A 144,179-nucleotide genomic window follows, 5' to 3' on the forward strand; every position below is an offset into this window, starting at 1 on the left:
CATTCGAATCACCATAACAATTCAATTCTGGGTTATAAAGATTCAAGTAACAAGTCTAATTCATATTCAAAGATTGATTCTAGCTAAAGTATGATTAGGCCATGGTGTTTGGTCCTAACCTTGTGTTCCTAATTCCCTAATTTGATCATTTGTTGTCTAACCTAAAATTAAGCATTAGGAACCCATTAAGCATAGAAGAACATTTTAAACAACCGAGTATGTATCTAATCCCTGTTGTCGAATGTCCATACATACTCTTCCTATTCATAGTTCAATTCGAATTAAAGCATGGTGTATACTCTTAATTCAAACCAAGATAGTTAACAAACAAGTTCTAATGGTGATCAATCATTCAAACAAGCATGTTAACTTATAAGCATAATGAATAAGAACATGAATCATGAATCAAACTTGAAACTCCAAACTTATAAACCCAGAATATTCATGTTAGGTTACATCGAAGCCCTAGTTATGGATTTAGCTACTCATAATGGAAAAGAGACTTGAACAGAAATGAGAAAACATAATGAATGCAATAAGAGTAGAAAAACCCTTTTTCTGAAGTTCTTGTGGTGTCCAAGGCTTCTCCAAGTGCTTCTCCACTTCTAATGCTTCTCCAAGAGCTTCCCCACTTCTAGAAAGATGTATGAAGGATATGGAGGTGATTTGGGATGAGTTTGAGTGAGTGGTGATGGCTAAGGAAGATGAAATTCGTAGGAAAATGGAAGAGAAGAAAGCTGGAGTTGTTTTGGTGATTGTTGGAGTGTTTGGGATTGTGAGAGTGTTTGAGGATGGTTGGAGTGAATTGTGGGGGTTGTGAATCTCAGGATTTGTTGTGTCTTGAATGTGGAATGGATGTGGTATTTATAGGGAGAGGGGAGTGATAAATCTGAATTCAATATGGCTAATGCATACAACACTTGCATTATAAAAGATGAATTGGTTGATGCACTTCACTAATGCATACAACACTTGCATTATAAAATCTGAATTGGTTGATGCACTTCTCCAATAAATCCCACCAGCAGCCCTAGCTCATCTTCATGTCACCATGACCAAGCTTCCAACCAGCTACAATAGCTCATGCCTAGCTCACCATGACCAAGCTTCCAACCAGCTCATCCTGAGGTCAGCATGACCAGCAACTTCAAGGGCTTACAACTTGGGCTAGGCTGAATCAAATGAAGACTTTAAGATGTCCATTGTGAAGTTCAGAATGTGTATGATCCAACCACACAAGTATTGGCCCAATCCAAGCTCGGAGGAGGAAGTTAAGGCCAAAACAAATTGCTAACTCATTTTCCGCGCTGATAAGATCCATCCTGAGCATGGTTCTGTGTTTGCTAGGTAACGGACTCCGGATTTATCCAATGGGGCTGAATTTTGGATATGTTATAGTACACACCCATTGGAACAACTTTCATGAAGAATGCTGCCTCATCCGAGCTGTGTAGGTTGCTGAAACAAAGCTTGCAATATGACCTACGGAACTGGACTGGCAGGGGGCTGTAGCCAAAATGAGTTTGTCTTTAAGCACTTCTTCCCTTCATCCAAATTAGGCCTTAACATGCTTGAATTGCATGAATTATGCTCTCTTGCTCTATTGGCCTACAAAACACACAAATAGAGGCAAATAACTCAGAATTATAGGAAACTAAGCAAAAGAAGTAAGTAAATTGGGCATGTATATGTATGAAATTATGAGCTTTAACACACCCCCAAACCTAGATTTTGCTAGTCCTCGAGCAAAACAAAAGAAAAACAAAGGTAAAAACAAAACAAGAAGTTAACTAGACCACTTTCGTAGGTAACTCGATTGCATTGAGCGTATGCAACAAGCCTTTAAACCTCTAGGCATCCCTAGTAGGAGGAGTTGTGTCTCCTGAGGGTTTAACAGATACGATACCCACAAACGTTTTTCTAACTCTACAAAACAAAATGGTTAGAAAAACAACTTTGAAATCAACTAATGAAAATGAAAGAAAGTTTTAGTCATACCTCCAACACCATAGAGTTGCCAAGATATGTGATCAATCAGTGTGTACAAGTGGAAGCTATAGCTCAAAGGCACACGGTTTCAAAGCAAGCACACTCAAACCTTGAATAGAGAATATGCTTTGACTCTAATTCTCACAGAAAACACTCAATCACTCAGAACCTATGGTTTAATTCTCTCAAGAAAGCATAAGTGAGTGTAAGAAATAGAAGCACAAATTGGGTTAGATCTCATGAAAGGAATTAAATACTAAGAATAGAGATACACACATACTTACCAGCACCCATGAATACATCCTCAAAGATCAGCTAGGTCTTTCACAATGTTGTAATGAAAGGCTAAGGTTTAGGGGAAATGGAAGAATTGGAAGGAAAAACAAATAACTTAAGAACATACCAAGGTTGCATGCTTCATTAATCTGCAAGGCATCATTGATTTAGATTGGCATGGCAGCAAACTTCATGGTATCACCTGGCATAGACTTTATTTCTCACACTTAGATCATATTGAAACACTTTCATCTTTGTTGATTTGATATGCATCTTCTTTACTTTATTGCACATATTCACACAAAATTCTTATTTAGGTACATGGCTGCAACTTCCTGGCTTCAAACTTTATGTTGGCAAACCTTGGTATATTTCTAAGTTACTAGGGTATGGCTACAATAGGTTAAGTATCTCAGATTGAGATACAAAGGTAGGGAAATGATGAGGGTGATAGAAGAAAAGGCTTTGAGTTTTTGGCTTCAAGAGGGCTAATGGAACACACATATGGGTAGGGTGAAAAGAAAGCATATAGAATGGTTATACACACATAGCCTAGCATCACTTCAATGAGTTCATTCATGAATGAGAGCAAGCATATGATATCTGCAAAAGAGAATCATCCTTAGTATTCGATCAAAATGAAATGATGAGATCAATTAGAGTGAATTGAAGAAAATAAGTATGGATGAGAAATAGAACACTTAAAACCCTCTCAAGAAAGCAATTAGGCTCGATATAGCTCACTAGGGTAGTCTCCACTATTTTCCTTCAAGAATTTGAGCATGGTACTTTAGCCACCAGAATTCTAAGAGCCAAAGCTTTGTGAAGTGCAAAATTCTGATATGAAAACCTCAATGGCAGCTCCATAGCATCGATTGTATGACATTTAGAAAAAAAAATTAGTGACAAATGAACGAAAATTGAAACACAAATGAATGAAATTTGAAAACCTTCCCCCCAGACCTGAATTAAACATTGTCCTCAATGTTAAAGCAAAGTAAAGATGATTGAGAACAAGTAAATGATAAAGGGAAAAGTTAAGAAAAAGGTTTAGAGAAAAAAAAAGATAAAAAAAAATGAATATATAAGCAACTCATGGATGACCAGTTAAGGGCCTCAGAAAACACAGCCAGGGGATCCGGGAAGGTTGGAGGGGTCACAATGGTCCCGCTTAAAACCCAAACTTCTTAGACACCGAAGGTGTCGCCTAAAGAACTCCTAGACACTGTATTGACGGAGGTGCTCACTGGGGTTACCAAAAGTTAGCTTATAAGAAATTTTATTTATTTATTTATTTTTATATTTATTTATTTATAAAAAGGAACAGAAACTTAAAATGACTAAAATAAAAACAAAACAAGTAAAGAGAAAGGATTGAAATGCTTCCCCTTGATGCGATTAGGTCAATTGCTACCAAGCACCTTCTTCTTGAACACATGGGTTGCCTCCCAAGAAGCGCCTTAGTTACTGTCTTGGCAAGACATTGTGCAATCAGCTAAGTTGATGGTACGAAGGGAAGTTGATCTACCACATGGCCAGTTTGGATGCCAGCTGAAACTCCCTCATAGAATGGCTTTAAACGTTGTCCATTTACTTTGAAAGTCGAGCCATCTTTAGGGTTTTGAATCTCCACAACTCCATAGGGAGAAACATTGACCACGGTGAATGGGCCTTGCCATCTAGACTTCAATTTTCCTGGAAAGAGACGCAAACGTGAGTTAAATAAAAGAACTGACATACCTTTGGAGAACTCTTTCCGTTGAATGTTTCTGTCATGGTAACTCTTGGTTCGTTCTTTGTAAAGCTTTGCATTCTCATAAGACTCATGTCTAATTTCTTCCAATTCATTGAGCTGAAACTTTCTTGCATGGCCTGCCTTGTCTAGATCAAAATTCAACTTCTTGATGGCCCAAAAAGCATTGTGTTCAAGCTCCATTGGCAGGTGACAAGCTTTCCCAAACACAAGACGATAAGGGCTCATTCCAATGGGAGTCTTATATGCAGTCCTATAAGCCCATAATGCATCATTGAGCTTGGCTGCCCAATCTTTCCTTGTATTGTTCACCACCTTCTCCAGGATGTGCTTAATTTCTCTATTGCTTATTTCCACTTGACCAGAAGTTTGCGGATGATATGGTGTAGAGACTCGATGGGTGATGTTGTACTTTTTCATGAGTGTTTCGAATGGCTTGTTACAGAAGTGGCTGCCTCCATCACTAATGACAGCCCTTGGAGTACCAAACCTTGTGAAAATATTATCCTTCAAGAACTTCAGCACCACCTTATAATCATTGGTTTTGGTGGCTATGGCTTCCACCCATTTAGACACATAATCAACAGCAACAAGTATGTAAGTATAACCAAAGGAAGATGGGAATGGTCCCATGAAATCAATACCCCACACATCGAAGAGCTCCACAACAAGTATGTTATTCAATGGCATTTCATTCCTGCGACTTATGTTCCCCATCCTTTGGCACCTATCACACTTAACACAAAAATTAAACGCATCTTTGAATAGAGTGGGCCAAAAGAAACCAGATTGCAGAATTTTAAGTGCTGTTTTCTTAGCTCCAAAGTGACCTCCACAAGCCAATTCGTGGCTATGCCTAAATATGCTTTCTTGCTCTTCTTCTGGAACACATCTTCTGATGAGTTGATCTGGGCAATGCTTGAATAAGAAAGGTTCATCCCAGACATAATGTTTCACCATGGAAAAGAACTTCTTCTTATCCTGAGAAGTTAGATCATTTCTAAGAACACCACAAGCAAGATAATTAACAAAATCAGCATACCATGGCTCTTTGACTTGGGCAGCATATAGTTGTTCATCAGGGAAAGTCTCATTCAAGGGTAGCACAGCTCCTCCTTTTTCTTCAATCACAATTCGGCTCAAATGATCAGCTACCACCTTCTCACATCCCTTCTTATCTCGAATCTCCAAATCGAATTCTTGTAGCAAGAGAATCCATCTAATCAAGCGTGGTTTGGCATCCTTCTTAGTGAGCAAGTATCTAAGAGCTGCATGGTCAGAATAAACAATTACTTTAGAACCAACAAGGTAAGAACGAAATTTTTCTAAAGCAAAAACCACAGCAAGCAACTCCTTCTCTGTTGTGGAGTAGTTGATTTGAGCATCATTCAAGGTCCGGCTAGCATAATGAATCACATGGGGCAGCTTGTTCTTCTTTTGACCTAAAACTGCACCAATAGCAAAGTCAGAGGCATCACACATTATTTCAAATGGTAAAGACCAATCCGGAGCTATGATAATAGGGGCTGAAGTTAGCTCCCTCTTCAAGGTAGTAAAAGCTTCCATGCAAGCTTCATTAAACTTAAAAACAGCATCCTTAGCAAGGAGATTACACAATGGCCTTGTAATGCTTGAGAAATTTTTGATGAACCTTCTATAGAATCCAGCATGACCTAGAAAGCTTCTAATTCCTTTAACAGAGGTATGGGGTGGAAGATTTGAGATGAGATCGATCTTGGCTTTATCCACTTCGATTCCCTTGCTTGAAATCACATGGCCTAGCACAATGCCTTGTCTCACCATGAAGTGACACTTCTCCCAATTCAAAATCAGATTTGTTTCCTGGCATCTTTTAAGCACTAGAGACAAGTGGTGAAGACAATTATCAAAAGAGGAACCAAAAACTGAAAAATCATCCATAAATACCTCAATGAATCGTTCCACCATATCTGAAAAGATTGACATCATGCATCTTTGGAAAGTTGCTGGGGCATTGCACAAACCGAATGGCATCCTTCTATAAGCAAACGTACCAAATGGGCATGTGAATGTGGTTTTCTCTTGGTCTTCCGGAGCAATAGGAATTTGATTATAACCTGAAAAACCATCAAGAAAACAATAGTAAGCATGGCCAGATAAACGTTCAAGCATTTGATCAATAAAAGGCAAGGGGAAATGATCTTTTCTAGTGGATGTGTTCAACTTCCTGTAATCAATGCAAACTCTCCAACCAGTGACAGTTCGTGTAGGAACTAGCTCATTCTTCTCATTCTTCACAACGGTGATTCCGGACTTCTTTGGAACAACTTGCACAGGGCTCACCCACTTAGAATCTGAAATTGGGTAGATGATTCCTACATCGAGTAGCTTTAAAACTTCAGCTCTAACCACCTTTTTCATGTTGGGATTTAGCCTCCTTTGAGCATCACGGGATGGTTTGCTGTCTTCTTCCATTAAAATCCGGTGCATGCACATGCTTGGACTAATTCCTTTGATGTCTGCTATGGTCCACCCAATGGCTGTTTTATGCTCTTTTAGAACTTTAATTAAGCTCTCTTCTTCATGTGAGGAGAGACCTGCAACAATTATAACAGGGAGAGTTTCGTTAGCACCCAAATATGTATATTTAAGATTATTGGGAAGAGGTTTAAGTTCTAGCTTTGGTGGGATGACAATGGATGGCTCCAATTTCGTGGATGATGGTCCAAGAGGCTCGATTGGTGGCCTAAAGGATGGTGGGTATGGCGGAAACACTTCTAAGGCAGCCACCACTTCTTGGAACTCCGGTTCACAAAGATCTTCCTCTTCTTGTGTTAAGACAGCTTCTAGAGTATCATTAGACTTTCTCTGCAAAATTATGGAAGAAACCTCATGATCCACAACATCAATTGAAAAGCAAGAATCAAGAGAGATAGAAGGTTGAGATAGAGCATTAAGCATTTTAAATTCAACAGTTTCACCCAAAACAGTCATGGAGAGGGTGCTATCTTTCACTTTGATGATTGTGTCTGCAGTGGCCATGAATGGCCTGCCTAGGAGAATGGGATCAACACGATCTCCATTTGGATTGTCTTCCATGTCCATCACTACAAAATCAGCAGGGAGAATTAGTGTATTAACTTGAACTAGAATATCTTCTACAATACCTTTTGGATATTTTATAGAATGATCAGCTAGTTCAAGTCGCATTGAAGTCTTCTTCATCCCTTCTAAGCCAAGCTCTTGATAAACTGAATATGGCAAAACATTGATGCTTGCTCCCAAGTCCAACATGGCTCTTCCAACCTTCTTGCCTCCAATGTTAATGGGAATGTCAAAGCTGCCAGGATCATGGTGTTTGGTCAAAGATTGATTCTAGCTAAAGTATGATTAGGCCGTGGTGTTTGGTCCTAACCTTGTGTTCCTAATTCCCTAATTTGATCATTTGTTGTCTAACCTAAAATTAAGCATTAGGAACCCATTAAGCATAGAAGAACATTTTAAACAACCGAGTATGTATCTAATCCCTGTTGTCGAATGTCCATACATACTCTTCCTATTCATAGTTCAATTCGAATTAAAGCATGGTGTATACTCTTAATTCAAACCAAGATAGTTAACAAACAAGTTCTAATGGTGATCAATCATTCAAACAAGCATGTTAACTTATAAGCATAATGAATAAGAACATGAATCATGAATCAAACTTGAAACTCCAAACTTATAAACCCAGAATATTCATGTTAGGTTACATCGAAGCCCTAGTTATGGATTTAGCTACTCATAATGGAAAAGAGACTTGAACAGAAATGAGAAAACATAATGAATGCAATAAGAGTAGAAAAACCCTTTTTCTGAAGTTCTTGTGGTGTCCAAGGCTTCTCCAAGTGCTTCTCCACTTCTAATGCTTCTCCAAGAGCTTCCCCACTTCTAGAAAGATGTATGAAGGATATGGAGGTGATTTGGGATGAGTTTGAGTGAGTGGTGATGGCTAAGGAAGATGAAATTCGTAGGAAAATGGAAGAGAAGAAAGCTGGAGTTGTTTTGGTGATTGTTGGAGTGTTTGGGATTGTGAGAGTGTTTGAGGATGGTTGGAGTGAATTGTGGGGGTTGTGAATCTCAGGATTTGTTGTGTCTTGAATGTGGAATGGATGTGGTATTTATAGGGAGAGGGGAGTGATAAATCTGAATTCAATATGGCTAATGCATACAACACTTGCATTATAAAAGATGAATTGGTTGATGCACTTCACTAATGCATACAACACTTGCATTATAAAATCTGAATTGGTTGATGCACTTCTCCAATAAATCCCACCAGCAGCCCTAGCTCATCTTCATGTCACCATGACCAAGCTTCCAACCAGCTACAATAGCTCATGCCTAGCTCACCATGACCAAGCTTCCAACCAGCTCATCCTGAGGTCAGCATGACCAGCAACTTCAAGGGCTTACAACTTGGGCTAGGCTGAATCAAATGAAGACTTTAAGATGTCCATTGTGAAGTTCAGAATGTGTATGATCCAACCACACAAGTATTGGCCCAATCCAAGCTCGGAGGAGGAAGTTAAGGCCAAAACAAATTGCTAACTCATTTTCCGCGCTGATAAGATCCATCCTGAGCATGGTTCTGTGTTTGCTAGGTAACGGACTCCGGATTTATCCAATGGGGCTGAATTTTGGATATGTTATAGTACACACCCATTGGAACAACTTTCATGAAGAATGCTGCCTCATCCGAGCTGTGTAGGTTGCTGAAACAAAGCTTGCAATATGACCTACGGAACTGGACTGGCAGGGGGCTGTAGCCAAAATGAGTTTGTCTTTAAGCACTTCTTCCCTTCATCCAAATTAGGCCTTAACATGCTTGAATTGCATGAATTATGCTCTCTTGCTCTATTGGCCTACAAAACACACAAATAGAGGCAAATAACTCAGAATTATAGGAAACTAAGCAAAAGAAGTAAGTAAATTGGGCATGTATATGTATGAAATTATGAGCTTTAACACACCCCCAAACCTAGATTTTGCTAGTCCTCGAGCAAAACAAAAGAAAAACAAAGGTAAAAACAAAACAAGAAGTTAACTAGACCACTTTCGTAGGTAACTCGATTGCATTGAGCGTATGCAACAAGCCTTTAAACCTCTAGGCATCCCTAGTAGGAGGAGTTGTGTCTCCTGAGGGTTTAACAGATACGATACCCACAAACGTTTTTCTAACTCTACAAAACAAAATGGTTAGAAAAACAACTTTGAAATCAACTAATGAAAATGAAAGAAAGTTTTAGTCATACCTCCAACACCATAGAGTTGCCAAGATATGTGATCAATCAGTGTGTACAAGTGGAAGCTATAGCTCAAAGGCACACGGTTTCAAAGCAAGCACACTCAAACCTTGAATAGAGAATATGCTTTGACTCTAATTCTCACAGAAAACACTCAATCACTCAGAACCTATGGTTTAATTCTCTCAAGAAAGCATAAGTGAGTGTAAGAAATAGAAGCACAAATTGGGTTAGATCTCATGAAAGGAATTAAATACTAAGAATAGAGATACACACATACTTACCAGCACCCATGAATACATCCTCAAAGATCAGCTAGGTCTTTCACAATGTTGTAATGAAAGGCTAAGGTTTAGGGGAAATGGAAGAATTGGAAGGAAAAACAAATAACTTAAGAACATACCAAGGTTGCATGCTTCATTAATCTGCAAGGCATCATTGATTTAGATTGGCATGGCAGCAAACTTCATGGTATCACCTGGCATAGACTTTATTTCTCACACTTAGATCATATTGAAACACTTTCATCTTTGTTGATTTGATATGCATCTTCTTTACTTTATTGCACATATTCACACAAAATTCTTATTTAGGTACATGGCTGCAACTTCCTGGCTTCAAACTTTATGTTGGCAAACCTTGGTATATTTCTAAGTTACTAGGGTATGGCTACAATAGGTTAAGTATCTCAGATTGAGATACAAAGGTAGGGAAATGATGAGGGTGATAGAAGAAAAGGCTTTGAGTTTTTGGCTTCAAGAGGGCTAATGGAACACACATATGGGTAGGGTGAAAAGAAAGCATATAGAATGGTTATACACACATAGCCTAGCATCACTTCAATGAGTTCATTCATGAATGAGAGCAAGCATATGATATCTGCAAAAGAGAATCATCCTTAGTATTCGATCAAAATGAAATGATGAGATCAATTAGAGTGAATTGAAGAAAATAAGTATGGATGAGAAATAGAACACTTAAAACCCTTAGTATTCGAATACCCATAACCTTGTGTTCCTAATTCCCTAATTTGATCATTTGTTGTCTAACCTAAAATTAAGCATTAGGAACCCATTAAGCATAGAAGAACATTTTAAACAACCAAGTATGTATCTAATCCCTGTTGTCGAATGTCCATACATACTCTTCCTATTCATAGTTCAATTCGAATTAAAGCATGGTGTATACTCTTAATTCAAACCAAGATAGCTAACATGCAAGCCTAAATGGTGATCAATCATTCAAACTAGCATATTAACTTATAAGCATAATGAATAAGAACAAAAACCATAATTGAAACTTGGAAACTAATTCAACTTGAAAACTTAAGAAAAGAATTTACATTACAAAGAAAAATAACTACAACTAAGAAGCAAAAGGAAAGCTAGAATTGAGAACTAGAAAGCAAAATTAAGAGAATTTGAGGGAGAGAAGGGAAGGGAGCTCTAGAGAAGTGTTTGAGAGCTCCCCCCCTTGGGGTGTGTTTACAAGCTTAGAGAACTTCCCTATTTATAGGCCTAGGGGAAGTGAAAATCTGAATTCAATATGGCTAATGCATACAACACTTGTTTTATAAAATTTGAAATGGTTGATGCACTTGTATTAGAAAATCTAAATTGGGTGATGCACTTGTATTAGAAAATCTTGAATTGGTTGATGCACTTCACCAATAGATCCCACCAGCAGCCCTAGCTCATCTTCATGTCACCATGAGCAAGCTTCCAACCAGAAATGATAGCTCATACCTAGCTCACCATGACCAAGCATCCAACCAGCACATGCTGAGGTCAGCATGACCAGCAACTTCAAGGGCTTACAACTTGGGCTTCTCTTAATCAAATTAGGACTTTAAGCACTCGAAATTGAAGTTCAGAATGTCTTCTTTCCAGCCATATGTTATTTGGGCCAATCCAAGGTCGGAGGAAGAAGTTAAGGCCGAAACAAATTGCTAACTCATTTTCCGCGCTGATAAGATCCATCCTGAGCATGGTTCTATGTTTGCTAGGTAACGGACTCCAGAGTTATCCAATGAGGCTGAAGTTTGGATATGTTATAGTACACACCCATTGGAACAACTTTCATGAAGAATGCGGCCTCATCCAAGTTGTGTAGGTTGCTGAAACAAAGCTTGCAATATGACCTACGGAACTGGACTGGCAGGGGGCTGTAGCCAAAATGAGTTTGTCTTTAAGCACTTCTTCCCTTTATCCAAATCAGGCTTTAACATGCATGGATTGCATCATTTCCTATCCAAAGCCATCATTGTTACCTAAAGCTGAAAGATAAACACAAAAAGGATTAAATGCACAAGTTTAACTCAAAAACATAACCAAATCATAAGCTAGAAGGGTACAAAATGATATACAATTATGAACCGATCAGCAGTCTTGGAATTGCTTACTTTAGTTTCAAACCCCTGTCGCCGCTATGGGGGTTGATGATTTTTTCAACCCTCATGGAGGTAGCACCACCGACTCCTTCTCTCATTCTCAACCAACCATAGCCGAGTTGAGTGCCCAGGTGGCTTAGCTCCTACATATGCAGACATCGACCTCGAACCCGATTCTGAATTAGGATCCTATTTTGATGACCCTGAACCTAATCTTGAATCAAGATCTTATTTTGATGACACCGACCTCGACCTTGACTACGACGACAACGACCCCGACCCCGACCCCGACTCCAATGACAACCTTGACGCCGAATCTGCCTCTGATTCAGACCTAGATCCCGACTTTGACTCTCCGACCCCGACTCGGGCTCAGATCCCTATCCGAATTCATATCCTATGCATCTTTCGCTGCACAGATTATTACTTATCAACTAACAACCCTAACAAATGGACGAGATTGTGCATACTGTGGTGATCCGAGACATACTCGTGAGACTTATTTTAAATTGCATGGCTACCCCGAATGTGGGCTACTCTCAAAGATCGAACACAACGCGATACGACAAGTAATGGTACTGGTTATGGATTTCATACTTCGAATAAGAGTGATTGCACGAGCTGGATAATTGATTCCGGTGCAATTGATCATATGCCGTTTGATCATGATGATTTTTTGAATACTACCTAACCCCGAAGAACTTGTATTACTAACGCCAATGGAGTTACTTATCCTGTGACAAGGGTTGACACTGTTGCACTCTTATCCTCTCTCTCACTGTCTAATACTTTACTTGTTCTATCTTTATCCCATAAATTGATGTCTGTTAGTCAGCTTACTAAACAATTGAATTGTTGTGTACTCATTGACCCAATTTTTATTTGTTTCAGGATATTCACACTAAGGAGATTCTTGGTCGTGGTACCAAGAGAGGGGAGCTATATTATGTAGATGACTTCAGTTCCGGCATGGCTAACAATGTGATACATCCCTCTGATAGCAAATGAAAGAAAATCTGGTTGTGGCACCGTCGATTGGGACCTCCATATTTTAGTTATATGAAGCATCTTATACCAGATTTATTCTTAGGTTTCAAGGACTTCGACTTCACATGTGATACTTGTATTTTGGCCAAGAGTCACCGTGTGCCCTATCCGTTGAGTACAAACAAGTGTACTACTCCGTTTATGTTAATTCACTCTAATGTCTGGGGACCTTCACCTATCACTGCTCCTTCTGGTGTTCAGTGGTTTGTCACATTCGTAGATGATTGTACAGATGACATGGCTTTATTTGTTGAAGAATAAAAATGAAGTGTTTTCCCGTTTTCAGTTCTTCCACAAACAGATGAAAACTCAGTTCAATGCTCAAATACAAATTCTTCACTCAAACAATAGTGGAGAATTTGTCAATCGTGACTTTCAGGCTTACTTCCAACAACATGGAATTATCCATGAGATAACTTGTCCTCAGACACCACAACAAAATGGTGTTGCTGAATGAAAGAATCGACATTTTCTTGAAACTGCCCGAGTACTTCTGATTGGCGCGCATGTTCCTTGCCATCACTGGGATGATGCTATTGTCACTGCAGTTCACCTGATAAGCTACATACCTTCTAGTGTATTGACCTTTAAAACTCCCTTACAAGTGCTTGCACAACATGAGCCCTTGCCCTCTGTTTTCGTACTCACACCCTGAATCTTTGGATTTGTGGCATTCGTTCATATCCACAAAAATCAACGTAGCAAATTTGATCCATGTGCGCTTCGTTGTGTTTTTATAGGTTATGCCACTCATTAGAAATGTTACCGTTATTATCACCTTTTTACCCGACATACCTATGTCACTTTGGATATGACCTTTCTGGAATATGAGGTGTTCTTCCAAGACCCATCATCCAATTCTATGCTTTAGGGGAAGATATGAAGTGAAGAGCAGAATTGGAGCAACTTGGAAAATGAAGAAATTCGCCTCTGTACAGAAACGATCGATTGTCCAAACCCGAGGATTGATCATCCTGAGTCTGGAGCACAAGATTGCTCTCTGCTGAAAAGCGATCAATCGCTTGACCCACTTGACCCCTGCAAAGAGGTTTCTGATCCGAGTCCCACACCTACAGATTGCAACTCAACAATACCAATGAACCAGTCTCTTGAGAATATCCTTTTGTAACTACTCCTACTACACTTGTGAATTTAGAGGATAAATTTATTGGATACCAATTACCTTTCGGGCAGAATTGTGGGAAGCCACCAAACCGTTATTCACCTGATATTGGCAAGACATCAAAGTATCTAATTGCGTATAGATGTACTAGGGTTAAGTATTAAGTTAGATGACCTTTTTTGTCTTTTTATACAATAATAAAGAGTGCTGCTATTTCCACCCACCTTATCTTCAAAATTTTAAAGACAAATTTACCCATTTATGAAAAGACTTCTAAGGACTTAGAGAAAAGGATTAAAAACCAAAACAATTGCCTCAACCTTAAAATTAAAAAAAGTTAAAAAAATCCAAATCACAAATATCAAACGGCAAATTTCTCGCTTCCCAAGTACATGTGCCTTCAGTTTTTTTTTTTTGTGTTTTTTGTTTTTGGTTAGAGCCTTCAGCTTCTTATAGGAAAACTGAGAATAGCTAGTAGCTTGTAACTATGGGCGATTCTTCAAATTAAATATCTCATATTAGAGCATCTCCAGCGCAGGAGAAGAACCGGGCAAAAGGCCCCCCTCGCAAGCCCAAGCAGCTCCAGCGCTGCAGCCTGCAGCCCGGTTTGGCGTGGGTCCCACCAGCCCGGGCAAGCCCAAGGGCAGGTTTTGCCTGGGCTTCAAACCGAGTTTTGTGATGTCATGCTGACGTCAGCGAGCAAAAAAATATTTAAAAAAATTCAAAAAATATCCAAAAAAAATTTTCAAATTTTTTTTTTTAAATACCAAAAAATTATAAATGCTTTCCCTATAAATACATAACAATTTTATTCACTTTCTAAATTGTTTATATTTTGTTGCATAATATTTTTTTCCTTTCTTGCCTTAGACTTGCCCTAGACTTAGCCCTTGTGGGTGGAACCACAAATGCAAAGGCTGACACTATTCATGTGAATAGTGGCAGCCCTTGCTTGCTATTGCCTTAGACTTAGCCCTTGTGGGTGGAAATGCTCTTATTGCACCTTCTCTACCATCCTCTATTCCAAGATCTGATTGGTTTTCAACATAAGTTATGTTCATAACTTGTGAAAATGAAAGAATCATATCCTAGCATTAATTCATCCCATTGGCATTTGATTAAAGAATAAAAGTTTCTTCAATTACCCAATTTTTCTTCATTTTCGTACCAGCCCCAGATCCATTATTAGAGATATATTCTTCTGTATCGTCAAAATTGTTTAAAAAAAAATATAAATCGCCCGTAAATAGCGAGAATTTCAATTGTTTGTGAAATTAAAGTGCAAGAAAGAGTTAGATTTTGGTGGTTTATAAACACACAAAGATTCAGACCATTTGTTTTAAAAGTCAGATTCATACTATTTGTTCTCAGTTTTTAATATGGTTTTCATAGCTCTTGGAAGAACGATTTGAAAAAATTAAGAACAAATAATCCGAATTCATTGTACAATAAGTATGAGGCAATTTATTTATTTATTTATATCTAATTGTGATATGCCAACTTTTCAGCCATTAGATTAAATTTAAATGACATCACTAGTTAACAGACCTCTTTAACTTAAAAGAGAATTTGCTTGAATTAATAATTTAAGGGTGTTTTAGGAATAATGGTGGGTGGAAAGATAGGATTGTGTTTTTTCAAATTTACATAGTGGGTGGGGAAATATGACAGGTGGGTGGAAATAGCAGCACTCATAATAAAACTTAAGAGCTTAATAATTTAAGTATCGGGATGAATAAAGAAAAGCGTGAGGTTTAAATAGAAAAACTCAAAAGAAATCCTTGTTATGAACTATTTCTCGTTTCATTTGACTTTACAGTCTCTGATTTTTGGTGATTTATTTTCCCCCGAAAGGGGGCTGAGTTTGATTCTCTCAAATGGGGTTTTAACTTGCAAAACAATTTTGAGTCTTGAGGAAAGGAGCCAGAGCAAGGAGCCAAACAATGGCAATGCCATGGGCCATGACCTTTTGGATGGCAAAGATGGTGTGGTTGGCTCTGACCGGGTGGGTTTCGTCTTGCTTGACTGTTGCTGATGAGGTTGCTGGTTCCATCAGAACTGGAGATATTGGCGCTTTTCATGTTGGCTGATTCTACTGCCAAATTCACCAGTCCAAAGCTCTGGTTTGTTCTAGAGTCTACTCTTTATTTGTCTCATATCTATTCGTCTCTGTAAATTTCTTTGTTTGTTATAGCTTTGGTAGATTTCTAATCAACCCATCTGAGATAGCAGTGTATTTGTGTGTGTGAAGGTTTGTCTGGTTGTTTCCCGTGATGGGTTTGTTGGATTATGTTTAATCGCTGGTTAATGATTAAATAAGAATGCAACATAAACAAAAATACAAAAGGATTTTCTGAACGGAGATTACAAACCTATAAACCAAACGTAGCCAATTGATATTTCCTATGATCCATATATTGAATTGTAATAGGGGTTACATCACTAATTGTCTCTACTAGAGAAACCACTCTAAGCAAGAACTCATGCTTATCCCCGTTTGAGCCAATCCACCTTATGATCCGGTTCGGGCTTGATGGGGAGAAGATTTATGGTTTCAGGGTTTTAAAAAGGTGTAAGAGGAATGGTGTGGCTTGGATAATAACTATTAAGCCAAGCAACAAATGATCAAAGTCATGGATGTCTGGAATGCTGGGAACTGTAAACAAGAATAGTACCTAGGCAAGTTGGAGTTGATTGGATTGTTTGTTGATGGAAGGATGGAATTTGGGTTCTATTAACTGAGAATGGTTGCTGAACATCCTATTTTGTGTGGATTGAATTGGGTACCAAGGTAGAATTTTGGTTAGAGAAGAAAGATATGATACCTAGATTTTTAAACATCACACCTCTTGTTAGAATTGCATTATTAGAAATCTTAGTAGCTTGTGAGATTACTTGTTCTCCATTGATTATGATTCATAATAAAACTTACGTCAACTTTTGTAGGCTCTAGTACTCCTAATTCTAATTGGAGATTATAAGCTATTTCAGAGCAAGCATGTTGTTGGTGAATTTATTAAGGCCTGTGAGCAACAGCCAATGTCATGTGATTCAGGAAATAACGAAGTACACTTGGTTGTTAAGATTAAGTTTACTCAAAGGTAAGACTGAACTATAAAAAATGGCATACAAGGCACAGTAGTGAGGCCCAGCTTCGAAATCAAGCTCAATTCCAGAAATATGTTCATATTGCTTTGTTTTTGTTTTGGTGTGTGTGTGAGTTTCCTGTAGTCTTTTAGGTTACTAAGGGAGTTGTATGAGTCTGAGAAAGTTCATTAATATTGACTGACAATATCGTTTTACTATTGGAGATATGTAGAATTGTAAAAGTTCTGTTGACATTTCCTGCAAACATGATCTCTTCAGAAAGCAGGCAAAGTTTTGTACAAAAGAAATCCAAAGTACCTGGGTACCATTCAATTCGAGATTGTCACGGGCCATGATTTCTTCTATTTAGTGTGTCACAATAAACAAAACAGTTTGTTATTCACCCAGGGTAATGATAAGTCACAATTAGGTAACCATCAATTTTGTGCACATTAGCAAACATTTGAATCCCATCTACCTTTTGGCAATTTGCCTTTTTCTTCGGAACTTTACTATTTTGCTACCACTTCAAAGGATGACTGCAATGATTGTGGCAAACTCATTACTATTATTGAAGTTAAATACTTTTGCAAGAGGATCCTCAGAACTAAGTACAAGTCAGGCTCTGCTCAAGATTTTGGACATGGTTGATAAGGGTTTAGTATTTAGGACAGTCCCCTTAAGTCCATTCTTGTGCTGGGCATGCCTTTTATTTTGGGATGAATTGGTTCTCTTCTGCTAATTATCTGTCTTTAAGATGTTCCTGCTCTGAATATTTTGATGTCATCATTAAGTCAATTTAGTGTAACAAAGATTGGGCGTGTTTTTGATTGTTTGTTTTCATCTTTCATGAAATCAGAATCCAAGGTGCTCAGGATCTAAAGTGATAATTGTATTTTGAATGAGATGGGGCATTCATAATTGGTTGTTTTTGGTTTTTCTGTTTCTCCGGCAAGTTAAGTTAAAAATTTAATTGATGCAGTGTTTTCCGTTATCGAGCATACTGTAGATTTTTAAAATTTTCTTCTTGCAATTTCAAATCAATAGCTGCACTTTTAACGCCTTGAATCTGAGCCATGTGCTTTTGCTTCTAGACTTCTGTCTGCCCAAGCACCAAGCCCCATACAATTTTACCATAATACCAAGTCCTCTAAAATTGATAAAATACAAAATATGCCCTTGTCTTGTCGCTACCATGCTCCCCCTCAGGATCTATTTCCCTTATCTCCATTGTTTGTAGCAGTAACTAATTCATATATTTAGTTACTTCATTAACAAATTTCAATTCTTTTCCTTTGCTTTCCTAAAAACTATACAGTCAGATTCTCCATTGTAGCTGGGTCATTTTATCTGTCAATTCTGTGCAACATCACTCTTTTTTTCCTGTACTTCTGCAGCTGATTGGAGGTCATGGATAAGATGAAAGGATGGTGGATGCATGACCTGGAGATCCAAAGCTGCATTTAATTTTATTTTGTGAATGCTGTGAGTAGATCTTTCAATGGATTTGTGATATATTGTTTCATAGGAAATACAAAATCATAGTTGGGATTTTCTTTGTACAGGAAAGCTATATTTTTCACATTTTCAGTTTCATATTAAATACAAAATCATAGTTGGGATTTCCTTGTACTGGAAAGTCGTATTTTTCTCATTTTTGGTTGGAACATTGCTTTAAAAGTTTGGTTGTCTGACTTTAAAACCAAGTTTTCCTGGTGGGCAGCTTTGTATAGCAAATTTCCTGAGTTCAAACAATGGTGCTATGCAAATTTGGTAGCTATTCAACAATTTCTGGGATGTATTTTTGCCAAAAAATCATACTATTTGGATGCTTGGAAGTCAAAAAATGAAATACTGGAAACTATGGGGCCTACTTGACTTATTTTATTTTTAAATTTAGGTTTATAGTGAATATAAGGTGAAATTTTCTGCACTTTACAGTTTATACTTGCACTCAAAGTGGTCCTTCCTTGTCTTCCTCTTGTGGCTTGACCTCTCTAATCTAAGTTTGGTACAGGTTTAGAAACTAGGAGATCTTAATCTTAGTTTACAATTCGTTTGATACAATCTGATTTGATTATCACCCCTTATGTGATGATGAGTCCCCCACCCAAGGTACTGGTTGCTAGTTACAAACTTACAACTTAGAGTGAGTTCAGACTGTGCCTGTTTTGGACCAAAAAACTGTGTGGGGTTGCTCATGCCGCGTAGCAGTGCTGAGTTATAGTAAGTATTTCAGTGTCGATGCGCTCATTTATTTTCATTTTCCCCAAACCCCATCAGTAACTTATGATACCATCAGTAATTCTTTGATGTTGTGTAGGACTAGTAGATATATTCTAGTTTCTTGAACAGAGGATGTATGTAGAGAAGGGCAGATCTGCATTTCTTTTTGTTCATATGTATGTCACACACTCAATAAAATGAAAACAGTCTCATGAAACTCAAATTTATAATTAAGGATTTTAAAGGTTGCATGTGTAACTTAAACTTAAATCAACATAATAGAAAATGGTGGCAAGGACATCTTAGGTTAGTTTGGTTGGGGTGTTCATGCAAAACAAACCTTCCCTGTTACACAATTTGTGAAATGCCTTTGCTTCTGATTTCTCTCAGAGTGTATAATTTAATTACCTTGTCTTGGAATTTTTTTTAGTATAAGTGATGGTCTAAATTAGGAGGAGAGAGAGAGAGAGAAGAGAGGAGGGGAGGGGTTCTCAGTCACACACTACTATGATGCCATAGGAATTTGAACATGAGAGGAGAGGGGGTGTTTCTCGCTCACACACTACTATGATCCCGTGGGGATTCGAATCTGAGATTATTAGTCTTCAAGTCGAGACCCCCTTTTATACTAGGCTAAACCTGGTTGGCTCCATGCCTTGGAATTAGATAAAGCAGAACATACCAATAAAGTTAGGAAGACAATGACCTTGGCAGCCCAACCCACATGGGAACAATGGAGTTGGTGTCTTGCCTGGGTGGAATTAGGGCTGGATTTGTGCATGGTGGTCCTGCACATTTATCATATGTCCATTTCAATCTGCTTCTAAATTGATGGAAACTGTCATTTACTTGATTCATTATTAAATTCCTCAGCCCTCTTCCAGGTAGAACAGATAGCTGATATTTCCAAAGTTAAACAAACCCATGCTCAATTTGTAGCATTTGAATCTTCACCTTTTGATTGCTTGGTAGATTTTCACCCTTTGGCTGCCGTTGAGTGTTGCTCAAATTATTGCCAGAGGCAGGCATATTGTCTTTTTCATGAAGTCAACAAATTTGGCATTCATCAATTCACAAATTATTAAAGGGTTCACCAACCCGTGCACAATTTGCGTAATTGTTGTTGCTACAAGTTAGACCTAGAGCTTCGTGGGCATAAGGTACAAAATACATTTTCTTCCAGGATCATGGGATCTTGAAGAAAATGTATTTTATGGGCATGTATAGAATATAATTACAGATATAAATTAACCATGTAGAAATTAATTTAACAAACAAATGCTAAAAACCAGAACAATTATCAATTACAACAAATGGATATATCATATATGAGGGGTTTGAGTGTAGTGTAGGTATTAAGAAACAGAGTGATAAGATAAGAATGTCCTACAGAGTCTACACTTTTCAACAGAAAATTAAAAATGGCATCAAACGGACACTGCTTTTCTCCTTTCATGAAAAGCGGCAGTCTTAATTTCTGCAAATTACAGTTTGACACATGCAAAAATTATTCATTGAAAAAACAAAAAAAATCTCTACACACAAAATCTCTACACACAAGTCAAACTGTGATTGACAGAAAAGTAGAAGTTCTTACTTTCAAGAAAAGAGGCAAATGTTTTCCGTCTTTAATTATTTCAAGCCAAAGAAACAAGCTTGGCCATGGCCATGACCCCATGACCATGATCCGTTTGTCAATTCTTCTCATTATTGTATCTACAATTATTTATATTTTTCGATTGGTTTAAATAATTGGAGTGGTTCAAGCCATTCAATTTGGGTGATTATTTTGTTAAATAATAGTGCTCCTAAGTTGGTCGATCGACCTACAACAAGATACACACTTAAATAACATATAATTTAACAAACTAAATCTACCTACATCCAATAACCAAACTAAAATATAAATGTGGAAGTGAATGTGCTTTCAATTCAAGTTTTCTGCTTGCATTGAAAGCATTTGATTTGAGAATAAACTACGAATTCATCAACTAACTAGGACGTGTCTTTTTCGTTTATTTCTCGTTTTTCTTTTTGGAAGTACAATTGAAAATATAGTTTTCATGTGCTATGGGATCGTTAGGCTTGTAGCTCTGGTGGATTATTAGCAAAATAAGGGGCAAAGATCTAGTGACATCTACACATTGTTACAAGGCCCTATGATCACTTATTGTGTGTCGACTTTGGCCACATCAATGAGTCGAGAGCGGTACATGAACTTACTAGTTTTTCTTTTTTGTATATGGAACTTAGGCCGTGTTTGGTGCCCAATATTGAATTAGATTGGATAACTCATGGATGTACGTGTGAAGTAAGAAATGAATGTAAAATTGAAGGATTTTGTCATTTTGTGGGGATTAGAAAGATTAAGTTTTTTTTTTTCCTCCAAACGAAGAGAGTTTTTATTAAAGACGAATAGAAAGGTTTACATCACTAGCCAAAATATCAAACATCCACTCAAGCCACACTTGGTCCTAGACGTGGTTACCTCCTACTCTAGACACAAAGGCCGCAACCTCATGCGCTGCCTTATTACATTGACGGGGAGTAACTATAAAAACGACATGATGAAGCTTACCAACAAGCATCTTAATGTCAAAAACAATAGCTTCCACCGCAACATCTACGTGACGCTCACCTCTGAGCATCTGGATCATTTGCACCAAGTCAGATTCAACTTCTACACACAACAGTCGACACTTGATGCAAGCAAGCAAAACTTCTCTTATAGCCTCAGCCTCCATCATTAAGGCCATGCAGCTGCCACATAATCCACCCACACCCCCTACCTGCACCAACCAGCCATAAGCATCTCTAATGACCCAGCCATAAGTTATAAAGTATTGATATCCTACCATTTTCGTTAGCCTTTGAATAAACTCCTGTCCTAGCTAATGATGTTGTTCCCATTTAACGCTTAAGGAAATGACTTTCCTATTTAAAACAATATCGCTTGAATATAATAAGAAAAGGAATAAAAAGACAAGCAAAATTAGGTAAAAGCTTTTTTTTTAATGAATTTTCTTAAACGAATTACCTCAATAATAAGATAAAATGTGAGCAAAAAGAAAATAATTAATTTAAATGATAATAGAAAACAGCAAATCCACCCTCTTTAGAAGAATGGAAATGGTTAGACCAAAAAAGAAAAAAAAAATGGAAACGGTAATTTTGCAGAAATTTTGGGATTGACACGTTTACACCCTTTTCAACGCAGAAACTGGTTGACAAATAAAATCCAATCAGGAGAGAGATTTTTACTGCCAAATGAACCTTGAAACTCTACAAATTTAATGATGTCGTGAAACACACACCTCAAACGATTCCAAATTCAGTAGAACTAGGACTGCCCTTAAAAAGAATAATTACCAAATAATTATCAATCAATAATTATTCAATCAATAATGATTCAAAAAGAGACTCCTAAGCCTAACCGCGTTTTCTGCTCATTTACAGCTTTCCTCAATGTCTCATTCATTTCTTCATCTTCCCCTTTCCCACCCAAACCCCCCTTCTTGAAAGCTCTTCCTCACCCAACATTCTCTCTCTCTCTCTCTCTCTCTTCCTTTTCATCTACACAATCCTCCAAAAGCTTCCAAACCCACCTCCACAATCCTCCTCTTTCTCTCTAGAAGCAATCCAATTCCCTTAGAGAAGCCTCCCAAATAAACAAGACACAAGCCAACCCAAAAAGTCTCTTTCTGTGTGTGGAGAGAGAGAGAGAGAGCATTATTCCAAAACCCAAATCACTTCATTTCACAAGTTTCAATCCTTCTTTGATTTCATTCATGGGCTGCTCTTCTTCAAGACCTCTCACCCTTCTCACCAAAAACCCAGAACAACAACCTTCACTACCCTCCTCTTCCACTGCTCTTACTTCTTCAACCCCAAACTCTTCATCTGCCTCGAACTCTTCCAATTCCTCACCACCATTACCACCACCAGCCTCATTTCCCAGAGCTCTCTCCGTCTCAGCCCCTCTTGTTCATCACCCACCTCTCAGAAAAGGCGACACTCACCACCTTGTTTCTCTCACCTCCACTACCTATGGCTCCCTCCGCATTGACCCCACATCCCCCAAGACCCTCAATCTGAACGGTCAGGATTCTCCTGATCAATCCTACCCCCCAAAACGCTCCTCATCTTCCCCTGACTCTGTCATCAACACTTGGGAACTCATGGATGGCCTCAATGAATCTGATTTCCATTCTCATTTCTCTGAAGAACAGCCCATTTCCTCCATTTTTAACCACACAATTGGGTTTTCCAACAAAGCCAGTTCTTGCAGGTACTCAGGCTTTGATGGTTCTGTGAAGAAACCGTTTGATTCTTTCAAATCAGTGAGATCTTCAGTAATAAAGGCGGAGGACTCAATGCCTACCTCATCCTCTTCCTCGTCTTCTTCGAAGCCTCTGTGGAAGCATTTATCGGAGGAGTCTTTGTTGTCGAAGATGGACCCCAATGTGGTCTTAACTTATAGAAGAGCATTGTCTTCCAGACAATTGGGCTACAACAACAATGGCAAAGTTGCAAGATCATTGACTTATAGTACCCCTTCGTATTCCTCCGTTTCAAATGCTTGTTTTCATCTTCCGGGTACTGAAGATAAAATTGTGGTCTACTTCACCAGTTTGAGAGGAATTCGAAAGACTTACGAGGATTGTTGCGCGGTTAGGATGATATTTAGGGGATTTAGAGTGGCAGTAGATGAGAGGGACATTTCAATGGACTTTGAGTACAGGAAGGAATTGCAAAATGCTTTTGGAGGCAAAGCAGTGAGCCTGCCACAGGTGTTTGTTAGAGGCAAGTATGTGGGAGGAGCAGAGGAAGTAAAGCAGCTCAACGAGGCTGGAGAATTGGGAAAGCTTTTGAGAGGCTTTCGAGTGAGGGATGCTGGGTTTGTTTGTGAGGGATGTGGGGATGCAAGGTTTACACCGTGCCCAACTTGTAATGGAAGCCGAAAGCTGTTTGATGAGGATGAAGGGGAACTGAGGAAGTGCCACGATTGCAACGAGAACGGATTGATTAGGTGCCCTGGTTGCTGCTTGTGAATGTGTATGCCAACTGATGACGCTTGCAGCTAATGTTCTTTTGCTAGATATCTAGCATGTTGTGTTTGCAGACTCAATCAGGACGGAGCATCCAGACATGGTCGATTATTCAGATTGACAATCTGACAACACAACGTGTCTATCGAGCAGCAGAACATTTATGTCATAATAAATTATATACCACGCCATTTCTGCTGCAGCTACCGTTAGAAATGTCACATATTCTTCTTATGTGTCTAGAAGATTTTGTTTGAAGTTTGTTTCAATTGGTCTATCTATTTATTAGGATTTTGGTTCCCATGTTCATTTTCTTCTTGAACAATATGCAATAACTTTAACATTTTCATGATATTCCAACTATCTATTTCCTGAATTCGTGAAGTTTTTGCATGTATGGCAGTTGGCCAGTATTGAATGGACAATAAGTTTTTGCATCATAGCACTAAACTTCTCTGTAACACAGTAACAGTTTGCAATGCTTCTAAAGCTGAATTCTTTCTTTGTTTATTTATTTATTTAAGTGATGTACATTCTTTTAGTTTGATATCTCTTTCAGTTTTTCACATGGTTCTTCTTGTGGATTCCTTGAGCAGTATGGTTTATAAAGTGATATGAATAAACACCTTCAACTATGTCGACTTCAGGTGTAAACTACAAAAGCTACATAGTATATCTGCTATTTGATCAAGTTACTTGTTGTTGCCCAGTGTGTATCAATGTTCTTCCAAATTAATCTAGTTTTGACAAGTACGCACATTATATATAAGCTTCAAATACTCATTGTGGTTTCTCGCGACGTGATTATTTCGAAAAATAACACCAAACCCCTGCATGGTCGCTGAAAAATGTTAACAATCAAGTAACAGTTTGACAATTGGTTTAATGAAGAAAAAAAGAATCTAGAAAACTAGAAGACGACAGGAGGAAGATGGGAGAAGAAGAAATTAGTGCTTCATATTCCTAAAATGATCCTTATCTGGTCTTTTCTTGGGGTCCATAATTGCCTGGTATGTAAACGTCATATGCTTCAGCCAAGGATCTAGCCACTCGGATACAAGCTTCATACGCAACTTTGAAACCTGCATCTGCTCAAGTTCAGTCCTATTTAAAGCATCCGTCAATGGAAACCTGCATCTATCATCGTCCCGAGATTATTCACTTATTCTGCTGCAACCTCATGCCCAATCAATGGCACACAAGCTATATATGATTTCACAATTTTACAAAATCAATGAACATAGTGCTTCAAGAAAGTACTAAAATTTCAATAATTCAATTGAGCGGTCAAATGATATTGGATTCAAGTGATTTTTTGTAGAGATGATTTTTGAACGAATATCTATAAAATGGAGGGTTTGGATTAGTGAAATACAATATGTAGTGGGCCCTACAAGGGTGTCCCTCAAATTATTTGAGGGATCCCTCAACTGAAGCTCTTTGTATATATATATAAATCATGAGGAAAGTTATAAGAATATTTTTGGTATCACATTGGAATGACGGCAGCATGACAAGCTCAGAAATTTAGGTTTTAATAAGTCTCAAACTTATTAGTTACACAAACACAGAATAAACGAATTGAGAAGAATATGGAAACGAGTGACAAAATCTATAAGAGTAGCTTGAAAGGGGTAGATATTAAAAATTTCTAAATAACCCGTCAAAAAATAAAAATAAAAGTTTCTAAATAAAGGAGGGACATCCGTATTTTTACTAAAACAAAGATTGATCTTCACTTATCCTTTTCTTGTAGTGGGGGGAGGGGATTGGATTCTTTGGTACGAACAAGATTTGACGTTTGTCATAATTTGGCACTAGCTAGGAAGAATTCAACACAACATAGTCATAGTTGATGAGAACTACAACCAAACTAACGAGTAGGCCAAGATATCCTAGGATTTGCTCAAGAGAACTTAACCAGACAGCTTTAAAGTAATGAACAAAAGAAAACAGGCAAGTAGAAGCCTGAGATGATGAGGCAGAGAACTGTTGTTGAACAATAGTGCATCAGCAGATGATTCAATGAATTCACTTATGTCAGAACTCATTCTACATCTTCGTGAAGCTGATCAAGAGGACTCAAAACCTCCTGTGCAACAAACGGGAGATCCTCTTTTGATTTACCAGAGATTTACTCAGCTAGAACATGCTAAAATATGAGAACTATGAGAGAATATTTGTTTGTAGGAATTTTCTGTGTATTCTTCTCCTTGTAGGAGGTCATATTTATAATACAACGGAGCCTTAGTTTATTTCCATTTACAGTAGAAAATCAGGAATTAAAGTAAATCAATTATAATTATAATAGGAATAATTGGTGTGTAAGGAAAGATATCAATAGTCCACAAGTCACGCCAACATTCCCCTCACATTGGTGCATAGATGTTGCCAATGTCTAATTGATCCAGTGAATTCTGGAACGCTCTAATGGAAACCGCCTTTGTCAAAATATCTGCCAATTGATCCTCGGATTTCACGAAAGGAAACTAAATCACTTTAGCCTCAAGCTTCTGTTTAATGAAGTGTCGATCCACCTCAACATGTTTAGTGCGATCATGTTCAACTGGATTCTGTGCAATAGCTATAGCAGCCTTGTTCTCACAAAAGCGATTAATTGTGGATGGAGGTTTATACCCAAGTTCAGTAAGCAACTTCCTTAACCAAAGGAGCTCACAAATTCCTTTAGTCATGCCTCTGAACTCGGCTTCTGCACTGGATAAAGCTACTACCTTCTGTTTCTTGCTCCTCCATGTCACCAAATTACCTCCCACGAATGTGAAGTAACCCGATGTGGATTTTCAATCTATTACACTACTTGCCCAATCTGCATCTGAATAACCATCAATATTCAGATGACCATGTTTTGAGAACATAAGTCATTTTCCAGGTGCAGACTGCAAATATCTAAGTATTCGAAGAACTGCATTTATGTGGTTTTCACTTGGAGAATGCATAAATTTACTGACAACACTCACAGCATAAGCAATATTTGGTCGAGTATGTGACAAATAGATCAATCTTACCACTAACCTTTGGTATCTTTCTTTGTTAGTTGGAACTTGATCCGGGTATTCTGAACAATAGGAGTGTCCACAAGTTTGCAATTTAGCATTCCTGTGTCTGTTAATAAGTCCAAGACATATTTCCTTTGAGAGAGAAATATGCCTTGATGCGATCGGGCCACCTCGATCCCTAAAAAATACTTGAGTCCACCTAGATCCTTCATCTCAAACTCAGTAGCCAAATAGTCTTGTAGTTGAGATATTTCATGTTTATCATTTCCAGTAATATCATATCATCAACATAGATTAGTAAAGTTGTTACCTTCCATTTCTGATGTTTCAAGAATAGAGTATGATCTGAGTGACTTTGTTTGAAACCATTATTCTTTATTACCAAGCTGAACCGTCCAAACCATGCATGTGGTGACTGTTTCAATCCATACAATACCTTTCGTAATCTAAATACTGTTCCAGTCTAAGTAGTATTATATCCAGGAGGAATGTCCATATACACCTCCTTCGTGAGTTCGCCATGCAGGAAAGCATTCTTTACATCAAACTGGTATAGTGTCCAATCCAAATTAGCTGCAAGGGACAATAAGACTCTGACGGTGTTCAACTTTGCAACTAGTGCAAAGGTTTCTTCATAGTCTATACCATAGGTCTGTGTGTACCTTTTGCCACAAGTCTTGCCTTGTATCGCTCGATATATCCATCAACATTGTGTTTTATAGTAAACATCCATCTACATCTGATAGTCCTTTTTCCTTGTGGTATAGTCTCCAATGTCCAAGTTTAATTTTTCTCAAGAGCTTTCATCTCCTCTTTCATAGCTTGGAGCCACTTAGGATCTTTCAAATCTTCAAAAACCTTGGTTGGAATATGGATAGCAGACAACTGATGCACAAAAGCCTTGAGTGGTTCTGACAGCTTCTCAGTGGATACATGATTTTCAATTGGATACTTGGATGTCTTGCCAATATCAGGTGAATAATGGTTTGTTGGCTTCGCACGATTTTTCCTTAAAGGTAATTGATATCCAATAGATTTATCCTCTAAATGCACAAGTCTAGTAGGAGTAGTTACCTCAAAGATATTCTCAGGAGATTGGTCCGTTGGTATTGTTGAGTGAGGGGGGAAGGGAGGCGATCTTCATCTTGTTGTTCTAAGTTGTCTGTAGGAGTAGGACTCGAATAAAAAATAGCTTCGCAGGGGTTAGGCGATCGATCATTGTGCAAGGGCGATTGATCACTTTTCGGTAGAGAGCATTCCAGCGTGCCGGACTCGGGACGATCGATCATCGGGATTTGACGATTGATCGTTTCTTGGCCGAAAGCAATCTCGTGCTCCAGACCTCGGGGCAATCGATCATCAGAGCCAGAACAATAGATCACTTATGTGCAAAAGTGAATATCTTCCAAGTTGCTCCAATTGTGCTCTTCACTACGTATCTCCCCTTGAAGAGTAGAATTGGATGTTGGGTCATGGAAGAACATCTTTGATTCCAAAAAGGTCACATCCAAAGTGACATAGGTATGCCGGGTAGGAGGGTGATAAGATCAGTAGCCTTTCTGATGAGTGGCATAACCCACAAAAACACAACGAAGTGCACAAAGATCAAGTTTGCTTCGTTGATTTTTGTGGAGATGAACTAAGGCCACATATAAAAAAATGCGAGGGGTAAGCACCAAAACAGAGGGTATGGGCCTATGTTGCGTGAGCACTTGAAATGGAGTTTTGAAATTCAAGACCCCATAAAGCATGCAGTTGATAAGGTGGTGGTAATGACGACAGCATCATCCCAGTGATGACGAGGAACATGGCCACCAATGAGAAGTGCGAGGGCTGTTTCGAGGAGATGGTGATTCTTTTGTTCAGCAACACCATTTTGTTGTGGTGTCTTGGGGCAAGTTGTCTCATGAAAAATTCCATGTGTCTGGAAGTAAGTCTGAAAGTCATGATTAACAAATTCTTCATCGTTGTTGGAGTGAAGAATCTATATTCGAGCATTGAACTGTGTTTCCAAGAATTGGAACATGGAAAACACTTCATTCTTAGTTTTCATCAAATAAAGCCATGTCATCCTTGTACAATGATCAACGAATTTGACAAACCAACGAATACATGAATGAGTAGAAATAGGAGAAGGTCCCCAAACATCAGAATGAATTAAAGCAAAAGGAACAATACTTTTATTCATACTTAAGGATAGGATGTTCGATGACTCTTGGCTAAAATGTAAGTGTCACATTTAAAATATGAGTCCTTAAATATATAAAATAAATCGGGTAATAAGTGTCTCATATAACCAAAAGATGGATGCGACAAACATTGGTGCCAGAGCCAAATCTGTCGGTGCTTGTCATTAGATGAATGCATCACACTGTTGGCACATCCCAAACTAAAGTCATCCACATAGTGCAACCCCGCTCTTTTAGTATCACGTCCAATAATCTCCTTGGTGATAATATCCTGTAGTAAACAAAAATGGGGATAAATCAATGCACAACAATTGAGTTGCTTAGTTGCATGGCTAACATACATTAATTTATTGGACAAAGATGGAATGAGTGGAGTATTGGAAAGAGATAGAGAAGGTGAAAGGGCGATAGTGCCAGCCCCTGTCACATGAGAAGTACCTCCATACGCATTGGCAAAACTTGTGTGTCAAGGTGGAGTAATTTGCAAAAAATCATTCGGATAAAAGGTCATATGATCAATGGCACTAGAATTAATTATCCAACCAGTAATGTCTTGTTGATCAGAAATATGAAGTACATAATCACAGTTACCTGAGTCAGTCGAAGGTGTTGAGCTATCAGTAGGGTCTACCTGAAGAAACAAGGCTAACTGGGGTTCAGTAGAGACAAGTATAGCACGACCAGAATTATTGGCAGTTTTTCTAAGCTTGCGAGCCTGGAATTCCTCCAACCATTCAGGATAACCATTCAACTTAAAGTAGGTGTTGCGGGTATGTTTGGGGTTGCCACAGTGAGTGCAACCACTTTCATTAGTTGGAGCCTTGAGAAAGGAAGGTGGGATGGTTTTAGGAGGTGGCGCACCAACAACAGTAGCATATGACTGGATCTGGAGGTGGGCCGCAGTTGAGGAATTCTGGGACTGTCCTGAGTGATCCGGTGGTAATGATCGAGGAGCACTCTTGGCCGTTAAGCCAGCGCTAGTGGGTGTGGATGAACCCATCATCACAGCTTGTCGAACATCTTCAGGGCGGACATAGACATAAGCTTGGTCCACGATGGGGAACGAAGTCATGTGAAGAACATCTCTTCGGGCCTTATCAAAACAATCATCAAGGCCATCCAAAAATATGTAAACTCAATCATCCTGCAGAATATCATTATAGCGATGGATATTACTTTCCATCATATTTGGACGACGGAAATCAATCTCTCCCCACAAACTTTGGAGAGTACTGTAATAGGTTTCAATGGAGCCACCAGCTTGTCGCATACAAAAGACTCGTCGTTTCAGATCATACACCTGAGAGGTGTCAGTGCCATCATAGTAGGTCGTGGAAATTGCATTCCACACTGCTTTTACCGTCGGAAAGCGAATGAAATTGGCAATCAAGCTCTTCTCTAGAGAACTGATGAGCCATCCCTTCATGATGGAGTTCTCGGTGTGCCAATGGGGAAACGTTGGAGCGGTCAGAGGAGGTTGTAGAAGATCGCCATTAATGTATCCCAATTTTTCGTTGTCGGAGATATACATCTTGAAAACTTGGGACCGTAGGGCATAGTTGGTGCCATCCAACTTGATGTCGATCTGTGCAGCGGAAGCTTCATAGGTAATCGTCGTCGGGATCGTTGTCTGAGTCGAGTTTGAGCTTGTTGTCTGAGTCCGGTTTTCGAGGTTGTCATCTGAGTCGAGTTCGGGGATATCATTTGAGTCGAGTTTGGGGTCGTCTGGGTAGGTTTCTGATTTAGGATTGGGTTTGAGGTCTAGGTCTGCATCTTTAGAAGTTGAGCCACCTGGGAACTTAACTTAGCTATGGTTGGTTAAGAAGGAGAGGAGGAAGCAGTGGTGCTACTTCCATGAGGATTAGGAGAGTCTTCTTCCCCCATGGTGGCGGCTAGGGTTTAGAAACTAGAGTCAACAATCCCAAGATCGCCGCTTTGATACCATGCTAAAATATGATAATTATGAGAGAATATTTGTTTGTAGGAATTTTCTGTGTATTCTTCTCCTTGTAGGAGGTCATATTTACCATACAACGGAGCCTTAGTGGCCAAGTAAATAATAAATTCCTATTTATATTTACAGTAGGAAATCAGAAATTAAAGTAAATCAATAACAATTATAATAGGAATCCTTGGTGTGTAAGGAAAGTAAGTCAATAGTCCACAAGTCACGCCAACAGAAGAAGTAATGAAAGCTTAAAACTCAGTGATATATGCATTGTTCAGCCTTTTTTGGTCTTCATCTGTCCGAGAACCTACAATTGCTACTGAGAGAAATTTACCTACAAGTATCTATATTTGAGAGGGGAAAAAAATGAACAAAAAGAAGAAGAATACAACAGTTGCATGTACTTGTCCAAAAAAAAAAAAAGAGCATATGGGACCAGATCTCGGCAATCACTAGTCCATTATGTAAGAATATTTTATAAATATTCTATGTGGCCCACATGAAGTGACCTATGTGGTAAATAAATTGTTTAATTGATTTAATAAACATTATTCATAATAATTATATTGGTCAAATAAAGAGAAGTTGTTTCCTATTTTATTACTGTGATGGGTGGTAATTGATTATGGTCCTCTCGCTGCCTATAATAGTGCACATACCCATCTTATGTGTACACTGATAAAAACACGTATTAGGATTTTCTATTTTAACTTGCAAAAGGCTAGAGAGAGAAACACTGCTTCCTTTGTACGACGGCTCACAACAATCTTGATATTCTTCGTGTCTGAAGTCATGGATTAAGGTACGCATATTGTTTATTAAGTTTCCGTTTCTTGTGAAAATCATGAGGTTCACGATCTTGTAAGTAATTGGGTCTAATGATTTTACCCAATATTAAGAATTACATGTGGTATCAGAGCATGGTTGAGAACTCTCATGATTTTCCTTTATAATCATAGAATTTGATTTATTAATTTAATCGAACTATGAAAGAACTGATTATGTTTGCATGATTGACCATGATTTCGATAATTTTAACTGGTTATAAAAAATTAATAATTGTTGCGTGGGTTGTTGCTGTGGGTTCTTCATTATAAATTAATATCAAATTACTTTATATAAGAATTACATGAGTATCTGAGCAATATGACATGTAGTGAATATGAATATTATGGGTTCACTAAGTGATACATTTTTATCGCTTACCAATATCATTGTTGTTCAATTAATTTGATATTCATATCATGAATTGTTTGTTAGTCACCAAAGTGGCCAAACTAGAAAGTCCCATGAATTCAAATTAAGTGATAATCAATCAATTACTCATGGTAAGATGATGCATATAAATGAATGGAACCTTGTTATGTTTCTTTAAAGGTTTTGATATGAGCACGTTGATTTTCAATAGTCATGAGATGTTTATGGGTCACCCAAAGGTAGATAAATTATTCTTATGATTGTTGATATAATTCTGGTAGTATGTATGTGCTTTATTTGGGTTAGTTTTGGATATCCAAAGATAGCAAAGCTTGCCTAATTATGAATGTGCAGTTGCCAATAATGTGATATAAATGCATCCTAATCGTTTAGTGGTATTGTCATAGTATCTACCCAAAGGAGAGTTGTGATGATACATTTATTGATTGTCAGATTATGTATGCAATTCTGATTTTTGTAGGTGTTGATAACTCAAAGGATTAATGTTGTGAGCATTTTAATTGTAGTCACAGTGCCTGTTTCGCTTCATTCACTTGCTCCATCTATTCCAAAACTTAATGATACAAATTTCCCAGATTGGTGTGAACATGAGTATCATCACAGGATACGTACGATTCGCAAGGCTTGCGGTTTTTATAATGGCTTTGAGGTGGACCCGGAGGGTCAAGCCGGTGGGATTTGTATATGGTGGAGTCATGATGTTGATATTCAGATTGTGGGATACACAAGAAATTGGATTGATGGCATTGTGAAGCTCAAAAGGGGGAACTCTCAGTGTCGGTGCACGTGGATGTATGGAGTCCCTTATATGAGTGAAAAAGAGAATTTTTGGGGTGCGTTGGAGAATTTTAGGTGGAATGATTGTAACCCTTGGTTAGTGGTGGGTGATTTAAATGAGGTCATATGGCAATCTGAAAAAGAAGGAGGAGCTGTTTTTGATTTCAGAAGACGAAGATTCCTTTTGGAGTTTATGGAATCAAACCAGTTGTTGGACCTGGGTTTCAAAGGGTACAATTTCACTTGGGAGAAAAATTGTGGAGAAGTGGGGCTGGTAAAGGAACGTCTTGACAGAGGAATTGTTAATGCTGAGTGGCTCTTAAAGTGGCCTAATTCCTGTGTCCTCCACCTTATGAGAATTGGCTCTGACCACTGCCCTATTTTGGTGGAGTGCCTTCCTGAGCTCCCCCGGGGGAAAAAGCTTTTCAGATTTGAGGCCTTTTGGGCTGAACACCAAGGGTGTGAAGACCTGGTCAAAGAATGTTGGATTAACAACAACATGCCAAAGTTTAGGCAGTGGGATACCAACTTAAACAATTGCAGATTCAGGCTGAAACAGTGGAGTAAGAGTTGTTTTCCAAATGGAAGGCACCAAATTTCGGCTCTATCTGAGGAGCTATCCAATTTGCAAAATGTTTCTTCCTCCATATCTTCACGCCCTCGACAGATTGAGATTAAAGGTGCTCTCGGGGAGCTATGGAGAAATGAGGAGATGTACTGGAAGCAGAGATCAAGAGTCAACTGGTTACAAGCGGGTGATAAAAACACTCGTTTCTTTCACTTGTCAACTATACAAAGGAGACAAAGAAACAAAATTCACGGAATTAATGATGATCAAGGTAATTGGAAGGTGAGAGAGGATGATATTCAGCATGTTTTCAGACACTTTTATATGAAGCTGTTCTCATCTGGGGGTCCCAGAGCTTGGAGCGATGTCCTAGGTAATGTTGATTGTGTGGTTACGGAGGAGATGAATATGCTCCTCCTGGCCCCGGTGACAGAAGATGAAGTCCACCAAGCTGTAGTTCAATTGGGTCTTTTGAAGGCCCCGGGCCCTGATGGTTTTCCTGGTGTTTTTTACCAAAAATTTTGGCCAATAGTTAAAGACATTGTAAGTGGTGCTGCTTCTGGCTTTCTCAATGGGAATGATCAAATTAAGGTGCTAAATAGAACTCATATAGCCCTGATTCCCAAAGTTCTTGATCCCGTTGCGCCTGAGCAGTACCGACCGATTAGTCTCTGCAACTATGCGTATAAGATTTTGGCTAAACTGCTTGCCAGCAGACTAAAAAGTCTCCTCCCAAATCTGATCAGTCCAAACCAGAACGCTTTTGTTGAGGACCGGATGATTCAAGATAATATCTCCATTGCTCATGAAGCTTATCATCACTTGAAGCTCAAGACTGGTGGGGGTAGACACGAGCTGGGTTTGAAAGTCGACATGAATAAAGCTTATGACCGAGTTGAGTGGGACTTTCTAGAGGCGCTTCTTTACAAAATGGGATTCAGTGATCACTGGGTTCGATTGATCATGGCTTGTGTTTCCTCTGTCTCCTTTTCTGTGCTCATTAATGGAAAACCTGGCCCGACTTTCAAGCCTTCCCGTGGGCTTCGACAAGGGGACCCTTTGTCTCCTTACCTTTTTTTGCTGGTAAGCGATGTATTCTCGAAAAATCTTACTAAATGTATCACAGGAGGATGGATCAAAGGCATCAAATTGGCACGAAGAAGCCCTGTTCCTTCTCACCTTCTTTTTGCAGATGACTCCCTTTTCTTCCTCAGCGCTGAAGAGACTAACTGCCGAAGATTTATGCATCTGCTGAATCGCTACTGTGCTGCCTCAGGACAGTTAGTTAATCATCTAAAATCTTGTCTCTACTTCAGCAGTAATACTCCTGATGAGAAGAAGGTTACAATTGGCTCTATTCTAGGAATGGAGGGAACGGATAACCCCGGGAATTATCTGGGGATGCCTACTATGTGGGGGAGATCAAAGAAGGCAGCTATGAATTATGTTAAGGAGCGTGTTAAGGATAAGATTTCGGGCTGGAAACAGAGCTCGCTCTCGTTAGCTGGGAAGGAAGTTCTTATTAAAGCAGTAGCCACTGCTGTCCCTACGTACCCCATGAATTGTTTCAAATTTACAAAAGGTCTATGTGATGAAATTAATAGTGAGCTGGCCAAGTTCTGGTGGGGAAAACAGGATTCTGATGCAAAGATTCATTGGAAGTCATGGTCTACATTATGTCTTCCTAAATCAGATGGGGGGTTGGGTTTCAGAGACCTCAACACTTTTAATCTAGCCCTCCTTGGTAAACAAGCATGGAGACTGATTCATGATCCAAATTCCTATTGGGCAAAGATCATTAAGGCCAAGTATTTTCCGAACTGTGATTTTTTGAATGCCGTGACTGGTCACCGTCCTTCTTGGGGTTGGGCTAGTTTATTGGAAGGCAGAGAAGTTATTAAGGAAAACATCAGGCATCAAGTTTTCAATGGCTTCAGTACTAGGATTTGGCAGGACCGTTGGCTTCTCCCTCCTCATCATGGTTTTGTCATGCCGATGAACTCTGTGCCTTTGAATGCTCCCCAAATGGTTAGTGAGATCTTAGATGGTCATACCAGAACATGGAATACTCAAGCTCTAGCTCAGTATGTGAGCCAGGAAACCATTAAGCTTATCAGTGAGGTCCCCATTGGCAACTTGCATAGGGACGACAGAATTGTGTGGCCCTGGAACAAATCCGGTTTGTATTCGGTGAAGTCTGGTTACAATTTGCAGGTGGTCTCTGTTTCTTCCATTGGGGGGAATAACAGATCGTCCCTTGTGATTGAGAGAGGGGTCTGGAAAGGAATTTGGGCGATTCCCACTCTCCCAAAGATAAAGTTTTTTCTCTGGCGTATGATGGGTAGGGCCTTGCCTACCAGACTAAATTTGTATCGCAGAAGGATTATTTCATCTCCAATATGCCCCATTTGCAATCAGTATGAAGAATCTGAGGAACACACTATTTTTCTGTGTCCATGGACCCAAGCTGTCTGGTTTGGCTCCCCCTTAAATTACAGAGTGAACCCCCAAAGTCTCACCACATTTGATTGCTGGTTCAATGGGCTATTAAATAGTCGGGTGTTTTCCAAATCCGAAAGAGTTTGGGTTTTGTCCCTGGTTAGTTTTCTTTCGTGGGAGATATGGAAAACAAGGTGCAAATTTATTTTTGAGGGCATAACAATCGATCCCAGGAAAGTGGTGGAGTATGCTGTTTCAGCTGCAGAGGAATTTGAGGCGATGGGGCGTCAAGCTGTATCCAACAGGAATGGGGATGGTGTTTTCACTCCCTCCGATTGTACCTGGAAACCCCCTGTAATCGGAGCCATTAAGATTAATTTCGATGCTGCTTGGAAAAACCATGAGGCAGGCTTGGGTGTGGTGATTAGAAATCAGGAAAAGGAATTTTGCTATGGTTTTTCTAGTAAGCGTTACTGCAACAGTGCCTTGAATGCAGAATCGGAAGCTGCCATCGAGGCTCTGAGATGTGCAAGACTGAGAGGATACTCAAGGTTAGTGATGGAATCAGATTCAAAAGTCCTCATTGATATTGTCAAGGGTAACATTTGCACGAAGGCCTGGACTATTCTCCCTCTCATTGAGGAGATTAGGCGCCTGAGTGCAGGTTTTTCTGCTGTGGATTGGTGTTGGATCCCTCGTGGAGCAAATCGTGCGGCTCATGCGACTGCAGCGATAGGTTTAAGGGCGGTGTGTCCGCAAGGATGGGCTAACCAGCCACCTCCGTCCCTGGTGCGGGTTTTGGCTTCTGATGGACTCCCTAGTCCCCCTTAATTGTTTTTTTGTGCTTTTGTCTCTGTGGGGAAAAATTGCGTTTCTAGACTCTGCGAGTTTAGTTTTTTTCCCTGAGTTTCTATTGCTCTATAAGTGACTGTCTGTTTGTTCTTCTCCTTTTCAATGAAAGCTTATTTCGTCCAAAAAAAAAAGTCCAGTTTCACTTAGGTGTTCTAGATCTTGATTTAGCACTCCGAACTGAGAAACCTGCTGCTCTTACTGATAATAGCAACAGTGAAGAAAAGTCTTTCCATAAGGCTTGGGAAAGATCGAATAGATTGAGCATTATGTTTATGCGAATGTTTGTAGCGAACATAAAGATTGCGCTTCCTTAAGTTGAAACTGCTAAGGAATACTTGAAGAATGTTGAAAATCATTTCAAGACTGCTGACAAGTCCCTTGCAGGGACATTAATGGCTAAGCTTACCACCAAGAAATTTGATGGTACGTGAGGCATCTGTTGTGTCTACCCAAGTGCAAGTAGTCACACGTAGTAATAATCTTGGAAGTCTAAGTATTGTATCCTCAAGGAGCAGGTAGGCAAATGTCTGCACACAAAGAAATAATTAAACGTATCAAAATAAAAGTGACAAGCAAAATGGAAAAGTAATTTGATTTGATTGTTGTAGAGATTGAGTTTACAAATGAAATATCAATAATGGAAATGCTAAGGCATCAAGGTTCAATTCTTTAAGCAAAATATGTTTCATGCTCTTTAATCCAAATTATAACTTGATTAAAATTATCATTGAGAAACTTTAACCGGAAGATAAAGAAATTAAAACCAATTTAATTTTTCAATGTTATCTTTTATTAATGATTGTTCATAAAATGAAATTGCTTAATATCTGCTCTTTTAATTTAAAAGCATGCTAAGTCAATTCTTAAGAATGAGAAAAATATAATTGAACTCATGAAAAGATAGTAGCACTTAAGATTAATCAAAATAAAAGGATATGAAAATATTGAACAACCAAAAATAAAAGAATTTAGCAATTCATACCGTATATTGGATTAAAGAACAATTCACAAACTTACTCAAAGGACATTCCCTTTAGCCTTAGCTAGAGTTCTAGCAACTCATTACAAAGAAAAACATAACTAAATTTTGAATGAAATGGATAAAGAAATCTGTCGTTGTGGTCCTTGCCAAATAAGTTGATGGGTGATTTATAGTAGTCAATGAGGTGAGTGGAAAGTTAATACATTCATGGTAGGTAATGAAGGGTTCAAGTGAGGGATTAATTGGATTAAACATGTGTTGATGATGGAGAGTTAGTGGAAAATAAATAACGATGAGGTACTGGGCGTTAAATGACTATGAATGACATGAAATAGGCTCTTTAGCTTCAACGGTTTTGTCTTCTCTTCTCCCTCTTTACTTCTCTTTATAATCACAATAATCCCACAATCAATTCTTCAATAAAATCCTCCAGCAATTCTCTTCACACTTGGCTTGAACTTGAACAAATATATATCTTCATCTTTTGGCTTTCCAACTTCCTACAAAAGATAAATTCACCTAATAAGTTCACCAAATTAATACAGAAAATTCATAAATCCAATTGGTGAGAATAAAACGTAATAACAAGTGAAATTTTATTTATATCATAAAGTCTCCGAAATAATATTAAAAAGATGTAATTTGAGACTCTCATCAGCATCCATGAGCATGTTCTTGAAATGACTAATGTAGCAGCAAAACTAAAGACCTTGGGGATGAATGTGAATGAGTTCTTCCTTGTTGAATTTATTTTGAACTCTTTGCCTCCTCAGTACGGACCATTTCAAATTAACTACAACACCATTAAGGACAAGTGGAATATGGATGAATTGTCTAGCATGCTTGTTCAAGAGGAGGGGAGACTTAAGCAGCAAGGGGATCATTTCATTCATCTTGTAACTCAAGGAGCTAGAAAAAAATATGGGAGAAAGCCTGTAAATGGCAAGAAAGGAGGGCCGCCCTAGAGTAGTGAACCTGCTAATGTTACTCAGGCTCAGAGGAAGGAACTAAAAAATGATACATGCCATTTATGTAGAAAGACAGGGCATTATCAGAAAGATTGCCCAAAACGTAAGGCATGGTTCAAAAAGAAAGGTAAGCCTTTGGCTTTAGTATGTTTCGAATCAAATTTGGCTGAAGTTCCGTACAATACTTGGTGGGTTGACTCTGGTGTTACTGTTCATGTCTCTAATTTGATGCAGGGATTCCTTACAACCCAAACTTTAAATCCAAATGAAAATTTCATCTTTATGGGGAATCGAGTCAAAACTCCAGTTGAAGCTATTGGAACCTTTCTTTTAATTTTGGATACTAGGCATAATTTAGATTTATTTCAAACACTTTATGTTCCTAATTTTTCCAGAAACTTGATTTCAATTTCTAGACTTGACCGTGATGGATTTCCCTTTAAGTTTGGTAATGGATGTTTCAGTTTATTTAAGAATACCTCTTTTGTTGGTTATGGTATTTTAATTGATGGGTTATACAAGTTAAAGCTTGATAATATTTTTGCTGAAACAGTTTTGACTCTGCATCATAATGTTGGTACTAAATGTAGCTTAATTGATGAAAATTCAGCATTCTTATGAAATAAACGACTGGGTCATGTATCCACAGAAAGGTGGGTAAGATTAGTAAAGAAAGTGATCCATAGTTTTTCGAGAAAAGGTCCCATCCTTCAATATCATGATTGGGTCAACCAAGCCAGATCATGAGTGAAATATCATGATCGAGTCGACCACGCTTTGTCATTAGAATGTTATAACCTTAAATAACGAGAAAGCTTTTTTTTGTTTACTCAACTCCTCTCCCTAATGGTCGAGCAACTTTCACCTTGTAAAGGCAATGGGTTCTTCCGAACCAAGATTTTATTGATCTTGGAGTGTGTGTGGATTGTATTAAGGGTAAACAAACCAAACACACCAAGAAAGGAGCCACAAGAAGTTCAAGGCTTCTTGAAATTATTAATATAGGCATTTGTGGACCTTTTGATGCTCCATCTTTTACTGGAGAAAAATATTTCATCACCTTCAGAGACGATTTTTCACGTTATGGCTATGTTTATCTATTGAAGGAAAAATCTGAGGCAGTGAACATTCTTGAAGTGTTCATTACCGAAGTTGAAAGACAATTAGATAAAAAAGTGAAAATTCTCATATCAGATAGGGGTGGTGAATTTTATGGAAAATATAATGATTCAGGTCAATATCCTGGTTTATTTGCAAAACTCCTAGAAAAGCATGGCATTTGTGCTCAAAACACCATGCCACGTACGCCAAAGCAAAATGGTTTTGCTGAAAGGTGTAATCGTACACTTATGAATATGGTTAGGAGTATGTTAAGTAATTCGTCATTGGCTATATTTTTATGGATGCATGCTCTTAAGACTGCTGTATATTTATTAAACCGGGTTCCTAGTAAGGCAGTTTCAAAAACACCATTGAACTATGGACAGGAAGGAAACCCAGTTTAAGGCACCTTCATGTTTAGGGTTGCCTAGCAGAAATAAGAATTTATAATCCACATGAAAAGAAATTGGATTTTAGAACAATCAGTGGTTACTTTATTGTCCTAATCATAGTACGAGATAAGGAAGTTGTTGTTCCTACACATGCTGAACCATTAAGCGATGTTGAACAACAAATCAATGACCAACCACTCCATAATGAGACCGTCACTAATGAAAATGCAGTGGAAGAACCACATGAAATAACATTAAGATGATCTCAAAGAGGAAGGAGGTCTGCTATTTCGCATGATTACGTGGTATATCTACATGAATCTGACTTTGATGTAGGGATAAATAAGGATCCGAATTTGTTTTCACAAGCCATTAAATGTGTTGATTCTGCTAAATGGATTAATGCCATGCATGATGAGTTGAAATCAATGGAACAGAATGAAGTCTAGGATCTCGTTGAAATGCCTAAGGGTTGCAAGCAAGTTGGATGTAAGTGGGTCTTTAAGACTAAATGCGACTCAAATGGCAATATAGAGTGATATAAAGGTAGACTAGAGGCCAAAGGTTTCACTCATAAAGAAGGCATTGATTATAAGGAGCCCTTCTCACCAGTTTCTAAAAAGGACTCACTCAGAATCATTATGGCATTAGTAGCTCATTATGATTTAGAGTTTCATCAAATGGATGTGAAAACAGCTTTTTTGAATGGGAGTTTGGAAGAAGAAGTCTATATGGATCAACCAGAAGGCTTCTCACTAAAGGGAAAGGAACACATGGTCTGTAAACTAAAGAAGTCAATATACGGACTTAAGCAGGCTTCTTGACAATGGTATCTTAAGTTTAATGATATCATTATTTCCTTCTGTTTCAAAGAAAACACTGTTGATCGGTATATATATCTGAAAGTCAGTGGGAGTAAATTTATATTCCTGATTCTGTATGTTGATGACATTTTGCTTGCTAGTAGTGATCTTGGTTTATTACATGAAACCAAGAAGTTTCTCTCAAAGAACTTTGAAATGAAAGATATGGGTGAGGCATCTTACATGATAGGAATTGAGATATTTCGTGATAGGTCACGTGGTATAGTGGGTTTGTCTCAGAAAGCATATATTTAATGAGTTCTAGAGAGATTTGGTATGAAAAATTGTTCATCCAGTGTTGCTCTAATTCAGAAAGGGGATAAGTTTAGACTTATGCAATGCCCACAAAATCAATTGGAACGCAAACAAATGGAGAGTATTCCTTACGCATCTACTGTAGGAAGCCTAATGTATGCACAGATTTGTACCAGGCCAGACATCAGTTTTGTAGTTGGGATGTTGGGCAGGTACCAAACAATTCAGGAATTGATCACTCGAAAGTTGCAAAGAAAGTAATGAGATACTTGCAAGGAATCAAAGACTATATGCTCACATTTAGAAAGTCTGATAACTAGGAAGTAATTGGTTATTCAGACTCAAATTTTAGTGGATGTGTTGATACTAGAAAATCAAATTTTGGATATTTGTCCCTACTAACTGGAGGAGCAATTTCCTGGAAAAGTGCAAAGCAATCTTCCATTGCTTCATCTACTATGGAAGCTGAGTTTGTTGGCTACTTTAAGGCTACAAATCATGGGTTATGGCTGCGGAATTTTGTTTCAGGGCTTGGTGTTATTGACACCATTGCCAAGCCGCTGAAAATTTAATGTGATAACTCTGCAACTATTTTCTTCTCCAAAAATGATAAGTATTCTAATAGTGCTAAACATATAGAGATGAAATACTTTTCTGTTAAGGAGGAGGTTCAGAAACAAAGAGTGTCTATTCAGAACATAAGCACACAGCTTATTGACAAAAAGGTTAAGACCAAAGACATTTAATGAGCATGTTGTAAGAATGGGTCTTGGTCGTAGTTCCTAATAATTGCTACAGTTTGTGGTTTGCACAACGATAGTTTATTTTGTTTGACACGCTGAGCTCGATAATTGATTTTGTTTCTAATATTTCCTGTTTTCCATTATATGTATACATGAATGAGGTTGGATGAATGATAATAGGAGTAGTCTCTGACAAAGACATTATTGGATCTTTTATGATACTTCTCACTTATGGACTGTTTTAGGTGATTTGCTAAATGATGTGGTACATGGAAGGGATTACGTTGCTTATTGATGTATAACCGCTGTGACTCACATTAGACAATTGCTTAAATGCGGAATTTATGTCGACCGTATGAAAGTGAGGATTATTCTGACGGTATCGTGCGCCTAATGTTTATTTATTGAACCATTAAGTAAATTTATCATAGGGGCCAAGTGGGAGAATGTAAGAATATTTTATAAATATTCTATGTGGCCCACATGAAGTGACCTAAGTGGTAAATAAATTGTTTAATTGGTTTAATAAACATTGTTTAGAATAATTATACTGGTCAAATAAAGAGAAGTTGTTTCCTATTTTATTAATGTGATAGATGGTAATTGATTGTGGGCTTAACTAGGAAACGGGTCCTCTTTCTGCCTATAATAATGCACATACCCATCTTATGTGTACACTGATGAAAAATACATATTAGGGTTTTCTATTCTAACGTGCAAAAGACTAGATAGAGAAACACCGCTTCCTCTGTACGATCGCTCACAACAATCTTGATACTCTTCGTGTTTGAAGTCATGGATACGCATATTGTTTATAAAAGGAAAAAAAAAAGAAAAAGAAATTCGTTGTGCGGAATAAAAGGAACAAAAAACAAAGATGAAATGGTTTCTTCATCTTTTTCCTATGGTATAGGTAGCGGAGCCCAACTATATTTCCATAATTCTATATTAGTGACTTTGAACTCTGTCCACAAAACCACCATAAAACAGGGATTGATTTTTGTTAGAATCGTTATGTGAAAACTAAGAAAACTTGTTACTAAGAAATCATGTAATAGTAAGAAAACTCGTTATTAAGTAGGTGCTATAATTTGAATGGAACTATAAACTCGTTGGTAAGAAATCTCTCAATCTCAATCAGCAATATATCAAATATATTGCAAAATGGGGGCTATAGTAGGAAAAAAAAAAAAGAAATTCATTCAGGAAGCAGTGGTTACATATAGAAATTCGTTCAGGAAGCAGGTTTAATTATCGTCAAAGGTACAGTTGGGGTCCTCAATCAGAAAAAGAAAAGAAAAAGAAATTTGTTTGGGAAGCAGTAGTTACATATAGAAATTAGTTCAGGAAGCAGGTTTCGTTATCGTCAAAGGTTTCCACCTAAACCCTAGGTAAATATACAACATACCTGAAACACAGGCACTGCAATTGATGGAGAAGCAAGGTGAAAATCCCCAAATGACGACAAATTCCACCGGTTGCAATTGACGAAGACGAAAGGCAAATTCAACCCTAAATTGAAACCCAAAACCCTCGGCAATTAAGAAGCATGAAATCTGCAGATATTGGCTTGATAGGACCATAATTGATTATGGAAGATATGATTTTTGCGATTTTTTCTCTTCTTGCCGTCTGAGATTGTTTAATGTGATTTTTGCGATTTTGCTGTTTTTGAGGTTACCTGATTTATATCTTAGGGGCAAAATTAGAAGCACAACATAAATTAAAAAAAATTAAGAAATTAAAATATAAACCTCAGAAATTAAAAAAAGGTAAGTAATCCTACATGGCACAAAAGTCAGAGGACTTGAATTACTAACAACAAGTGTGTGGATTGCACCCAAATTCTGTCATAACATTTGGACTTATACTGAATTAATTAAAAAAATAAACTTCTACACACATGCCAAACTGTTGCTGCCACAAATATAGAAGTTCTTACTTACACGAGAAGGAGACAAGTATTTTCTTTCTAGTTTTAAGCTGCTTAATTGTAAATAAGGAGTGCCATAACCAGAGGTTTAAGGTTGTGTAGTGCATTTGGAGAAGACTTATGGGCTTCTTAAAGCACTTCCACCTGTTTTCTATGGCAAAGGGCAAGGGCTGTTACTATTCATGTGAATAGTGGCAGCCCTTGCAAAAGACTTGTTGTGTTTCCACCCATTGCCATGGCAAAGGGAAAATACTATTCATTTTAACTTTCTATTTTTATTTTTACTTAAACGATTAATTTGGAGAAGATTTTCGGATAAGATTTTGGTTGCCATGTGTCAATATTTATTATAAAATTCATATCTCATAATTCGAATGAATTTTTCAGATAAAATTTTTCAATAAGATTTTCGGTTGCCACATGTCCATATTTATTATAAAATTCACCTCTCAAATTTCAGATAAGATTCTCGGTTGCCACGTGTCGATATTTATTATAAAATACAAATCTCATATTTCAGATAAATTGCGCCACAGGTCATCTAAAATCACGCCACGTGTCATCTCCATCTTCTAAATCCCTCTATAAAACCAAAGGCTCAATTCAAACCTCTCACACCATATCCTTTCTATCCTTTCATTTATCAAATTTTAGATTTCATAGTCCACTCTCAATGTCGAATATGAGGAGATGCTTAGAGAGGCAAGAGCGAAAAATTAAAGAAAGAAGGTGTAGATGAGCTGAAGAAGAAAGGGAGGAGGAAGAAGATGATGAACAAGTTGCCATGGCAGTGGGTATGCTCGATCTATCAAGGCAAGGCCACCACTGTGGTTCACAAGTCGATCGTGGCCTGAACGTGGACAAACATAGACATTATCGAAGTAAGAGCCTTTTGGAAGATTACTTTATCCCAAATTCCGTGTACTCTATTGTTGATTTTCGAGGGAGAATGCAGCCCCGTTTGTTCAATAAAGTCATGAATGATATTTGTAATTACGATGCATACTTCGTTCAGAAGTGTGATGCTATTGGGGTTTTGGGGTTTCTTCAGACCAGGTGGATGAGATTGCTAGGATGGGAAAGTCCACTATACTAGAGAGCTTGGTCAGATTCTGTGATGCAATCGAAACTCTCTACATTAGGGATTACCTCCGCAAACCTACGTCTAAGGACCTCCAAAGGCTTTTACAAAAAGCCGAAGTCGAGGTTTCCCAGGCATGATTGGAAGCATTGACTGTATGTACTGTCAATGGAAGAATTGCCCAACTGCTTGGACATGAGATTATGGGAATAGGAAATGGCAAAAAAGTATCATTTCGGAAGCCGTTGCTTCATTCAATTTCATTCGATACATGGGTTTGGCATGCCTTTTTCAGAGTTACAAGATCTCAAAAAAACCTCAACGTGCTCGGTCAATCCCCGTTGTTCAACAATGTGTTGAGAGGTCAAGCCCCTCAAATCACCTATGAAATCAACAATACCGTCTAAGTAGACAGCATCTACCCAAGGTGGACGAAATTTGTCAAAACAATTTCGCATCCCCGATCGAAGATGGAAAAATTATTTGCTGTCTATCAAGAGGGTTATAGGAAAGATGTGGAAAGGTGTTTTGGTATCCTTCAATCTCGGTGGGCAATTATTCTGGGTTTTGTTGTATGTTTGATGAAGAGGTGCTTCAAAGCCTTATGATGACGTGCATCATCCTCCATAACATGATTGTGGAGGATGAGTATGATTATGATGCTCCAGAGGTGTTCGAACACGATCCCATGAACATGGCATTGACAAGAATTTATGAAAGGCCAATGAGAGCAAATGGACAACCACTGGAGCACGAACAGTTGGTTAGGGACGGTCGTTACAACAACCGTATTGATCGTTATACGGAGATGCAATCTTCTTATATTCATAAATGATGTCAAGTTGACTTGATGAAGCACTTATGAGCGGTGAGAGACAATGACAGTGAATGAAGTCAAGTGAAGATGCTTTGTATTGATGTATGCGTTGTTTGAATTATGCTTTGTTTGTGTTTTGTTTTGAATTATTCTTTTTTGTGTGTTTTGTTTTGAATTATTCTTTTTTTGTGTGTTTTGTTTTGAATTATGTTATGGTTGTGTTTTGTAATAGATTATGCTTTCTTTGTGTTTTGACTCGGATTATGCTTTGTTTTGAAATGTGTTAAATAAAAAGGTATTTGATTGAATGATTTCTTTATTCACTAAAGAAAAGCAATACAACTAATTAAATAAAAGACAAGAAATACAACTAATTAAATACAAGACAAGCAATACAACTAATTAAATAAAAGACAAGCAATACAACCTAATGGTTTTGATCATTTAACCAATCGGTGTCGCTAGGTCCGTCGTCACGGAAAAGCCTTCTTCTTATAACATCCCTTTGTTCTAGCTTCCAAAATGACTTTGTTTCAGGGGACATATGGCTCGTATCCATGGCCATGGTTTCCCAATCCTTCTCTTCCATGTCTTGTTTGCGTATATACTCACTTTCTCTTGCATATTCTTCATTCATTGCCTTCTCATTTGCATCTCTTTCCATGTCTCTCTCAATTATCATTGTGTCGTTTAGAGCAATTTGCTCCAAAACCTTTGTAGTATCATTGGAGGAATTACTTTCTCTTGGCCTTCGCTGCCTTTCTCCCAATAGGTCTTGGCTCCTTTTGGATTGGTGAGTCTTGATTCATTGAGGAATCCAAAGGCGAATCCAATGCCGTTGAATCGTGGAGTGGCATCTCGTTCAACACAATGGTCGGACCCGTGGGAATAAGCTTGAATCTCGAACAATTTTTCACCACCTCCCAACATTGGTGATCGTTGAAATATTTTTTGCCTTGGCCAGCACCGAACCACATTTGTGCTTGCATAATGTATTAAAAAAAAATGGAAATGCAATAAAAATTGAAAAAAAAAGGGGATATTAAATTTAATAAAACGGAAATCACAAATAATTTACCTCGTTGCCAAGATTTTCGCCGCTTCGAATGTTGTCCCTCGTTTTTGCCAACGCATCTCTCCATTTCCCCGACTCTTTATTCAAAATTTTCCACCTACAAGCCAAGGCCATTTCCGTATGAGCAGAACCCGATCTTTCACAAAATTCAGTATGAATTTTTCTCCATATATGAGAGAACTTCATCTCATTGCCCGTGATCGGACAATGACCAACTTGTACCTAACATTCACACAACAAAACATCTTCCATGGTTGTCCATGCCCCTCCGGCTTCGATGGAAGAGGCCATAAGATGATGAAGACAAATGGAATTTTGAAATTGAAGAAAATTTAGTGTGGAAAGTGAATAATATTGGAAGGAGAAGAAAATGTATGAAGATTTGGTGTTGAAAGTAAAGAATAATGGTAGGTATTTATAGAAAAAAAAATTCAAAAAGTTTTTGTTCGAATTTTTTTAATATAAAAAAGGGCAGCCGTTGGATTGGAGGACAAAAAATGATCGACAACCCAGGACTTGCCACTTGGGTTCTAGCCATTGACGGAAATCAGGGCTAACGCCAGCCTGGTGTCAACGCACATAAGTTCAATGCGTTGATGTCAGGTTGGCGTCAGCAGCCCCCAGGCATGAGCATGGGCTCGTTTTGCCTTTGGGCTTGCCCGGTTTGCTAGAACCCACCTCCTGCCCAAGCCTGTGCTGCACACTAGAGCATTGAAATGGGGCTTGGGCCCCATCCTGCCCGGGCCACAGTTGTGTGGTGGAAATGCTTTTAATAGGAGAAGGAGGGGGGGGGGGGGGGGGGGGTGGTTGTAATTGTGAGTCTGTACCCACCTTTTTTCAGCATAACCTGAAAAGATATGATGTCCTTATTAGCCTCTACATCTTTTTTTGACACAAACCGTAATGAGGGTACGTATAGTGTGTCTTTATGGTCATTCAAACAAAAAAAAACCTTTTCATGCAATGTTAATTACCACCAAAACCAAAAAGGAAGCAGTGCAGTGTTTATTATTTGTTAGATTTTTCACTAAATTTTGATACTGGATAAATAAAAGTTAAATGAAAAAATAAAAACTAAGTAAACTTTGTATTTCAAGAAATAAATGAAATTTGGATTTCCTCCACTAAGGGTTTTTATGGCAAGGTTTTAACAAGGTTACTTTGTAGCACCTAGAGTGGCCATGATCTCTAGTTGTATTGTTGATGTTTTTAGTGTGAATGAAAGCTCTTGACTTGATAAAAATAAAATAAAATATCTCTTAAAGAAATGAAGTTTTAAAAATAAAAATTAGAAAGATAGAAAGAGTTGCAGCAAGGATGGTTGTAATGTCACAATCCACACTAATGAGGGTGTTTGAGAATGCTTCTTCTAGATGCGCTTATGTAGAGCCGGCACTCGCTCAAAGAAACAAGGGCCACAACCTAGGGCCTAAACCTGAGGGGGCACAAAAATATTTCCAACTGCGATCGTCCCATATGAAAGAAACAAAATCTAGGCCATCCACTTGTTTTGATCGTCGGAGCAGAGGTGGCCCAAGTTGTGTGTTGTGAGCACAAACTACTTGTCTAGTAAGAGCATTTACAATCGTGTGCACATACTATTTATTCAGGAGCTCTTTATGAAATTTCAACTCCAACCATACTCCTTAGTTTAGGGAGTCATAATTAATGCTTTTAATTAATTAATTTATAATCCAGTTTTTGAATAAAGTGTAGACATAAAAAAGCAATAAAAATTAAATAGCATTGATAGGGAGCATGGTTGCAAGGGTGGAACTAGGAATTTTTCGACGGGTGGGCTAGCTAAAATAAAAGTATACATTAAATCATATAAGTTACGCTAATTCATAGCTTCATTAAATAATTTCCAATGAGTTTTAACATAAAACAAATACATATTAAATGTAATTAAAAAATATATATATTATCAAAATGAATATATGTTCAACAACATAATTCCAAGTGTACCTATTGAAGTTCTGCCTTGTGCGATCCTTGAGAAAATTGAAAAAGATTAAAACTTGAGAATTAGGGATAAGGAAAACTATGGGTATTGATGATGAGATCGACTTTGATAGCACATAATGCAGAAAGGCAACATATATTTTTTTAGGACCGCTAGGGCTAAGTTTCACACATATCCTTTTTTTATTATACAGAATATCATACTTCATTATGTGGTGGGACCAACTAGGATACTAGGATTTCATTATAATTGTAGTCAAACTTGCAAACTTCATTACGTGGAAACCACCAAGAAGCCACACAAGATGAGGGACCCAGTCACTTGATGGGCTATATATAGGTTTAATATTTTTTTTCTTTTCAAAAGCTACAATGGGCTGCCTTATACGTTTAATATTTTTTTGACATATCTCTTTAATCCTCCAAATTCATGTAGGATTTGACTACTCGGTTGGAGCAACTTTAACCTTCAATTTTTTCCATTTCATGTCTATGTGGCAATTTGACATATCGGTAATTGTAGTCAAACTTGCAAACTTCATTATGTGGAAACCACTAAGAAGCCACACAAGATGAGGGACCCAGTCACTTGATGGGCTATATATAGGTTTAATATTTTTTTTCTTTTCAAAAGCTATAATGGGTTGGTTTATACGTTTAATATTTTTTGGACATATCTCTTTAATCCTCCAAATCCATGTAGGATTTGACTACTCGGTTAGAGCAACTTTAACCTTCAATTTTTGCCATTTCATTTCTATGTGGTAATTTGACATATCAGTTGGAGATACTCCTGGTGCCTTTTCTTCTTGCTCAATAAAAAGAGGAAGAAAAAAAAAAGGGGGGCAAAAGGTCATTTTTTGTCTTTGTAGTTTATCGATTTTTCACTTTTCGTCCTTTTGGTATCAATTTTGTCAATTTTGCTACTGTAGTTTCTTAATCTTACCAATACAAGGATTGGTTAATTTCTTTCATAGCGTGTCATGGAATTGTTACAATTATAAAACTATAATGGTAAAATTATTGACAAAATTAAAACAACATGGACGAAAATGAAAAAATCAGTCAATTACAAGAACTGAAAGTGACTTTTTTCTTTATTGTTAGAGGGCACGAAGGAACATAAATACCCATCTGCGAGAGGGTTACGTGGTTACATCATAAAATAAATTTACATAAATTGTTAGGCCTTCTCCAACCCTGGGGCTAAACCCAAAAAAATCCCAAAATTTGGCCCGAATTCATCTCCAACGCATGTATAGGGAGGGTCGGGATCTAGTGAGAACGCTTATGTGAGAACATAACATGAGAACACCGTTAGATCCAATCTAACGGCTGTATGAAAAGCAATTGTAAGTGTAAGTGTTGTATTAGAACGAGGCCTTCTTCTCTCTTCTCCCTCCAATACTCTCTTCTCCCTCCAAAACGTCCCCTCCAAAACAGACGTCGCCTCCAAACACAAGTCCCCTCCAAACCAGCTGTTCGCTCAGTTCAATGAGGAGGCCATTTTTTTATCAGCTTTGATTGAGGAAGAACTGTAACATTGAAGAGAGAGCACCCTCATTTTTCTGGGTTTCCCATTCAGGCGAAACAAAGTAATCTTGGATTTTATAATTTCATCTTTGTGGTTGGGTTTTTGGGGTCGGGACATACGTCAATCCTTGAGGAACGTCGAAACTGGCGTTGAGTTGGAAAGTGCTGACCGTACCGTTGTGGTTATGCTCTGTTGGTTTTGAAATCCTTGAGCGGGGGCGAAACAGGGGTTGAGGAAGAAGAAAAGTTTTTGGGGTTGACGTCCAAATCTAAAAGGGCTACATTACGTTGTCATAGTTGTTGAAAATTTGAAGTTGGAAATTAGTTACGAGGTAAGCCATATACTGTATTTGTCACTTTCATTATTAGCCATCAGCATGAGTCACTTTAGGTTGTATGTATGACTTTAATGTTTCAGCGGAGAGTCATTTGCATGTCATATGTTAGTTCATATATATTGTAAAGCTGTTTGAAAGCATGTGCCAAATATTGGGCATCAGCATGAGTCAGATTAGGTTGTATGTATGTGTTTAATGTTTCACCAGAGAGTCATTTGGATGTCATATTTTAGTTGATATATATTTTAAACCTGTTTGAAAGCCTGTGCCAAATATTGGGCATCAGCACAAGTTACGTTAGTGTGTATGTAGGTCTTTAATGTTTCACATATAGTGATTTTAATATCATATATGATGGTGGTGATGTGATATTCAGGGTTAAATTGCAAGAACTGTGAAATGGAGTGCGAAGGACAGGTGACATCGGAAGTTAGTTCGGAATTGAAACCAAAATTGGGACTTGAATTTGATTGCTGTGAGGATGTGTTCAATTTCTATAATATGTATGCTGCGAAAGCCGGATTTGGCATTCGGTGTTCTACAACGAGAACGTGCACATTCACTGGAGAGGTAACAAGGAAAGAATATGTATGCTGTAAACAAGGGTATGCGTTGATAAGCACTGTTAGTCGTAAGAGAAGACAACGAGGTTGTACTCGAACTGGGTGCAAGGCTAAACTTGCGATTTTGAAGGTAAACGAGAAGAATAAGTACACTGTTGTAGGATTCAATGAGGTACACAACCATGACATGACCACAGTTGATAAAGTCCATCTATTGAGATCTCACCGTAACTTAACAGAGTCTACAAAGGCCTATAGTGCACATATGAGCAAAGTTAATATCCCTGTACATAAACAGGTAAGCCTTCTTGAGGTGCAAGTAGGGGGATTGGAAAATGTTGGGTTTGTTAGGAGAGATGTCTATAATTATGCAAGGGACGTGTGTGGGGAGGTGATTGGGCATGACGCAGAGCTGCTGAAGGAGCATTTTTTGGCTGAGCAAGGAAAAAATGAATCATTTTATTTCAATATGGAGGTAGATTCGGAAGGAAGGATGGGAAATGTTTTCTGGGCAGATGCAAGGTCAAGACGAGCTTATGGGTTTTTTGGGGATGTGGTGGTATTTGATACGACGTTCAACACGAACTGCTATGGGATGGTCTTTTCGCCTTTGTTAGGCGTTAATAACCATAGGCAGACAGTGTTGTTTGGTTGTGCATTCCTAAGTAGTGAAACCACGGATTCATTTGTATGGTTGTTCGAAGAATTCAAGAAAGCCATGCCAGGTGAGCCACCCAAAATGATCATCACTGATCAAGATGCAGCCATGTCAAAGGCAATTGCTTTAACTCTCCCAACAACATTCCATAGATATTGCATATGGCATATCTTGAATAAGTTTATGGAGAAACCCGGCATTGGGGAATGTTTTTCGGAAATGTGCAAATGCATATGGGGTATGGACACTAGAGAAGAATTTGATGCGAAATGGGATGAAATCGTCACAAGCAATGGGCTGAAAGACCATCTGTGGCTGAGCTCGATTCATGCTTTGCGGGAGAATTGGGTTCCATCATATGTAAAACATGTGTTTTCGGCAGGGATGTCCAGTAGTCAACGGGCTGAAAGCTGTCATGCATTTTTCAAACAATATATTAACCGGAAAAACACATTGATGGAATTCATTGTACGTTTTGAAAGAGCTCTTGGTTCACAGAGGCACAAGGAGTTAATGGCTGATCATGTTGATACCAATGAAAAACCTCCACTGCCATTTCGAACACCAATGCAACATCAAATGACACGCATTTACACTCAGGAAATTCTTGAAATGTTTGAGAGGGAAGACTTCCGAAGCCTTTTATGCTTGTTCGAACTTGTAGAGAAAGATGAGACCCAGTGCAGGTACAAAGTAAGTGAGCGGGTAAATCCGGGGGTGACACGGATGAAGGAGCTTGTGCATGATAAAGATGCCGCTAAAGCTTATTGCAGCTGCAAAGGATTTGAATTTTGGGGTATTCCGTGCGGACACATCCTAGCATTTTTAAGAATGAAGCAGGTGGAGCACTTGCCAGACAATTACATAGTGAAACGATGGCTTCAAAGTGCAAAGTGCGGTGTAGTATATGATAAGAATGACAAAGAAGTTAAAGATTGCGTGGACGGTTTGGTTTTGGTTAAGAGATCGAAACTTGGCAAAGTTGCAGGTGAGTTGATAGATTCTGCTTTGTTGTGTGATGAAGGTTTTGAGTTGCTGGAAAATTCATTTGACGACATTCGTGGGAAGCTTACAAAGTTGTTGTCATCAAGAGCTCGTGTCGAAGAAGAACCCAATGGAGAGGTCGAAACTAGTTCTTCCCAAGTCAGAATAAAGGATCCCCATCGAGTAAAAGCAAAAGGGCGTGCGAGAAGAGTGAAAGGACAAAAAGAGAAGGCAGCGGAAGGACATAAACGGCGGTGCAGTGAATGTAGGAAGACTGATCATGATAGACAGAGTTGTCCAAAACTTGTGAGCGGGTAAGTGAATATGTAATTGTCTGGGTTTGAATTTTATACAAGAAATGCTGTTGACTTGTTTCTTTGTTTCGATGTTGCAGCTCTTCGTCTTCCGACGCAGAAGTTGGTGCTGCAGTTGATGAGAATTTGCAGCGCAGTCAGAGCACGCAGGACAGGGAAGCTACTATGACAGAGTCATTTCTGCAGGAGTTTGATTTCCTTTACGGTCCCGGAGTTTGAATATTTGTTGATACCAATTTGTGTCTTTTTGGAAACCATCTGGAACCATTAGTGAATCTTATGTAAGTGCCTCATGTTGATACTGAACTAAGGTATGTGAAAAGCAACAGTGAAACCGCCCAAAAACAAAGTAACTTTTGTATTCGATAATTATTAAGTGTCACACACGTATCGCATGACTTACATTCGACCCCCTGCAAAAAGAAAAAAAATAAAAGTACATTAAAGTCAACAATAAGTTATTTGAAGAGCCACTTAGTTATCAACATCAGAGTCATCACTTGACTCAAAGCGGCCGCGTTCCTCCCAATCTAGAATGCGTTTGTCATTGTAGCAATCCTCGTACCACTGTCGGGGTAATGCAAACAATGGGAGATGGGGGCTTTGGGGGAGAAGGGGTCGGGGACCGATAGTATTGAACATTGTGTGGACCTACCTCGAATAGATCCCTGCACGTCCCACAAGGATGGTCGTGAACGTCACCATGCTTGCAATAATTATGCGCAACTCGAACTTTCGGATCCATCTTTGGTTGAAGGTGGATGTCCATCCTGGGGCTTTGGTGTTTTCAGAACGTGGAGCCAGTGTTTGAAAGGATTTGTTTGGGATTCATGCAATGTGGGTAACGTTTTATCACCTTTGCAACGGTTGCAAGGAAAATGAAATATGTAGGTAAGCAAATCTTGAAACCATCACGGTGTGTCAGCAAGGGAATCTTGAAACCATCACTATGTGCCAGTAATGTGTCAAAGAACCGAATATCTGTGTCAGATAATGTTGAAAAAATTTATCGACCCACCGACAATTTTTGAAACCAAAAATTTGAGCACTATTAGTAACTGAACTCTACTAATCCAGTAGTTATAATAAGATTGAACTCTGGTAAGAACATAGAACCCAATAGCAGATTTAAACCCGAATAAGCTGCACGTAAGTCAGATCGGGCATAAACATGTAAACACAAACCCAGATCTGGCATTAACAAAAAACAAACAAGTGAATAACGATTGCCTAGCGATTGATATGGCTACCAGCCGTCATTATCGTTGGCTTTTGCTGGTTGGTGGCCTAGCTCTGGTGGGTGTACACTGCCGGAGATGATTTGCTGTGCAGCAGACGGAGTTATGGCGTCCCAGTCAATATGTTTGTGGACATCTGCAGCAAACCGTCGGAATTGCTCAAAACCTTTGTTGAAAGCCACAGACATTGCCTGCCCATGCTTGTCGCCTCCTTTGTGGATGCTCAAAGATTCGTACGTAGCATCGTCCAGGGTCATTTGCAAATCCTCTGCTTTGTGCTTTCTTCTTTGGCCACGAATTCTGTGCTTCTCTTTTCTGCAACGCGCTTTGTTCACTTGGCGCGTCAAATACGCCAACTTCTGCTCAGCTCCGACACACTTTTGAGTCCAATAATGGACCAAGGAGGAGTCGTGTTCCAGTTTATTCTTCATATCATTTATTTCCACAGCAGGATCATCGGAGTCGCCCTCGCTTGCCGAGGAGGTTGGAAGTGGCAGCGGTGGTAGAGGGGACCTTGGATAATCGGGGGCATATTCTCATGACCCATCGGAGTCCCCTGATTTGCATTGCCGTCTGAACTAGTTGACATGTTCAAGTTTCTTCAGATTGGGGGATTCGTTATGCACAAAACACAACTCCAAAGAAGAGTCAGGAAGATAAGAAGATGTTGATGTAGGGCAATGAGTATACCATAGCCATACGACACCATTTATATATGATGTCCTGGAGTATTCCGCAGTTTGTTTTATCTGTTTTCCCCATCTGTGACATCAGTTTTGTTTTTTTTGTTCAGTAATGAGAGTATTTGATTTGAATTCGGATTAAAGCCTCCTATGTTTCACAGATAGCATACACAAGAAATTTGAATTTTCAACTTTCAATGAGGTGGTAGCATTTGTCGAATTATTATCCCGATGTTTGCAAAGGAAGGGTGAGAGAATGGTCATTGACATGCACGTGTGCAGCAAGGTTGATGCGGTCAGGTCCCGCCATGTGTTGTATTTCGTTATTTTCATTACAATTTACACAACTGGGGGAAAATTATTGAAGACATGGTAAGAACAAGGAGAAAAATGGGAAAAAATGCCCCAAAATTGATACCAGCTCCTTGTGGCATTACACAACTGGGGGAAGCTATAAATCGTGGAATGTGTTTTTTGAACTCACTTTCGTACTCAATTTCATAAGATGTGATAATACAGAGTGTACACCTCATCTTCGGAATATGGTTTGAACTCGCTTTCGTTTCAACCGTAACATTATGTTTTGCAAACCTTTTCCGTCTATTTCCTTCATGTTGATTATGTAATTTAAAATAACACAACTATTGGTTACATTTGCTTCGTATGTAATTTTTGTGAAAAATTAGTCTTATTTTCTCCTTTCAAATGACACACTGAATATTTTTATTGTTATTTTCTTGGTCAAATGATATATTTCACACGAATAAGCAAACCTCATATTACCATTTTAGGAACAACAAGTCCTGTGAGGGAGATCCAATCAATGCTAAAAACAATCCCATTCCTTGTAGGCATTTTGTAAAGAGAAATTAAATATGTTGACAGAAAATCATGTAAACATACGTCAATTAAAGCATACCCATTTTGCCTTACAACAGTACGCATAATCAACCAAAAGCAGTTTCCCATATTTTTTTCCTTAATTTTCTTCACATCTTACAGCTTGGATACATATAAGATACCATCTGAAGTGTCCAAAGCTAAATGGTTATACCTTCAGGAGCGCACAAAAAGTTGGAACAAACGCAATCAAAATGAACTTTTAGGCATGTTTTTCCAAACAAACTGACTGAAAATAACGAAAATGAACGTTGTCCAGCGACGGTTTACTCCATGGTGATTCCGTCCCAGTTGTAGCTTGGGACAACACATTTTGCATACTCTCGGAACAGGTCAAATCCTTTACGTGCTTCTGCTTCCCTCATCTGCACTGCCTCATTCGACCCCCTGAACCTTCAACAACCTTTTCCTTTCGCAAGCCTAACGACAATTGACTGAAACGACAATTGACAGTAGTGGCTAAAGCTGGAGGGACTCAATTCGTTTCGCGCGCTCCCATATTGAGAGCATTTATGATACCATTTGTCACCGGCAGCAGTCACAAAATTATAAATGCTTTTCGTCATTATTATTTTGCTTAAATCACATCACCACTTTTGAAGCAAATGACTTAGTTAATTTGTGTGCTTATCACCTGTAAAGAAAATTAAACAACTGTGTATGATACTAATAATGCAAATATGACATCACCACGGAATTTAGGTATCTCAAGTGGCGGGTCCCCAGTCCAAGTGAACAAATTCATGTTGGCGGGAAAATTAGTAAGGGGACTATTGTATAAATAAAAAACTTATATATTCTGCCTCACATTGCACCACCATTTGGTCCAAACAACCCTCAACTCACCATGGGTTCACCTACGAAAATCCCCCCCATACTTATAACAACTCCACCAAAAAATCCAGACCCTATCTCACAGAAGAATAAGAACGCTGAAGATGTTCCTGTTGGACCTGCGAAATCCATCAACTTTGCATCTGAGGACCATGATGATGCAGGTCGTATCGGCCAGATGCGGTACGATGCTTTGTTGACAGAAATAAAACGTCAGAAGATACGTCTAAGATGGTATGAAGAAACATTGGGGAAGGAGAAAAGTCAAGCGGAATTACACCTTCGATCAGTCAAAGTAATGAAACTGAGGGTTAGGCTTGCGAAAGGAAAAGGTTGTCGAAGGTTCAGGGGGTCGAATGAGGCAGTGCAGATGAGGGAAGCAGAAGCACGTAAAGGATTTGACCTGTTCCGAGAGTATGAAAAATGTGTTGTCCCAAGCTACAACTGGGACGGAATCACCATGGAGTAAACCGTCGCTGGACAACGTTCATTTTCGTTATTTTCAGTCAGTTTGTTTGGAAAAACATGCCTAAAAGTTCATTTTGAATGCGTTTGTTCCAACTTTGTGTGCGCTCCTGAAGGTATAACCATTTAGCTTTGGACACTTCAGATGGTATCTTATATGTATCCAAGCTGTAAGATGTGAAGAAAATTAAGGAAAAAATATGGGAAACTGCTTTTGGTTGATTATGCGTACTGTTGTAAGGCAAAATGGGTATGCTTTAATTGAAGTATGTTTACATGATTTTCTGTCAACATATTTAATTTCTCTTTACAAAATGCCTACAAGGAATGGGATTGTTTTTAGCATTGATTGGATCTCCCTCACAGGACTTGTTGTTCCTAAAATGGTAATATGAGGTTTGCTTATTCGTGTGAAATATATAATTTGACCAAGGAAATAACAATAATAATATTCAGTGTGTCATTTGAAAGGAGAAAATAAGACTAATTTTTCCCAAAAATTACATACGAAGCATAAGTTAATTTTCCCAATGAACAAACTCTTGTTTATGATGCAACTCCCCCTTTTGACTTAAAATTGAATACAAAGTTACTTTTAGTGGGTTCAAATACAACCTGTACGAAACCGTCACCAAATGTTGCTGATACTATGCTGAGCCATAAATCGTAAATGGTGCCACTAGTTTCATTTTCTATAAAGGTGATAATCAGACAAATTAAGTATCATATTTGCGGAGATTTAAGTGTTCGTGCGGCGTGGTTGAAATGTAAGTTACCTTGAGAACGTGTGCTGTCATATTTGCATTATGAGTATCATAAACACAGTTTTCATTTTCTGTACTGGTGATACGCGTTCATATTTAGTTCCATATTTGGCAAGAAGCAACTGCTAAGTTGTTAATTTTAAAATGCAAGTTACCTTCACTCGTTCTGATGTCATTTTTGCATTATTAGTATCATATACAATGTGATCTTTACTTTACTGTTAATGGTGCGTTGATATTATGTGGTCAAGGTTGGCAAAATGAAACTGAGTACTTGGTCATGTTCAAATGTAACTAAGTCATTTGCTTCAAAAGTGGTGATGTGATTTTAGCAAAATAATAATGACGAAAAGCATTTATAATTTTGTGACTGCTGCCGGTGACAAATGGTATCATAAATGCTCTCAATATGGGAGCGCGCGAAACGATTTGAGTCCCTCCAGCTTCAGCCACTACTGTCAATTGTCGTTTCAGTCACAGCGCTTGGGAAACGAATAATATAATTGAAACTGATCTAAACCCTTGTCTTCGTCCTTTGTGAAGTGGGTCACGCCTCTGAAGATATATACGGCACTTCCTTCTTCGTCCCCAAACGACACCTTTATTATTAAAACCTCCACACACCCTTTTCAGTCCTCTTCTCCACACACCCTTTTCAGTCCCTCTTCTCCAACAACCAAGATGGATATTCCACATTTAGCATGGTTTAAGGTGCTGCTCGTGGTTGCAAAGCAGTCCTCTGAAGATTTGTACAACATGGCGGCAACCTGCAAGTTATTTAAACAAATGCTCAACGATCCTGAGGTTTGGACAACGGTGTCAGTGGATAAGTACCAGTGGCATCAGGACTGGTACGGTGAAGATGAAGGGAAAATTGTTGAGTTCTTGCAAAAGTGTAAACAACATAACAATCCAGAAATCATTTACAGAGAAGCTATTCATGACTTCTTCGTGAAGAATGATGATGAGGGCATGAAGAACCTACGGGTGGCGGCTATGGCAGGGCATGAGGAAGCCTCCTACCTTGTTGGCTTGCTAGGGCTGTTGAACCCTAGCGACGGCAAGGAGAATGGGCTGGAGTTTTTGTGCCATCTCAGCAAAACGAAGAAACTGAACATAAAAGCTTGCAGGGATTCAATAACCTTGCGACTGGGTCGGTATACAATGTCTGGCACCAAAACTCCTCCTCTGCTTGAAAAGTTTACTGCAGGCGAAGATTTTTTTCAAGACTGCATTGACTGTGAGGGTAATCAGAAGTGGTATCAGTTCGGGGACCGCAGTGCCCAAGACTGGGACAACGTAGATGCTTGGAACTGCTGTGAACCCTGCAAATGGAAGAGGGAGCTGTTCTGCATCCAGCACGAACTCCACTTCATGACTGCGTTTGATATATAAGTGTATATACATGGTATGATAGGTGTTTTATTAATAAATTGTTGTTTTGGTTTTTAGTGTTTTTATGTAAAGGTAAAACTGTCTGAACTTTGTATTGTTTTTATTTGAAGTCTGTTTCTGGTTTTGGGTCCTATATCGTTTCAGTAAGTGGTCTCAGATGTGGAATTGCTGGTTCATATCCCCCAAACAGTCATTCGTTAAAGAAGACAGACAGGCATATGGGAGGGAGGTTGCGTGTTGTCAACCCGGAAAGGGATTATCCTTTCACTCACTTTGTTGACAAGTGGATGTCTGACACATCCTTGATCTTCTAAGATACTCCGATGATTCCATAAATACCCCAAAAAAATCTCCCTCATTTCCTGATTTGTCTTGCATTTGAAACTATTTTTGCAACAATAATTAAGTCATGCGGTTATCCCTTTTCACTAACATAATTATTTAAGTATCGCAATGTGGATCTACGAAATAAGTGGAGGGTTTTTCCCAATTTGATTATAACCATCTACGACATTTCCCCATTATTTTCGGAATTGTCCAGCAATTTTTAGGATTTATGCACCAAAAAAAAATATATTGAATCCCATAGTACGGAAATCCCTGTTCACTAACATCAAGAATTACATATCAATTTTCACAACAAACATTTTGCCAAATATTAACTCAAAACTCCAGACGAAGCATTCATCCCCCACACAGAGTTAGGAAATTTCCCAATTTTTTCCTTAATTTTCCTGTATTTTTAACGATTTTTGGGGACAAAACTGAATAAAATATACAAGAAATGCCAAGTGGAGGCGCTGGAGTGGGGAGCTGCAAGCCTGACCGCCACGCGGCGCGCTCCCATGCCGCCACACGCCAGTTTTAATATTTTTTAATCGTTTCCACTTCAATATTCAATTAAAAATCAAAATTGAAGGTGAAAAAATCCCGAAAAATTCCTCAGCGATCGGAACGGGATTTCCTTCGATGACATATCCGGAAAAAGGGAAGGACAAACAAAATTGGATACGGGATTAATGTGATCGAATATATGAGAGTGTGGGGTTTACAAAGTGTACTAGGGTTTTCATTTGCATCATTCGAATGTAGGGTTGGTTCCCAAATTTTATTTTTCACTCGCTCCTAAACCAGGGTTGGAACTTTCCGTATGAAGTATTCATCCCCACATAGAGTTACGAAATTTCCCAATTTTTTCCTTAATTTTCCTGTATTTTTAACGATTTTTGGGAAAAAAACTGAATAAAATATACAAGAAATGCCAAGTGGAGGCGCTGGAGTGGGGAGCTGCAAGCCTGACCGCCACGCGGCGCGTTCCCATGTCGCCACACGCCAGTTTTAATATTTTCTAATCGTTTCCACTTAAATATTCAATTTGTAAACGACTTCAAGGGTGTAGGGGCTTGCCCCCCAAGGTTTAGGGTTTACTGTCGAATGCTTAGGGTTAAAAAATATTAAACCAATTCTTTTCTTTCCCGCTCATGGGTTAGGGTTAACAAAAAAAAAACATTCCTGCAAATTTTGAATTTGCCGCTCACTGTCATGGATTGTTACAACCAAAAACAGGACAATTGAAACTTGAAACTCCATATTAGTTCTCCCCAAAAAAGAAAAAACCATTCCTTTTCTGATTTTAAGGAAAATTAATTGGGGGTTTTGAGCAAATTGTTTGAAGGGTTGTCATCTTTTGTTATCTTCATTTTCCCTTCTGGCAAAGCCATGTCGAATTCTTCAACAAACACTCAAGCAAAGAGGTGTTGGCATTGCAATGCTGAGATGGTTATGCTAATTTCGAAATCTGAAAGGAATATGGGCAGACCGTATTGGAAGTGCTTCACATCATATGTAAGTATTATCTTCCCTAAGACAATAACACTAACTCAGATCGGCCATTGCCTAAGCTAACGAAAACTGCTACAGAGTAGATGAATTGGGTCTGACATTGTAATCCGAAAATGAAAAATGTAACTTTCTTATGTTTTTTTAGGGAGCTACAAGGTGTAGCGGCTATGAATGGGTGACTGGAGGCAACATGCCAACTGAATCTGAAATTGAAAACCAGCTGGATGTGAAGCAACTTAATGTGTATGCTGAAGTCATCCGTATCAGGGCATTAAAAAGATCCTCCTACTGTTGTTAGTTCTATCATTTCTGAATTTGGCAGTTCAAGTGATGAAGAAGTAAGAAACTTTTTGCGTCTGGAAATCTTCCAGCTATTTCAAGTATATATTTATCAATTTTGTTCTGTTTTGGCTTCTCAAGTATGTATGTTGTAATTTTCTAATCCGGACACCTATGAAATATGAAGAAGTGTTTGCACTCTACTATTATGAACTAACCATTCAGCATAATTACGAAATGAATTTTAGAACGTTTGATATGCCTGCATCTTGACCTTCACAATCTTGTTTGCCGTAAACAAGAAACATTCCTATTTATTCCACATTTGAAAACACAGTGTGGCAGGTCCTACGGTTTATGGTTCAGCTTAGTATCAACAACATGTGTTGACGGTTTCGTACAGGTTGTATTTGAACCCAATAAAAATAACTTATTCTTTAATTTTAATTCAAAAGGGGTAGTTGGATCATAAAGAAGAGTTTGTTCATTAACAAGACTCAAAACTACCTTTTCAAAACCTTCGTACAAACGGGATGGATGCCCTCAAGCATGCGAAGAAAGGTCTTCGAGCTTCCCTTATATGATAGAAAGGTTAGTTCTCTATCTCGCGAATTGAGCCAATACCAAGCTATATGAATTTCTTCAGTTCAACTACTGTTACCTACATAATTACAAACCGCCCACCCAGTGAAATGAAGTTTGCAAGTTCGTCTAACCCACCCAGTTATGTCATATTGCCTCTCCTAATTAAGCACACGCGTTAATATCCCTGCAACAACTGCACAGCGAGCTTCAACCGATACAAGGGCATGACATGATGGGAAATATTGGCTAGTTCTACATTGGAGGTCAGAAACTCGCAGTATTTTAAAATGTACATCCCACAGTCGCCCCTGAAACATAGCGAAGCAGCAGTCATTCATTTTACAACAAAAGCGCACTTTCATAACACACTGTGTTTAGGTCGAATATGACTCACCCGCCTACTTGTTGGGGGGGTGCATCCAAAACGCGACTAACTGGCCACTCAGTTTTAAGAAGTAGACCGTCGCCAATATATCCAGCTTCGTGTAACAACCGGGGCAGTATTTTGGACACCGACTGCACAGCCCGTTGGATGGCTTGAGTTCTGCACAGATCTACTTTTGAATCATATACCCTTATCTCACACTCTTTTAAATCGATAACAAGTAAGATCCAGTGCTTCTGCCTTTCTAGGTTGAAGGGCAAAAAAACTTGATTCACAGACCCCCATGATTTAGCCAACTTAAGCCCTTCGCCCTTCACCATTCCCACTAGACCGTTGCTGTGCTTCCTCTCCTCCTTTCCAATATACAACTTCATTTGCGTGTAATCTAAGGCAGCACATTTCTGCATAGTGGCACACGAGTTATGCATCATAACGGATACGGAATTTCAAAACAAACAATGCTTATGAAATAATACAGACCTGAAAAGTGGTGTCCAGTATCGTCCAGTCAGAACCTGCCCACTTGCCAGACCTGTTGTGCCGCTCCCATAGCAAATGCAAGGCCATGTCAATGTTCTACATAAAAGGGTTGTTTCCATTATTAAATCAATCAATTACTACATAGCAAGGGCTTATCGACAAAATCACTAATTAATCAATGCTTACCGAGTCATCCAACCAACCGTCCTTGGTCAGCAACCGAACAAAGAAGTTATGCGAACCTTCCATAGCTTCGTCTCCACATAACCGCACATATGAACTATATTTGTCAATCATTGTTATTATCAATTCCGTTTCACCAGTGACTCAATATGTAATCATAATAAACCATTTACATTTCACTAAGGACGGCCAAAGGGAACTTACTTTACTTCTTGTCCCCATTCCTAGCAGAATTTTGCCACCTCCAGAAGGGAATCACGGGGAACAGGCCTTAGGGGGTCAGCAATTGGGTCCTTCGAAATATTGGGAATCTCCCGACCTTGCCATGGAGTTTCCCTTACCACTGCCCTTGGCCTCTTCGTCACAGGACCAACCGTCTGACTCCTTCCCCGACCCCTCTTTCGCCCCACCCCAACTATAACATCTTCGCCACATTCACCCTCCGCAGTGGACATCTCAATCTTTCGAGGAGGATTTGTAAGGAATTTAACAAGGGTGACACACACCACATCTGGATCTTCCCAATTTATATCCGGGGTTGTATATTGCACCTCTTCTTTCACATTTTTTGCACACTCCTTTCTCGATTTGGCTACTCCACCTTCCTCGGTTTTATCAGTCTCCTCTCTCGATTCGGGTACTCCAACTTCCTCAGTTTTATCACTCTCCTCTCCAGCATCCTCAGTCTCATGTCTCTCCTCTCCAGCATCCTCAGTCTCATGTCTCTCCTCTCCAGAATCCTCAGTCTTAAGTCTCTCCTCTCCATCATACTCAAAAGGGCTGGCGTCTGCATGATTGGTACACTTTTCCAAGCGTAAAACTCTCTCCTCTAGCTCACCCTTCTCACGGTGCAATAGTGCAACCTCATTCCTCAACTGCTGCACAACAGAGTTTAATTCATCAAGGTCCTTACATACCCGCGGGCCTGCACTAGGTGCATCACATTCAGGAACAACTGATCCCCAACTCCAATATGGTTGCCTCATCTCCAATTCACGTGGTCGTAAGAGCCGCAGTATAACAGACTGTCAAACATATACAGTGAACAGGTCATAAACAATAGTAAACAGCTTTCCTCATGAAACCAACATACTATTGAAATCAATTATTAACTACACACCTGTTTGCTTTGAAATATATAAGCGTTCAGCTTTCTAAACTCAGGCACTTTATCTGTGGATTCCCACCGGCAAATTCGAGGGACTAATGCAGTTTCCTCTATCCGCCTACAATATCTAAGGGGGGGAATTCCCAATTCAGCAATTAATTCATACGCCCAAATCTACAACAAATAGATTATCAAAGTCAGTACTTAGTTACGAACTTAAATTTTACAAACACTAATTTTCAACTAAATCATACCTGGAAAGCATAGCTCAATCCCTTTATATTCCATGCAGGTCTGTTAATTCTTTTAGGCTTCTCATCCTCCACGTTTTTCTTCCCTTTTCTCACTGAACTCCGCACCGCCTTTTTTGCTTTTTCACCCCTTTCCCCTACCCATCCTTGTCTTCATCTCTCTCTTTCTTCCCGGGAACAAACAACATAGAATCTTGCAGACACTCAAACGATATAGATCCCCACGGATATTTGTTGAATTCATCCATTTTATGAACCAAATGTAAGTAGTCCTCATTTATCTTTACATTTTGGGGTCTACCCATAATCACAGACTCCATAAAATACAGCAGTCCCAATTTGAACGAGTCCTCGCTTCCTATTTCGGACTTTAGGAATGCATTTTCTAAGTCCTGGCCAGTAATGTGACTCCTGTTGGTAAAATGTGCTTTCATAAATCGCTTATGATCTTCCCCGGCAGACGTTATGTCAGGCTCGCTTCCACATTTTAGACCACTTATCAAACAAAAATCCTTTACACTGAATTGAGCAACGTTGGACCCTATTGCATAACTAAGGCCCATCATGTCCTTCACACCAAGTCCTCCTACTCGCCGGAGTGCCAGACCATGCACAATTTGACCACTAAATGCAATTTTATGGAGTCCCAACAGGTGCCCAAAACAGCTCTCTCTAAATCTTTCCATAAGCGACTCACTGAAATGCGCCCCAAAATTACACAGGACTGTTTGCGCCACACACAGATTATTCACCCGCGCAGAATAGACCTCTGACTCCGGGAAACAAAGCTCAAACCCACAATCCATTTTATACCTGCAAAAGACACCTTTTGCTTCAAAAACAGAACTGATACGTGCTGACAATATTATGACCACATTAACATACAGAAGTGATACCAACTCACAATATTATCTACACATTTTTAAACCTACAAACACTATTTTCAACACATTACATAATTGATACCTACTAACAGAATCTTCAACATATCAAGTTACAAAACTGATACACTATTTTCAACACATTAAGATACATAATTTCACCTACAAACACTAATTTCAACAAATTCAGATACAAAATTGATACCTACTACAAGATGCATTGCTCCTTATGCATCCCAAATCATCTCATATTCAGAGTTAAGATTCAATTTTCTCTTATGCGTTCTACTTCAACTGGTACTTATTATTATTTGTTTGCCAAGCCCCATTAAATCCCTAAAATTATGCCCAACACTCACACCACTACATGCCCAAAGCAGGATTACAATGAGGAACAGATGAAGATTCCTCGAATTTTACGAAAACACAACAAACAACCAGAATGCAAACAAAAATACGAAGTACAACACAGAACACAAATTACTCAGGCAAATTTATATTTTTGCAAACACTCCGTACAGAGACAGCCTACTCTTACCCAGAAAATCAAAGCCCTCAAATCCTCCCTAAATCCATAAACCAATTTCAATTAAGTTAATGCAGTATAACATGCAAACTTTAATATCAAAGACAGGGAGGAAATTCGACAGAAACGTACCGATTCAGACGTTCAGATCAGAATTACTCGATCACGGAAGTTCTGCCACAACAGAAGAGCAAGTCAAAAAGAAACAGTACACAAAGGAGTTTCTGTGAGAAGAGATGACGAATAGAGAACTTGATGTCTGGTAGGTATTTGGGTGTTATGACTAGGGTTCATTCATCACTCCATTGACAAGAAAGGCGCCACTGTGAGGAATAAGAAAGGCGCGATTTTTTCGAACCAGGCGCGACCTGACACCTCTGCTAAGGGGAAACTGCAGCCTACTCTAATGTACCGTAAGCTCGCTTTTTCTCTTCTACCGTTCAGATGCATTTCAATGGCTACGATTTATTCTTATATAATGTTCTCACATAAGCGTTCTCACCTGATCCCTTTCGTGTATAGGGAGGGGGGGAATTTTAGGCAAACTGATATGTGGGGCGGTATTTGGCCCAGCTTTCCAGTCCAGGTGGAATTGTTGTGGGGCCCAATTCGCATCAAACCAAGGAGCCAAGTGAAGACCCCAGCTACATGGACCACCTATCACCAACTTGCCCATGCTGCTTGCGCCACTTGTCAAGCCCAGAACAACTATTTGTTTCAATCCAACGGCTGCATTAAGTTGATGTGTCAATTTTTTTTTTTCATTCTGCATATAATCAATGGCCAGGATATTTTTAAGCAATCTCAATGGGAAAAATTCACATCCAATGTCTGAAATTTAAATCCAACGGCAAAATTAATTTTTATTATTACTCTAAATCAGATTCAACCCAAAATAATTTTGTGATTATCATTTATCTTAATATGTTTTGATTTTTAAGTGAAATTATATTATGTTTTGGATTTTGAATTTTTTTTAGGTTAAAATGTTCAGAAAATTAAATCACAAATGTTGAAATAAAAATAAGGGTTAATTACAATTTAGTACCCTGTACTTACACCGTTAAAGCATGTTAGTCCCCGTCCTTTCAATTTTTACAATCGCATACCCTTAGTTTGTAAATTTTTTGCAATGTGGTTCCGTTGTTAGGGTTTCTGTTAGATCTCTCTGTTAACTGCCTACGTGGCATTGTGGGTCCCACATTTTTTAATTTTTTTAATTTTAAATTGATTAAAATATGAATAAAATATTAAAAATCAAAAAATCAAAAAATTTATCTCTCTCTCTCTCTCTCTCTTCCCAGACTCCCTCCCCCTTCCCCCTCGATTTCTTCTCCCCCTGCCCTGACCTTAAACTCCAAAACCAAAATACCCTTTTTTCTCAGAAATCAAGCAGGCAATAGGAATCCAAAACCAAAAATAACATCTAATAACAAGAAGACCATATCCATTAATACCTGAGGATCCATCTGAGGGAAGAGAGAGCGAAGCTGATCGAGAAGATAAGGAGCAGAGAAGCGAATGGGAGATGTAGAAGAAGAACAGCGAAGCCTCTTTGAGAGAGGCGGCGATGGAGGAAGCTCTTCGAAAAAGGACCTCTTGCTTCCACACACTGCCGCAGACATCCTTCACTCTATCTCTCTCGGCTCTCAATTCCGAACGAATCAACCACACCACCGATTCAAATCGGATGATTTTAAAGATGAATTAGGGTTAGGGTTTTAAGGGGATTGTGGGAGAATTTTTACAGAGAGAGAGAGAGAGAGAGAGAGAGAGAGAGAGAAATTTTTTGATTTTTTGATTTTTTTGATTCGTGGCTGGAGACTTGGCGCTGGAACTTCCAGGTGTCGCCGTCGGCGTTGAAGATGTCATCGCCGAGGAGGTTGGTGAGGGTGGTGCGGAAGGTGTTGCCTTTTCGTAGACGGGGAAATGGGTCTTGAGGATGTGCTGGACGACAGTGGGGTTGGCCTTGACAACGAAGTGCTTGCCCAGAGAGTGGTGGAGGGTGAAGGTGTTTGATGGCGAGCTTCGGAGGAGGTCTGTGATCCATGGGAGCCTGCGTTCATCGTTTTTGTAGAGGGTTATTAAAGAGCCAATTATTGGGTATGATTTGGGGAGCTTGGTGTTGTTGCTGGTTTTGGGGTTTGGTTGTGATGAAGCCTTGAAGACGAAGAAGAAAAGTAGGGGAAGGAGGACCAGCGAGGCCAATGTTAAGAGCTGAAGAAACATGGCTGATAATGGCAAAAAAATGGAAGAAATTGGAGGAGGGAGAAGAAATCTAGGTTGGGGGGAAGAAATCGGGTCTGGGTAGAGAGAGAGAGAGAAGTTTTTTGATTTTTTGATTTTTTTTTTAAAAATATTTTATTCATTTTTTAATCAATTGAAAATTAAAAAAATTAAAAAATGTGGGACCCACAATGCCACATAGGCATTTAACAGAAAGATCTAACAGAAATCCTAATGGCGGAACCACATTGCAAAAAATTTACAAACTAAGGGTATGCGATTGTAAAAATTGAAAAGACGGGGACTAACATGCCTGAACGGTGTAAGTACAGGGTACTAAATTGTAATTAACCCTAAAAATAATGTTAAGAAAAATTAACCAAATTTTTTTTTTTAGGGGTTAACCATTTTTAAACAAGTTAATAAAGTGGCGGACTCAAATTATGAGTATGCATGGTTGGAGGAAAAAATAATTTGAGTCCGGGCAATACATGAATAGTTGTATTTTTAAGGGGAGAAATTTGGGTTTAGCCCCATTTGGGTTGGAGATGGCCTTATATGTCCTTGAATTGTTACAATTATAAAATTACAATGGAAAAATGGACAAAATTTGAATTACTGGGACGAAAGTGAAAAATGGACCAAATGTGACTATTTGCTGAAAAACCCCATGGTAGATCCATGACGTTTTCTTCATACCAGCACACTTCCGAGGGTCCCAAACCCAAGTGCACTTTCTCTCTCACAGTCAGTCAGGCTCAGGAGGACTCAGGAAAATCCAACAGAGAGAAGAGAGGGAGGGATGGAAGGTGACGCAGAGGCGAATGGCGATGCCAACGGAGAGATATTAGGGCCTTGCTTGACTGGCTATGTAGACGACGGTAGCCCAGAGAGCCACAGATACTACCTGTCACGCAGAACCGTGCTGGAGATGATAAGGGACAGAGGCTATTCTGTTCCAAGCCCAGAAATCGACCTCTCTCTCCAAGAATTTCGAGCCCGTCACGGCCAGAATCCGGATGTTGAGCGCCTCCGCTTCTCCGCTACTCATCGCACTGACCCTACTGACAGGGTAAATAAACAGTAACCTTTAATGGTTTCTATCTCTTTTTCTTGAATTTCTTTTATTTTCTTCTTGCATTGACCAGAGAATGGAAGAAATCAAAGAAAGAAGAATTTCTGGTTCTGGGTCGTTTTCTTTTTCTTCATTGTTGTGCTTGGGATTAATTATGTTAAGGATTTTGAAATCTATATGGTTCACAAAGTTGGAAATTTTGAGGTTTGGGCAAGCAATTGGGGTTTAGCTATATTTGTCTACACTTTTGTTTTGGTAACTTTTAATGTTGTTCCAGTTGGTGAACTAATATGGCTGCAACCTGGGGTTGACCATGACAATCTTACTTTGCATGTCATATAAATGCTCTATCTATGGATGCATGTTCTTATTTGATTAGAATTATCTCGAATTTATAGTGTTTTCTTGTTGAGTTCGGCCTATATTGATCCTTGTGAAGCTGACCAAACTACTATCTAGTCCTTAACTTCTGCTAATCATGGATACATGCTTCGTTTCCGAAATTTAGGTCTACGGTCCTCAAAGAAGAAGCAAGGCTGATTTAGTGCCGTAGATTTGTTTGGTGGCCTTTTTCTGTTTTGAGATATCTCAGTACAACCTGGATGTCTTACATCATTAGTTTACATCATTCCTTTACTCTTCTAGATGTCTGATCCTGTAGACTCTGGAAGCTACTTTTTCCTATTCTTCTTTTTCTATCGCTCACTGGTTAGGTTGTTCCCTTTGATAGAAAATTTATCATATTCTGCAATGCTTTAAGTGGATGGTTTAGTATGCTGTCATGCGTTGGTATCAGTCGCTAGTGTCATATTCTAGTATATGATAAATGATGTGGCCAATTATTCATACTAGACATACCTTGAAACTTCTGAAAGGTCCTGTGTTACAGGGGAAGTGGAGAAAGAAGAGTCCAGGGATAGATATGATGTTAATGAGTTGCATAGGGACTTCGAAGACTGCTTAACTTTACTTATCCAGACTAGATTTGACTGCTCAACCACACTTACTTCTACAATTCCACTTACACTTGAGTCAAGGCGACTTCCTTCCATTTACCATTGGAATGAATTGTAAAACTGTTATGCATGGGTACCCGAAAAATGAAAAAACAGTGGCTGATGTATTTTCCTTGCTCTTCACTGAAAGTTGGTGTAATGATGCCAGTAATAACTTATGAGCAATTGTTATTTATGATTAATGTTTGAATTGCAGATTATGGTCATTTACTGCGGGCCTGGTATCGTGAAGGTTAATGTGATTCGTGGGCTGCATTCTCAGATTGCTAATAAAGACACTTTGAATGGGCTCATATTAATTACCCAAAACCAAATAACAAGCCAAGCTCTAAAAACTATGGAACTTTATCCATTTAAAACTGAAATATTCCAGGTTTGTTTCCTAATGTCGCTGATCTTTTGAATTTTCTTTTTTTTAAACATAGCAAGTCCTGCAGGATAATTATATTTGATTCCATTTACTGATTTTCTGGGTTAGCTTTATAGATGGCTTATGATTGGAGATGCATCATAGGCATCCTCCTAGAAGTAAACTGATGAACTAGTGTTGTTTAAGAATTAAAATGCATTGGTACAGTGGGCTGTTTTGTAGTTTAGGCACAAAGGATAATGGGAAATGCAATTTACGGAGGTCAAATCTGGAAATTTGAAATTTATATATTCAATTTAAGATAAAGGGAAATTTACATTTCCTTTTTTTGAACATTACGAGTCCCGCAGGATAATTATATTTGATTCTGTTTCTGATTTTCTAGGTTAGTTTTATAGAAGGCTTATGATTCAAGAGGCATTATAGCCACCCTCCTAGAAGTAAAATTGATGAACTAGTGTTGTTTATGGATCAAAATGCATTGATACAGTTGGCTATTTTGCAAGTTTTAGGCACAAAGGATAAAGGGAAATGCAATTTACGCAGGTCAATTGCATGTTATGAAAATTTTAATTTCTATATATACAATTTTTAGAAATTTATAATAATGTGATTGGAAATGATGACCAAGGTACGTATAGTTGCTTTTTTGTTGTTTCCTTAGATGCTTTTGAAAAGCATTTCACAATAGCTTTTTAATAGTTGCTTCTGCCTTTTGCTGTTTCCTAGTTAACCTACCTTTATTTGGTTATTTTATTGGCAGCATTTCTACTGAAACATTTACTGAACACTGTACACGTGTTTCTGCCTATTATCGATAGTTTTAATGGTTCACTCCCTTGGAAGCTCTTCTTCTCACTCTCATATTTCTATTTCTGGCTTTGTTTCTCAGATTACTGACTTGCTTGTTAATATCACAAAGCATGTCTTGAAGCCAAAGCATCATGTACTGACTGAACAAGAGAAACAAAAACTCCTAAAGAAGTACAACATAGAAGAAAACCAGGTTAGTGTATTAACTCGAGTAAAGAAAAACCAGCCACTAATTTGCTTTCTTTGGAGATCGTTCATGTCATTCTTAATTTTTGAATAATCTTGAATGAGTTTGAATTGCTAATCTGACTTGGGCTGTGGTATGCCCTCTATCGTTTAAAATTACTTATGATATGGAGTTAAAAAAGAGTGCTATGACTTTATCTGTGGGTGGCTGGTAGGGATTGTTCAAAGTAGTGAATTGGGTTGAACCCATTTTTATGTCATGTAATCAGTATTAATTCCATTTTAAGTAAAGAAAATAGCAATGTCAAATTAGTCACCACAAAAGTTTCTGTTTAATATCTTTGATGCATCCAAGATAGGGAACGCTTGATTGAAACAATGGAAATTGCACGGAGTAAGTTGAAACATTTAATAGATGTAGGGACCAAAACACAAGTATGCACACACATTCACACACAAACACATTCAAGAACATTGTATTCTATGTGGCCGCATATTGAAGGAATTCTCTAAAGTTAGTTTTGATCAATGTGTGAATCTCTCATTCTATTGCTCTCTTTAGGAACTTGAGCTGAGATGGCTTATTGCCATCCCTAGCAACTGATAATACTTTGTGCCTATAGACCTATATTATGTAGAGCAAACTCAAATGATAAACTAGTCTCCTTGACCCGAATCTAAGGACTCAAATATCTCTTTTGGTCCTCTAGACCTATATTAGAGGCTTGCCTTTATGCCTTCAAGTTAACCAACTTGTGGTAAGGTTGCAAGCATAGTAGTCACCTAGCACAATCTTCTTTCTCTTTCACTTTCTCCCCTCCAGACTTTACAATGGAAATTCTGTACAATCATGTACCGAATGTTTGCATTTTAGTTTATTATTTGGCTTATTATCACAAAAGGTCCCTAAGGTTTACGAAACTATCAGATTGCATCCTTAATGTTTTTTTGTGTCACTCTTGGTCCTCAAGGTTAGTATGTATAATCACAAATGGTCCCTGCCGTTAGGTTCCGTCAAAAACTCCGTTAGTTTGCTGACGTGGCATATATACATATCACAAAACATCCCTAAGGTTTACACATCTATCACAAATGGTCCTTGCGAAATTTTTTAATTTTTTAATTTAAAATTCATAAATTTTGGTTTTCTTTTTTATATTATTTAAAAATACATATTGTATTTTAAATACATATGACACTATATTTTTGAAGATGTGGGCTCCACATATATGCCACACCAACAAACTAATGAAGTTTTTTTAAAATAATTTAAAATTCATAAAATTTAAAAATGAAAAAACCATTTATATAAGGATTTTAACCTTAAGGACCATTTATAATCCCTAAACCCTTGGTTTTTTTCATTTTTAAATTTTATGAATTTAAATTATTTTTTAAAAACTCCATTAGTTTGTTGATGTGGCATCTATGTGGAGCCCACATCTAAAATAATATAGTGTCATGTGTATTTAAAATACAATATATATTTTAAAATAATTTAAAAAATAAAACCAAAATTTTATGAATTTTAAATTAAAAAAATTTGCAGGGACCATTTGTGATAGGTGTGTAAACCTCAGGGATGTTTTGTGATATATATATATATGCCACATCAGCAAACTAACGGAGTTTTTGACGGAATCTAACGGCAGGGACCATTTGTGATTATACATACTAACCTTGAGGACCACTAATGACACAAAAAAACATTAAGGATGAAATCTGATAGTTTCGTAAACCTTAGGGACCTTTTTTGATAATAAGCCTAAATTGTATATTACCATTACATTTCGTGTAGATGGTTGATTGGCGTATAGCTGGTAACTAGACCGTAATGTTTCCATTGTCGTAATCTCATCAACTGTTCTTCCTGCAGCTTCCCCGACTGTCAAGAAAAGATGCGATTGCACAGTACTATGGACTTGAGAAGGGGCAGGTAGTGAAAGTTACCTATACTGGTGATATAACCGAGTCACATGTTACATACCGTTGCATCTGGTGACGCCTTTTTCTTCTGGGTGCTCTTTTGTATCATATCCTTTGAGGAATGACGCCCTCTCTAGTTTCTAGTTTGTGGCCTCTTGTATCTGTAACCTTGATAAATATCCGTCTTTTATTTTGTTTCTTGTTTTCCTTATCAAAAAAGAACTTATTTCTTGTTTCAACATTAGCTCGATGAATGCTTGAGTATAGCTCACGTGAGCGGCATGTTTGAGCGTCTGTAGTTCTAGATTATTCACATTTTATCACAAATGTGACGACATTGATCGAATTTGAAGAATGAGGACTAAAATGATGCGTTTGGAAAAATACACGGACCATTCGTGATAAAAAAAAACCCTAAATTATCTCACTCATGGACACTAAAACATCAGGCACTGAACTGAGCAAGAGCAATATGATGCATAGTTTCCAAATCTCTGGGCAGCAAGTGAATGGAAGTGTAGCTCTAAATAAAAGTTCTGCAACAAAATGCTTATGTAAGCAAAATGGGAGGTGTGCTTCTTTCGGCTGCAGCCGGCCTGTTTGAGTGGCCTGCATGAAAAGCTTCTGGGTTAATGTTAATAAGTCCTCAAACCATCAGTTTAAAATCACAATGTTTAAGTCCAAAACGAATTGTTTTATCATAACATGACAATTTTGCTCACCATACCATTATCCTTCATTAATTTAATCATATTAGTCATGATGCCTCAATGTACTTGGCAAGACTCCAATCAAAAAAGAAAATTAAAATCTAAGAGATAAATTACTTACTAAAAAGGACATGTAGCAATTCCCTCCCCTTAAGTCACACCCTTGTTCTCAAGGGTGAATTTGGAGACCCAATCATCGTTTCTTCAATGGTGGTTTTAGAAGATTCAACCACCATCATTTGAAGATTTAAGTTATTTTGATCAAATTTATTCAACATGCAACCCAACATCCATTATTTTCTTGCATTTATCAGTCCAACACCCGAACATCTATTTAAATAGAAAATATTTTTGCTCGGGGTATTTATTTATTTTCTTGCAATTCAAGGTGTATTATCACTATCTTTCTCAATATTTGATATATATTTATGAATATAACTATATTTAACTGTTTACTTTGTATTTAATTAGTTATGCCGATTGACACGTGTAGAGTGGTGATGATACTAACTTGGGTTAAATGATTTAAAGTGGTGAACAAATGCTCCCGTTAAAGTGGGAGTATGCGTCGAAATTTTAAGATTATTTCAAATCAAAATCTAAAGCCACCTACCGAACCAACGGTGCACTGAGTCGACTCAGCGGTTACCTCCACACAATGACCGATCCAACGGTAAACGAAACGACGTCGAAGAGCGGCGGAGGTGGCGGTGGGTCTGACGCATCTCGAATCGGAGAGGTAAAGCAATGGCTGACTCAAGAGTTCTCCCAAGCCGGAAAAGAAGTGCCCGATTTCGAATATACCCCTCGTTCGGTGGCATATTTACACAACCTTGCCACTCTCTCCCAAGCTCAAACTCAAGCTTCCAAGATCCTCGCCTCCGATTTCCGCCTCAAAGCCTCCGAATACCGAGCCCAAGGTATCCCCTTTTAACCCAACGCAAAAAAATCTCTTGTTCATGTTCTCTTTGTATCTCCATATGTGTTGTTTATGTTGTATATTTTGTATATATCCTCTCTTTTTCAAACAAAATTTTGATTTTTTCTTTGTGGGTGTTAGCTGCGAGGATCGGAGAGATATTGGAGAGTGTTGGTTTGGCACAAGAGGGTTTGGCTTCAAACGTGGTGTCTTCAGCTCAGGTCTTAGCGAATGTAGCCAATTTGTTGAATATAAGAGACACTGAGCTAAGCAGGTGCGTTTTTGAATTTTGGGTTTTAAGTTTTACTTTGAATACTGACTCATTGAGCTCACACTGTGTTAAGAAATGTGGATTTTACACTGTTGTTTGAATACTGAGATGACACAAGAAATGTGGGTTTTACATTGTTGTTTGACTACTGGGCTGAGATACGAAATTTGGGTTTTATATTGTTGTTTGAATGCTGGTCTGACATAAGAGATTTGGGTTTTTACATTGTTGTTTGAATGCTGGTCTGACATAAGAGATTTGGGTTTTTACATTGTTGTTTGAATACTGGGTTGACATAAGAATTCTGGGTTTTAGTAGATTTGGGTTTTTACATTGTTGTTTGAATACTGGGTTGACATAAGAATTCTGGGTTTTAGTTTTCTTGTGGCGATGGGGGATATATCCTTGAGGAAGACGAGTGTGGAGGAGAAAAGAGCTAAAGCGCAAAAAGAGTCCAATGTTCTTCTTGATTATACTCGAAAGGCGATTTCCAGGTTAACTTATTTGAAAAGGTAAGATCTTGTTGGATATGTTGCAAGAATTGTAAAAATTAGGAGTATGAATTTGTTGAATGTGTTGAGTTTTCAAACTTATGCAGAACACTTGCCCAACTAGAAGATGATGCAGGTCAATGTGAGGCACACATTGAGCATTGGAAGAACAACTTGGCGCTGATGCTTGGTAAGGAGAAACAATACAACCAAGAAACTGTCCGCTTTAAGGTATTTATTTACTTTTCTTGCTTTTTTAGGTCCAATTCCTCTTTCCTCCTGTTTAAACGTGGGTGGATTTCTTGAGCATCAGTATCTAAGAGTAGTTGTATAGACCAAATCGCATTACCTATTATATAATCTAAAATGAAGCTCTATACTTTAGGACCATTTTGCAGATGTGGTTTAAATACACACACACAACTGAAGAAATGCCCCCCACCACCATTTATATTGTCGACTAGGTGAGAGTATGATTGGGCGTTGGACAAAGAAAAGTATTTCAATGGTGCATAGATTGTGATACATATTCCAAAATCTTATAAAATTACCAACTGTGTAATTGCGGAAATAAGTTCTGATTAAGCTCAAGTTGCATGAAGTTGGATATTGGTTGGTTTCTGAATGCAAGCCAATGTACAACAATGCTGGAACACAGGAATAATCAGGGTATTGAAAAAATGGGCATCTGCATTGCCTTGATCATAAAGAAAGGTGGGGGTTTTTTTTATGAATGGTGATGATTGATAAGAAATTTGGGATTTTAACCTGCCGCAGCTTAGCAAGGCATTCTAACCCTTGGGTGATTGCCTTAGTTTGAGGAAGGATATCACACTATAGGTGGAATGTGGCAAGAAATCCATGATTTTGTGTCCTGTATAAGGAAAAGTAAATTTTTTGCTTGGTGGATGGTATAAAATGAGTGATAATTGATCATCAGTCTCTATTGGCTAGTTTATTGAAATTCCGTACTGAAGTTGCAGGAATGTATTTTGTCAGCCTATTATTTGGTTATGCAGTTAAAATAAAGGCCTACTTCTGTGTTTAATTTGACTAAGAGTTGTTGTGTAAACGTGTTGGACAGGACACTCTTAACCGTGTGGGTTACACCCCAGATATTAGCCATGGAGTGTTGGTTGGATTGGCTGAGGAGCGGAAGGAATTAGAGAAGAAGACAAAGCCAGTCCTTGATACTTTGAGAAGCTACCAAGATTTGCCTCCGGTACTTTCCTATTTTGGTTAATTGATCACAGTTTGTTTAGGTCCTACAAATATTGTTAGGTTTATCAGATATGCATGTGTGCAGGATAAAGCTTTGGCTGCTTTAGCAATCGAGGACAAGAAAAGGCAATATGCTGCTGCGGAAAAGTATTTTGAAGATGTACTGCATACAGCTCTTTCCACTTCGAAGTAATGCACCAGTAGACTTATTGCTGTATGATTGCCTCTGTATAAATATATATAGTTTTGTGTTATTGGAGAACTGGTAGACTGGTCAATGTTTCTTTGTTGATCCGATGATTGTTGCACAAGTTGTGGTCACATTAGTTTTGCTACTTTTGTTTTTGATCCGTTAACAATGAAATTTTTATTTAGATAGAGTTCAATTTGATGGAAAACTTTCTTGTATATAGTTTTATTAATATGCTCTCAAAAGTAAGAACCTTGAAGTTTCTTGTGTTCTGGTGGCAAGAGCCCTGCCTTTGTGGTTTTATTAATAGAGTTTTCTTAATAAAACTATGGAAATTTTGATTTACTTTGCAATGAAACATGTCATCAGTCATTTGATTTACTTTACAATGACCCTTGTGAAGTTTTCTGGTGGCAAGAGCCCTGCTTTCTCTCTCTGTGGAGGGAAATCTGTTACCTTCTATCCTTTAGGTGGACAATCATTCCTACATCTTTTATTATTTGAAATTTAAGCTTCATCAAAAGCCTGTTAAGCCAACGGTATACCCAATGAAAAAGAGCCTTGACTGGTTGTCTCAATTCAAGCCTCCATGGCTATGTGTAGAAACCTGTTAATTACACTTGCATTCAAGTTGTTGCTCTTCGCATGAATTGATCAGGCCCGCCTATTGTGTGAGCAATGAAGCTCCTCGTATTAAGTTGTTTTAATAATGTTTCGGATGCCCAAAACAACCCACAAAAAAAAAAAAGGCATATTGGGTTTCCGTGGAATTTGTTGAAGAGTATTGAGACTTCCTTTTAACAGCAACAAGGCAACATATACAACATTAACATAAAATCACAATTTTTCCATACATATTTGCAAGGTACATATGCCGAAATAATGGCAGAATATATGTAAGCTAAGCATTATCAACTGATTAACAACATAATATGAGGGAAAAACCTATTCATTTGCACAAAAAATATCAAATTTAAAAGATTTTTTTTTTCAGAAAAAAAAGTAGTCAAAGTGCAGAATTTGTTTTGAGCTATTCTCAGTCTGATTATTCGGAACCTTCTTTTTTCAGGGGAAAATTGAAATTTGTAAGTAATAGCCAGTCATTATGAACATTGTTGGCTTGTGCTCATCACCTGCGAACCAGCGCTGCAACAATCCCAGCTGCTATAAGCCCAACAGCACTAGCAGTAATGCCTATTCCAATTAAGCCATCTGCATTCCAAGCAATGTGTTCACAATTCCTTGATTTTAGTGCTACAGTGCAGTCAAAACCAAAAGAAAAAGAAAACTACTCAATACCTTTAGCAATTTGATCCTCAACAGTCTTCTTAAGGGTCAGAGCCTGTCTCCAATCAGGAGCAATCTGCAAAACAAAGAAAAAAGGTTAAAAAAAATAATTTTAAAACAATATTAGGACGAATCATTGGTAGGAATTGTAGAAATTAAAATTGCAACAGGCTGAAGGCAACTCATTTGTATAGTGAAAAGGAGGATAGTAGTCTAGTCTGTAAGACTACAATAGATGAGCAGCTAAAGGTTAAGTCCACAGAGATATTATAGTTACAGTACAGAATTAGATAATTAACTATAAGTAAATTACACCATGCTGAAAAGAAGCTAATACAATATATGCACAAGCACACAGCACGCAATCAAAATTTTAGAAAAGGACGACACAAACTTACCACCTATATATAGCAGATTTTCACTGAATGATGGTCAGCCAACCATATTCTAAATGTAAGAGACACATGAACATGTCGCAGAAAAGAGAGATGAATGCCACCAAAGGGTGCCGGAAAATTAGGTGCAAATGAAACGAAAAATAAGAACAAACCTCTAAGCATTGCTCCACAAGATGCCGACTATTTGAATATTCAGCAGTTCTGTAGTATCCAACAGCCAGAAGGTAAAGCTTCTCTCTCTGATGCAAAGGGGAGCTAGTGTTGGCCAATGAAGCTGTACAAAATCATATTCTTCAGTATTTTTAAATGAACAATTTTAGGTTGTCGAAACCACTAGAGAATGCAAACCTACACTGCCAGTATCTAATATTGGAAACTCAAGGATCAGCTACAAGCTAGAACGAAAGTTCTTCAGTTAAAAGCAAAACAAGAAACAATCACAATACAAGAGAAAATATATTTAGTAATTTAACTTTTTTAATATTGAAAAGACTAACCAATTAAATATAAGATTGATGACATTTTTTTTTGTGCGAAAGTAATCATTACTAGAAATCCAGAAGGGCTCAGCGTCTTGTAATTTATAAATTTTCTTGTGGCATGGAGGGCCTAGTTCCAAATTCTTATGAAAGAATGAAGTAGAAAAAGATACTCTAATGAATTTCTCGGGAGAACAATTTTGTTGGTAAGAATCAGGAAAAAAGAAGGCATGCATTATGAAAGTGTACAATCACCATCAATACTGTTGTACAGAAGAGCAATAGGGTGAAAAGTGGGAAGATTCATGACAGTGTGAGCCCTCATAATAGTCTTTCCTATTCCTGCAGTGTCTAATACCCCACACAAAGGAGCAACAGAAATGATTGTTCCATTAGCTTAGAATTGATTGAATGTCTTTAGGCATACAAATTCTAAAAAGGCTGTCAAACCATTGCAAAATATAAAGAATTGCCGGCAGATTTGATAAATGTTATTTTTATTTTCTTGTTTGTTTTAATATTAGAAGACGGAGAAAAGGAGAAATAGAAGAAAAACTAGAGATGTGAGATTTTATAAATTCAGCCTCCTTTCTCCTTCATATCTCTCTTCTCCTTTTCAGCTCCCTCTCCCCTCTCTTTCTTTAATAAAAAAAATAAAAAACATAAGTGCTCCCAAATTGGCCTACATTTTACACAGAATTTTTGTTGTATAACTAAAACCATGACGAGCAATTAGAGAAGATTAATTAAAACTCATAATGAATAACCCGTGAAAAAAATCAGGAATTCTATGGTTGAAAAAGACATGTACAGAATCAAAATCGAGACGATAGGGAAATTTAAAAAGAAGTGAAATGAATTGACAACACCAATGGTTCAATATGCTTATGTTACCTAAAAAGTAAAAACTTGCAGCATTGAACGTTTAGAAATATTAATAGGAATAATGATAATACCTTCAAGCATGGCAATTCCACGCTGCACATCTTCTGGTTGCTTTGAGTGGACAAGTGCCCATGATAACCTCATTATGCTTTCGCTCTTCTGCTCATCTGAGTCACCCTTGTTGGCCTCCGCAACTTCTTTCTCGCACCCCTGACCCACAATTCACAAACACTCAAGCGTCTTTAATTCAAGCAAACAAAAACCAAACCGAATTGGATTGGCTGAACAAATAGGAACCCAGATCTCTGTTTCAATTTTTCCTTCAGGGTTCTTCATTTTCTCGGGAAACAAACAGAAAATGAGCATTAGGGGGTTTGTAGTGTGCACTTACGTGGATGACGTCGCGGTCGCACCAGGGGATCGAATCTCCGCCGCCGAAAAGGTTAGCGATGGAGTCAAAAAATTTGTCAAACATCTGTTCCATTTTGTGATTGCGGATGATGAAATGATTTGAGTCTCAATTCTCAGGGGGAATTCCCTTGGGATTGGATTTGGTATTTATAGGTTTGTGAGGAAACTTTCAAGTCTTTTTTATTTAAACCAAAATGGGACTTTTGAATGTCGGCTTTTTTATATTTTATTTTATAATTAAACAGATATTGTACTGTATGGTAAGGGAAATTCTAAGATACTTTATAGTATGGATACATCAAGTTTTTGCACCGTTAGATCAGATCAACGGTTACTATTTTTTTTAATACAAAAAGGATAAATTGTTAGATGTTTACCTACAGTACCATTTGCGGTTACGAAATATATCAGCAATTTTAATATATATATATACTAATTGACATTTTATATATAATGACAATACGTAGCAATTTCAAAATTCATGTAAAAATATCAAAAATATCAAACAAATCAGTTCATTAATCAATACTAGCCTCTCCGCACGCGCTTCCGCGCTTGTGATAGGCTCTTTAAAAAAAATTTTAAAAAAAATTTAGAATTAAAAAAGATAATGGATAATTGTGTTCCATGAAAATATGATCTATTATCTGATTTTTCTTTTAATTTTAATTTTTTTAAATATGAAAAAGTATGAATTTATTTACCATATTATTCTCATTTAATTAATAATTTTAATTCTTAATGTTTGCATTAACCAAGAGCATTTTCTGGTATTTTGAATGCTTCACCATTCTCTGCCTTTTGCTTTATATATATAGGTAGATACATTAACTGTATGTGAGTTAAACAAAAGAGTCAAAACATTCATACTCTACAGTACATTACAATGGAGTTTTGGAACAAGCAGTTCTGTACATTCAAATTCTCAATTAACAAAAAGGCCAAAAGAAACAAAGTGACACTACAAACAGAGTTCTACACAATTAACATAAACCAAACCCTCTAAAAGGACTTACTATATCAATTTCAAGTTGATGGATGGATGGAACAACCAAAATTTACAAAACATTCATTGATTCTCCTTGAACTTCATATGTTGATAAAGCAGAGTCTGGAAATTCAAAGGAATCAGTGATTTGGAGACATCAACTTGAAATCACAGTCCTCTGAAATCCAAGGGAAATCAGTATAGTCAATTGGTGGATAGTCAAGCTTGTCAGAGAGCTCATCAAAATCCTCATATGGAGTGTAGTATTTTGGTGATTCAAATACAGGAGGTGGAGAGTCAAGTTTTTCAGACATCTCTTCCAAATTCTTGCACCTCAAGGGACTCTCCAGCTGAAAACAAAGACGAAAAAACCGCATTGTTAGGAAATCCAAACCGACAAAATAACTTCAGAAAAGGAAGAAAAAGGAAATGCAGACTTGCCTTAAGTTCACTGAAATTCATCAGAAGTTGATCCAAGTCCACGGCCTTGTTCTGTGCTTTGATGCATTCTTGATGATTGTGTAAGAACCCTTCCTCTGCAATAGCACTAGGACAAAGGGGTTCTTCTGCCATAACCTTTAGCTTCATGCTGTGGTTCTTCTGCAGATTTGGTTTCACTGAGTTTGAAATGTGAGATAGCGTATTCCTGCTACGGGTCTGCACTTTCTCTGAGGCTTTAAAAACACCTTTCCTAGTGCTTGCATCATGAACGATTTTAGGAAGGCTGGCCACTTCCTCAACGACAGGAAAATTCTTGGAAGGCTGCTTTTTTGATGCCTGGGAGAGAACAGGCTTCCCCGAATTCGATATGTCACCAAGCGGTTTCCTTCCACCAAGCCCTCTCATTTGTGTTTTTAAAACATCTCCATTTCCCACAATAGAAGCTCCTGTGGCAGAATTCTTGGAATGCTGATTTTTCGATACCTGATTGAGTGCAGGCTTCCCGGAATTGGATAAATCACCGAGCGGTTTCCTTCCACCAAGGCTCCCTTTCCTTTGTGTTTTAATTTAACTGTATCACCCTTTCCCACAACAGAAGCACCTGTGATACATGTTATAAGGGTTACACTAAAATAGCCCAACAAGAATTTTAGGCAAAAGAAAATAATTGGTAGGCTTGAGAAGTACCATTAGATTGAACATTAAGATGCTGATCGTGAATCACACGACCAACTTGTGATGCCATTGTTGTTTTCTGTACCCACTTTTCGATTTAATTTTCTTCTAACTGCAGAAACAAATGAAAATAAAAACACTTAGAACAATCCTTCACATCACAAACTTCCATACAAGATGTGGCCTCAGATAAAGAAATATATATCCAGAATTCTGAAACTAATTGAACACTTAAACTGAAGTGAAAGAAATACTATCCAGAATCCAAGATCTTATAAAACTACGAACCTCAAATGGCAATGGGAAAAAAATACACCAAATTCTTATTTATTTGCATCACTAATATGTATCCCTCATCACCATTCACCATCATTTTCAATCATTTCTAATGGGTACCATCTGAATCTTAAATTCAAATTCTTGTTTTCACTGTACAAATATTTGAATAAAACAAGAACACCAAATCCAAATCCAAATCCCAGAAAAGTTCTGTAACACCGAGTCTATTGAAAATTATAACTCCTTTTTTTCTTGAAACCGAAACAATTAGAAGGTTAAGAACCACAATTCAAATTACAATTCAAAAAAAATTCCCAAGAATTGTAATTTCCCAAATTACAATTCAAACCTAAACCCTAATAAACGAATTAGATTAAATCATACAGATTTCTTAAAAATGTGGGAAAACTCACCGAAAGTGTTTCAAGTAAGCAATCGATATCTTGCGACTTTGGAATACAACGCGAATTCTCTAAAACTGGTCAGATGCTGCAAAGTTGGTTCTTTGTCCGGCTCAGTTCAAAATAAAGGGAAATTGGCGGCTTTAACCCTGGCTCACCTAATTTATTCACTAATATCCTTATTTTGAAACTCAATCACTAATGCCCCTTATAAAAACTCCCTATTGACAGCCTATTGCCCATCCTTCACTTAGTTTTTTTTTTTCTCAGTCGTTGCTCTTCCTCTTCCTCTTCTTCCTTCTCCCAAACCTCACAAAATCCACATCCTCCATAGAATCTCCCTAACTCTATCTCCTCTTAGTTATATCTTAGTTATATTCAGCTCCACCATAGAATCTCCCTTCCCCTCCTCTCTTCTCTCTCTCTCTCTCTCTCTCTCTCTCTCTCTCTCTCTCTCTCTCTCTCGTTCGCACCCACATCAGCGACAGTCACTGTTACCTCCTCAGAAACCCTAACCCAAATCGGCGACGACCACCTTTCCACCTTCATCTCTCACTCTCTCTCAACCTCCATGCCTAGAGATGGCGTCTCAGGTAACCAGCTTGGCTTTTCTCCTGCACATTTGGGTTTTCTTCTCCTTGTTTCAATTTCATATATGGGTTTGGGTTTTTGGTGCTTGATGTGAGTTCAAGTCCCTCCAAGGCAAATTTGGGTGAGATTGTACAGAAATTTGTTGAAACATAATTATGGGTTTAATTTAAAATTTTACTCTCTCTATATTTTCAGCTTGTGTAGAGAATGTTATTTCAGTGGGATTATACAAGAACTTTTTGAACCAAAATTTTGGGATTGTGCAACAAATATTTTTCAGTTTGTCTTTAGGAATATTATGCTTGAAGCTTGTCCAATCTACAATGATTTTGAAGATTTTCTTTTGCTTATTGAATTGGATTACTGAGTTTGGTTTTTATTCTGACAAAAAACAATTGAAAAAACATAGTTATTTGGTTCAATGATCTGAATTTGTTTGTTCTGTTTTGGGATGTGATTTTTAAATGAACTATATAAATTGATTATGTCTGGAGGTGGAGGATATCTCCAAAAGTGACTGGAGTTTGTAAGTTTTATGAGAATGCCAATATTTTAACATAAGTTTAATATTGTAAAGTTGGCATATGTTGGATCTTGGTTTTCTCTATTTTTCGTAATTCAATCTTGGACTTGATTTTCTGTATCAAACTATGACTTACTGGCATGGGTGTTTTGAGGATTGTGGTGCATTTTGAAGTCCATTGGCCGGCTAATAGGGCTAGGAGGTTATGCATATATGATGTATAGAATTTAGTTCATGATTTGGTGGTCTAACAACTACATCTTTGTGCTGAAAGCCTTTATTCACCATGGGACCCAGTCATTCAGTTATTTTCTTTATTATATTTCATTTGTGTAAATAGTTAAGCCACATATCCACTACGAAAGGTTTCTTATCTTTCTTTTTCATTAGATGGTTGGTTTCTAGAGGATAACAGAGTGACAATGCCAACCTTTATATTTTTTATTTGTTTTACAAATAGTATCGATGGTTTGCATTTAGGATTTTTACAAATTATAGCATTCGGGAATAAGTGAGGATTTCTTTGGATAACTGATAAATAGTAACTTGGAAACATCTCGACTTCAAACATTTTGGGTATTTTATGAACTTTAGATAGTTCTGTTTCATTAATTTATTGAAATCAATATGTTTAAGTTGGCCAGGAAGTTGTTTCGTATGAGATATAAGTATCAATCTTCTTTCTTGGGCTGTTTGTTGCAGGTTCTTTGCTCTCAAGTATGCTGCAGATGCTGCCTGCACTGTTCTACAGGTAGATCAGGTAACTAGTTACTACGTATTTGTCAATGGTTTTCCTAATTTTGAAGTACCCTAATTTGGTATGAACTACATCTATGAATCCCTGATTGCATCTTTGAGGCCAAAGCAAAAAAAATGCTAAACTACATACAGTTTAAAAATATAAAAAAAGTCGAGGCTTTATGAATTAGTTGACTATTCTTTTTATTTATTTTATTTTATACTTTTATACTTTTTGTGAAGTCTTTTTTTTTTTTTTCAAAGTTCCCCTAACTTGGCACAGATGCATGTATGCACGTGTGTACTCAGAACACAAACTCCTTTATAACTCAAAAGAACGGTCGCAAATGTTAGTTTTTAACTTGGAAAAATAAAATAAAAATGAAAGCTACTTTTGGGAAATGTTGAACTTTATAATGAATATGGCTTCAGTGCAGAAGGCTTGATAGTAAATAGAAAATCTATATGCTGGGGGGTTTCTGGCTAGCTAAAAATGTGTGAGAAATGATAAATCTATCTGATTGCAGCCTATTTAATGTTTAATACCTTCGTTAAAAAAAAGGTTGTTGACAGTGCTTTGACTATCTTGCAGATTATAATGGCAAAACCAGCAGGTGGCCCTAGTAAGAGAGATCAGCCTGCAGGGATGGATGAGAACTAATTTTGTGTGTATGAAAATTGACTATCTTTGCTTGTATTGCTCTATGTTAGGGATCTTTTGTTCCATTTTAGTAACAATTTTGTTTAGGAGAAAAAGAAACATATTGCAGTTCATGCTTTGTAAATGCCACTCTTCTGTTACGATGGACACGTGGTATGCCCTTGTTGGGTAGGTTTGGATTGAAACCATGGTCGAGTTCTTGAGCCATGTTTGGTGAGAAGCTTGAATGGATTTTCTTTTCTGTTGTATTTGGCCCTTCTCTTTTCAAGCATGCCAAAAATCATCATGGTTTTGTAATATGTGGTTTGTGCCCAATTAATTTACCGTGGATCTTGCATTTTTGTACCCAATATTTGATAGCTGCCTTCTTTTGAACGAAGATTCATTGAGGGAGAGAATTACTTTCCTTTTGAATATGAATCGATGTGCAACTCCAACTATCATTTTAAAGGTCAACATCAATTCATGCTAATATAAGGATGGATAACAATTGTCGTGTCCGTGAGATTTGAATTCAGGATTACTTTCAACGAAGTTGAGACTGTTATTAGACCAAATGGCCATTGACATACGATATAATAGCAATATTAGGCCAATATACGTACACTATAGAGGCAATATTAGAGCAATATAACCACAATACGATAGCAATAGTATTACAATATACATCCAATAGGGTGGCAATATGCATACACTATCTGTACAATACAAAGGCAATATTAAGACAATAGCCTCATATTGCCTTAGTATTGCTACTATATAGCCTCCTATTGCGTTCTTATTTTCACCGTATTAATTGGTTTTTGCTATTTTTTGCATTAATTGGTTTGAGAGTCCTCCTATTTGCACAATACATAGGCAATACAAGCCATATATAGGGGCAATACCTACGCAATATAAGCCATATACATGGGCAACAAGCCATAAGAGTTTATATTAATTTTTCCTTAAAGAATGACACAAGCTATAAATTGGCAATAAACATACAATACAATGACAATAAAAGGCAATAAATGGTTATACACAAACAATAAACAAGCAATATATAGACAATATACACGTAATATACACTGAATGTATATAACGTGTTTTCTCAAAAAAGGATGTGACGTCCTTGATGAAATCACATTGTTATACCCATAATTTCCCAATTTCCCTACTATGGAAGCAATGTTATCTCATTACATCTTAAGATATACATAAGAAAGTGGCAAAAAGCAAAAAATTTACATCTCCTCTTGGTCAGGAATTTTAACACAATTTATATCTATCATTAAAATTCCAGGACATTTCCTCTTAGACCCGAATTTAAGCTAAAAGTTAGCAATTTCCTCCCCAAAAGAACACCGCCACTTGAAACAAGACAATCTTCCATCTGTATAAAATGGATTAAAAATGCAAATTAGAAGTAAATTATTCAATCATAATGGAAACAAAAACATAATATTCAATCACAATTGAAACCATTATCAAAATTCATATAGATTGTTGGCTTTTCTAAATGACCCAATTCTTCATATGGCAAGCTTTCACAAGACAGTACCATTGCAAAATTAAAGTTCACATTCATGCACACAATTTTATACTACTCAATTGCAATATTAAAGTAATTATAAACATGGGTGAAGTGAATGTGTGTCCTCGCAGGCGAATAAAAATACAAATCAGGAAATCAGGAAATCATCAATAGTGCATTTGGCATTGTTCAAACAATTAAAGAAGCACAGTCTCAGAGAAGAAGAAGAGCAAGACAATGGAACTAGATAAATGCACAGAGTTGTCAACAAACCTTCAAGTTTTCCAAGAACCCTTTTCACGGCACCAACACAACCTTGGCATGATACCAACCTTGAGGATTGTATAGACTGCACCAAAAACAGATCTAGGATTGAATTACGAAAAAAGAGAAAACAAAGATCCAACATACGCCAACTTTACACTATCAAAAGTATGTTAAAATATTGGCATTCTCATAAAACTTACAAACTCTCCAATCACTTTCAAAAGAAGTAAAGGATGAGAATCTTGCATTTGTTGGTGGTGCTACTGGTTTCAAATTATGATGTTGGTTTCCTACAGTTAAAACCCACATTACTGTTATTTCAGAGAGCATCTATGAGTTTTATATGTATTCTTACAGGTTGCTCAGAAAAGCTAGAAGTCCTAATTTGATATATCACCTAAGCGATTTCACAGACAAATCACAATCACAAAAGAGTGAATACACCACTTTTAAGGAGGTCTGCATGTCCAAGTTTCAATCACAAAACAGTGTATGCATGATTTCAGAGACAAATCTTAAGTACAAAACAATGTATCCAAGTCCAAGAGCTTGACAACCACAAGAAATAGTTGGTAAATTTCATTCAATCACAGAAACAGCAAACAAACCACAACAAAACCCATTATTGTCTCATTCAAAATAGTAAAAGTAATCACCCAATAATCTCAATCAATAACAGAAACCCAAAAAAAAAAAAAAAAACAAAACCAATATTAGAACTCACCACAGTGAAGATCGAAGATGAAGGTGTCGTGGCTTTGTGGTGGAAGTCGACGACGGAGGTGGAGAGTCACGATTGTGGCTTTGTTATGGAGGCCAACGACGGAGGTGGTGAGTCACGCCTTGGCTAGGGTTCGATTCCAAATTTGGGGTTCAACCTTGAGGTTCAAATTAGCTCCTAATTTGAAGATATAACTAAGAGGAGATTGAGTTAAGCGAGATTCTGTAGTGGAGGTGGATTCCTGTGAGGTTTGGCAGAAGGAAGAAGAGGATGAGGAAGAGACTAGATAGAAGAGGAAGAAGAAGACCAACGACTGAGAACAAAAAAAACCTAAGTGAAGGATGGGCAATAAGTTGTCAATAGGGAGTTTTTATAGAGGATATTTGTGATTAGATTTCAAAATAGGGATAATATTGAATAAATTAGCTGCGCCGGGGGCAAAGCCGCCAATTTCCCCAAAATAAATGATAGATGATGAATGGGGTTTCAACGGTTACTTTATATGACTTTACACTACGCTCCTTTTTTAAAACACGTAATTACCAAAATGGCATTTTATCTTTATTTTTCACATCTGAACTTGTTTTAAAAATAAATAAATAGTTCAGACTTAAAAAAAGGTCATATTACGCGACTCATGATTTATTCACCCATTGATTCATCGAAAGATTTTATGATTAAATTGATATAAAAAGACATTGATAAGCAAATGTGGGTTAGGGTAGTGGCCCGTCATCTTGCACGCAAGTTTAAATTCCTTTACATATATAGGACTTGTTTGGTACGTTGGATTGTACTTACTAATTTATGTCAAATAATATTAATTTGCTTCAAATAGTATTGACTGTTTATCCATAATATTATAAAGTGTTTGGTGTTGTTCCGGATAAATAGTCTGACCAAGTTATACATATGATAAGATTTTATTTTTTATTTTGTTTTTGCCAAAATCTATAAGACAAGATTACATCAACCAACTCATTCTCATAATTGTGGAACTTGGGATGTTTATTGATGGGGAAAAAAAAACATTTTGGTATATTAAAAAAAAAAGGCTTTTTATCACAAATGGTCCTTGACGTTTACGAAATTATCACGAATGGTCCTTGAGGTTTTTTTGTGACACTAATAGTCCTTAACGTTTGGACTTTTTATCACAAATGGTCCCTGCCGTAAAAAATTATGTTAAGTGTATGATGTGGAAGATAAGTGGAGCCCACATGTCCAATCACATCATGACATGTGGATTAAATAAATAAATAAATATTTTTTTGATGAAAATCCATTAAAAAACCATTTAGCCTCTCTCTCTCTCTCTCTCTCTCTCTCTCTCTCTCTCTCTCTCTCTCTCTCTCTATGTGGGTCGCCGAGAGAATAAGAAACTGTTCTTGGAGCTTGTCATGTGCTTCTTCTAGATGTCTGAACTGCTCCTTCCTCCATTTTAGCTAATCTTGAACCTTCTGATTGTCCTCCTCTAGTTTGAGTATCACATCATCTCTTCTCTATATGCACGGTTTGTTTTCTCCTGATCCATTTTCTTCTCATTTGCTTCAATTTCTCTACAATTCATCCCAGGCTTTTCTTGGTCTTTGTCTATTTGAAGAGGATGATGAACTTAAGCTTGAACTTGGTCTTCGGGATTGAAAAACTTGAAGAGTAGAGAGAGAGAGAGAGAGAGAGAGAGAGAGAGAGAGAGAGAGAGGCTAAATGGTTTTTTTAATGGATTTTCATCAAAAAAATATTTATTTATTTATTTAATCCAAATGTCACAATGTGATTGGACATGTGGGCTCTACTTATCTTCCACATTATACACTTAACAGAATTTTTGACGGCAGGGACCATTTGTGATAAAAAGTCCAAACGTTAAGGACTATTAGTGTCACAAAAAAACCTCAAGGACCATTCGTGATAATTTCATAAACGTCAAGGACCATTTGTGATAAAAAGCCAAAAAAAAAATATTTTCTGATGGTTTTTGTGTTGACATCGTCCTTTTGCCATCTTCCTGTAAACTCAAATGCAATATAGAAATGGCCAGTTGAGATTTTACCAGATAGAGTCAAATCCTGGTTGAATTGCTCTAACATCTACAGCAACCCAACCCAACAAACAAGTCATATATTAATTTGCATATAAATACCACTCCTCCCCTAAAAAATGAAGAAAGTATAAAACTTTAAGGGAAATAGCTCAAAATGCCACCTATTTTATAATTTTTTTTGAAAATACCACTCCTCCCCTAAAATTTTAAAACTATCACCTATAAATACATTTTTATTGCTCACTGATTGCACACATATCACTGTTGCTGAAATTTTGTTTTCTCTCTATCGCGCCTCTCACTTTCTCTATCGCCCCTCTCACTCTCTCTGTCGCTCAGCTCTCTCTGTCTCTGTTGCTCAGGTCTCAGCTCTCTTGGCTCCGTCTCTCTCTGTCGCTCACTCTCACTCTCTCTTCGCTCTGTCTCTCTGTCGCTCAACTCTCACTCTGTCTTCGCTCATCTCTCACTCTGTCTTCGGTCTTTCTCAGTCTCTCTTGCACAGCTCTCTCTCTCGTGCAGCTGTCTCTCTCTCTTTCTCTCTCTCTCTCTCTCTCTCTCTCTCTCTCTGACGCAGTGGTCTTCCTCCCTCAGCGGTGTTTGTTCATCGAAGCTTAACTCCACCGTTCACATCCAAAATGTACTGCTCATCGTCATTTTCTTTGGGTTTAGGGGTTTCTTTGAAGTTGGTTTAGGGTGTATGGTTTTTATGAAATTGGTTTAGGGGTTTATATGAAATTGATATAGGGGTTCGTTCGAAATTGGTTTAGGGTTGAGGGGTTTCTCTCAAATTGGTTTAGGAGTTTCTCTTAAATTGGTTTAGGGTTTATGGGTTTCTATGAAATTGGTTTAGGGGTTTCTCTGACATTGGTTTAGTGTTAAGCTCATAATTTCATACATATACATGCCCTATTTACTTACTTCTTTTGCTTAGTTTCCTATAATTCTAAGTTATTTGCCTCCCTTTGTGTGTTTTGTAGGCAAATAGAGCAAGAGAGCATAATTCATGCAATTCAAGCATGTTAAGGCCTAATTTGGATGAATAGATGAAGAGCTTAAAGACAAACTCATTTTGGCTACAACCCCCTGCCAGTCCAGTTCCGTAGGTCATATTGCAAGCTTTGTTTCAACAACCTACATAGCTCGAATGAGGCCACATTCTTCATGAAAGTTGTTCCAATTGGTGTGTACTATAACATATCCACAATTCAGCCCCATTGGATAAATCTGGAGTCCGTTACCTAGCAAACACAGAACCATGCTCAGGATGGATCTTATCAGCGCGCAAAATGAGTTAGCAAGTTGTTTTGGCCTTAACTTCTTCCTCCGACCTTGGATTGGCCCAAATAACATATGGCTGGAAAGAAGACATTCTGAACTTCAATTTAGAGTGCTTAAAGTCCTAATTTGATTAAGATAAGCCCAAGTTGTAAGCCCTTGAAGTTGCTGGTCATGCTGACCTCAGCATGTGCTGGTTGGATGCTTGGTCATAGTGAGCTAGGTATGAGCTATCATTTCTGGTTGGAAGCTTGGTCATGGTGACATGAAGATGAGCTAGGGCTGCTGGTGGGATCTATTGGTGAAGTGCATCAACCAATTTAGATTTTCTAATACAAGTGCATCAACCATTTCAGATTTTATAAAACAAGTGTTGTATGTATTAGCCATATTGAATTCAGATGTTCACTTCCCCTAGGCCTATAAATAGGGAAGTTCTCTAAGCTTGTAAACACACCCCAAGGGGGGGAGCTCTCAAACACTTCTCTAGAGCTCCCTTCCCTTCTCTCCCTCAAATTCTCTTAATTTTGCTTTCTAGTTCTCAATTCTAGCTTTCCTTTTGCTTCTTAGTTGTAATTTATTTTTCTTTGTTATGTAAATTCTTTTCTTAAGTTTTCAAGTTGAATTAGTTTCCAAGTTTCAATTATGGTTTTTGTTCTTATTCATTATGCTTATAAGTTAATATGCTAGTTTGAATGATTGATCACCATTTAGGCTTGCATGTTAGCTATCTTGGTTTGAATTAAGAGTATACACCATGCTTTAATTCGAATTGAACTATGAATAGGAAGAGTATGTATGGACATTCGACAACAGGGATTAGATACATGCTTGGTTGTTTAAATTGTTCTTCTATGCTTAATGGGTTCCTAATGCTTAATTTTAGGTTAGACAACAAATGATCAAATTAGGGAATTAGGAACACAAGGTTATGACCACACACCATGGCTTAATCATACTTTAGCTAGAACCAATCCATTAATCTAATTGAACTTGGGAACTTATTTGCTTGAGTTACTTATTTCTTTCTTCCTTGTTTTATGTTCTTTGTTTTCATTTCTGTTTTGTGTAGGGAAACTAAATTGGATCATTCAATCACCAATCCCTGTGGAATCGACCTCGCACTTACATACGCTAAACTACCAACGGTTCGTGCACTTGCGAGTATCACAAGTTGAGGATGCAGCTTAATCCATTTTGGTGCAGCTGAAATCTACACAACAAGTTTTTGGCGCCGTTGCCGGGGATCGGTAACATTGTTTGATTCTATTTGGCTTTCCTACTTTATTTTTTTTCTTAACTGGACAATTTCAAGTTTGAAAGTTAATGACGTTAATGGACAAGTTGTGTTTGTAGTCCAACAGAAAAGGACAATTGCCCAACAAGCAAGAGAACTGGGTTTAAGTCCCAGCTTACACAACCCATTGGTGCTTGTTGCTTTGAAGCATGGAATTGGACTTGTGTTGATTTTTCCCTTTCATTTTTAGTTTTTTTATATATTTCGTAATCCTTTAATTCCGTTTCAAGTTTTTGTATGTGTTTGTTTTAGCAATGTAAACAGCTTAATAAAAATGGAGAGAGATGGCAACCTCAATCATAAGAATGGGAAGTGTGGAGCAATGGGAGAAGTCGCGACCTCCAAATGCATCACGCTCGACCTAATCGCTTCAAGGGGGAGCATTTCAATCCTTTCTCTTTACTTGTTATTATTTTAAATTTCTGTTTCTTTTTTTTATAAAAATTTTAAAAAAAATAAAAAATTTAAAAATTTAAAAAGATTTTTCATATGAGCTGACTTATGGTAACTCCAGTGAGCACTTCCGTCAATACAGTGTCTAGGAGTTCTTTAGGCGACACCTTCGGTGTCTAAGAAGTTTGGGTTTTAAGCGGGACCATTGTGACCCCTCCAACCTTCCCGGATCCCCTGGCTGTGTTTTCTGAGGCCCTTAACTGGTCATCCGTGAGTTGCTTATATATTCATTTTTTTTTTCTTTCTAAACCTTCTTCTTAACTTTTCCCCTTATCATTTACATGTTCTCAATCATCTTTACTTTGCTTTAACATTGAGGACAATGCTTCATTTAAGTTTGGGGGTGCTGGAAAGTTTTTTTTTTAGCTTATGTTTCTTTTCTTTGAGTCATTTTCAGTTTTCCTTCCCACACCAATGATAAATCTTGAGTCTAACTTCTAATATGGCTCTTAGGAATTTGATAAGCATTGTGTTAGGTCTGAATCTTATTCTTTTGCTAGCTAAGTCTCACATAATTATGCTTGAGCTTTTTATGCACTTTAGCCATGATTATACAACTCTTGCATGTCTTACCCAATTGTATGCATTTTTGCTTGTGTGATTCACTGGAATGTTAAGTTATAACTAAGATATGATTTAGGCCATCTTTGTTAAGCCTCTTTCTTTTTCCTCCATCAACCCATACAATACATATTCCATTGTAAACCCTTTTGTGCCCAAACACTTAGCAATTTCTTTCTATCACCTTATCATCCATTAAACATCCTACCATCTAGGGGACATGTAGAGTATGATTGTATTTCAGATTGTAATGTATTCAAGGCAATAAATGAGCTATTAAAAAAAAAAAATCAAAGAAAAAGAGAAAAGAAGTGTGGCCAATGTAGTCACGACCCTAGGGTGATATAAGGAGAAATCAAGGTGATCTAGGGTAAAGAGCCGCAAAATTGGGCCAAATATTATACAAAGTGTGTAAATGTCAAAATCAAATTGTGAAGTGATTCAATTGCAAAATTTGGAGTTGTGAGCTATTCAATTTATGTGCCTTACATTTCAAATGTCAATGATCTTGTTTATATGACATGCTCTACTTTGTTCCTTAGACTTTGTGTTTCAATATCCATTCCTTTTCTAACCATTACATTACATCCATGAGTAAAGTCCTATTGATTTTGGTTTAGCTTGGCAAACTTGTGTTCATTCTTGCAGGAATTCATATCGTTGTTTGAGAAGCATGAGTTGTATTTTCATGGCTATTTCACACACACACCTTGAGCATGATTTTTGTGAGATTGTGGTAGCACTTGAATAATGTTTAGAACTTCCTTAGTGCTTGTTTTGTTCCTTGTTGAGCCATGTCTACGAAGTTAAAATTTCTGTCTGGTTGGAAGGTTAACGTTTTTTGTATTTTGTTTTGTTTTGTTTTGCTTAAGGACTAACAAATCTATTAAGTTTTCTAACCATTTTGTTTTGTAGAGTTAGAAAAACGTTTGTGGGTATCGTATCTGTTAAACCCTCAGGAGACACAACTCCTCCTACTAGGGATGCCTAGAGGTTTAAAGGCTTGTTGCATACGCTCAATGCAATCGAGTTACCTACGAAAGTGGTCTAGTTAACTTCTTGTTTTGTTTTTATTTTTTTGTTTTTCTTTTTATTTTTCTTTTTTTCTTTTGTTTTGCTCGAGGACTAGCAAAATCTAAGTTTGGGGGTGTGTTAAGCTCATAATTTCATACATATACATGCCCTATTTACTTACTTCTTTTGCTTAGTTTCCTATAATTCTAAGTTATTTGCCTCCCTTTGTGTGTTTTGTAGGCAAATAGAGCAAGAGAGCATAATTCATGCAATTCAAGCATGTTAAGGCCTAATTTGGATGAATAGATGAAGAGCTTAAAGACAAACTCATTTTGGCTACAACCCCCTGCCAGTCCAGTTCCGTAGGTCATATTGCAAGCTTTGTTTCAACAACCTACATAGCTCGAATGAGGCCACATTCTTCATGAAAGTTGTTCCAATTGGTGTGTACTATAACATATCCACAATTCAGCCCCATTGGATAAATCTGGAGTCCGTTACCTAGCAAACACCGAACCATATTCAGGATGGATCTTATCAGCGCGCAAAATGGGTTAGCAATTTGTTTTGGCCTTAACTTCTTCCTCCGACCTTGGATTGGCCCAAATAACATATGGCTGGAAAGAAGACATTCTGAACTTCAATTTAGAGTGCTTAAAGTCCTAAGTTGATTAAGATAAGCCCAAGTTGTAAGCCCTTGAAGTTGCTGGTCATGCTGACCTCAGCATGTGCTGGTTGGATGCTTGGTCATAGTGAGCTAGGTATGAGCTATCATTTCTGGTTGGAAGCTTGGTCATGGTGACATGAAGATGAGCTAGGGCTGCTGGTGGGATCTATTGGTGAAGTGCATCAACCAATTTAGATTTTCTAATACAAGTGCATCAACCATTTCAGATTTTATAAAACAAGTGTTGTATGTATTAGCCATATTGAATTCAGATGTTCACTTCCCCTAGGCCTATAAATAGGGAAGTTCTCTAAGCTTGTAAACACACCCCAAGGGGGGGAGCTCTCAAACACTTCTCTAGAGCTCCCTTCCCTTCTCTCCCTCAAATTCTCTTAATTTTGCTTTCTAGTTCTCAATTCTAGCTTTCCTTTTGCTTCTTAGTTGTAATTTATTTTTCTTTGTTATGTAAATTCTTTTCTTAAGTTTTCAAGTTGAATTAGTTTCCAAGTTTCAATTATGGTTTTTGTTCTTATTCATTATGCTTATAAGTTAATATGCTAGTTTGAATGATTGATCACCATTTAGGCTTGCATGTTAGCTATCTTGGTTTGAATTAAGAGTATACACCATGCTTTAATTCGAATTGAACTATGAATAGGAAGAGTATGTATGGACATTCGACAACAGGGATTAGATACATGCTTGGTTGTTTAAATTGTTCTTCTATGCTTAATGGGTTCCTAATGCTTAATTTTAGGTTAGACAACAAATGATCAAATTAGGGAATTAGGAACACAAGGTTATGACCACACACCATGGCTTAATCATACTTTAGCTAGAACCAATCCATTAATCTAATTGAACTTGGGAACTTATTTGCTTGAGTTACTTATTTCTTTCTTCCTTGTTTTATGTTCTTTGTTTTCATTTCTGTTTTGTGTAGGGAAACTAAATTGGATCATTCAATCACCAATCCCTGTGGAATCGACCTCGCACTTACATACGCTAAACTACCAACGGTTCGTGCACTTGCGAGTATCACAAGTTGAGGATGCAGCTTAATCCATTTTGGTGCAGCTGAAATCTACACAACAAGTTTTTGGCGCCGTTGCCGGGGATCGGTAACATTGTTTGATTCTATTTGGCTTTCCTACTTTATTTTTTTTCTTAACTGGACAATTTCAAGTTTGAAAGTTAATGACGTTAATGGACAAGTTGTGTTTGTAGTCCAACAGAAAAGGACAATTGCCCAACAAGCAAGAGAACTGGGTTTAAGTCCCAGCTTACACAACCCATTGGTGCTTGTTGCTTTGAAGCATGGAATTGGACTTGTGTTGATTTTTCCCTTTCATTTTTAGTTTTTTTTTATATTTCGTAATCCTTTAATTCCGTTTCAAGTTTTTGTATGTGTTTGTTTTAGCAATGTAAACAGCTTAATAAAAATGGAGAGAGATGGCAACCTCAATCATAAGAATGGGAAGTGTGGAGCAATGGGAGAAGTCGCGACCTCCAAATGCATCACGCTCGACCTAATCGCTTCAAGGGGGAGCATTTCAATCCTTTCTCTTTACTTGTTATTATTTTAAATTTCTGTTTCTTTTTTTTATAAAAATTTTAAAAAAAATAAAAAATTTAAAAATTTAAAAAGATTTTTCATATGAGCTGACTTATGGTAACTCCAGTGAGCACTTCCGTCAATACAGTGTCTAGGAGTTCTTTAGGCGACACCTTCGGTGTCTAAGAAGTTTGGGTTTTAAGCGGGACCATTGTGACCCCTCCAACCTTCCCGGATCCCCTGGCTGTGTTTTCTGAGGCCCTTAACTGGTCATCCGTGAGTTGCTTATATATTCATTTTTTTTTTCTTTCTAAACCTTCTTCTTAACTTTTCCCCTTATCATTTACATGTTCTCAATCATCTTTACTTTGCTTTAACATTGAGGACAATGCTTCATTTAAGTTTGGGGGTGCTGGAAAGTTTTTTTTTTAGCTTATGTTTCTTTTCTTTGAGTCATTTTCAGTTTTCCTTCCCACACCAATGATAAATCTTGAGTCTAACTTCTAATATGGCTCTTAGGAATTTGATAAGCATTGTGTTAGGTCTGAATCTTATTCTTTTGCTAGCTAAGTCTCACATAATTATGCTTGAGCTTTTTATGCACTTTAGCCATGATTATACAACTCTTGCATGTCTTACCCAATTGTATGCATTTTTGCTTGTGTGATTCACTGGAATGTTAAGTTATAACTAAGATATGATTTAGGCCATCTTTGTTAAGCCTCTTTCTTTTTCCTCCATCAACCCATACAATACATATTCCATTGTAAACCCTTTTGTGCCCAAACACTTAGCAATTTCTTTCTATCACCTTATCATCCATTAAACATCCTACCATCTAGGGGACATGTAGAGTATGATTGTATTTCAGATTGTAATGTATTCAAGGCAATAAATGAGCTATTAAAAAAAAAAAATCAAAGAAAAAGAGAAAAGAAGTGTGGCCAATGTAGTCACGACCCTAGGGTGATATAAGGAGAAATCAAGGTGATCTAGGGTAAAGAGCCGCAAAATTGGGCCAAATATTATACAAAGTGTGTAAATGTCAAAATCAAATTGTGAAGTGATTCAATTGCAAAATTTGGAGTTGTGAGCTATTCAATTTATGTGCCTTACATTTCAAATGTCAATGATCTTGTTTATATGACATGCTCTACTTTGTTCCTTAGACTTTGTGTTTCAATATCCATTCCTTTTCTAACCATTACATTACATCCATGAGTAAAGTCCTATTGATTTTGGTTTAGCTTGGCAAACTTGTGTTCATTCTTGCAGGAATTCATATCGTTGTTTGAGAAGCATGAGTTGTATTTTCATGGCTATTTCACACACACACCTTGAGCATGATTTTTGTGAGATTGTGGTAGCACTTGAATAATGTTTAGAACTTCCTTAGTGCTTGTTTTGTTCCTTGTTGAGCCATGTCTACGAAGTTAAAATTTCTGTCTGGTTGGAAGGTTAACGTTTTTTGTATTTTGTTTTGTTTTGTTTTGCTTAAGGACTAACAAATCTATTAAGTTTTCTAACCATTTTGTTTTGTAGAGTTAGAAAAACGTTTGTGGGTATCGTATCTGTTAAACCCTCAGGAGACACAACTCCTCCTACTAGGGATGCCTAGAGGTTTAAAGGCTTGTTGCATACGCTCAATGCAATCGAGTTACCTACGAAAGTGGTCTAGTTAACTTCTTGTTTTGTTTTTATTTTTTTGTTTTTCTTTTTATTTTTCTTTTTTTCTTTTGTTTTGCTCGAGGACTAGCAAAATCTAAGTTTGGGGGTGTGTTAAGCTCATAATTTCATACATATACATGCCCTATTTACTTACTTCTTTTGCTTAGTTTCCTATAATTCTAAGTTATTTGCCTCCCTTTGTGTGTTTTGTAGGCAAATAGAGCAAGAGAGCATAATTCATGCAATTCAAGCATGTTAAGGCCTAATTTGGATGAATAGATGAAGAGCTTAAAGACAAACTCATTTTGGCTACAACCCCCTGCCAGTCCAGTTCCGTAGGTCATATTGAAAGCTTTGTTTCAACAACCTACATAGCTCGAATGAGGCCACATTCTTCATGAAAGTTGTTCCAATTGGTGTGTACTATAACATATCCACAATTCAGCCCCATTGGATAAATCTGGAGTCCGTTACCTAGCAAACACCGAACCATATTCAGGATGGATCTTATCAGCGCGCAAAATGAGTTAGCAATTTGTTTTGGCCTTAACTTCTTCCTCCGACCTTGGATTGGCCCAAATAACATATGGCTGGAAAGAAGACATTCTGAACTTCAATTTAGAGTGCTTAAAGTCCTAATTTGATTAAGATAAGCCCAAGTTGTAAGCCCTTGAAGTTGCTGGTCATGCTGACCTCAGCATGTGCTGGTTGGATGCTTGGTCATAGTGAGCTAGGTATGAGCTATCATTTCTGGTTGGAAGCTTGGTCATGGTGACATGAAGATGAGCTAGGGCTGCTGGTGGGATCTATTGGTGAAGTGCATCAACCAATTTAGATTTTCTAATACAAGTGCATCAACCATTTCAGATTTTATAAAACAAGTGTTGTATGTATTAGCCATATTGAATTCAGATGTTCACTTCCCCTAGGCCTATAAATAGGGAAGTTCTCTAAGCTTGTAAACACACCCCAAGGGGGGGAGCTCTCAAACACTTCTCTAGAGCTCCCTTCCCTTCTCTCCCTCAAATTCTCTTAATTTTGCTTTCTAGTTCTCAATTCTAGCTTTCCTTTTGCTTCTTAGTTGTAATTTATTTTTCTTTGTTATGTAAATTCTTTTCTTAAGTTTTCAAGTTGAATTAGTTTCCAAGTTTCAATTATGGTTTTTGTTCTTATTCATTATGCTTATAAGTTAATATGCTAGTTTGAATGATTGATCACCATTTAGGCTTGCATGTTAGCTATCTTGGTTTGAATTAAGAGTATACACCATGCTTTAATTCGAATTGAACTATGAATAGGAAGAGTATGTATGGACATTCGACAACAGGGATTAGATACATGCTTGGTTGTTTAAATTGTTCTTCTATGCTTAATGGGTTCCTAATGCTTAATTTTAGGTTAGACAACAAATGATCAAATTAGGGAATTAGGAACACAAGGTTATGACCACACACCATGGCTTAATCATACTTTAGCTAGAACCAATCCATTAATCTAATTGAACTTGGGAACTTATTTGCTTGAGTTACTTATTTCTTTCTTCCTTGTTTTATGTTCTTTGTTTTCATTTCTGTTTTGTGTAGGGAAACTAAATTGGATCATTCAATCACCAATCCCTGTGGAATCGACCTCGCACTTACATACGCTAAACTACCAACGGTTCGTGCACTTGCGAGTATCACAAGTTGAGGATGCAGCTTAATCCATTTTGGTGCAGCTGAAATCTACACAACATTTAGGGTTTATGGGTTTGTATGAAATTTGTTTAGGGGTTTCTCTGAAATTGGTTTAGGGTTTAGGGGTATCTCTGAAATTGTTTGATTCTGATGATTCCTTGTTTGAAACAGTGAAGGAGTGTGTTATTTGTTCTTTGTTTGAAACTGCTGTTATTTGCTGTTGTTATTGGTGTTGTATTGCTATTTTATTGTTGTTGGATTCCCTTTTTAGTGTCATTATATTGGCATCGTAGTGCTGTTTTATTGCTAGTTTATTATGGTTTTATTCCAGTTCCATTGTGGGTTTAATGGTTTTGGCGATTTATGCAATTGGATTCTGTGTCTGTTTGTTGTTTTGTTTCATCCAAAGAAGGGAAATTGTAGATGTTCATTTATAGTCTCTACATTAGGCACATGAATCTTTATAGTTTGTTTTGCAGTTGCAGTAGCTTTTGTTGGAAATTTAATATTAACTGATGGTGTGCAGGGAAATATGGTTTCAAAATTGAAGCTGATGATTGCTGAGGAAGAAAAGTTCCAGGGAAAGGCGTTGTCCCTTTCCCATACAAAGACCGCGATCAGCACAATTAACGAGAAATTGAGTCGGCAACAGTTACAAAGGTTCGAAGACAGCTGTTTTGGTCATCTATTACTCATTGAGGAGCTTAAGTGGACTTCACAAATTGTCCACGGCTTGTTGTTGAGGAAGGCTGATCCCAAGACAGTTTCGCAAGTCAATGGGATAAAATTCATCGTTGGCAATAAGGTGATACGATTCACGGCGCAACAATTTTGCGTCATGACAGGGCTAAGGTTTGGAAACCTGCCTTTCATCCTGATTGCAACTAATGAGAACTGCTAATTGAAAAGGAAGTACTTTTGCGACGATAAAATTGTCACCCTTTTGGAACTAGAAAAAGCCATCCTCGCCTGCGCTGATGAGGAGGATGTATTGAAGCTTGGATTTGTATACTTTGCTGTTTTTGTGCTGTTGGGTAGTGAAAAACATGTCCACATTGACATACAATACTTGAAATTGGCGGAAGACCTTGAAGAGTTTGTGAAGTATCCATGGGGTGCTGTTTCTTATGCCAAGACAAATGCCTCACTTTTGAGGGCACTTTGTGCGGATTACCAGCGAGTAAAAGTGCCCCAAAAAGCTACAAAAACAAAAAAATCTGAAAAGAAAGCAAAGACAACAGCAAGTGGTAGACCAAGAGAGTACCACATCAAAGGTTTTGGCTTTGCATTTCAGGTAAGCATATTTCCATTAATGTATAAGTTCAATTTCATTTGTTTTCAGTGATTTACGTTTTATTCTTCAAACTAGATTTGGGCTTTTGAGGTCTTCCCAGCGTTGGCTGCACTGCATTTTGTCATGCATGAAGAGAATGCCCACATCCCTCGTATACTACAGTGGAGGACCAATACTTCGGCTCGTTTTCATGAGCTAATGAGCCAAGTATTCGAGAACCGTGAGGTTAGTTATGTTTTTAATAATAATGTTATGCATATGAAAATATAATAAGTTTACTGATATGTATTTTATATGTGTAAATTGCAGGTTAATGTGCAACTTATCCGCCCAAGTGTAATTTACAAGCAGCAGCCCTATTGGACTTGGGGTGACAGTGTTGCGAACAGTGAAGACATTGTTGAATTATTTGGCAATGACGTCGAAGAAAAAACCAGCACTTCTGTTGAACAAAAAGATGATGAATTTGACAAAACTGCTACCCTTTCGTCGTCTTCTAAGGTAAGCATGACATTTTTTCAATATATACGTCATAATAAACTTAATGGCTCTGCTATATAATCAGTATATAGTAAATATATAGACAATACAATACCAAAACAGTAGCTGTATTTGGGTTATATTTTGTGAGTAATGTAACAGTTGCATTATAACTGAATGCAGGATAATGTCCCGTCCACTAAGTTACGCACTTTGAAGCGTGAGTTTCAAAGGACAAAGGATGAATTGGCAAAGGTAGCCAGTTCAAATCGAGCGCTTCAAAATAGAGTGCATGACTTGGAAGAAATGGTACGGAAGGAGAAGTTGAAACATGAGAAGGAGCTTGAAAAAAATAAAAAGTGTGTGGAAGATTTTGGCAAGACCCTCACTTCAATGGAACACTATTTTAAGCTGGAGATAGAGCAGTTGAACAAACGAAATGGTGGGTTCAATGAACGTGGGGAAGGACATGAGGAAGTCGGTAGTCCTCATATGAATGAAGGGGGCGACAATGACATGTCGCCCTTACATGAATATGTTACTCCGACTACAGAACCGGCAGCAATGGAAGCACAAGTCCCCGGTGATGGAGCCGAAGCCTGCGCAGCCATGGAAGTCCAAGAGGCAGAAATGGGCGCTTCAGTTCCTCACATTCAAGTGCAGCAAGAAGCTGACCAGCCAGAATCTGAGCAGCCACAATCTGAGGAGCTTCCTACTCCGGAAAATGTGGATGGGTGCGGAGAAATCTGCCAAAAACTGTTGTATTTGTTAGAGGATTGGAAAAAGGGCGAGATTATGCTGTCGGGAGGTCAGATGAATCCTCTCATCATACCCAATGTTATTGTGCGTGGTGATGACGAAGGTAGTGCCAGTGTTGAAACAGATGTTGTGGAAGGTAAAGGGTGTAGAAAGAAGCGACTAGCGCAGACATTGTTGAGTCCATTTACCGATCCTTCCAGGAAGAAGAGGATGATGACTGGTTCGGATGTGGAGGCAACCCTGCCATGTTTTGATCCAACTAAAACCCTGCCCATTGAAGATGTCAAGGCAGTAATAGAGTTTTGCACTGCCTAGAAAAACGATATAAGGTTAGAGTTTTTTACCTGCAAAATCCAATTTTCATGTTATTTTAGTATGCACTGATATACCAATAAGAAAATGTAGCTACCTTTAATATACATGTCTCTATTTGTCATCTTCTGGCAATGTTCCAATGATTAAATGATTACAAAATTCACCGTTGGAAGTTTGCGTATTGTAGTGCGGAGGTGCAGTTGGAATCATGTGCAGTGGGCTCGGACTTTTTCTACAAACTTCTAGATGATACGACATAGATTAGCTCCAGGGTAAGAATTTGAACTCTACTTCATTACGATAATTCAATTCAATTATTTTTTTCCTGTAATGCACTTTCAATATCTTTACTTGCTTTCCTAGGAGTAGTGTTAGATTGTAAGGAAAATCCATTCATCAATATATCATACGACCCTTGATTTTCAAGGCGCCTGAGCACCATCCTTGTTGTTCGTTCACTCACCCTATATATCACACGACCGTCGCTCCCTGAGCAGCGCGCCGGAGCACCGCCCAAAACCCACCACCAATACCATCACTCAACTGCCTTGTAGTTCAGGCCGTGAACCTAACAGCCGAGACCAGTTCCTCTCTCGGTTACAATCGTTTGATTAAGAAGGCGAGTTCAAACAGGCGCACCACTTATCCATCCAACACTCATCAACACATCGACGCACGGTAGACCGTGCTGGCACGCCCGCGCACAACCGCACCGCACCCAAAAGTAGGAAACCGCGTGTCAACGCACATCCCCTCGGCCCGGAACTCCAGGCCGTGAGATTTGCGCGGCAGACACTTTTGGCACGCCCAGTGGGACACTTGTCAAAACTTTATGGTGGAAACTAGGGCACATGCAAAGCTCAAAAACAAAGCAGTCGAAATGACTTCTGAGACTCCTGAGTCCACTTCACCAATTACCGAGACCGAACATACGGTCGGGATCTCGGCCAGTGTTCCAGTAATGACGGATCGTACGGCCGAGTCCATACAGGAACAAGCAGTAATTGAGGATTTGATGTCCAGGCAGGCTTGCTGGATGGAAACATCCTTCATGGCCACGATGGACAGATTCTCTTCAGAGCTGCGAACGTTTTTCCAGGAGAGAATGCCCGCGACTTCGCCCGCAACACCCCCTGGAGCCGGACATAGAAGCCAGGAACGTGAAAGGATTGAGCCATACGGCGAAAGCAGCAGCCTTGGCGTCTTTGCCCGTACCCAAGCGTTGGGCTACGGCCAGCATTCTTTGCCGCCGACCAACAGCTGGGGGCAGTCCCAGCCCACGAGGGCGAGTCCCGGACCAACCCATCCGGCAAAGACAGCATGCGGCCCACTCCACGTTTTAGCCAAAGCATTTGGACGGCGTAGCCCTGTCGTGTCTACAGCCGAGAAGTTCGGCCCAACCCATACCTCGACCGAACAGGCACAGTCCGACCAGAACGACGTGATTGGGGAGTCACCACAACCATACGATCAGAATGGCTCAGCCGCGGCGCCACTATTACAAATACGCGAGCCGGCCGTTCTAACGACAACGCAAACACACCTAGGTTCCCATTATGATACAGATCAGCAGAACCAGGTGACTGTACCTCGATGGTCAGCGGACCGAGTTTATCTCGATTGAGCCCACAGCGTTCCACTGAAACTACCCGGCTCGGTCATAACGGTCGAGCCCGTTGCTCAAACGGCCCGGCAAGATTGGCCGCGAAACAATGCGCAGCGAAGCAGGCCGTGTCAAGGGTTTCAGTTTGAAAACATCCGGCCTATCGTGAAAGACGATTTAATAAAGAGAGAGCTGGGAGCACCAGATTACCCAAGGCCGCGCCTGTCAAAGGAACTTAGCAATGCGCACGATTTATTTCCTAAGGTTTTTTGGGCACGCCGTATCTCAGAAATTTCGGCCGTGGGTATAACTCCTTATGTCTTGGCCAACGGCCATGACCCTGGTAAAATATCAAAGCAGAGGGTTCGATTTCTTCAAAGTATCGGGCAGCATGGCCAAGAGAAGAAGGACCACTCGCAGATGAGGCCCAGGAGTTCAGAGAATTCAGAACAGTCGGAACTCGACGCCTACAACTCGGCGCAAGTTCAAAAGAAGATGGCGCCAAGGACCTACGACAAAAAAGTCAAAAAGAAGAAAAGAGGAAGGTAGGCGAGCAAGGTAAGCAAACGGCGCGGTCAAAATAAAGCAACAATATACATCTAGCTTTTCAGAAAAGAAGGCCCTTGTATTTAGACAAAAAGGGGCATTACTTACAAACAGAGAACGGCCAGCCACGGCCGAGATAAACAAATACTTATATATTTGTCTGGTCTTGAAACAAAAGATAAACTATGTGGGCAGATAATTTAAAAATGTATGTGAATTTTTATTACATCCCAGAAAAGAAAAAGAAAAATAGTTAAAATGGCCGCTCTTCACCCGCCTAGACCCCTTCGCTGAACATTCCCCAGATCAGGCAGGTGATCCTCCTCCAAGCAATGTCCCCACCGTTGATGTCCGCCTGCCATCTCGCTCGAATCAGCTTCCGCTCGGCCAGGGCCTTCTTCGTCTCAGTCGCTGCTTTGAGGATTCGCTTGGCCGAGGATTTCAGCTCGCTCCCGGCTGCGACCGCGCCATCTCGGCGTTGGAGGATGAGATCTCGGCGAGCCTGGAGCTCGGTAATCTGGGCCTCAACCTGCGCAAGCACTTCATTCTCTCGTTGGACGACGAGGTCATTTTCTTTCAGTCGGGCCATTGCAGGTTGAACTTGTTCTTTAATCACCTCCAGATCCTGCTCGAGCGAGCTCCCCTCGGCCATCCGCGTGACAGCTTCAGCATACCGGCTGATCATCTCCTCGCCTTCGGCCAGACGGGCTTGCAGTTCATCCAGTTGAGCTGAGTCAAGCAGACCAAGCGCCATGGCCGTATCCAAGCAGGACCTAAACTCCGTAATCGCCCCAGCGGCGATCATTTGCCGAACATCAAGAAGAAGGAACTCTCGGAGCTGTTCAATGACGGTCTTGGAATCCTCGTCCAAGGGAGTCGAGGCCGAGCTCCCCCCTTCCTCATGGAGGCTGGCGTATAGCTCCTCAAGATCATCGGAGGAGGTGGCCTCCTAAACATAAGAGGGAGAAGGGGTAAGAGATAATTAACTAGAACACTGGAGGAAAAGCTTGAAAAAAGGAATAAGGTCTGTAGGTTCTGGAAAATCGCGAGCTCAGGAGGGATTCTCTAGTAACCTTGGAGGTGCGAAAGTTTGATGGGTTTTGAAGGTTGGAGAAAAGGGTTTTTGACAAAGCTTGGGCGTCTGAGAATTCTGAAAGCGTAAGGAGAAAGCAAAGAAGTCTGGGTTTTTATATTGGCGCTAGAATTCGAAACGAAAGTGTGTGTCTCTCTCGAGAGACGTAACGTTCTGTCAGCACGCTCAATAGGCGCAACGACGTGTCAAAAGCCCAGAGGCCGTCTCTTCCTCTGACAAAACGAAGCGACGCCCTGGGCAATGATGGCCTACACGACGTGCTTGAGGCATTAAATGCGCCGACTAGCCTGCACATTTAATGCCCCAGTTGTCAATCACTTCAGAAAGGAATGCAAAGGGTCCATCCCTTGGAATCCATTCGGCCCCTACCCATGCCGAGGCCGAAGAATCTAGGGATGTGGGGGCAATGTTTGTGCCTGATAAATCACGGCCATAAGCTGACCGAAGGAGCCCCTTCTCTCGGCCCTGGCACTTGTTCGTAAAGCTGAAACGCGGCGTTTCGTCAGGGTATTTCGCCTTCCTAAAGACAGAAGAAGAAATGCTAAGGCATGATCATCTCGGCCTTAAGTGCAGGCCGAGGCCGAGGCCGGGCAATTTCACGGCCAGAGGCATTAAAAGCAAATCATCACGTGACAACAGGGTCCCAGGCTTCATTTAATGAAGTAGTGCCTGTTTAATGCAGCAAACCCACTGGCCACAAATAAGCATTTAATGCACGAGGGAAGGTGGGAAGTGACTGAAGTCAGGATTTGGTGGTGAGGATCAGAGTGATTAGACGTGGACATTCTCACAAGAATTCTGACAGCTTGAGATATTGGTTCACCAGCTATCCAGGCCATAAATGCGTCTCCACGGCCAGAAGCTCAGAACCCACGATCAAGAGCGGCGGCCGAGATTCACCAGGATTTCTGGGGTCACACCACCATACTTCACGATCCCAAATGTCAATTGGACTGCCCATTTGCTCTAATCAAGCTTCACCATGCAGATTTTCAGCCTCGATTACTCCTCCAGGAACTCTCCCTATAAATACAAGGCTCGAGCTACATTCAAAGGGTTCAACACCAAAACAAAGCCTCCCACGGAGCAACTTATTTTTTTCCTGTAATGCACTTTCAATATCTTTACTTGCTTTCTTAGGAGTAGTGTTAGATTGTAAGGAAAATCCATTCATCAATATATCATACGACCCTTGATTTTCAAGGCGCCGGAGCACCATCCTTGTTGTTCGTTCACTCACCCCATATATCACACGTAGGGGTGGGCATTGGAACCGCAAAACCGCAAAACCGAGCTGAACCAAACCGGAAAAATCCAAAAAAAATCGAGTTGACCAAAAAAGTCAAAAACCGAAAAAAATCCAAACCGAACCGGTTCAAACTGGTTCCGGTTCCGGTTGTCCACTTCATAGAACCGGTCCAATCCAAACCGGTCCAGTATAATTAATTTTATATATTTTTATATATTTATAATATATATTTTACACATGGCTCTTTTTTATTGGTTCTATATAACGTTACAATAGGCTTGCATGCACAGGATCAGCACAAAAATTATAACCCGATTAGGTTTTCATTTCTTCTTTCCTTCTCCAATTTCGTTCTCTCCTTCAGGCTTCAGCCGTCGAATCGAAACCCTTTTGACAGAGGCCCTGTGTGTGCCAAACCTGTCTCAGCCAAAGCTCTCTCTCAGCCAAAGCTCTCTCTCAGCCTTCCTCTGTCTCATCCTCTCTAACGAAGGCTCCGGTCCAATCCCCTCTGCGCAAAATCTCCTCTCAGGCAAACCTCTCTATCAACCACGTCTCTGTCAGCCAGCGTCTCTCTCAACCTCCGCTTCTCTCTGAGCCGGCACCTCTCTCAGTCGCCACCATCATCACAGGTAAGATTGTCTCTTTTTTTTTTTCTTTTTTTTTTTTTCTTTCCCCCTTCGAATCTCTGCCTAACTCTATCTGTCAATTTTAGTTTATTTCTTCACCTAGATGGCGTGTAGTACTTAGATTTGTTACTGTCTGCTGTTTGCACAGGATTTTTTTCAAATTGATTTAGGGTTGTGGTTTCAAATTGATTTAGGATGTTTTGTTGTTGAAGGGAGGCTGGGCATACTGAGGGGCATAGGGAGGAGGGTACTGTTGGGCGTAGCCCTTAGGAGGGGGTAACCTATTCCAGTACAATTTAAACCCACAAAAGTGAATTAAAACCCAAAATCAGAACAAAACCCATATTGAATTCTTCAAGCTTTTATATCGATCTGAACAAAATCAAGAAGAAAAAATTATTAGGAAAAGAAGATGTGAATTGCTTGCTTACCTTGAGGTGGAGGAACACCAACAGGAGGCTGTTGTTGGTTGTAATAGCTCATTCTTGGTGGTGTTCTTTATGAATTGCTGTAGTAAATTAAGCCCAAAAACTCAGAAAATATCATATCTTTTTTTTTTCCCTCTCCTTGTGTTCTCAGCCTTACTCTTTTGGTTATGGAAGAGTTGAGAGAATTTATTAATGGGTGGAGAGTCAGAGAGAGACAGGCTGGAGCAGGGGTTCATTTTAAATACTTTGTTTGGTCTTTTTTTTATTGAAATAAAATAAGAATAAGAAAGGCAGCAAAGGATGAATGCGACATCAGAGTTGTTTTTGGTTTTTTTTTTATTGAGGTTTGATTAAAATAAAATGGCAGCCCTAGAAATTTATCAAATTGATTCAAATTTATTTAGGTTTGATTAGTAGCAGTTCGTGCAGATTAGCAGGAAATTTCTGGAGCAGGTTACAGCTTCCAGCAACAGTTTTGCCACTTTCTGAGGTATTCTTCATTTCTCTCTCTCTCTCTCTCTCTCTCTCTCTGATTTTGATGTGTTGTCGAAAATCTGCAGATTTTTTAATTGTTTTTTCTGGATATATTTCCTCTGTTTGTAATTGTTTTTATCTGCCAAATTCATACTATAATCCAATCCAGAATGCTGCAAATCATGAAAAGGAACTGTTTTTTTAAATTGAGGTTAATGCTGCCACTTGGATAATGTTTAAGTTTCTGTTTTTTTTAAAAAAAATTGAGGTTAATGTTTCTGATTAATTAGTTGTGCTTAGTTTGTGTTAAATACGTGCTATATATGTTGGTAAAAAAAAATTAGCATGATAATGTTTAATTGGATTGTATAATGTGTTTTGTTTCTTTTAGTTGGATTATAATGTATTATATAATATGTATGTTTCACTAATGTTTTAATGGGTTTATGTTTTTTTATGTAGATATTATGAGTTCATCCACACCTACCAAGTGTGCTCAAGCTACTTTTCAATGTTAAGGAGGAATTTAATGAAGTTGGATTGAATTTGAGTTGTAACATATATTTGGACTGAATTTGGGTTGTATTTGGCTTGTAATTTATTTTGGAATTTATTTTGCTGAAGTTTGATTGAATTTGGGTTGTAATTTATATGTTGTTGAAGTTAGATTGAAGTTGGATTGTATTTTTGTTGAAGTTGGATTCATTTTGATGTGTTGAAAGCTTGATGGAATCTCAAATTTTTGGTATTTTAGTATATAAATGCATTTTGGACAGGTCTGGAAAAAATGTTAAAAATAAAATTTTAGGCCCAGCAAAAACCGGAACCGCAGGAACCGAACCGGAACCGGATAGGTTCGGGTTGGTTTGGATTTCTATCTAAATTTTTGGCAGAATCGGTCCAAACCGAACCGATCTGTAACTTCGGTTCAGGTTCCAATTTTTAGTGAAAACCAGTCCAAATCGGACCGTGCCTACGCCTAATCACACGACCGTCGCTCCCTGAGTAGCGCGCCGGAGCACTGCCCAAAACCCACCACCAACACCATCACTCAACGACCTTGTAGTTCAGGCCGTGAACCTAACAGCCGAGACCAGTTCCTCTCTCGGTTACAATCGTTTGATTAAGAAGGCGAGTTCAAACAGGCGCACCACTTATCCATCCAACACTCATCAACACATCGACGCACGATAGACCGTGCTGGCACGCCCGCGCACAACCGCACCGCACCCAAAAGCAGGAAACCGTGTGTCAACGCACATCCCCTCGGCCCGGAACTCTAGGCCGTGAGATTTGCGCGGCAGACAGGATGCAGCACAACTCGACTTTGAACATGTTCAGGAATAACCCACATTGCGTGAGGCTGTACCGGGTAGATGCTATTTGAATAAGCATCCAACTAGATATTCCGAGTATAATACCGAGAAGCCTTCGAGTATACATTTAGTTTCAAGAAGCGGAAAACTGCAACTACATGCTTGCAAGGTAGCTGCTCAAGCTGAAACTTTCTACAACTACAACTGTTGTTCGTCAAATCCACGAGGCCGTCCATATCACCGTCCAAAACATTAAACTGTACGTTATTTAGTTTAATGACATTCATCCTTGCAGCATCCTCCAACCTATTCCTCAACTTCTTCTCGCCAAAATTGGGGCATAATGCTGTTGTGCAATTCATAGCCAACTCGTGACGTTCGGTGAACCATTTCAGAAGGAGATTAATAATTTCCCCGATCAAATGAACCACTGGCAGCATCCTTGCAAACCTAAGGACTGAGTTTATTGACTCCGCAATATTTGTTGTCATTACATTGTAGCGGTGTCCATCCATGTAAGCTCTAGACCACTTATGTAACCCTGCCTGTTCAAGATATTAAGCAACATGTTCCTTTATCTTGATCTTCCGAAAATGACAATCAAACTCAGCAATGGAATAAGATTTTACGGCTTGCTCAAAGTGCATAAGTATTTGATACGCTTTTTCAACTTGCAAGTGCGTTTCATGTTCCCCTTCATATGATAAAAGCATATGCCATGTTACACTGTTGGAAAAACTTTGTTCCACACATTCTCTATGCTAACATTGCGATTAGAAATGATAACAAGATTGGGACACTCACCAATGGCTTCATGAAGTTTAGTGAAAAGCCAATACCATGATGCATCCGTCTCCAAATCCCCGATCCCAAAAGCAAGAGGATATATATTTCGATTGCCATCGAATGCATTTGCTACAAACATAACACCCTTGTACTTAGATTTTAAATGAGTAGCATCCACGGCTATCACTGGGCGCATGGAAGAACAAAACCATCTAATACATGCGCCAATTGTCATAAATAAATACACAAAGTGATTGTTCTCATCAGTTTGGATGTGTGTCTTTGTGCCGGGATTCATACGCTCCAATTCATAGTAATAGGCTGGAAGGATATAATAAGCCTCCTCGACTGATCCTCTAATGGACAATAGAGCTAACTCCCTTGCTTTCCAAGCTTTCGAATAATGGATGGTGAAACCAAAGTTGTGTTTCACATCTCTCATTATGTCACTTGGTGTGTATATTGTCCGAGAATCCTTCAACTTCCTTTTAAATGAAGTGGCTACAAGTGCTGCGGTTGCTTGACGATGGTTGTCATGTACGAACCTCAAATTACATTCATGGACAGTTGTACACCTCACAATCATGAAGTTGTATTCTCTAATTCTCGATGCTTGGACCCGCCATAGGCATGGACGTTGACAACAAACCACAATCAACCTCTTAGTGCAAGAGAATTGCACCTTAAATTCAAAGTGGCCTCTCAATGCCGTCAACCGTAACTCCGTCAACAATGCTCCCTTACTAGAGAAAATTTGCCCAACTGTAATTTTCGGATTCCAATCACTTCCCGAATACCCTGTGTCCAAATATGCTTCTCCATCATTTACATCGGCCACATTTTACCGGTTCTGTTCACCCATTTGACTCAAATAATGTTCACGACTGTGTTCAGATTCTCCTCCTAAACGCATTATTGGCAATTGGGCAGATGTGTTCAAGGGGCCCAAAATAGGAGGGGCAGAGTACACTGACACTTCATTTCTTTCAGTACCATTATCACCACCATGCATCTCCTCCACAGTGCTAAAATCAATCATATCCATAAAATATGTCCCAACATCACCTCCCACATCAGCGACATTTGTAATATTCCTAGTTACTTCATCGCTTTCAACAATGGCCGCTGAAGAACGACCCATCCGACTACTATCTGTCGTCATATGCATACTATCTACTACATCATTTGTCAGTCCATTATTTTCTATACTCACGAGTAAGGGAGCTAGCTTTGAAGGTGTTACCTCACAGTTGTACTTCATAAAAAATTTGACATCATCATCGTCCTCAATCTTTATGTGCTTCCACTCATTCGAGGCCACCAAAACTGAGAACTTTAAGTAAACCTTGTCTTCCCTGCTATTTGTATTACCAATCTGATGCACACGATTCAACAGTTTAGCAAATGTGATGGTCCGTGGAACTATTAAGCCTTTTGAGTCACCCCCTTCGTAGTTGCACATCTTCTTTGAGGTTACCCATTTTTCATTGTAGCAAACCAGAATAACAATTGTCTCCATTTCTGACCATGAAAAAAATTATTTCATTAACACAATACAACCACAATAACCAAGCAAAATACAATGGCAATATAACGGCAACATAACATCAATATAACAACAATATAACAATAGTATAACAGCAATACCACAGCAAAATAACAGGAACACAACAGCAATACAACACTAACACAGCAGTGAACAAGGATTCATCACAATCACACTATACCAATCCACTACATCGAATGGAAAATCCAAAGTTTCAAGATTCACATATCCAAAGCAATCTAAATGCAATTGGTAAAAACCCAGATGGATGAGCATGAAAATTCAAAATACCTAACCCAAAGCAATTACAACCAAAACCAATTTAACAGAAACCCAAGCAATGAAAATCAAACCAATTTCACAGAATCCAACAGATATTAAGAAAATAACCATCAACACTACCTATTCGAGGTCGGCGATCCAGTAGAGCTTCAACGTTGCAAGCAGCTATTCAGAAGACATACCTAAAATATGGGGCCGAGGAAGGGGTTTGTGATTCAGAACATAGAGCGAGACAGAGCTGCGTGAGAAAGAGAGAGAGAGAGATAGACAGACAGACAGACAGACAGCTGCACTAGAGAGAGAGAGAGCAAAGAGAGAGACAGAGAGCTGCGCTAGAGAGAGAGAGAGAGAGAGAGAGAGACAGAGACAGAGAGACAGAGAGAGAAAAGAGGGATGAGCAAGCTGAGAGAGAACCGATTTCTGAAAATGTGATATGCGTCCAATAAGTGGACAATAAATATATATTTATAGGTGATAGTTGCAAAAAAAATGGGGAGGGGTGGTATTTTCAGAAAAAAAAATATATTATAAAATGGGTGGCATTTTGAGCTATTTCCCAAACTTTAAATCAAAATGAAGAAAATTGATGAAAGCAACAAACAACGTACTTGTTGAAAGGAGAGAACGTCAGAGCCGAACTTGGACTTGTTAAAATCTCCCTCGATAGGTGGAGAAATATCCGTTGATTGCAGAATTGACTTTGTGGTGTTCTCTTTATCCTGGGGACTTCTCCCTTCAATTGGGTATGCAAACCCCACCAGGCCATGGAATTGCAATTTCACGAACTTGGACGTCGTCGAAGTCGATGAAGCGAGAGTCAACCCGCCCAACTGCTGATTAGGAGAATTATAAGGAGAAGAAGATGAAAGCGTATGATGTTTCACGCGTGTTTTTTTTCCCTGACTTTATAATTAAACATGTATTATCTAAACCGGGGTGTGTGGGTTGTATTAGTTAGTCAGGTAAGGAGAGTATTAATAGTCCAAATAATTTAAAATAGTCAGGTAATTAAATAATACAAGTTGACACCAAAAAATTGACATGAACTATTTACTCATATTCAAAGTTTAATACAGTATATTTGATTAATTCAGTGGCAATTAAGCAACAATTTTTTGTTAGAAATGTTTAAAAAAAAAATAACTAGGGATAAAGAGCACCAGTTCATTTTCTATATTATGTTAAGAACATTTCCACCCATTTGTCATGGCAAAGGGCAAGGGGAGGCAAGTTACTATTTATGTGAATAGTGCCAGCTCTTGCAATAGGCAAGTTGAGTTTCCACATATTGCCATGACAAAGGGCAGTTACTATTCACTTTAAATTAATTTTATTTTTTATACTTACATGATTAATTTGGATAAGATTTTCGGTTGCCAGGTGTCAATATTTATTACAAAATTCACATCTCATATTTTGGATAAAATTTTTGGATAAGATTTTCGATTGTCACGTATCCATATTTATTATAAAATTCACATCTTAGATTTCATATAAAATTTTCGGTTGCCACGTGTCTATATTTATTATAAAATTCACATCTTAAAATTCGAATAAGATTTTCAGTTGCTACAATTGTGCCATGTGTCATCTCTATCTTCTAAATCTCTCTATAAAACCACAGCCTCAACTCACAACAATCATCCATAAATCCTCTCTATCCTTTCATTTTTCAAATCTTACAAAACACATTTTACTTTCAATGTATTACACGAGGAAGTTGTTGGAGAGAGCCGAGCGAGAAAATGAAGAAAGAATGCACAAATGAGCTGAAGAAGAAAGGGAGTGGGAAGCAGATGATGATCAAGTTGCCATGGCAGTGGGTATGCTCGATCAATCAAGCCAACACCACCGTGGTTCACAACCCGGTCGTGGCCGGAACGTGGACAGACGTAGGCACTCTTGGGGTAAGAATCTCTTGGAATATTACTTTATCCCAAATTCGTTGTACTCTAGTTTTGATTTTCTAGGGCAATATAGAATGCAACTTCATTTGTTCAATAAAATCATACATGATGTTTGCAATTACGACGCACACTTCTTTCAAAAGTATGATGTATTGGGGTTTTTGGTCTTCTCCCAGAGCAAAAACTTACAGCTTCTTTACTGATGCTGGCATTTGGTGCATCTGCAGACTAGGTGGATGAGATTGCTAGGATGGGTTATCCATTATCCTAGAGAGCTTGGTCAGATTCTGTGATGCAATCGAAACTATCTACACGAGGGATTATCTCTGCAAACATACGCCTAGGGACCTCTAAAGGCTTTTACAAAAAGCCAAGGCTCGAGGTTTTCCAGGCATGATTGGAAGCATCGACTGCATGCACTGGCAGTGGAAGAATTGCCCAACTTCCTGGCAAGGGGATTATGGGAATAGGAAGGGCCAAAAAAGTATCATTCTAGAAGCCATTGCATCACACTATATTATTGAATGCTTTCTTTATATAAAAGACAAGAAATACAACTAATTAAGAAATAATACTAATTCAATAAAATACAAGCAATACAACTAATTAAGAAATGACACTAATTAATAAAAGACAAGCAATACAACTAATTAAGAAATGGCAACTCCATCAATACAACCTGGTTTTCATCATTTAACCAATTCGTGTTGCTAGGTCCATTGTCACGGAAAAGCCTTTGTTTGTGCCTAATAAATCACGGCCATGAGCTGGCCAAATGAGCCCCTTTTCTCGGCCATGGCATTTGCTCGTAAAGCTGGAACGCGGCGTTTCAACAGGGTGCTTTGCCTTCCTGAAGACAAGAGAAAAATGCTAAGGCATGATCATCTCGGCCTCGAGTGCAGGCCAAGGCCGAGGCCGAACAAAATCACGGCCAAAGGCATTAAAGGCGAATCATCACGTGATAGCAGGGACCCATGCTTCATTTAATGAAGTAGTGCCTGTTTAATGCAGCAAACCCACTGACCACGAATAAGTATTTAATGCATGAGGGAAGGTGGGAAGTGATTGAAGTCAGGATTTGGTGATGAGGATCAGAGTGATTAGACATAGACATTCTCACAAGAATTCTGGCAGCTTGAGATATTAGGTCAGCAGCTATCAGAGCAATAAATGCGTCTCCACGGCCAGAAGCTCAGAACCCACGATCAGGGCGGCGGCCGAGATTCACCAGGATTTATGGGGTCACACCACCATACTTCACGGTCCCAAATGTTGATTGGACCACCCACTTGCTCTAATCAGGCTCCACCATGCAGCTTTTAAGCCTCGATTACTCCTCCCTGAACTCTTCCTATAAATACAAGGCTCGAGCTACATTTGAAGGGTTCAAACACCAAACCAAAGCCTCCCACGGAGCAACTTATTTTTCCTGTAATGCACTTTCAATATCTTTACTTGCTTTCCTAGGAGTAGTGTTAGACTGTAAGGAAATTTCATTCATCAATATATCATACGACCCTTGATTTTCAAGGCGCCGGAGCACCAACCCTGTTGTTCGTTCACTCACCCAATATATCATACGACCATCGCTCCCTGAGCAACGCGCCGGAGCACCGCCCTAAACCCACCACCAACACCATCACTCAACGGCCTTGTAGTTCAGGCCGTGAACCTAATAGCCGAGACTAGTTCCTCTCTTGGCTACAATCGTTTGATTAGAAGACGAGTTCAAACAGGCGCACCACTTAACCATTCCCATACATATCAATCATCTCGACACACGGTAGACTGTGCTGGCACGCCCGCGCACAACCGCACCGCACCCAAAAGCAGGAAACCGCGTGTCAATGCACATCCCCTCGGCCCGGAACTCCAGGCCGTGAGATATGCGTGGCAGACAGCCTTCTTCTCATAACATCCCTTCGTTCTTGCTTCCAAAATGACTTTGTTTCAGGGGACATATGGCTTGTATCCATGACCATGGTTTCCCAATCTTTTTTGTCCATGTCTTGTTTGTGTGCATACTCTATTTCTCTTGCAAATGTTTCATCTCTTGTCTTGTTAGCCTTATCTCTTTTCATGTCTCTCTCAATTCTTAGTGTGTTGTTGATAGCAATTTGCTCCAAAAATTGGCAGCCATTGGATTGGAGCAGAAAGAATGGATCGGACATCCCAGGAAGCTCCACGTGGCTTCTATCTGTTGGGGGAAAGCACGATGAAATTTCGAATTTTTTTTCATTGTTGGCGTGCGTGACTCGTGCGGTCTTCGCGTATACTTCATGCCCCAATGGTAAAAATAAATTCAAATTCGTGCACTGACATCACAGCCCTTAAGTAGGAGAATGGGCTGGTTTTGTCTTGGGCCTTGCTTAGGTTGGTGGCCCCCACGTCTTGCTCAGGCTGCATTTATGCGCTAGAAGTGCCTTCGTGGGCCTAGGCCCCCTCTTGCCCGGGCTGGGGCGCAGCGTTGGAAATGCTCTAAGAAAGTCCTCTTTGTTTACTAGATGGTATACAATATCAATGCTGTCCTTTTACTGGATGGGGCTACACAATACATGTCAATGATGTTCTTTTTCGAATGTCAATTTCAAATGTCAAATTTTGTTCACCAGATGGTATACAATGTCAATGCTGTCCTTTTAGTTTTTTTTCTTTTTTTAGTGGGAATTTTTTGAGTTGGGCTCTTCTAAATTTTGGATTTAATAATTGTAACATAATTTTAGATATAAATTCTTTTATTATTATTTTGGTTTATAAAAGTTTAAGGGGAGATTGGCTACTCTCACCACCAACGCCAGGGAAGACTCAACCTCGAGACGGGGCTACATAGTACAAGGACCTTACCAACTAAACTAACTGTTAATGTATGAATTTTGATTAATTCTTTTGGCTTCCCTTGACAATTTTGTAATAGGACTTTTATATGTATTTATCAAGCTCAAGGTTAGATTAAGAATAGCATCTCTAAGTGTTCTTATCTCTCATCTATCCTATGGAGGTTCAACCAATTTGACAAAGGTAAATCATGCATTAAAACTGTTTTCATAAATGATGACTAGTCATCCTTGCTCTGTAGGATTTCCAGCTGGTTAACCATCTGTTTTGTCCTATTCTCTTTTCTCTCTCTGCTGCCATGTGTCAGTCTGACCTAAGGGATTCTTTTGTCTGTAAAGGCTAGTGAATTCTTTATTTGGAAGCTGTTCTTTTTTGTGTGGAAGTTTTGGAAAGATTGGATTGCCATCTTTCTCTTCTTCTTCCTAAAGAGTGAACCACATATTTCATCTATGAGTTTTTCTAATTGATTTCTTTTTGAAAAACTGCTTTTGAAATATGAATCTGCATCTAGCTATTTAAATCATTCTCTCATTTAGATCTAGGTCAGATTCAAGACTGATTTCTTCAAGAGTATGGTTTCTTGAAGAAATTGGTCATTCTCCCTTGAATCCAAAGTTTGGTTTCGGTCTGAGTTGGAGCTTGCAAGCTAGTGCCATGGGATGAACGAGCTGGAGAAGGAGCTGCCATTGCCATGAAGAACTAAGCTTCAAGCTTTGCTAAGTTGGAGAAGAAGATTGCACAAAGGAGGTAAAGCTCATCTTCCTAAATAGATCTAGGTTTTGCTTGAGCTTGCTTGTATTCCTTTGTAAGAATCTTTTTCTACTTAGTGAATTGCCTAGTCGGTTGATGACTCCCAATTTTTCCCAATAGTGGGTTTCTGGGTAAACAAAATTTGTTTTGCATATCTGTAAATTTTTCTGGGTTTGTGTTCTTGGTGGTTGACTAGTCATCTGTATCTGCTGTTTGCTGTTTACTTGATAATGATGACTTCACACACTTTCACCATAGTTGTTGCTAGCACAGGGGATGCCTAGATTGATGGGTCCTTCTGAGTGCCTAGGTTGTCACTAGTAATCTTCTAGGGCTGCAGGTACTTTGTGGCATGCTCTGTGTGTTCTCTTGATTGTTGAGTTGTTGTGTCTTGTTTGTTTAGTTAAATTTACCCCTCGTCACCTAAGTATCAATTTCAATTGGTATCAGAGCTTCAGCTCTTAACACAAATAGAGAGATCCTAGGATTTGTTTTGGTGTTTAGGTGTACTCACTATGGAAAGGGATCGAGTTGCTGGATCTTGCAACTCCCCACCTTATTTTGACGGAAATAACTATGCTGCATGGTGAGAAAAATTTGAGATATTTCTTGATGCTCTTGATGAGTATGCAAGTGTGTATCTCACAAAAGAGTGGATTGCTCCAGTCAAGACTGTTGAGGGTGAAGTTGTGCCCAAGCCTAGGTCTGAATGGACTGAAGCAGAGGTGTTTGCTGCATATGCAAACAAGAAGGCCAGAAATGCCTTAGTTACAGCCTTGTCTAGCACACAGTTTGCACATATACAACACATCCCTAATGCTAAACGGGCTTGGGATAAACTAAGGGTGGTTCATGAAGGGGATGACCAAGTTAGAACCCTAAAGCTTCAGATGGTGCTTGCACAATTTGAAGAACTTAGGATGTCTGAAACTGAGTCTATTTCTGAGTTCTATGGGAGAGTGGAAATGATCACAAATGAAGCCATGAGTCTTGGTCAACCTATTCAAGAGCTTCTTGTTGTTCAGAAAATTCTTCGTGTTCTACCATCTAGATTTAGAGCAAAGAAAACCGCAATCATGGAGGTCCAAAACTTAAATGAAATTAAGCTTGGCAAGCTTGTAGGAAAATTAAAAACCTATGAGATGGAGTTGAATATGGAAGAAAATGACACTAAAAAATCAAAAAGTGTTGCACTTCAAGGAGTGCATGTTTCCTCTCTGAAAGGTGGTGAAAAATCCTCAGATTTTGAGGATGAAATGGCCTTGTTTGTCAAAAAAATTAGGAGAATTCTTAAGGATAAGGGAAAGTTTGCTAGAGAGGGTAGCTCTGGTAGTGAGAGACAGTTTAGACCATCAACTGATCGGTCTAATGAGAGGAACAAGGATGTCAAACCTTTCACTAAAGACTTTAGAAAATCTGTCAAGTGCTTCACATGTGGAGGCATTGGTCACTATGTTGCTGACTGTGCAAACAATCAGAAAAAATACTCCAAAGGAAAGGACAAGGCCATGAAAGTGAGCTGGAGTGAGAGTGAAAGTGAAGTGTCTCAAGAGGATTCATCTTCCTCTGATGATGAAGACCAACAAGTTGCCTTCGTTGCCCCTGTGCAGCCTATGTCTGATGATTCTGATTTTGAGTCTAATGACCTGTCATACGAGTCATTAGGAAGAAAATATGATTGCTTGTTCAAAGAGACTTTTTCCTTGAAAGAAGAGAGTCTCAAACTTGAGGCCAATAACCAAGAACTTCAACATGACCTTCTCATCTTAAAAGAAACCAAAAAGGAGTTGAGTGACAAAATTGAGTCTCTAGAAAAAGAAATTGTTGCACTTGTGTCAATTAGGAGTAATCTTGAAAATCAAGTTAATGTGCTCAAGGAGAGTAACATTGGGTTCCAGAACTCAAACAAACAGCTCCTAGGTGAATTGAATGAAGAAAAAAGTAAGGTTATATCTATGACCATTGGTGCCACAAAAATTGACAAAATGTTGAATATGGGAAAACTTCATGGGGACAAAGGCGGTCTTGGATTTAATCGTTTTGATTCTAAGTCTTCCAGCTCTACCACTAAGTTTGTCAAGTCAAAAACTCCAGCCATTGCACCTCTTGATGTTCAGCAGGTAGTCAAAAAACCTAAGTTTGTTCCAACTTGTCACAGGTGCGGGTTGACTGGTCATATTAGACCAGTCTGTCATATGTACAAAAAGGATAAGACTATAAAATTGTCTTCAAAATCTAAAAGGAATCCCAGATCTTTGCAAGATCAGGTTGATCATTTGCAAGATCAGGTTGATCATTTGCTAAATGAAGTCACTAAGATTGCCAAACTTGTCTCCCTTAAAATAAGTTCACCCATTGTTTCTAGGTCTACTTGGATTACAAAAGGTCATGCCAAATGTCTTGTTGTGCTAAATGCTTTTGCTGCTTCAAACATCAATTCTTGGTACTTTGATAGTGGCTGTTCCAAACACATGTCTGGTGATAGGAGTGTTTTCTCATCTCTCAGCCCTTTTGATGGAGGCACTGTGACTTTTGGTGGAGGTCACAAGTCTCAAGTTGTGGGGAAAGGTACTGTTTGTATCCCTGGTTTACCCGAGCTTAAGAATATTAGATTTGTTGAGGGTCTCACATCCAATCTCATTAGTGTAAGTCAGCTGTGTGATGATGGAATAGTAGAAGTTAGATACTCCAAGCATGGCTGCAAAATCATTGGAAAGGGTGGCAATGAGATTGTGAGTGTGTCAAGGTCTAGGGACAATTGTTATTGCATTGATGGTGTCAATGATGCAAAAGAAGTAGTTTGCAACAAGGTTGTGAATGAAACAAGTGTCTTGTGGCATCAAAGACTTGGACATGTGAATTTTAGAGACTTGCATAAATTGTCCAAGAGAGAGTTAGTGAGTGGTCTACCAAAGCTTGACAAATCTGATCAACATGTTTGTGAAGGATGTCAAATGGGTAAGCAAGTTAGAGTGTCACACAAAAAGGTCAAACACATTCAAACACATGTAAGTCTTGAACTTGTTCATATGGACCTTGTTGGTCCTATCCAAACCTTGTCCCTTGGTGGAAAGAAATATATTCTGGTCATGGTTGATGATTTCTCTAGGTTCACTTGGGTCTCATTCTTACGTGAGAAATCTGAAACTTTTCAAAGGTTTAAGTCTGTTTGTCATCTTTTGCAAAAAGAGAAAATGACTAGTCATCTGCCACTTGTTAGAATTAGAACAGATCATGGAACTGAATTTGAGAATTCTCAGTTTCTTAAATTTTTTGAAGAGATGGGAATTAAACATGAGTTCTCTGCCCCTATTACACCTCAGCAAAATGGTGTTGTGGAGAGAAAGAATAGGGTTCTTGTTGAGATGGCTAGGGTGATGCTAAATAGCAAAAATCTTGCTAAACATTTTTGGACTGAAGCTGTCAATACAGCTTGTTACATCTCAAACAGGGTGTTTTTGAGGTCTGGTACCAAACAAACTCCCTATGAGATTTGGAAAGGAAAGAAGCCTAATGTGTCATACTTTAGAGTCTTTGGTAGCACATGTTATATTTTGAGAGATAGGGAGCATCTTGCTAAGTTTTATTCTAAGTGTGATAAGGGAATATTTCTAGGGTATTCCACTTCCAGCCGAGCCTATAGAGTGTACAACTGTAAAACAAGAACCATTATTGAATCCATAAATGTCAATATTGATGATTTTGCTGCCTCTACAGAGATGGCTTTAGATGAGGATGGTCTTCTTCCTCCTCCTCTTGAGCATGACCCTCCAGGTCTGGATCTTGTGGTTGACCTGTCAACTTTTAGAAGTTTTGTCCCGATTGCCCTGTCAACCCCTTCAACTTCTAGTTCCATCTCATCTGTCCAGGCTGACAGCTCCCATGCTGATCATAGTCCTCTCACTCAAACTGAGAGTGTCATTATTGGCCCTCTTAATCAGGGAGTGAGAACTAGGAAACAACTAGCTCAAGAGATTAGCCATATGTGTTATGTCTCAAAGGAAGGGCCTAAAAATGTGAAAGAGGCCTTGCATCATGGTGAATGGTTTCTTGCAATGCAGGAATAATTAAATCAATTTGTGAGAAATGATGTTTGGTACCTTGTTCCTAGACCAGTTAACACAAATGTCATAGGCACTAAGTGGATTTTCAAAAATAAAACTGATGAACAAGGTAATGTGGTAAGAAACAAGGCTAGATTGGTTGCTCAAGGATACACTCAAATGGAAGGCATTGATTTTGATGAAACTTTTGCCCCTGTTGCAAGATTAGAATCTGTTAGATTACTTCTTGTCATTGCTTGTCACTTGAAATTCAAACTTTATCAAATGGATGTCAAAACTACTTTTTTGAATGGTATTTTAAATGAAGAGGTCTATGTTGAGCAACCAAAGGGTTTTGAAGATCCACATCATCCAAATGATGTGTTTCGTTTAAAAAAGGCACTCTATGGTTTGAAACAAGCTCCTAGAGCATGGTATGAGAGGTTATCCTCTCATCTTCTAGGAAATGGATATGTTAGGGGGTCGGTTGACAAAACCTTGTTTGTCAAAAGATTTAAAAAGGATGTCTTGATTGCTCAAGTGTATGTTGATGATATTGTGGTTGGCTCTACCTCTGATTTGCATGTTCAAGAGTTTATTCATGTCATGACTAGTGAATTTGAAATGAGTCTTGTGGGTGAGCTTAACTACTTCTTAGGTCTTCAAATCAAACAAAGCCATGATGGGATCTTTGTTTCTCAATCTAAATATGCAAAAAATCTTGTGAAAAAATTTGGTTTGGAGGGTGTAAAATCTGCAAGAACTCCAATGAGCACTGGTGCTAAAATTCATAGGGACTTGCTTGGTAAAAATGTGGATCAAACTCTCTATAGAAGCATGATAGGAAGTCTTCTCTACTTGACTGCTAGTAGACCAGACATTTCTTATAGTGTTGGTGTGTGTGCTAGATTTCAGAGTGATCCAAAAGAGTCTCACTTGTTTGCTGTTAAGAGAATCTTAAAATATGTGAGTGGGACTGTTGAGTTTGGGTTGTGGTATACCTATGACACTTGTGTCAATCTTGTTGGGTATAGTGATGCCGATTGGGCAGGTTGTAGTGATGATAGGAAGAGCACTTCCGGAGGGGTCTTTTATATAGGCAACAACCTTGTTGCTTGGCATAGCAAAAAACAGAACTGTCTCCCTATCCACTGCTGAAGCAGAGTATGTTGCATCTGGGAGTTGCTGCACTCAACTTCTTTGGATGAGACAAATGTTGGATGACTATGGTCTTGCTCAATCATGCTTTCTAATCTATTGTGACAACATGAGTGCCATAGATATCTCTAAAAATCCTGTTCAACACTCTAGAACAAAGCATATAGACATAAGGCATCATTTTATTAGAGAGCTTGTGGAAGATAAAATTTTAACCTTAGAGTTTGTTCCTTCTGAGAAACAACTTGCAGATATACTCACCAAGGCCTTGGACTTTCAGAAACATGTAACACTCAGACAGTCCATTGGCCTTTGCTCAATTGATTGATTAACATGTCTGTTTCCTTGTCTTCCGCACATTTCAATTTACCAAACAACATGTGTTTTAATGAATATTTCATGGTTTCATATCTCTCCTCTCTGATAGTGTGAAGTTTGACTGCTTCTTGTGCTTTCCAGATTTGTGCACAACCCCTTTTTCTTGTTTAGAGCTTCTAGTTGTGACTTACCTTGTGCTATCTTATCCTCTTAGTGAGCCAAGTGTCTATGATTATCTTTTGGCCTATCATTGTTATTGTCTCTTAGCTTGTCTCACTCTCTTAGCCAATCTATTCAGAAATTTCACATAAAAAAAATAAATTTAAAAAAAAAGGGGAAGTGTGACCATTGTAGTCACGGCTCTAGGAAGGTATAAGGTGTTATGTTTGAAGCATCTAGAGCAAAGAGCCGTAAAATTGGGCCATTCAAGCACTTATGTCTGGGATGTGCAAGTGAATCAAAATAAATCTTACAATATTTTGTCATTAGAGAGTGATGTTACTTGCCTTTTGAGCCTACTCTGATCATGTCTTAACTTTTCATTGTATACTTGTCTCTCCAAGAGAGATATGATATCATCTTGTGTGTCCCTTAGCTCTGAACCCCCTATTCCAAAATGTGCCCTGTCTCTGAGCATTAGCTGCATTTCATACTCTCTCTCTCAGCGCTGTTTGCTTATGTTCCTTGCATATGATTTTTATGTTTCTTCTATTTGTTCTCACTCATGTGCTTGAAGACTTGGTCTATGATATTTTGCTGATGAATCTTTGATCACTTGAGTTATTTGCTAGTTCATGCTTGTGTTTTTCGACCAAAAACATGTCTTTCACAAGGTCGATTCTAAATATGGTGCTTGTCATGATATTGCTTTCGTTGACTAGTCATCTGTGCTTCTGGTTGCCTAGTCATCTAGTTGAGTTGGGTTGGACGCTTTTCCTGATAGTGCATTGGTTGACTAGTCATCATCCTTGTGGTTGACCAGTCATCAGTTTTTAATTTTTTTTCCTACCCGGTACCACCCTTTCGTTTTTAGCGGTTATTTTTTTTTGTTTCAACGGTTTCTTCTTTGTTCCTTGTTTTTGTTTTTGAGCGGTTCTTTTTTCATTTGGGTCATCTTTTGTCTTTTCCTTTTTAGGTCTTTTTCCCTCTCGTTTCTTGCACTTCCTTTTCAGTTTCTCTTTCAACCGCTACAATCAGAAACGAAACCCTGTTGAGTCCTCGAGTCTTCTTCTTCTTCTTCTTCTTCTTCTTCTGTCAGTTAGTCTTTTTCAGCCCCTATTCTCAGAATCCAACCTTTTTGGGTTCACGCCTCTTTCATATGTCGCCTTCTTCCCTGTCACTTTCTTCTCTGCCCTTTTTCTTTGGGTTTTCAATTTTTTTTTTTTTTTTTCAATCTCTGTTTTCGTACTTCTCTTCCAGCGTGCCATGTCTTCTTCGAAACCCCTCCTCTCTTACAAGCATCGCTCCAAATTGAAATCCACTGACAGAGTTCCTAGGACCCGTTCTTCTTCCTCTACTCCTGTTGAAGAATCCTCTCCTTTTGTGTCCCCTGAGGCTGCCTCATTCTTTGATGATGTTGTCTCTAAGAGGAAATTTGTGCCTGAGAGGTCTTACCAGTTTGATGCTCTCCCCTAGGCCTCATCATTTGGCCCGCGGGCTCATGGGCTTACGGGGGCCCGCCCGGCCCATTGAAAAAAAGCCCGGCCCGGCCCGTTATGGGTTTTGAGAGGGCCCGGCCCGTTATGGGCTTTGAGAGGGCCCATCCCGCTTGGGCTTGGGCCGGGCTTGGGCTTATGTGTTTGAAGCCCGGCCCGGCCCATAGGCCCGGCCCGATTAAGCCCATGAAAGCCCGACCCGGCCCGCCCACAAAAGCCCGGCCCGTTAGGCCCGCATACATATCATATCACCAAACATAATCATACCACCAAATATAATCATATTTTTCTTTAACACATCACCAAATGATGAGCACAAAATTAATACAAGTTTTATCCTTAAATTTATAGTTGTTAGTATTTTCTTTTGTTTTATGTAAATCTATTAGAGTATTTATATTGGTTTTTTCCAATCTATTAGAGTATTTTCTTTTGTTTTATGTAAATCTATCAAGGAAATATGCTCAAGACAACGTGAAAATGTGATTACATACAAAAACATGAAAATGCATACATAAATTTAAATTTTCAATTTTGTTGTAGCATAATTTTTTTTTTTTTTTTTACACTTATTATTTTTTAGGCCCATTTAGGCCCGGCCCGTTGGGCTTAGCCCGGCCCGGCCCGATGGGCTTTTTCAAGCCCGACTCATGAGATGGGCTTGGGCTTTGAATTTTCTAAAAAACCCGGCCCGGCCCGATATTTTCTCTTTCCTCTTTAAAGCCCGGCCCAAGCCCATGAAATTTGGGCCGGGCTAGCCCGGCCCGGCCCATTGACGAGCCCTACTCTCCCCTTGGCTGCCCAAGAATCTGCCACTCAGATTTTTGAGCATTATCATCTTCACTCACTCAATGCTCTCTCTGGTAGGTTTAACTCCTCTGTCGTTAAGGAATTTTACTCTAATTTTCCTGCTGATCCTAAGGGGTCAAACTTTCAGGTTGTTGTTAGGTATGTGCCTATTATTCTGAAACCTTCTGTAATCAATCGGATTTTAGGTTTTCGATCTTTCCCTGGTTTTAGTTCTGAAAAATTTGCTGATGTTTCCTCTGAGTATACTATTGAATTGTTTAAAACCATGGCTTATCCTGATCAGTCTATGCCTCTGACCTCTAAGGGCCTTCCTGTTAAGTCGTATCTGTCCCCATTCTACAAGTTTCTTTGGGACTTTATTAGGCATAATGTTCTCCCTACTGGAAATCATTCGAATCCCACCTTAGCTGCCTGTCAACTCATGATTTCCATGGTGAATCATGATAAAGTTCCCTTTGGGGATATTCTTTATCATGCTATTCTTGGCAAAACTATAGGTCAAGGTACGAAACACAAGGGAACTCTTGTCTTCCCATGTCTTATCCAGCTTATCTGTGAGTGCCATAAGGTGTCTTTTCTTGACTCTGATCAGTGGACTCCTCCCATTGCTCCGTTTGGCAAGGCCTCCCTTGCCCTTAGCCAAAAGGTTTCAAGCTCCTTTCTCACCTCTGTGTCATCCGCTTCCGCAAATGCCTCTCTCAGAGCTGAGCTTGCTGCCAAGGAGAAGCACATTTAGCACCTTATGAGTCTCATTCCGTCTTCCTCGACTGCTGCTGCTGCTACAGTGGGTCCCCAAACGGCTCCTGCCACTGAGAACTCTGATGCTTCTGCTGCATCTGATGAGTCTACTGATTCTCTAGTCTTTTAGCTAGAGGTTTGATTAGGTTGTGTCCTCGATAGGGGGAGTCTTTTTGGACTGCTTGGATGGTTTACTTTGTAATCACATTGTGGGGATCATGTTTTGCTTTGGGTAGTCTGTGATCTTGGATAGGGGGGGTCTATTTTGGGTAGATTGTAGTCTATGGTTGTAATTACATTGTGGTTTTTTTTTTCTTTGTTTCTGTTTGGACAGTCTGTGCATTGTTGTTGTATTGTTTTGAACAGCTGTAATGTGATTTGCAATCAATCTATGCTTTGTGTTTTTACTTTTGTTCAAATCAGATTTTCTGCCCTATGTTTATTTCCTCTATTTTCTGTTTTATTTCCGTGCCTTTTTGCTCTTTCCTTATCAACAAGGGGGAGAACACTCTCAACCCCCTTATTGTGCATATTGCATATTGTTTAAAATTTAAAATTCTGAGATATAATATGCTTGTCTTGTGCTGGAAGTTTGGTTACTGTTTTTGTAGGTACTTCATTTAATCATCTTCTTAGGTTTGATTTTGGGTTGAGTGTTCATGAGAGAGTGTGTTGTCAAGGAAAGCCAAAAGGGGGGAGATTGTTAATGTATGAATTTTGATTAATTCTTTTGGCTTCCCTTGACAATTTTGTAATAGGACTTTTATATGTATTTATCAAGCTCAAGGTTAGATTAAGAATGGCATCTCTAAGTGTTCTTATCTTTCATCTATCCTATGGAGGTTCAAGCAATTTGACAAAGGTAAATCATGCATTAAAACTGTTTTCATAAATGATGACTAGTCATCCTTGCTCTGTAGGATTTCCAGCTGGTTAACCATCTGTTTTGTCCTATTCTCTTTTCTCTCTCTGCTGCCATGTGTCAGTCTGACCTAAGGGATTCTTTTGTCTGTAAAGGCTAGTGAATTCTTTATTTGGAAGCCGTTCTTTTTTGTGTGGAAGTTTTGGAAAGATTGGCTTGCCATCTTTCTCTTCTTCTTCCTAAAGAGTGAACCACATATTTCATCTATGAGTTTTTCTAATTGATTTCTTTTTGAAAAACTGCTTTTGAAATATGAATCTGCATCTAGCTATTTAAATCATTCTCTCATTTAGATCTAGGTCAGATTCAAGACTGATTTCTTCAAGAGTATGGTTTCTTGAAAAAATTGGTCATTCTCCCTTGAATCCAAAGTTTGGTTTCGGTCTGAGTTGGAGCTTGCAAGCTAGTGCCATGGGATGAACGAGCTGGAGAAGGAGCTGCCATTGCCATGAAGAACTAAGCTTCAAGCTTTGCTAAGTTGGAGAAGAAGATTGCACAAAGGAGGTAAAGCTCATCTTCCTAAATAGATCTAGGTTTTGCTTGAGCTTGCTTGTATTCCTTTGTAAGAATCTTTTTCTACTTAGTGGATTGCTTAGTCGGTTGATGACTCCCAATTTTTCCCAATAGTGGGTTTCTGGGTAAACAAAATTTGTTTTGCATATCTGTAAATTTTTCTGGGTTTGTGTTCTTGGTGGTTGACTAGTCATCTGTATCTGCTGTTTGCTGTTTACTTGATAATGATGACTTCACACACTTTCACCATAGTTGTTGCTAGCACAGGGGATGCCTAGATTGATGGGTCCTTTTGAGTGCCTAGGTTGTCACTAGTAATCTTTTAGGGCTGCAGGTACTTTGTGGCATGCTCTGTGTGTTCTCTTGATTGTTGAGTTGTTGTGTCTTGTTTGTTTAGTTAAATTTACCCCTCGTCACCTAAGTATCAATTTCACTAACCCTCATTGACAAATTCTTTTTCATATCATAGTATATAGTACGTATATAAATGAATTATATAAATTGAAGCCCTCCCAATTTGGAGGTCCTAGGGGTCGCCTTGCTTTCTTGTCCCCAGGGCCGCCCTTGAAAGTATGGCATGAGAGACCAAGTTTTCATACGAGGAGATGTTTATAGCTATGGGATACTGTTAGCTAGAAATATTCAGAGGAAAAAGACCAACCGAACCGATGACATGCTCAAAGATGGTCTAAGCAATCACCAATTCACAGCCATGGTTTAGCATTCCTCTATATTCCAATAGGAACCTGCAAGAGACATTTGATTTGAGTAACAAGCCTTTGTGCTTTCCAATTCCAGACAATCTTTTCTCCATAATGAAATTAAAATTGGATAGCAGTGGTTGCTTCCCCACCACGTAAAATATCATCTACATAATCAAATTAAAACTGAAGACTTCATTGAACCAAATCACCATAATAGATTTCTCTCATTCATATTTCTCAAGTGTTTGTGGTCCTGCAATCAACATTTTTGCTCATTTTCTTTTTCGGACAAAAAGATGAAATTTTATTTCACAGCAGAAAACTGTACAGAAACGTGGACAAGCAATCCACCAAGAATACATGAGAGAAAAAACAATAATTCAAGCTACATCTAGTTTAACAACTAGAAAACTAATCTCCATGATGATGAATTTAATATTTTGGACCACAATGGTTGGGCCTGCTGAGACTAATAATGGCTCCCCAACTAAAAATCTCAGCTCCATAATGAAATTCAAACAAGCCGTACATTACCATTCCAATAATGAAGAGACATAGTCCTCTTGTAATTGAGACAGCCTTCAACCATGTCACTATAATAAATTGATTATTTCTGGGACCATCCATAAGTAATAGTCTACTATTTGTGTGATCCTGCAACAAACCCTTTGGCTCTATAGATAGATAGAAATTTATACTTCCATCTATATGAGACTTGGTTTCTGATTTTCTCCATGCATAAAATTTGCATTCAGAACAAGATGGAACACTCACAAACTCATTCTAAACAGATTTTGTTTAGGTTTTTCCTTTTTTTATGGTGGACCACGTGTCTGCAATCTGCAACACTATCCACTTCTGGAATTGAATCTGATCGCCTGGCATTGCTAGACTTCAAGAAAAGAATAACTCAAGATCCTCTCCATATCATGAGCTCATGGAACGATTCCATTGATCTCTGCAGTTGGGTAGGCGTTACTTGCAACCCTGCCACGAAAAGGGTCATGGTTTTGAACCTGGAAGCTCAAAAATTGGTAGGCTCCTTATCTCCTTCTTTGGGAAATCTTACTTATCTTACTGGAATCAACCTGATGAACAACAGCTTTCATGGTGAAATTCCCCAAGAAATCGGTCGACTACTGAGCCTGCAACATCTCAACCTGTCTTTCAATTCCTTTGGTGGGAAAATTCCATCTAATATATCTCACTGTATGCAACTAAGCGTACTCGATCTTCGTTCCAATAAGCTTTTTGGGTCAATTCCTAATCAACTCAGTTCATTGTTGAATTTAGTTAATCTAGGTCTTGGTATTAACAATCTTACCGGAACTATCCCACATTGGATAGGAAACTTTTCATCTTTGGAAAATTTTGTGCTTGCTATCAACAATTTTCAAGGGAGCATACCCAATGAACTTGGGCGTCTAACAAACTTGAGAAGATTTGTACTCTGGGATAATAATCTGTCTGGTATGATCCCTACTTCACTCTATAATATTTCATCCATATACTACTTCACTGTTACTAAAAACCAGCTGCATGGAGAGCTACCACCTAATGTGGGAATTACTCTTCCTAATCTTGAAGTATTTGCTGGTGGGGTCAATAAGTTCACTGGAACTGTTCCTCTGTCATTGTCCAATGCTTCGAGACTTCAAGTGCTTGATTTTGCTGAAAATGGTCTCACTGGGCCACTCCCCGCTGAAAATCTTGCAACTTTGCAGAGCTTAGTTAGACTCAACTTTGATAAAAATAGACTAGGAAGTGGGAAAAGTGGTGACCTGAATTTTCTCAGCTTCCTAGCTAATTGTACTAGTCTTGAGGTGTTGGGTCTTAATGGTAATCATTTTGGAGGAGAATTGCCGGGATCAATCGCCAACCTTTCCACACAACTAAAAGTTCTTACTCTGGGGAGCAATTTGATACATGGAAGCATCCCTAACGGCATTGTAAATCTTATAAACTTGACCCTTCTTGGACTAGAAGGAAACTATTTGGGTGGTAGTGTCCCTGATGTAATCGGGAAACTTCCGAAGTTACAGGGTTTATGGTTGAATGTTAACCAATTTTCTGGGCCAGTTCCATCCTCCCTAGGTAACTTGACTTCATTGACAAGGCTCTTCATGGAAGAGAATAAGTTTGGGGGAAGTATACCACCAAGTTTCGGGAACTGCAAAAATCTACAGATACTTAACCTTTCAAGTAACAATCTAAATGGCACCATTCCTAAAGAGGTTATTGGGCTTTCATCCCTTTCAATTTCTTTATCCATATCTAACAATTTTTTGACCGGTTCACTACCATCTGAAGTGGGTGATCTGAAAAATATTGGGGAGTTAGATATTTCGGAAAACAAGTTATCAGGTGAAATCCCAGGAACCCTCGGCAGTTGTATTAGTTTGGAGCGTCTTCATTTGCAAGGTAATAGACTTGAAGGATCAATTCCCCTAACATTAGAAAAGTTAAGAGGCTTGGAAGAAATAGACATTTCGCGTAATAACTTATCAGGGAAAATTCCCAAGTTTCTAGGAAATCTTGGATCTCTTAAGCATCTCAATATTTCTCATAACAATTTTGAGGGTGAATTGCCTAGAGAAGGGATCTTTTCAAATGCAAGTGGTGTCTCAATCCTTGGAAATAATAGGCTATGTGGTGGAATTCCAGAATTCCTTCTTCCTGCATGCTCTAGCAAAAAGCGCCATTCACCTCGAGGATTACTTGCCCCAAAAGTATTCATCCCTATAACTTGTGCACTAGCATTTTTAATTGCTCTGTCATGCTCCTTTGCTGCTTGTTCATATGTGAAAAAGTCAAGAGATAGACCAGTCACTTCGCATTCTTATACGGATTGGAAATCAGGTGTTTCTTACTCTCAACTCATTCAAGCAACTGATGGGTTCTCGGTGGACAATCTGATTGGCTCGGGAAGTTTCGGTTCTGTTTACAAAGGAGTACTCCCTAATGATGGAATGGTAGTTGCTGTTAAGGTATTAAACCTTCAACAAGAAGGAGCTTCCAAGAGTTTCATTGGTGAATGCAAAGTGTTAAGAAGTATAAGGCATCGTAATCTTCTCAAGATCGTAACTGTCTGCTCCGGTATTGATAATCAGGGCAATGACTTCAAAAGTCTAGTTTTGGAGTTCATGGAAAATGGAAGTCTAGACCAGTGGCTTCATCCAAGAGATGATGAGCAATCTCAGCCTAAGAGATTAAGCCTCATCCAAAGACTCAATATCGCAATTGACGTTGCTTCTGCACTAGATTATCTGCACCACCACTGTGACACGGCCATTGTTCATTGTGATCTAAAGCCAAGCAATGTTCTTCTTGACGAAGATATGGTAGCCCATGTTGGTGACTTTGGTTTAGCAAAGTTCCGCTTACAAGCATCAAATGATCGCACCAAAATTCAAACCATGTCAGTTGGGCTAAAGGGTTCCATAGGCTACATTCCTCCAGGTATAAATTTTAAAATCCTCACTTCCTAATAACTTTTCTCTGATACCGCTGTTGGTTTACGTGGTGATTGTGAGTGATGGGGTGATACCACTGTTGTTTTAAGGGTGAAGGGGTTTAGGACAATAGTACATAGCTTGGTGTAGGCTAATTGGCCTCCTTCTTAGCTTATTGGCTTATTAGCCATCGCACTTGATTTAGATTAGTTTAGGCTATTTGGCCCTTCACTTAGATTGGTGAGCTTATTGGCTCCTCAACATAGCTTTGTTTGGGTAGTTCTTGGCTCCATTAGTTTGGGAGTTGGCTTGTTTACTCCCACATAAATTGGAAGTTGGTGGATGACTCCACTTTGCTTGGGAAGCTACAAGTCCTTTTAATGGATGAGAGTAGCCGACATAGCCATTCTCCACCTATATGGTTACTTTACTCCAGCCACAAGTGTGTGGTTTTATCTAGAATATTCTATATTGTACAATATTATTTTTGTGGCTATTGTTTAGCTATCATGCTTCACCGTCATAGTCTATCAACATGAGTGTTCTTGCTCTAGAGAGTTCTTCCAACTTTAACTCTCTTTGTCTAGCCAACATAGTATGTTCTCCACAACTCTAGAATCATCCTTGTATTCATGATTCTTCTAGAACTATGTAGAACACAAATGGACATTATTTTTCAATAATAAAAAAGATTGCTGACTCTTTTTTTACTGGACAAGTATCAGAAAATTTTGAAATATATGAGATAAATTCTAAAGGTCCATCAACTACGACATCCTAATGTATGCATTGACATGCAGAGTATGGCATGGGAAGCCCCGTTTCCATAATGGGAGATATTTACAGCTATGGGATACTGTTGCTAGAAATGTGCACAGGAAAAAGACCAACCGATGACATGTTCAAAGATGGTTTAAGCATTCACCAATTCACAGCCATGGCTTTGCCTGACCATGCCATGGACATAGTTGAGCCTTCATTGCTGCTTGAAACAGATGACGAGGTGGATGATGATGAACACGACGACAAATATGAAAATGACATACAAGAAAGACCCATAGCGAGATATAAGGATCCCGGCCCAGACAAAGTAAAAAGATTGGAGGAATGCGTGGCTTCAGTGATGCAAATAGGGATCTCATGCTCTGCAGTATCACCGACAGAGCGGATGCTTATGGATGTTGTCGTCAACAAAATGAATGCAGTCCGGGGCTCATATCTCAATATAACAAGAAGAAGAAGATGATGATGATGATTGCAATGTAAAAGAAATTAGTTTTATGTAATATTTTGCCGAGGCTATTATTAGCACATGCTCTGCTTTTGCCGAGGCTTTTCTACTTCAAATACATTGATATATATGATAACGCAAAAACAGTTTCATTTTTGCCCAAAATCTGGAGGTACAGTGACACTCGGAGGAGCAGAACACTGACCAGGCAATGAGCTCGTCATAATCGTGTACTTGCCCACTCACTCAACCAAGGCGGACCAATGAGGGGTTCGAATGTGGGTTAGGCTAGGGCAGTGAATCATCTCCCCTTGCATCCAAGTTCAAGAGATTGCAACAAACATATTTTAAAAAAAGAAACCATGTCTAAAGCTTGGTTGAGTTTTATGGGAAAGCTTGCTATTGGATGTAAAAAAACTCTAGTCCTGCTGGAATGAAGAAGAATAAAAATCTGCTCTGTTCTAGTCGTGCAGAAAAAATCGGCTCTGTTCTCGTGAGCATGTCATGCAGAGAAGTGACTAGACGGAGTTGATCTTAGTTCACTACGCTAAGGAATCTAATAATTTCAATCAACTCAGTAGTCACTACTTTATTGGTTTTTATTTATTTATTTTGTTCATGTTTTTATACTTTATTGGTTTTCTTTTCTCTTTTGAGATATAGCTATTTCTTTCATTTATCAGTTCATTAATTGAGATGCCATTGAGCCAAAATAAAATGTAATCTCATACTAGAGTTAATCAAATTTCAAGACCGAAATCAAGTGATTGTCTTGTTTAGGAAGAGCACATCACATTATTCTCCAACCATGTCCATGGATGCCCACAAATTATTTCCAAGCTACAATACTTTTCAATCTTCGAGGCTTTTCAAAAATAATGCCAACATTAATTAATTCCCTACTCTTCCAATCCTCAAATTGACAGGAAACTTCACAGCCTTGTGGCCATCTATGTATGTGAAAAAAACCATCCATATCCATCACCCTCTCTGTCAAAAACTCAAATGGTCTTGTGTTCACTTCTCCATTCGCTGGCACGAATGGAAAACCGATGGTTCAATACTTGTTGTCCACTAATTTACGCGCCGGATCACAATAAGGGTTGACATCAATGGTATAGAATAAACCTCACAAGTTACAAACCATAAATCTAGTCACATACCATGAAGCAATAGCAATTGGAACAACAAAATGCCTTGCAAATCTATCATATAAAACCAAAACAATGCCTAAATCTGCCTGGCCAAAAGACACAGAGTTGCTGACCTGAACAATGATGACCTCAAATCTAAGCCCAAAACAGCAAACTCATACAACCAACGAAAAAAAGAAACTAACTCATAAACCTCGCAACGGAGCCTGAAAACACACAAAACCATCTCTCATTTTTTAGATATGAACACAAAATGTAAAAAGGGAAAAGGAAAGCGTTCTTATAATAATCCACATTCAATCCCTCCAAACAGCAGAGGAATAATCCTGTATAAACAATATTAAATCAAAATGCAAAACGAGCAAAAAATTCAAATTTGGAGTGAGTTTTGTAATGATTAAAAACAGAAAGAAAAAGAGTCTGAAAATCCACATTTAGAACATGAAAACAAAAAGTACCAAGAATAGAGACAAATGTCCTTACAAGAAGCCAAAAGTTCATAGTCCTCTACAACCTATAAGAATTAGACCAAGATACACAAGCCAAAAATACCAATTTAGAGCATTTACGTGTACCAACCAATGAAAATAAGAAACTAAACTACAAGGAAAGATGCATCATTAATTTTGAGGGCATACACAAAAAAAAAATACCAAGAAAGGAGACAAACGATATTCCAAGAAATAAAATTCAGTCCCACTAAACAGGATCCCCATAAGAATTAAACCAAAATACACAAGGCAATAAATTTCCAATTTAGAGCAGAAACTAAATCATAAGTCAGGATGCATTAAAACCCCCTTTTCGAACACTATTCCCGAAGAAATTTCAAGAACACTGCAAACTCATACCTGAAATCAGGTCCTAAATATGGCTTAGCAGGATCATGTTGGAAACAACGTTTGTCATCTCCCGTCTTGGGAACAACCTGGAAAATTTTAAAAAACAATAATAATTAAAAAACAGCAACAAAAGTCCAAAAATGAAATACCCAGTAAGCCCTATAGAACACTTGTTATTGGTAATCCCTCTAATTAGCTCTGGTAAGCTATAATTAAAGACAGAAGTACAAAAGGAATATTGATAATGATACTAAAGAAAAAATATTATAATTTTTGGTGAAACAAAATGAGAACGATTAGATTAGTCTCTATATCCCAAGAATAAGGAAGTATACTAGAAGGAAGTACTTAAGCAAATGTTAAGAAGGTTTCGTTTAGCTTACACCCAAAAATGAGTGGCTATGCCAATGGGTTCCCACCACAGTGGTGGTGGATTCCCCCTCCCCCCATGGCACCCAGGATCGAACCCCAGTGGGGTTTCTTTCCTCCAATGTAACCACACCAAAAAAAAAAAAAAGAGTGGCTATCAAATATGAGCAACTTAGCCCCAAAATATTGTGCAAGGGCCTTTGCCAGCATCTCCTGATATATCTCAGACCCTGCAAAAGCATTTAGAACAAAAACCAAATATCATAAACGAATTATTTTAGAATGAACACAGCTATATCCATAGGTGCAGGACCAGAGAGCAAAATGTGAGGGTTCACAGTAGTCAACTCTGAGGTATACTTCACATGTTCTTTATGCTCCAAATGTATAAATGAAGCCACAATCAGCAGATCCTTCGTATTCTCACTGAAATCAGAAAAAATATGAACTCCATAAATTACTGGTGCATCTTTGAATCTAACAATAAAAGAAAATGCTAATGAATTATAGCCCATTGTCAGCAAGTAACATTTCAGATTCCTTCACAAGTTAGAGGCACAGAAAAAGGACACAAAGCTTTACCTTTATATGTTTTCTCACACTCTGTTTTCAAATAAAATTTTAAAATGACTGCTGCTTCTAATAGCTATCCAATATGGATATTAACTTGAGTGCACTGCTTTCCCTTCCCATGCATACCTCAGCTCAACAACATACTCCTAAATTCAAAAGAGAAATTAAGTAGTTGATAGTTTGATCTCAGAAAATGAGGAAATCTCTTCATTTAAATTCATTGCGTCTTCATAAAATGAAATTACCACTAACAAGTGGTAATCCAATTAGTATACATGATAAACATGAAATAATGACAAGTAGATGTCCAATAAGTTCTGTATAGTTCCTGAACTTAAATTGAAATTAAGATCATCAGTCATCGAATTTGATCTCTCTCTGTGATAAATCCCCTATGTCCCTAAGTTCTTGTACGAGTATGACCTTAGAAAAAACAAACACTCAGCAATTTTCCAGTAATCAAATAGATAAACACTCAGCTAAATTAGCAATCTAGACCCCAATTAATTACTCAGGTAGCTAGTTTCTAGGTTAAATACTCAATTATTCACTTCCTCCACATATTTCCAGAGCTCATAATCATTTAGTTTTCAACAAAATGAGTAAATTTATAGAATCAGACCAGCACTTACATCGATGATGGCTCCAGCAGTCTCGGTAAGGGTCGGCGATAGTCGAGCAAATCACGGTTGCGAAAGTATATGAGTTGATGAAATTCTTTCACATTTTTCCATGGGTTCTCGAGAACCAAAAACACAGAGCACAGATGAAATAGGAGAAGAAGAAAGCCAGAAAGAGAGAGAGGGGGAGAGAGATGAAGATTACCACTGAAATTTCTATTCCGATTTTGAGAAATCATATAGGATCTTTGAGTTGCGAAAGCGATTCGAGATTGGAGATTTGCAATGTGCGATTCAGAGAGAGTGAAGAAGAAGATGAAAGACGTGAGAGAAGTTTAGAGCCACTGGAGAGCAAGAGCTTCAGAGAGGAGGCTTCTGATGTCGAGCTTGAGAGAGACGGGGAGAAATGGGCTTAAAAAATGGGCTTTGTTTTAGAATAGGCTATTTTATTTTGGACAGTCTTCATAAAATATAGTCCAGACTCTAGGCTGAGAGTAAATAAAACCAAGCGGGTAAGACCCAGTTGTGTAGCGGGAAAAGAGGGAAAAAGAAAAAAGCCCAAGAAGCTCAAACTGGGTGCATATAGCTTAAACAGAAGACGATGTCGCTTTACCTCCTGGAAATTTCAGAAAGTCTGGGACTTTGTTTAAATTTGAAGCCACTCTCTGCAGAAACAAGATTTGTAATTGTGACTGGTTCCCTTCAACGGAAGGTCAAGACGGTGCGTTTCGAGCCCTGAAACTCACCTGACTCGTTGAGTTTTAGTGCAAAACCCTAGAACGACTCAAATCGCACACATGGAACTCACCACTCCAAGTGAGTAACGGTTTCGCAATCAAATGTCGGAACTTTGTTTCGACAATATCAGTCTGTACCGTGAGATAGGGTTCACTGAGACAAAGGCTAGGAGTGGTCAAATTGATGTTAAAAAATATGAGAATTCAAATTAAAGATTGAGGATTCAAAGGGACATAAAAAATTGAACTTGCTTAACAATACTCGTATGTACCGTGAGCTAGAGTTGGCTGAGGCAAAGGCTAGGAATGATCAATTTGATGTTAAAAAATATGAGAATTCAAATTAAAGATTGAGGATTCAAGGGGACACAAAGGATTTGCAAAAACGTATATGAAAAAAACTGAACTTGTTCGACAATACCAGTATGTACTGTGTGCTAGGGTTGGCTGAGACAAAGGCTAGGAGTGGTCAAATTGATGTTAAAAAATATGAGAACTCAAATTAGAGATTGAGAATTCAAGGGGACATAAAAGATCTGCAAAAACGTAAATGAAAAAAAACTAAACTTGCTTAACAATACCTGTACGTGAGCTAGGGTTGGATGATGCAAAGACTAAGAGTGATCAATTTGATGTTAAAAAATATAAGAATTCAAATTAGAGATTGAGGATTCAAGGGGACACAAAAGATTTGCAACAGTGTAAATGAAAAAAACTGAACTTGTTCAACAATACCAGTCTGTACCGTGAACTAAGGTTGGCTGAGACAAAGGCTAGGAGTGGTTAATTTGATGTTAAAAAATATGAGAATTCAAATTAGAGATTGAGGATTCAAGGGAACATAAAAGTTCTGCTAAAACATAAAAGAAAAAAATTGAACTTGCTCAACAATACCAATCTGTCACGTGAGCTAGGGTTGATTGATGCAAAAGTTGGGAGTGTTCAATTTGATGTTACAAAATATGAGAATTCAAATTAAAGATTGAGGATTCAAGGGGACACAAAGGATTTGCAAAAACGTATATGAAAAAAACTGAACTTGTTCGACAATACCAGTATGTACTGTGTGCTAGGGTTGGCTGAGACAAAGGCTAGGAGTGGTCAAATTGATGTTAAAAAATATGAGATTTCAAATTAGAGATTGAGGATTCAAGGGGACATAAAAGATCTACAAAAACATAAACGCCATTGAAAATTTCTTTTCTTTGAGCTTGGGGGAAAGAATCATGATACTTGGCTTTTCTTTCGGCATTTTCAGGGGCTTGGAAATGGGCATCTAATTTTGACCAATGAATTTTAAATGGCTAATTAAGGACTCTTAATTGGGCATCACAATTATAAACATCAAAAGTAGAATCTTGGGCATCTGACCTAGTAGGTGACGTAGGCTATATTGGCTCATGAGGTGCAGTAGGGGCTTTGTAGCTTGGTTGGACAACTTGTTTGGCTTTTCTTAATTCATTAATTTTAAAATCAATTAAGGCTTTGTCGGCTTCTAAATCTCGTTCTGTAATCGAAGAAGACTCTAAATCTCGTTCTGCACCGGTCCCGCCGTCTAGACAAGTCAAAAGAAGCCATGATAGACGCTTTAGTAAAAGACGCCATTATTCTCGCAAAAGAAATTCTTTCAGTGATAATGATAAATTTTATAGTAAAAGAAGATTTATCCCTAGGAAAAGCAAATGGTCAAAAGGTTATTCAAGAGGTTTTAGGAAAAGCCCCCGACAAGGTAAAAAGAATTACCCTAGGAAAAGCATAGATAAAAGCAAAGTCAGATGTTACAAATGCAAAAAGCAAGGTCATTATGCTAATGAATGCAAAGTTAAAGAGGCAATTAAGCAGTTAAAATTAGCATCCGAGGAAGAAGCCAAGTTAATTAAAGTTCTTGAGTTAGTTAACACTGAGTCAGATCCTATGCCTTCAGATAGTTCACATGCCAATAGTTCCAACAGTTCCCAACCTAGTGAGCCAGAAGTCCAATTAGGTTGTAAGGACAAATGTTGTAGAATTTTAAATAAATCCATTTGTGTTTTAACTAAACAAGAAGAGCAAGAGGAGTTATTAATTGAATTAATTAGTAAAGTCCAGGATCCCGAATTGAAATCAGAATACCTTAAGAAGCTTAGAAAGATCATAAGTCAAGAGGAGGCTAGTTCTCCCACGCCGCCTAAGATAAGTCTCAATGCCACCTTAGAAAGGTTTAATAAAAAGAAAGAAGTTACCCTTCAGGATCTCCAATTAGAAGTTAAAATAGTAAAAAAGGAAATTTTAGAATTAAGACAAATAAGCCAGAATTTAGAAACTGAGAATTATGCAATTAAGCAAGATTTAATTAATTTGTTAGAATCCAAAGCAGAGTCTAGTAATCCTTTCGGTAAGTCTAGTTCTGAGTCTGAAATGAAGAGTTACTAATTGAGTTAATAAGTAAAGTCCAGGATCCCGAGTTAAAAGCCGAATACCTTAGAAAGCTTAGAAAAGTCATAAGCCAAGAAGAATCCAGTTCTAGTAGTCAGCCTAAGATAAGCCTTAATACTACCCTAGAAAGGTTTAATAAAAAGAAAGAAGTCACACTTCAGGATCTCCAGTTAGAAGTTAAAACAGTTAAGAAAGAAATTTTAGAATTAAAACAAATAAGCCAAAAGTTACAAACTGAGAATTATGGAATTAAGCAGGATCTAGTTAAATTACTAGAGTCTAGAGCAGAGTCTAGTAATCCCTTTGGAAGGTCTAGTTCTGAGTCGGAACCTGAGTCATCCGATAAAGAAGACAAAGTAATCAAATTAATTAAGCAAATTAATTTTAGAAAATGGTACTCTAAAGTTAGCATTTTTATTGGTGAATTTGAGTTAAACACAGTTGCCTTATTCGATTCAGGAGCAGATTTAAATTGTATTCAAGAAGGTCTAGTTCCAACCCAATTTTACAAAAAGTCAAAAGAAGTCTTGGGTACAGCGTCCGGTAAAGCCCTGAAGTTAAAATACGAGTTACCTAACGCCCATGTATGCCAAAATAAAATATGCTTTAAAACGTCTTTTGTGTTAATCTAGGATATTACTGATGAAGTAATTTTAGGTTTACCCTTTATCTCATTACTTTACCCCTTTCAGGTAGAATACGACGGAGTTACCTCAAGCCAATTAGGAGAAAAGGTTAAATTTGAGTTTTTAACTAAGCCAGAGTTACATAGTCTTAAAGTTACTACAAAAATCAGCAGTTTCTAAGTCAGTCAAATTAATCCAAAGTAAAACAAAACAAGTTAATTTTCTTAAAAAAGAAATTAAGTTTAAAAGAGTAGAACAACAGTTAGCCGACAGGTCACTACAGTTACAAATTAGTAAATTTGAAGAAAAGTTAAAAAATGAAGTTTGTTCTGATTTACCCTATGCCTTTTGGCACCGAAAGCAACATGTAGTTACTTTACCTTATGTTAAGTCATTTAGTGAAAAGAATATTCCAACCAAAGCCCGTCCAATTCAAATGAGCCAAGAATTAATGGAATTATGCAAAGCCGAAGTCACGGATCTAGTCAACAAAGGAATAGTTAGAAAAAGTAAGTCACCCTGGTCTTGTCCAGCTTTTTATGTCCAGAAAAATGCTGAGCTAGAAAGAGGAGCCCCACGCTTAGTTATCAATTATAAGCCCCTTAATTCAGTCTTAGAATCGATTAGATACCCAATTCCTAACAAAAGAGATTTAGTTAATAGGTTAGAAAAGGCAGTAATCTTTAGTAAATTTGATATGAAAAGTGGTTTTTGGCAAATCCAAGTTAAAGAATCAGATAGATACAAGACTGCATTCGTAACCCCTTTCGGTCATTACGAATGGAATGTTATGCCTTTTGGTTTAAAAAATGTGCCTAGCGAATTCCAGAACATAATGAACGAAATTTTTAATGATTACAGTCATTTTTCCATAGTTTATATAGATGATGTGCTAATCTTCTCTGAGTCAATTGAGCAACACTGGAAGCATTTACATAAGTTTTTACAGATTGTTAAAACTAATGGTTTAGTTATTTCAGCTAAAAAGATCAACATAAGTCAAAGTCAAATAAGCCCAATCAATCGAGTTATCCAATTTGCAGATAAGTTTCCTGATCAAATTCTAGAGAAAAGCCAGCTTCAAAGATTTTTAGGATCTTTGAATTATGTTTATGATTTCTATCAAAATCTGAGAAAATTATGCAAGCCCCTGTTTGATCGCCTCCAGAGCAATCCTCCTGCCTGGACTCCGAGTCATACAGAAATAGTTAAACAAATCAAAGTACATGTCAAGTCACTTCCATGCCTAGGTATTCCTTCAGCTAATGCTTTTAAAATTGTTGAAACAGATGCCTCTGAAACAGGTTATGGTGGTATTCTAAAGCAAAAAATTAAGCCCGATTCCCCTGAGCAAATTGTTCGTTTTCACTCCGGAGTTTGGAGCCAATCTCAAATTAATTATAGTACTATTAAAAAAGAAATTTTATCTATTGTATTATGCATAAGCAAATTTCAAGATGATTTATTAAATCAAAAGTTTTTAGTTAGAGTTGATTGCAAGTCAGCAAAACATGTTTTAGAAAAAGATGTTAAAAATATAGCTAGTAAGCA

The 144,179-nt window shown here is 38.4% G+C and overlaps 9 protein-coding genes, 1 long non-coding RNA gene and 2 pseudogenes across 10 annotated transcripts; 8 read left to right on the forward strand and 4 right to left on the reverse strand.

The window, feature by feature from the left end:
• Positions 1–15,652: 15,652 nt before the first annotated feature.
• Positions 15,653–18,497, forward strand: LOC110768464 (uncharacterized). The gene is made up of 2 exons (XM_021972196.2): positions 15,653–15,964; positions 18,326–18,497. Exon 1 carries the CDS (start codon positions 15,785–15,787, stop codon positions 15,929–15,931), a length of 147 nt encoding a protein of 48 aa, XP_021827888.1. The 5' UTR covers positions 15,653–15,784; the 3' UTR covers positions 15,932–15,964; positions 18,326–18,497.
• A 4,138-nt stretch (positions 18,498–22,635) lies between these two features.
• Positions 22,636–24,556, forward strand: LOC110768472 (Glutaredoxin family protein). Its single transcript, XM_021972203.2, has one exon. The coding sequence runs from the start codon at positions 22,943–22,945 to the stop codon at positions 24,203–24,205; it is 1,263 nt and encodes a 420-aa protein (XP_021827895.2). The 5' UTR covers positions 22,636–22,942; the 3' UTR covers positions 24,206–24,556.
• Positions 24,557–32,702: 8,146 nt separating this feature from the next.
• LOC148293147 (uncharacterized) lies at positions 32,703–39,429 on the forward strand (annotated as a pseudogene).
• A 12,226-nt stretch (positions 39,430–51,655) lies between these two features.
• Positions 51,656–53,994, forward strand: LOC148293148 (protein FAR1-RELATED SEQUENCE 5-like). Its single transcript, XM_088244609.1, has 2 exons — positions 51,656–53,775; positions 53,856–53,994. The coding sequence occupies exons 1-2, from the start codon at positions 51,656–51,658 to the stop codon at positions 53,992–53,994; spliced, it is 2,259 nt and encodes a 752-aa protein (XP_088100735.1).
• An 8,941-nt stretch (positions 53,995–62,935) lies between these two features.
• Positions 62,936–63,922, reverse strand: LOC148293149 (ubiquitin-like-specific protease ESD4). The gene is made up of 4 exons (XM_088244610.1): positions 63,812–63,922; positions 63,626–63,721; positions 63,155–63,546; positions 62,936–63,068 (listed from the first exon to the last, which is right to left on the reverse strand). The coding sequence occupies exons 1-4, from the start codon at positions 63,920–63,922 to the stop codon at positions 62,936–62,938; spliced, it is 732 nt and encodes a 243-aa protein (XP_088100736.1).
• A 5,565-nt stretch (positions 63,923–69,487) lies between these two features.
• On the forward strand, positions 69,488–74,425 carry NRPE5 (Eukaryotic rpb5 RNA polymerase subunit family protein). The gene is made up of 4 exons (XM_021972202.2): positions 69,488–69,872; positions 71,088–71,264; positions 72,154–72,267; positions 74,137–74,425. The coding sequence occupies exons 1-4, from the start codon at positions 69,603–69,605 to the stop codon at positions 74,260–74,262; spliced, it is 687 nt and encodes a 228-aa protein (XP_021827894.1). The 5' UTR covers positions 69,488–69,602; the 3' UTR covers positions 74,263–74,425.
• A 1,032-nt stretch (positions 74,426–75,457) lies between these two features.
• On the forward strand, positions 75,458–78,176 carry AUG1 (HAUS augmin-like complex subunit). Its single transcript, XM_021972194.2, has 6 exons — positions 75,458–75,816; positions 75,957–76,089; positions 76,464–76,598; positions 76,685–76,808; positions 77,662–77,799; positions 77,884–78,176. Exons 1-6 carry the CDS (start codon positions 75,555–75,557, stop codon positions 77,989–77,991), a joined length of 900 nt encoding a protein of 299 aa, XP_021827886.2. The 5' UTR covers positions 75,458–75,554; the 3' UTR covers positions 77,992–78,176.
• Positions 78,177–78,921: 745 nt separating this feature from the next.
• Positions 78,922–81,612, reverse strand: LOC110768465 (mitochondrial fission 1 protein A). The gene is made up of 5 exons (XM_021972197.2): positions 81,429–81,612; positions 81,109–81,247; positions 79,826–79,947; positions 79,288–79,351; positions 78,922–79,200 (listed from the first exon to the last, which is right to left on the reverse strand). The coding sequence occupies exons 1-5, from the start codon at positions 81,519–81,521 to the stop codon at positions 79,118–79,120; spliced, it is 501 nt and encodes a 166-aa protein (XP_021827889.1). The 5' UTR covers positions 81,522–81,612; the 3' UTR covers positions 78,922–79,117.
• Positions 81,613–82,290: 678 nt separating this feature from the next.
• On the reverse strand, positions 82,291–84,355 carry LOC148293150 (uncharacterized). The gene is made up of 4 exons (XM_088244450.1): positions 84,245–84,355; positions 83,565–83,664; positions 82,878–83,478; positions 82,291–82,786 (listed from the first exon to the last, which is right to left on the reverse strand). Exons 3-4 carry the CDS (start codon positions 83,280–83,282, stop codon positions 82,577–82,579), a joined length of 615 nt encoding a protein of 204 aa, XP_088100576.1. The 5' UTR covers positions 83,283–83,478; positions 83,565–83,664; positions 84,245–84,355; the 3' UTR covers positions 82,291–82,576.
• Positions 84,356–88,048: 3,693 nt separating this feature from the next.
• Positions 88,049–89,326, reverse strand: LOC148293151 (uncharacterized). The gene is made up of 3 exons (XR_015825617.1): positions 89,253–89,326; positions 88,535–88,610; positions 88,049–88,120 (listed from the first exon to the last, which is right to left on the reverse strand). It is a non-coding gene; the product is annotated as an uncharacterized LOC148293151 (long non-coding RNA).
• Positions 89,327–101,991: 12,665 nt separating this feature from the next.
• On the forward strand, positions 101,992–104,307 carry LOC148293152 (uncharacterized; annotated as a pseudogene).
• Positions 104,308–131,183: 26,876 nt separating this feature from the next.
• Positions 131,184–135,948, forward strand: LOC110768469 (uncharacterized). Its single transcript, XM_021972201.2, has 2 exons — positions 131,184–134,068; positions 134,862–135,948. The coding sequence occupies exons 1-2, from the start codon at positions 131,344–131,346 to the stop codon at positions 135,305–135,307; spliced, it is 3,171 nt and encodes a 1,056-aa protein (XP_021827893.2). The 5' UTR covers positions 131,184–131,343; the 3' UTR covers positions 135,308–135,948.
• The last annotated feature ends 8,231 nt before the right edge of the window (positions 135,949–144,179 follow it).

This window comes from Prunus avium, chromosome 7 (assembly GCF_965620075.1).
Source record: "Prunus avium chromosome 7, drPruAviu1.hap1.1, whole genome shotgun sequence".
In the NCBI taxonomy this organism is placed as follows: domain Eukaryota; kingdom Viridiplantae; phylum Streptophyta; class Magnoliopsida; order Rosales; family Rosaceae; genus Prunus; species Prunus avium.

Coding starts and splice junctions, on each gene's coding strand:
- LOC110768464 (XM_021972196.2), top strand. CDS start 15,785: ATGGCAATGCCATGGGCCATGACCTTTTGGATGGCAAAGATGGTGTGG.
- LOC110768469 (XM_021972201.2), top strand. CDS start 131,344: ATGCATAAAATTTGCATTCAGAACAAGATGGAACACTCACAAACTCAT. Junction 134,069..134,861: donor CATAGGCTACATTCCTCCAG/GTATAAATTTTA, acceptor ATTGACATGCAG/AGTATGGCATGGGAAGCCCC.
- LOC110768472 (XM_021972203.2), top strand. CDS start 22,943: ATGGGCTGCTCTTCTTCAAGACCTCTCACCCTTCTCACCAAAAACCCA.
- AUG1 (XM_021972194.2), top strand. CDS start 75,555: ATGACCGATCCAACGGTAAACGAAACGACGTCGAAGAGCGGCGGAGGT. Junction 76,599..76,684: donor AGGTTAACTTATTTGAAAAG/GTAAGATCTTGT, acceptor AAACTTATGCAG/AACACTTGCCCAACTAGAAG. Junction 77,800..77,883: donor GCTACCAAGATTTGCCTCCG/GTACTTTCCTAT, acceptor GCATGTGTGCAG/GATAAAGCTTTGGCTGCTTT.
- LOC148293148 (XM_088244609.1), top strand. CDS start 51,656: ATGGAGTGCGAAGGACAGGTGACATCGGAAGTTAGTTCGGAATTGAAA. Junction 53,776..53,855: donor TGTCCAAAACTTGTGAGCGG/GTAAGTGAATAT, acceptor TCGATGTTGCAG/CTCTTCGTCTTCCGACGCAG.
- NRPE5 (XM_021972202.2), top strand. CDS start 69,603: ATGGAAGGTGACGCAGAGGCGAATGGCGATGCCAACGGAGAGATATTA. Junction 71,265..72,153: donor TTAAAACTGAAATATTCCAG/GTTTGTTTCCTA, acceptor TTTGTTTCTCAG/ATTACTGACTTGCTTGTTAA. Junction 72,268..74,136: donor ACAACATAGAAGAAAACCAG/GTTAGTGTATTA, acceptor TTCTTCCTGCAG/CTTCCCCGACTGTCAAGAAA.
- LOC110768465 (XM_021972197.2), bottom strand. CDS start 81,521: ATGGAACAGATGTTTGACAAATTTTTTGACTCCATCGCTAACCTTTTC. Junction 79,352..79,825: donor TTGTGGAGCAATGCTTAGAG/GTTTGTTCTTAT, acceptor TTTGTTTTGCAG/ATTGCTCCTGATTGGAGACA. Junction 79,201..79,287: donor TGAGGATCAAATTGCTAAAG/GTATTGAGTAGT, acceptor CTTGGAATGCAG/ATGGCTTAATTGGAATAGGC.
- LOC148293150 (XM_088244450.1), bottom strand. CDS start 83,282: ATGAGAGGGCTTGGTGGAAGGAAACCGCTTGGTGACATATCGAATTCG. Junction 82,787..82,877: donor TGAATTTCAGTGAACTTAAG/GCAAGTCTGCAT, acceptor CTTTGTTTTCAG/CTGGAGAGTCCCTTGAGGTG.
- LOC148293149 (XM_088244610.1), bottom strand. CDS start 63,922: ATGATTGACAAATATAGTTCATATGTGCGGTTATGTGGAGACGAAGCT. Junction 63,547..63,625: donor TACTGGACACCACTTTTCAG/GTCTGTATTATT, acceptor GCCACTATGCAG/AAATGTGCTGCCTTAGATTA. Junction 63,069..63,154: donor CCCCCCCAACAAGTAGGCGG/GTGAGTCATATT, acceptor GCTATGTTTCAG/GGGCGACTGTGGGATGTACA.